This window comes from Equus asinus, chromosome 11, assembly GCF_041296235.1.
Source record: "Equus asinus isolate D_3611 breed Donkey chromosome 11, EquAss-T2T_v2, whole genome shotgun sequence".
Lineage (NCBI taxonomy): Eukaryota > Metazoa > Chordata > Mammalia > Perissodactyla > Equidae > Equus > Equus asinus.
Genome location: NC_091800.1, coordinates 70,906,836 through 71,051,014, shown reverse-complemented (window position 1 = coordinate 71,051,014; position 144,179 = coordinate 70,906,836). Strand labels below are relative to the sequence as shown.

The 144,179-nt window shown below is 39.6% G+C and overlaps 1 protein-coding gene across 1 annotated transcript; it reads right to left on the bottom strand.

Annotated features, from left to right (window-relative positions):
• Nucleotides 1-74,754: 74,754 nt before the first annotated feature.
• RAP2A (RAP2A, member of RAS oncogene family) lies at nucleotides 74,755-124,597 on the bottom strand. Its single transcript, XM_014864833.3, has 2 exons — nucleotides 123,994-124,597; nucleotides 74,755-78,592 (listed from the first exon to the last, which is right to left on the bottom strand). The coding sequence occupies exons 1-2, from the start codon at nucleotides 124,305-124,307 to the stop codon at nucleotides 78,355-78,357; spliced, it is 552 nt and encodes a 183-aa protein (XP_014720319.2). The 5' UTR covers nucleotides 124,308-124,597; the 3' UTR covers nucleotides 74,755-78,354.
• Nucleotides 124,598-144,179: the final 19,582 nt, after the last annotated feature.

Sequence of the window (144,179 nt, the reverse complement as noted above, 5' to 3'; positions counted from 1 at the left end):
CTTTGGAGTTCAAGAACACTCCTGTCTGGCTGCAATCCAAGGATCAAGAAGTTAGAGCAGGACGTTGCCTTCTACCTCTGCTCTCAACACCCACAGAGCTGGCGGCTGGCCTCTGTAGGGCAGAGCGCATCCACTGTCTTCACCAACGCTTCCTCTTAATACCCAAGGACCTGGAGGACAGACGTTGGACAGCTGCTGCCCCTGAGCCTCACTTTCCTCAACACTGCTCGCTAGCAGAAAAGCAGCTAAAGTGGAGGGAGGGGGCTTCTGCCTCATTTTGGTCTTCTAGGTCCACAGGAGGACATCTAAATGATGGAGCTGAGCATTCAGAACCCTACCTGCAACAGCATCTGAGGAATGTAGTTTTAGGCTTTCCAGCCTCTGCATTATAGGAAGGCACATCAGGAAGGCATCAGAGTAGTGGCTGAGGGAGCCAAACGATTCCAGGTTATTTGGGAGGAAATTAAATCTTGGAGAGGTTAAGTAAAATTTTTGCTCAAAGTGAATATGGCATTATGGTTAAATGCATGGGCACTGGAATCTGATAGATCAGGGCTGAGATCTCAGCTCCAGAACCTACTGGTTGTTTGGTCTTAGACAAGACAATTAACTTCTCTAGAAGTTTCTGAGTCCTAGTCTATGAAGTGGGAATCACACTACCTCCCTCATGGAGTTGGAGTGAGAATAAAATATCATATTTGTGAAGTGTTTAGCACAAGTCCTACAAGGGTCTAATAACTTGTAGACATGATTAATAAGGTTCTGCAGTAAGCAGTAGACCAAGGATGCTTACCCAGGTGCATGGTCTTTGCTGTTTCTCTCAGGATAATGGAGATGAGACAGAGCAGTAAATGTTTTGAGGGCCAAAATAAATAATTGTAAGATGAAACTTTAAAAAATATTTTTAATGTAATTACACTTCAAGCTTATCTTATTATTATAATTGATTGTAGCTATGAAGTATCAAGATGGATTCCACTGGGACTATATCAAAATTGATCCTGTTATTAGCACAAGTTTTATTTTATACATTGTAGTGGGTTGCATTGTGTCCTCCTAAAAGATACATTCAAGTCCTAACCCCTAGAACCTGTGAATGTGACCTTATTTGGAAATAGGGTCTTTACAGAAGTAAAGTCATGATGAGGTTATATTAGAAAAGGGTGGGCCTGAAATCCAATGACTGAGCCTTTGTAAGAGAAAGGAGAGGGAGATTCAGATAAACAGACACACTCAGAAGAAAGATGGCTTTATAAAGATGGAAGCAGAAATTGGAATGATAGAGCTACAAACCAAGGAATGCCAAAGATTGCTGGCAACCACCGGAAGCTAGGGGGAGGCAAGGAAGAATTCCCCACTAGAGTGTCTGAAGGGAGTATGGCTCTTGATTTCAGACTTCTGGCCTCCAGAACTGTGAGACAACAAAATTTCTGTTGTTTTAAGCCAGTCAACTGTGGTAATTTGTTATGGCAGTCCTTAGAAATTAACACATGCATGTACCTCAGTACCTAATAATGTAATTTCCTCTTTCTTCATGATACTTTCAGGGCTATTTTACTTTACTTCCAGATTAATATTTATTTGGTGGTAGCTCAAAAAACTTGACATCCTCCTTTCCTAATTTTCCCTCACATCTCTGTCAAGTACTCAGGAGACCACAAATAGACCATTAAATGTAATCAGGGAACATAACTCTTTCAATGATCCTGTGCTAAACTCTTATAAATTGAACACTCATTTAGTTTGTGATTTGTAAATTACATAGTAGAGTGGAAGGAGCAGTGGACAGAGAGCCAGGAGGAATGGGTAACCACTGTCACAGATGGCTTTAGTGGAGTAGCTCCTGCATTTAAGTGCAATCCTAGGCATTTATGTAACATACCTCATTTTATCCTTTGAAGGAGGAATCACAGACCCATTTTGTAAATTAAGATACTAAAATTCAAAGAGGCTCAGAGACTTTTCCAATCGTGATCACACGGCTGGTCGGCGGCAGAGGCACACCTCTCCCCGGTTATCGAATTCCGTAGCCTGTACTCCTCAGCACTAGGACTGGTGTGGGTTTATCTCGCCGGTTCCTCTCTTATGCATCCTTAAGGTGAATAAGTTGGTCTAGAGAAGCTTTTCTCAAACTGCTCTGTGTGGGTCAGAGTTCTGTCTGAAGCCTGGAGACTCATTTCTCTCCTGGGACCGTAATGACTATCACATCCATAGAGGGGTCTGAAGGATAAAGACCAGGTGAAGAACTGTAAACAGTTGATCAACCGATGAATATTTCAAAGGATGATCATGAAAGGCCATTAAACTTCTAACCCCCATGCCAAGAATGAAAAGTTTAATTTGCTCAGCACTTCTTGCAAGGCCTTCCTTCTCCTTTCCTTTCTACTGTTTTCACATCATTCTCCTCTCCCCACACACATTACCCTCACAAAGCTTGTTTCATGGTTTTCTTTTCTTTCTCCCACTTTCTTCTTCTTGGTGTCTCTTTTCTCTCTTACCGTTTCACTCCATCCTTACTTAATCACTCCAAGTCTAGCTTGAATTATGGAGGCATGTTTAGACAGTTTGGACAGTTCACATATGAGATTACCTGTGGCTTGTGGCTTGATAGTCTACTGGCATGGAATGGCTAATAAAAGGGAAAGTAATGAAGAACATCAATGAAAAAATTAGAAAAAATAATTTTTATCCTTATCCTGTAATTTGCAACATACACACACTAAGAAACTCTCAAAGAGTCAAAGAGTAATCTTGAAAACGATGTCAAAATGTGTCACCAGATGTGCTAATTTATAAATAATGTGATTAGGTACAACTCAGTGACATTGTAGTTGCTGAGAAAATTTTTTTTTGATATGACATCTTTCCTAGAAGGAATCTAAAGTTATATATGCTCATACTGCAATTCATCCTTCTTCAAACTAACAGTGACTTGATGCGCTTTCACAATTACTAGGTAGGCAACATAGGATCTTCTGTGTTGAAAGTTCCTAATTGTAATCAATATTCCCTTACATAAGGAAACCAAGAAAGAAGACTAAACAATGTCTTTATAGTATATTCCTCGTGTTGATACAACACACTCAAGCTATTGTTTTGACTCTAGAACTATAAGAAAGAGGAAAAATATGCTTTACAGACAAAATGGAGTGTTAATCTAGTGCAGGGGCTATTTTTGTTAACACCCATCGACAGGAGCAGAGCAACTAGGCTATTGATTTCCAGTGCTGTCAACATTCGCTAATATACAATTATAAAAGTGTTAGACTCTGCCCTCTCTATAAAAGAATGTGAACATTCTTAGAGCTCTAGAGCATTGAATGCTGAAGAATTAGAATTAGAATTTTATTTTTTTCCAGGAGTGAAAATACCATCCTCAGAAAGCACCTTGGTTCAACTAGCACTGTGATTGCCTGGCTATTGATCATTACCAATCTATAAGGTCATTAGTTATTCCCCTTAAATACTTTGTCTGTTCCAATTAAACTCCTTGCAAAGGTTGAACAGACAGTAGGTAATTGAAAATACCCTACTTGAAATCTCCCTTTGGAGAGAGGTCCGGATCATTTCCATACGCTCAGCTTCTATTGGCTACACAACTGTGCTCTCATTCACGTCCTTGAAACCACCTTGCAGCCGCTCTCTCTACCTGCACAGAGGGGTGCAGTGCTGTTTGTTACGGCAGAGCACTGAATTGCCTGTGCTTTGTTAGATAGTTCTGCCTTATGGTGAGGAGCGTACCTTTATCTCACAGATGACTTAACTGAAATAATCACTCCCTTTGCCAACATCATTATGATTTAGGACTTGTATTTTTTTAAGTTGTTTAAGGTCAAAAGACATATATGTTGCTCACTTAAAAAGATATTTTTCTTTCTGTCTTTCTAAGTGTCTCAATAAGTGATTATTCACCAATTTACAATGCACAGTGCAAATTATGATACAACAAACCCCAACACCAATTGCCTCATTTTGAAGATACAGGGGATTATTGTCGGCCGAGATTATGATGTGTATAAATTGTTGCAACACTATCTCGAACACTTTATATAAACTCTAAAAGCCAAAAGTTTTCCACTTAATATAAATGAATTTAAGGGTAAACAAAGAATTCCAATTCCAGCTTCTTAGAAAAGCCCACATGTCAATAGCCAATACTTACTAATGAGATGTCATCAGACAGTCTCAGATGTACCACAGCAAGGATCAAAACTCGCTCTCTTGTTCTTGTTTTCTACAGCCCTGGCACAAGGTGGCATATCGCTGAATCTCTCATTGGTGGTAACGTGAGAGGATGTATCAACGGAAAGGAACGCTCTAACGGGTTAGATGTCTCAGGCAGGTAAGATTATGGGCAAAATGGTAGTTCTTTGGATTGGGCATCTTTTGCTGAGTAGCACTGATGCTTTACAGAAATGTGAAGAGCAGCTAAGGAGGAGTTAGAGGGACCTGAAAACCAGGTGGGAAAGCCAGGGGATCTCCTTTGGGTGGATACAAAGAAGCTCTCATCTCCTCTAGCAGGAGGGTGGAGAAAAATGAGGACCAAGGCCAGACTTTAAGAATATGGTGGCTGAACTTCAGAGATTGTCAAATGCCCAACCAGGGCAGGTCTGTTATACTAAGTGCAGAAAACCTGGGACCTGGGCATATGGCATGGGGACTTCTAGGTGGATACCCTTGAAGATTTTGACTGCTTAAGATACTTCCAACCTTCCGAGCCTACAGATGTTGCTAGTCTTCCCCATAAGAATGAGCATCCACACTCTCCATAGCCCCCTCCCCAGTGCCCTGGAATTGGTGCTGAGGACTCTTTCTCCCAGTTTGACGTGCCCTGCCTTTCTTCTAAGGCCTTGCCTCTACATTTCCTCTTGGACACAAGGCCAATCATTAAGGTTAAGAAGCAGCATAATCCAGCTAGTGATGTGCTGGGCCTGATAAGAGAGTAAAGGGACTATACCCCAAAGGCATTGCAGGACCTATCAGGCATATACTGGCAGGAACCAGTATGCGTGGGATTGCCTTCAGAGGGTACTGGATCAAGAGGGCCAAAACATAACATTGAATAGATAAGTTTATTTCTTGAGAGTGCTCTCCTGAGATATAGGATAGATAAGTTTAACCCTGGCAAGGATCCCAAGAAATGGCTTAAAATTGCTTCCAGGATGGCTCCTAGAAGCATGGAAAAAGTTATGGCCCTTGCTAAGTGTAGGTGAAATGCCAGAATTGCCAAGGCAGACATTGCCAAGGAAGAAAAGATTAAAAGGCTCAAGGCAGCGGGCAACCAGGAATAGGTATTCTAGATACGGCTAGATGGCTGGCCAGATGGTTATGTTCTACAGAAAGACCTAGATGAGACACCATTTACCAACGTTACACAGGATGTGTTAAGGGAAGGAGTATGAGCATCACTAAACTCACCACGGTGGCTCTCTGTAGACCAAGAGTGACGGTGAGAGAGGCTATAATACAGCTTGGTTTGATGATGGTGGTGAGGATGATGGTACCCGCCATAACAAAGGTCAGGCGTTGGCATCCTAATAAACGCCGTGCTTTCTCTACTCCACCTCATTACCTATTTTCCGAGAATGCAATCTAACTCTAAGAATCTAGGTTCTGTGCAAGCTAAATAGCAATACATAGATAATAAATAAACACCTAGACAGGTCATAGTGAGATTTCAGAGTATCAAAGAGAAAAAGAAAACCTTAAAAGCCACCTGAGAGAAAAGGAGCTTACACAAGAACAATTAGACTGGCAAAGATCTTTTCATCAGTAACAATCAATGACAGTGACAATAGAATAACAAAGCACTGGCGGAAAGAGAATATCAAGTGGGAGCTCAGTGTCCCGTTAATCTGTCACTCAAAACTGAGGGCAAAATAAAGACATTTTGAGACAAGCAAAGATGGAGAGATTTTGCCACTCTAAGATCTGATGAATGAACTACCAAAACAGACGTGATGCAGCAAGAAGGAAACCGAACCTGTGAAAGACAGGGTTGTAAGTTACAATTATCATTCATAAATTATTAAACAATAATAATAAATCTAAGTAGTATAAACTATTCTTTCCTTCCAATGATTTTAGTGCACCTTACCTGTGTCTATTTTGCAGTGTGCTACTTAGCCTAGAGCTTCTATCCACAAAACTATTTATTTGTTAAACAGTAGGCCTTTATACAACCCAAAATATATGCAAGGACTCAATTTTTAAAATGCTATTATAGTATTTGACAAGAGTTAACAAAGATGTCCAGAGGAGTAGAAAACACCAAAAAATGTTTAGTGTTTGAAAGCTGGGTTTTGGGTTTCCACATGTTCACTTCCTAATACCTGCATCCAAATTTGTGTCTTGGCTAAAAGACAGGCTCCCACAGCAGGTTTGGGGCATTCTGAGATGCTGACAAAAAGTCGAAAGTATGACAGTTAAACCCAGGAGCTCCAAGGTGATATTGTACATGCCGTATTTTGACAGGGTGAGGGGGTCAATATTCATTGAACACTTACTATGAGTTATATACATTAATATACGGTATTAGCTTTTTTTATTTTCCTATGAAGATTAGCCCTGAACTAACATCTGTTGCCAATCTTCCTCTTTTTTTTCTTCTCCCCAAAGCCCCGGTACATAGTTATATATCCCAGTCGTAGGTCATTCTAGTTCCTTTATGTGGCATGCTGCCTCAGCATAGCTTGATGAGCAGCGTGCAGCTCTGTGCCTAGGATCCCAACCGGTGAACCCTGGGCCGCTGAAGCGAAGCGTGCGAACTTAACCACTCGGCCACGGGGCCAGCCCCCTGGTATTAGCTTTAACCTTCAAAAAACCCTATAAAGTAGGCATTATTGTTACCCATATCTCATTGATGAGGCAATTGATATTCAGAGATTAAATTCTTTTTCGAAGCCTTAACTAGGAAGGGGCAGTGATAAGATATGAACCTGGTTCTCTGGGACTCAAAGCGCACACTTTGACACTAGACACATCCTCCAAGACAGATAAAAGCAGAGAATAGGGATCAACATCTCTATTTCCAGTGCCTTCTTTTATGCCCTTTTCACCTGCCAGCTCAATTACTGTTGTCGCCTCCTCAATGCTGTCACAACCTGCATTCCATTTTATCTACTGGTACAAGTTTGAGCATATCATTCCTTGGCTTAGACCCCTTGAATTGCAGTTCTTTTTGTATAGGGTAAGATCCACACTCTTTCACATGTCACACAAGGCCCTACGTGAGGAGGTCCTCACCTACCTTTGCAAGCTGGTCTCCTACCTCTCAGCCCCTTAAACCTACCATTGTACCCCCACTTCAGCCATAGCCATTGTACCCCCACTTCAGCCATAGCATTGTACCCCCACTTCAGCCATAGCATTGTACCCCACTTCAACCATAGCATTGTACCCCCACTTCAGCCATAGCATTGTACCCCCACTTCAGCCATAGCATTGTACCCCACTTCAGCCATAGCCATTTCATCCTCCGTGACTTTCCTCACAGTCTCCTTTTGGGCTGGAATGATCTTCCCATCCTAGACCGCGTATGAAATCTGCCAGTCCTTAAATCTCAGCAGAATTGTCATTCCTTTGTTAAGGCTTCCTTGACTTTTCCAGGGAGAATCAACCCTTCTCTTTTTTGGACTCCTAAGATTATCTTACATATTTATAAGCCCCTTTAAAAAATGCATGTTGACGTGTCCAAATTTCTTCCGTAAAACTCTGAACTCCTGCTGGACAGGAGCCAGGCATTATTCATCCTCACCTCTCCAGGCCCTAGCACAGTGCTCAGCATGTGTCCTATCTGCCCGACTTAATCCACGCTTGTTGACTAGGTTGAGAGATGGAAACGTGGTTCAGAAAGTGTTGCCCAGCCTGTCCTCGCAATGATGGAACACGCGGCGCCATAGAAAGTCACTCGTCGCTTTGCCCTTCCTGCTCACAGAAAAACAGAAAAATACTCAAATAGTTCTTGAAGTCGCTCAGCTTCAGAACTCATTTCTGTGTTGTTGGTCTACTTTGGAAACACAAATAGCCCTCAATCCACTGCAGGCCTTGAGTAAGTTCCCTTCTAATTCTGTTCTCACAGATGCTGGCAGCTCCTTTCAACGCTGCTCTTCTGGAAGCCTCAATTTCCTTGTTAGAGCTGGATAGAGTTTCACTCATCTAATGTTAGAATTTATAATTGAAAATTCTGTTTTCTCTTAAAGCTGGCAGCACAACACTACTCATCTGCTTTGAAATCCTGAAATGAGAAATAAATAACAGTAGTGGGAAAAAATAAGCTAGCTTACTGTAAAACATGTGGACATTTTAAAAGATATTACTGCGATGACTTAGCATGGAGAGGACATGGAGAGGACATAAGCTTTGGGCTACGTATGTATTTGTTTTCTCTTAGAATGTTGAAGTTTTACTCCTTTGTTCCACAAATACATCTTTCTATTGTCCAAACTCTAGGGCTTTTTACTTTCTTTTTTACCAGATGGTAATGTTAAAACCATTTTCAAAGTGGATATCATAGCTTTCAAAAAATAAAACATGAAATGGCATGTATGGAAAATTAGACCCATTTCATTTCGTTCACTATTTTGTTAAATTTATTTTTAGAATATTTCATCAATCTGGACATTTTCACAGATATTTTTGTCAGTTCTGCCTGTTCTGTATCACTTACCAGTCTGGTTGCTATGGTATGACAATGATTTTTTCATTCTTTTCCAAACAAAAAATAACCTTTCAATGACAATGCACTTAGATTTTTAAAAAATGCATCCATCCTCTCCTAGGCTATTTTCAATTGTACAAACCAACTGTACTTTAGCTTCCATTCTCTTTCATCTTCTGGGTTATTAGAACAGGACTTGTGTCCATGCGGATGGAGAGTTCTTAATTGAAACCCAAACCCCACAGCACGAACAAAACATTTGTGTGATATGGCAATTTGTAGATTATTTAAAGGAAGATCAGAATGAGACCTTGGTTCATTCAAAGCAAGTTAATAAATCTTGATCCCAATTTAGAGATAGGAAACTAGAGGGAGACATAATAACAAAAATAACGATTTTAAAAAATAATAAAATAATACATTTATACACACCCAGTGCCGGGCACTGTTCTAAGGGATTTTCTTGTATTTACTCTTTTAATCCTCACGATCTTAGGGGTAGGTGTTGTTATAATGTCCACTTTGCACTCAAGAAAGAAGGTAGCATAGGGAAGTTAAATAATGCCTACAGCTACATCAATCATAAATAGTGGAGCCAGATTTTGAAGCCTGGTGGTCTGGCACCAGAGCTGGTGCTGAAACGAAGCCATTTACTCCCAGGTATGTGAGAACTTGCGGAAGAGTTGGTGTTAGATTTCTGACTCCTATTCTTTTCCTATTCTTTATTTTTTTTTTTTAAAGATTGGCACCTGAGCTAACAACTGTTGCCAATCTTTTGTTTTTTCTGCTTTTTCTCCCCAAATACCCCCAGCACATAGTTGTATATTTTTTCAGTTGTAGATCTTTCTAGCTGTGGCATGTGGGACGCCGCCTCAGCACGGCCTGACGAGCAGTGCTATGACTGTGCCCAGGATCTGAACCAGTGGAACCCTGGGCTGCCTAAGGGCAGCATGCTATCTTAACCACTTGGCCACTGGACTGGCCCCTCTGACTCCTATTCTTATCTCCTATGTTTTGGCTACTGCTTTAGCAAATCACAAGGACCCACTCTGATCAGTCTTTTCCCAAAGCATCCGTCCAGTTACCCAACTAGTTCAGTGCTTAATTGATTTTGCAGTCCAAACAGGTATGCCATTCCTGCCAGCTGGATTGTAAATGCTCTGAGGACCGGGACCTCAAGGAGTCTTATAAATCTCCTGGGTGCCCGCAGAGTTGAGGGCTGGGCTGAGTATCAGCAGTGCTCACTGAGGGCCCTATCTCTGAGAGGTTGATCACGTCTGTAACAAGTGCACAGAGGGTTTCCCTTAGTCCTCTTCCTCCCATCCCCCTACATCCCTATGGAGTCTGTGCAAAGGGTAAGGAATAGCCCAGAAGCAAAGCCAGGAACAAAGCTGATCCAAGACCCTCCCTCTGTCCTCCTGCATCCCTTTGTCATGGCTGCTAGATGGCAGGAGGGTGCCTGGACTTAGGGAACAAGATGGCAGAGATCCAGGGTCTCTGGGCCAAATCAGAGCCTTCATCTTTCTAGTGTTCCTGAATCTTCCTTTTCAGGCCAACCTAGATCAAAACTCGTTCAAGTTGACGACTGTCACACCTGCCCTATCTTTCTGTTTAAATCACATTCAGAGAGAGAGAGCCCATGCTGTCTCTTGGCTTTCTGTCCCCCTTTTATCTGACACAGATGCATGGAATCATTTAGCCTTTAAGAACTTCATCATTGGTGGAGTACCTGCAGGCCCCACTGCTGCTCAGAGCAATGAGGTGGGTCAGCAGATCAGCCGCAATGTGTGCCAGCTTGAAAATGGCTGCTGCTTCCCTTCTGCCTCCAAATCTCTCATGTGAATGTCTCACGTGGCCCACCCAAGCCAGAAATATACAGGAAAGGGATTTCTGGGAAATGGAGCTCAGCCTGGCCAAGCTGACCTGGTACCATGCCACCACAGCACATTTACTGGCTCACAGAAGCAAGTGACACTCACCACATAAGTGTTAGACGTCACATGACTCAGCCTGAGCATCTTAGATGGTTTTAGAAAGAGGAGTAAGTATCCCAGATGAAAACGTGTGAATTTCCCGCTCCAAACGTGCTCTACAGGTCTTGGGGCTTCGAGTCAGAAGCCCTGGCTTTCAGTTTCAGTTCTTTCCCTTGTGTTTTCTAGGAACGTCATCAAAGTATTTACCGAGACACTTAACCTCCCTGAGACTCAGATTCAGCATAGGTAAAATGAGAATAATAGTATCTGTTGGGGAAAGGGTTGGCAGACTTAAACGATACAATACATGTAAAAGTTTTGTTGTTGTTTTCTGTTGTCTTTAAAATTGAAGAATAAAATTGATCTTGATTTCCTTTGCTTTTTGATGGTGAGATGTGCTGGTGCAGCAGCAGGCATCTCTTTTTTCGGACATCATCGACACAGGCCTACCTTCGTAAATGCATCTTTTCTTGTCAGCTGACTCATTGGAAGAAATAGGAAGCTCACTTTTGAGCAGAAAGCAGAGCAGGTAGAGGAAAGGGTCGGCTCACTCATGTGGCTTTTGGCAGATTTCAAGCTGTGGGGGACTGGAATTGGTCACCCCAAGATACGTCTCTTTGGCATAAGGATTATTTTGAGGATTATCATTTGGCATGAGGATACTTTTTTTTTTTAAGATTTTATTTTTTTCTCCCCAAAGCCCCCCAGTACATAGTTGTATATTCTTTGTTGTGGGTCCTTCTAGTTGTGGCACGTGGGACGCTGCCTCAGCATGGTTTGATGAGCAGTGCTGTGTCCGCGCCCAGGATTCAAACCAACAAAACACTGGGCCGCCTGCAGCAGAGCGTGTGAACTTAACCACTTGGCCATGGGGCCAGCCTGTGGCATGAGGATACTTTCAAAAACTGCAGACATGAGAGAAACTCTGAAAAGTAGAATGAACTTACCCTTTGTTAAGAGACGTTTGTAAAGGAAATCTCTATCTGTAAAGATGTCTCCCTCTCTGTACCAGGAAGAAAGGGGATGACCTTATCTCTAGAAACTCTTAATGCGGAAGGCAAGGGCTTAAATCCGCATAATAACCTTCCTCTTGTTTACTGTGCTTTTTGCTAACCTCTCATGATCTACAACCTCCCCCCACCCCCCACATCCTCCTTTGTCTTTAGCTGAGGATGGTATTTAAGGTGAGAACTTCTGCCATTTTGGTGAGTTCCTTGGTTTGCCTGAGCCTCTCCCAAGTATACATGTTATAAAGCTTTGTTTAATTTTCTCCTGTTATTCTGTCTCATGTGAATTTAATTCATTTTCCAGCCAGAAGGACCCAGAGTGGATAGAGGAAATGTCTTCCTCCCCTACAAAGCCCTCTCTGGCTGGTGGCTAGAGACATCAATTCTTTGCCAGGCGGGTTTCTCCACAGGGCAGGTCACAACTTGGCAGTTGGCCTCCTTCAGTGTGAGCAGGTGTGAAAGAGGGTGGCCAAGATGGAAGCCTCTGTCTTTTGTAACCTTCTCAGAAGTGTTGCCCACAGCTTTTCCTGTATTTGATCCACTAGAAGTGAGTCACTAGGTTCAGCCTGTACTCAAGGTGAGGGCGTTACAGGAGCTGTGAACACCAGGAGGTGAGATCGTGAGGGTCAGCTTACAAGGCTGGCTCCACAGGGTCAACATATAAGAGGTGATGAGGGCTTTCGAGTTGAGCCCTGGTCTTGTTCTACAAGTTCCATTAGCGTATTTCTGAAGTTTTTCTTCTGCTGTTATTTATTTGAGGAGAAGCAGCTTTGGGAAAAAGTCACAACATTTTCTCCTATTGCCTTCCTTGTTTTTGCTTTTTTTTTTTTTGAGGAAGATTAGCCCTGAGCTAACATCTGCTGCCAATCCTCCTCTTTTTGCTGAGGAAGACTGGCCCTGAGCTAACATCCATGCCCCTCTTCCTCTACTTTATATGTAGGATGCCTACCACAGCATGGCTTGCCAAGTGGTGCCATCTCTGCACCTGGGATCCGAACCAGCAAACCCCGGGCCACCGAAGCAGAATGTGTGGACTTAACTGCTATGCCACTGGGCTGGCCCATCATCTTCCTCTTGTCTTGAACTTTGACAGCTTAATTATTTAGACAAATGAATAAATACAAGGGAGGCAGTGAATCATAATGATAAAGGGGGCAGACTCTGATGTTCAAATAGTAGCTCCACTATTTGCCAGATCAGTTTCTGCAAGTTTCTGCCCCTCAGTTTCCTCATCTGTAAAATGGGAATAATAATAGGATTTACCTCATTGTAGAGACAACATAAAGGTAAATCTGTCACATGGTAAACACGATAAATATCAGAGAGAGTATTATTTTCATTATTATTTGTTATTGTTGTTGTTATGAAAGCACCAAGTTTATTAAGTACCTGCCCCCAACTAACCTATAATTTAGAGCAGGAACCTAAAAAATCAGCTTTATTTTCTGAGCTATTTTTCTTTTTTGATTGCTGGATAAAAATCCTTTTTATTTCTTCATAGAAAGAAAACCAAAGGGCCTCCTGGTTAAACTGAAGGCTGCTGCGGTGTTCCACTAAGAGCGTCCGGACAGAACACTGAGATGCTCCTTGAACGTGTTTGTCACTGTCCTTCTTGCTTTCCTGCTGCCCTTGATGATCTGCTGTTTGGGCTATTGTAAGTTTAGAAGGATATTTATAACTAAGAACACGAAAGTCCTTTGCACATGGCCTTGAGCTCTCCAGAGGAAGAGTGCCTCTGAAATCTAACAAATAAATAATAAACAGGCAGTGTTTGGAGCAAGAGGCATACGACTCCTGGCTTTGCTCAGAGGGACACACAGGCTTTGCAGGGGTGGCTTACAGGTTTCTAAATGTTGAAAGAAGCATCACCTTTTATCAGGAAAATATCCCGATAGCTCCTCCTATGTGCAATGGAATCCATCGAACTAAAAGTTTTATTGGGGCTGCAAAGTTATGTTTTATCATGAAGGGAAAATTGAAGTCATGATAAAATATTTTAACACACACAAACTCTCTCTACTTCCCACTCAGTTTTGCTGTGAACCTAAAATTGCTCTAAAAAAATAAAAGTTTCTGTAAAATAAAACCCCCAGAATTTCTTAAAGTAAATGTTTATGATCATCAACCTTGATCATCACAAATGACATACTAGGCACAAGGAGTTTAAGCTTCTCTCCAGACTGGTCACACCTTGGTTCCCTGCACTTAGGGGAAAGGACACATTAGCACACATTGTATACGTACCAATAACATACCTTTTACTAGTTCAAGGAAGCACTATCTATAAGTGCCTTAAGCAAGAGTTGCTTTATGAGAAAACTTGAGCCCTGACGTGAACGGTGGGGGTTTCAGAGGGAAGCAGGCTAGGACGGGAAGGTGCTTTTGACCTGGGGAATTTTCTGTGCCTCTCGGTTAATTAAACCATCGAAAGAACTGCCGGAGGGGCCCTTCTGTTGCTTCACATCCAGGGACACAGGCTCGTTAGCTTTGTGAACCTTCCTCGGATTGATTGCTTATGTATAACCTTAAGTTATTCCCCAATATTAATTCTTTGGACCAGACACTGAGCCTTTACTTCAAACCTAGAACTGCAGATGCTGCTGCTAATCCTCACAGCAGCCCTGAGAGAGACGTATTTGCATCGAGGGCTCCATGTGGCAAGCAACAGCAACCAACACTGGTTAACTTAATCAAAAAAGAGATTTGCTAGGCTCACCGCTAAGCAGACAGGCTTCAGGAAGAACAGGAACCAAGGCAATCTGGGGGATTCAGAAGTAGGAACTAATGAGTAGTTTGTCCAGGCAGCCTCCGATTGTTTTTGGACCCTGGCTCAAGTCCTACAAATGATGGGGTGGCGGGGTGTCCGATTCTCCTGGCTTGAGTGTCTGTTTTCCCTTAAGGTACTTTGATTGACATGAAATGGGGTAGGCTTTACTCCACAGAGAAACATGAGGAATTCTTGTTCCCGAAAGAAGCAAGGAAGGGATGCTGTGAAGGCAAAGATCAAAAGTGTCTTCTAGAATATTCTCCTAATTTTAAAAGTGAGGAAAGGGTCAAATATGCTGAGTTGCATGCCAAGGCACGTATCTAGGTGACAGCTCTGATATCTGATCCCATGTCTGTCTAACACCCCTGTGTCTGTTCCTCCCCTCCTCCCTTCCTTGGCCAACTCCCCTCAAGGCTACTGAGCAGAAGAGCACAAGGAAGACATCCCCACCCCAGAAGATCCACAGGCCTGTGTTCATAGAACCTTCTGAACTCTTCTGGGGAAAGGTGCGGTTTCAACAGAAATGAGTCGGCACTTCTGTGTCTGCCTTTCATGCCTTTCTGCTTTCCCCTCGGTTTTTATTTCCTTGGCTCCACCCCTACAGACCTCTTTCCCAATGTAAACAAGTGGGGAGGGACTGAGAAGTGGCCAGGCTGAGGGCAAAGCGTGTTAAGCTTGGAGGAGGCAAACTGAAAAGAAGGGGTCTATTTCAGCGGTCACTGCCGGAGCAGCGACTAGTCAGCTCCTCCCTGCTCCTCCTCTCTGCTCCCTCCTCAGCTCTTTTTTCTCCTCCTGCTCTAGCTGTCTTCCCCTCTCTGAAAATAATCGTTCCAAATAACCTAGCTTTAGGTTGTGTCACTAACCAAAAACACCCAAGGCTAGCTAGAGAAAGAACAAAGTGTAATTTTGAATTTAAAATTAGAGATCTGGACCTATTTCAGGAGTTGGTAGCTGTGGGGTGGTGACCAAGTGCTCAAGCTTCAGCTAATTTCTTCTCCAATAACAAGCATCAAAGAGGTGAGCAGTGGCTTAGTTGACTTTTAAAATGTGCCTGGACTCATGACTCAAAAAAAAGGTGCTATTGTATTATTAAAATATATAGCATTCACTTTTCACACAATGCTAAAAATTTCTGATTGAGAGTTCGTTTAAATATGGTTATTTCTATTTAAAAATTACTCAGAACAGTTGTTTGATTACACTAGTCATTTAGTCAAAGGAGGTGTAGTTTGAGTTAGGGCTTCGTTTTTGTTATTAGAGGAGATAAAGTTTGTCAGATAACCAATGCAGTGCCTACTATATAAAAGGTACTCATAAATGCTGTCCCATTACCTTTGTAAAATAAACTTTAATTAATCATTGTTCATATACTCATATACTTTAATATTCTTATTCATTTAACATTCACTGAATACCTACCAGGGGTCAATCACACGACATTCTCCTTCTTTAAATCCATCAGTGCTTTCTAGCACTTCCTAATGCCTTGCTACTGAAAGTGTGGTCCACGGACCGGCAGCAGCATCTTCACCCGGGAGTTTGTTAAAACCAGGGGATCTCAGGCCCCAGCCTAAGCCTACAGAATCAGAATCAGTCTCCAAGGAATTTGCACACATATGAAAGTTTGAGAGGCACCGACCTGCTGGGTCAGGTTCCCGCTCCTTATCCTGGAACAAGATCTTGCCCCTGACTCTTTCACTTCAGTTCCTGCTGCTCTCCTCCTTGGGATTTGAACTGAAATTCCCCAGACATACAGAGCTGTTTCCTGCCTCTAGGCTTCTCCCGTGCTATTTGCCCAGGAGCTATTTCCCCTTTTTTGTCTTTTTAATGCCTACTCTTTCTTTAAGATGTGCATCATGCATTTGTTCATTCATTTATTCTCTACATATTTGTTGAGTACCTAGTGTATGCCAGGCACTTTGCTCAGGCACTTTCTCTAAGAAAGCCCCTGCCGGGATGAGTGGACCTCCTCTCTGCTTTCTAATGTACCAGGCATAACTCTATCATCGACATATAATGCTGTGTCGACATTTGCTGTTGATGTTGACCCTAGAGGGCAGGGAGCCTGCCAAAATTCTCTTTGTCTCTCCTGCACCTAGTATAGTTCCTGGTCCTCAGTAGATGCTCAGGCAATGTTTTGGTAGATTGAACTGATCCAATTCAAGAAACTAGTGATTGGGCCAGGACCACAGTGGGTGGTCTCTGAAGTTATTTGTGACCCAAGGTAAACATGCTCTTTGCCCACAGACCACACCCAGACACTCTCATGCACCATCTGTCCGAGAGTGTCAGAAGTAGGAAGGACTCAGTACAGAGATCTGAGAAGATGATCACTGTGGGGTTGGGGCTGTAGCCCCTCCCAGCTGCAGCTACATTGCCCATGGTGTGAGCTGTGTGTCATCTTATGAATCACTGATGAGCTGAGTTTCCTACCCTACACAGAGGCATGTCAGTGGGCAGCTCCAATGGTGGCGACAAATTAGGGGATGCCATCTTTGTTGGAGCAGAGAGGTGGTTGCCAGAGGGTAGTGAAAGTAAGGACTTTACTGTAATGAGCAGAAACGATGGAGGGCCATTACATAAGTGATAAAGAATAAATGAAATAAATAGAATAATTAGTAAATGAGATGTGGAAGAACCTAGTTAAACAGGGACCATGGAGCCAGTCTGCTAGAGCCAAACCCCCAGCTCTGCCTGGTAAAGATGCATGATCTTGGGCAAATTGTTAAATTCTCTATGCTGCAGTGTCCCCATCTGTAAAGTGGGAATAATAATAGTATCTCCCTTAGGAGGATTAAACAATTTATTATTCATAAAGACTTGGAATAGTGCCTGATGCACCATAAGCATTGTATTACTTAACAAATAGAAAATATTGAATTGCGTGAAAATAAAATTCAGCACCTCATTCTTTTGATCCCCACGAGCCTTCCCACTAGTAAATGCATGTGCCGCTTCATGGTATTTCCCCGGGTTTACAGTAGGAGTGTGTACGTCTTTAAGCCGTTAAGCAAGGCTTTAAAAAAATGAACAAAAGGGAAACAGCTGCTTTGTTTTTGAAAAGATTTGCCAAGCTCACACAGTTAATTTAATGGCTGGGTGTTTTAAACCCCGGAGAACAATGTAATTTGTGTCATCACTGCTACAAAGGATGACTCTTTGGTGAGCATTTCATTTTGGTGCCTAAAAACCTAATTTGAACAAAAGAAGCAAAAACAAACACAAAAACAGTAATGGAAAAACTCTAATTAGCCTTTTGGGAAGGATTGTCCGGTCCTGTCATGTCTTCACAGAGCAGAATAAAAATAACGCTGGAACCTGCAAAGAGCTTTTTCTCACCAAATATCTTAATTTTTTAAGTAATATTTTGTGGAGGACTACTTATGGTTTTGGGAGATGGGCGAGCGCTCGGAAAAGGGGAGAGCTGGAGACCAGTGTCTCAACGCCTATTATGTTCTTCCCTTGTAGTGTCTTTTTTAATCCTCCCAAAATTCTGTGAAGGAGATATTTTCCCCGTTTTACAAGAGAACTTTGAGGCTCAGAGGTTCAGTAACTTAACCAAGTTCATGCAACCAGTAAGTTACAGAACCAGAACCTGACTCTGTGTCTACCGGACTCTAAAAGCTATGGCTGTGTAGAGGAAGAAAAACTATTTCTCTACCCTCTAGGTCCTTCTGGCTAGTCTAAGAGTTAATTTGACATGAGACAGAATAACAGGAGAAAATAAAAGTTTAATAACACGTATGCATGGGAGAGACTCAGGAAAACTGGGTAACTTGCCAAAATGGCTGACACCACCCCCTTAAATACCATCTTTAGTTAAAGACAAAGAAGGATGTGGCGGTAGTGGTTTGAGACTTCAAAGGGGAAGAAGGCAATTTAATGGAGAAGGAAGAACAAATGTTTGGTAAACAAATGTCTGCTGGGCCATCAATAGACAATGTGACCTGAGAGAGAGAACTTTGATAAAAATGGGCCTAGCAAGGTTCCCCCCAGTCTCCCACCCCCAGAGTTATCTATGATGACAGCTCCTTCCTGGGACAGGCCTTCTATCTTAAATTCTTTTAGGCAGTGAGGGGAAAGGTCAAAGTTGCTCTCTGAGTCTTTTGTTCTTAAAAACAATCAAGCCAAAGAGACACATTTTGGGGTGGCAAAATCTGATCCCTCACATCTGCTTCAAAGTTGGTTGGTTCATTTTATAATGGGAACAAAGTATTTGTGTTTGAATCTCCTCCTTTTAGTTGCCAGGAACAAAATATTAAATGTTTGTGAAGTTCAGATATTTCTAATGTTTTATTTTTTTTCATGCAAGATACAGATTTTGCTTCACCACAGTCTCTGCATTTTGGTAGTAATTGTGGGAAAGAACTTGATGATGACAATGATGACAATGACAAAGAATACTATGGAAGACAAGATAACAACAACCAACTGATGACCTCATCCTGGTTTGGAAGTCCCGGTTTCCATGTGTTAGTATAAGAAACCCTAATGACTTGACAAAAATCAATATTGTGTGATAAATTCAAGAGACAGTGATGATTAAGACTGTTACTCACTCATAAGGAGAATTTGAGGGCTTGTAGTACTTCTAATTGATGTAGAGAAAAACTGGGAGAGAGAAGGCCCTTGAATATACGAAGGATAGGGAATCCTGCCACTTTCCTCCTTTATTATTATCAGACTACATGGCTTGTCACCAAATAGCCCAAAGGCATGTGAGAGAAGAGATGTATAAAGAGAGAGAGAATGGATATAAGTGACTCACATTAGCTGAGAAGGGCTTGTTTAATTGGGCATATCATCTTTGTAACGTAGGAGTTTCCTGTTACTATTACTCTCTAGGCCAAGAAATCGCTTAGTCTAGAGAAGGAAGGAAATGATTTCATTTCTCTTCTTGACTTTGAGTCAAGCAGTCAGTTGAGTCTGCTTTGCAGAGTACTCACCTTTAGCTGTTGCTGTGGAATGTAACAACATGGCGTGTATGTGTTTAGAATGGGTCCCAGGGCATCTGTGTGAGAAGATCCTGGACCTTCACTATAGAGTAGACCTTGGGTCAGACGCTGCACATCCTTCTCGTAAATGCTACCTCAGTGCCGCTCTGCTGAGGTGAGAAAGGCTCCTGGAATATTGAGAAGTGCTCTGAGTGCAGGAAACCTGGGGCTGAGCTCAAAAAGGTCCCACTTTCTCTATGACTTTGAACAAATTATCAGGGAGAAGAGGTGAATTAATATATTTGAAAATGCCTTTTTAACTGTGACAAGAGATTTTCACATATTGAGGTATATGGAGTAACTATTCGAGTTCAAAACTGATTAGGCTTCAACTAGAAAGCCTGACTTGTGGCCTATCAAACATACATTGTACATCTGCTTATCCATTAAAGTAAGGAATCTCTCTTGAGATAAAGAATGCAGACTTCCCTTCCTATGCCCTATTGGTAGCAACACCCTATTGGCAACACCCTATTGGTAACGCCCGCCCGGATTAGTCCTTTTCCTGGCATCATGGTCACGTTGACCTGCTAATTTGCAAGTGAACCCCTCTTTGAAAATGTATCCTGGGTGTGTTTAACGTATCTTCTTTGTTCCAAAAAGATGTAAGACTGTACCAAAACTCATGCTTCTCTGGAACACCTTCTAAGGCCTTCCCAGGTTATAACCCTCACTTTGGCTCATAATAAACTCACCCCAATTTTGATTGATTAGTTGGTTATGGATTGTTTGTGTTGACAACTGAAAAAGCACTACAGAGTGTTTAAGGTTTATCAGCAGTTTGGGATGTATAATAGTAAATTTTCCTGGACTTTTTTTCTTTTCTGCCATCTCCTCCTTCTTCCACTGTAGCTTTTACCATGCTTCTCCAAACATCTGGGAAAACAAAGACCAGTTTCCTGGCTAACTTGGATCTCTCTACATAAATCCTACAAGGGTTGCATCTGGGTAGTTAGAATGAAGTTAGTTGAATTTGTTTCAATACACAAGCCTTCGGAGATAATAAATAAGAAAGAAATTTGTTGACTCTGCTGAAGAAAAATCACAAATTTATGCTGATCAGTGTCATCATCCAGACAACCCTGACTTCTCCTCTGTCCATAATCAATTCTCCCAATTTCCACAACAGCCACCACAATCTTTTCCCTTTTTCTCACCTCCTTCTCCACTTCCTCTTACCCACTCTTGGTAGATCACTGCCCCCTTTCTCTTTATTGAAAATAGAAGCTATCAGACGAATCTCTCCCCTAATTTCCAAATTCCAAACTGACAAGCTGTCCTGTGTGGGGGACTGGAATTGGCCACCCCAGGATATGTCTCTTTGGCAAGAGGATTGCCAAAGAGCTGGTTACTTTTAAAAACTGCAGGCATGAGAGAAACTCTGAAAAGCAGAAGTTACCCTTTGTAAAAGACATTTATATTTGTAAAGGAAATCTCCATCTGTAAAGGTGTCTCCCTCTCTGTACCAGGAAGAAGGGAGAATGACCTTATCTCTAGAAACTCTCCTCAATGCTGAAGGCCAGGACTTGAATCTGCATAATAACCCTACTCTTGTTTACTGTGCTTTTCTGGAAACTTCCCGTAACTGACTCTCCCCACCTCCAACATCTTCCTTTGTCTTTAGCTGAGGGTGGTATTTAAGGTGAGGGCTTCTGCCATTTTGGTGAGTTGCTCAGTTTTCCTGGGTCTCTCCCATGTATACATGTTACAAAGCTTTGTTTAATTTTCTCCTGTTATTTGTCTCACATGGGAATTTAATTCATTTTCCAGCCAGAAGGATCCAGATTAGGTAAAGGAAATATCTTCCTCCCCAACATGTACATCCACCCCATCCCTTTCTTCTTGGAATAACAGTCCAATAAAAAGATGTCCTTTCTCCAGCCTAAGTGTCTGTATTCCATTCCTACCAAACTCCCCCAAAGAACCTCATTATATCAGTGATGCCTTCTCTCAGTTTTATCCTTAACCCTCCACTCTCCCTAATAGATCATTCTCATCAGCATCCAATCATTTAATACTAGCATCTTCCATCTTAAAGGAAAAAAATAAAATCACCCATTGACAGCACAAGCCCTTGCAGCTGCTGCCTTAATGCTTGTCCCTTTTTCCAGCCAAACTTCTTGAAAGGGTTGTTTCTCTTCTTGTCTCTGATTCTGTGCCACCCACACACCACACAGTGCTCTGCTATGTGGCTTCTGTTTTCAACACTCCACTAAAACTGTTCTTGTTTGGGCCACTGATGCTCTTGATGCTAATTTCCTTAGAATATGTCAAGTTCTTATCTTACTTGATTCTCAGCAACTTTGGACACATGCATCCACTTCTTGAAACACACTTTTTCCTTGTATTTGGTGACACTACATTCTTCTTGTTTGTCTCCCACTGCTCCAGCCATCCCATCTCAGTATCCTTAGAGGACTCTCATCCCTCTCCTTGTCCCTCTTAAGCCCTCTCACCCACTGTCCCCTCTCCCCAATCTCATCCATCCCCTTGGCCTAAGTTATCATCTGAATGCTTCTAACTCCCAAATCCTTGTGTCTAGTCCAGCTCTCTCTTCTGACTCCAGCCCTCTGCATCTAACTGCCTGGTAGACTCTACTCAACATACCTAAAACCATACTCATCATCTTTTTACCTAAATCTGCTCACAAACACTTTCAGTGCTTTCCTGTCACCTTTAAAATGAAATCCAGGTTCTGTATGCTTTTCAAGAACCTTCAGATCCTACGGACCTACCTCTTCAAGCTCCTGACCCTGACATGCTATGCTCCAGCCATTTTGACTAAGTATGTGCCCCAGGCCCCTCATTCCCTTTGCACAGGCCAGTCGTTATACCTAGAATGCTTTCCCCTAACCTACCTTTATTCTGTTGCTAATTCCTACTTATGCCTTCAGTTTCATCCTAGTCATTCTTCCAGGAGTTGGTTAGAAGCCTCTCCTATGTGTGCTGAACTTCCCCCAATAAACAATTTACTGTATCAAACAAAACAACACATTAGAGTATTACCAGTGTAAGGGAGGAAGACATTTCCTCTACCCTCTCTGGGTTCTTCTGGCCGGAGAACGAATTAAATTCACATGAGACATAATAACAGGAGAAAATTAAACAAAGCTTTTAGAACATGTATACATGGGAGAGGCTCAGGCAAGCTGAGAAACTCACCAAAATGGCTGAAGCCCTCACCTTAAATATTATCTTCAGCTAACGACAAAGGAGGATGTTGGGGGTGGAGGGGGAGCCGATCATGGGAGATTATCACACAAGTACAGTAAACAAAATGCAGATTTAAGTCCTTGCCTTTGGCATTGATTAAGAGTTTCTAGAGATAAAGTCATCCCCCCTTCTTCCTGGTACAGAGAGGGAGACTACTTTACAGATGGAGATTTCCTTTACAATGTTAATGTTTCCCAACAAAGGGCAAGCAAACTCTGCTCCTCAGAGTTGCTTTTATTAAAAGTAACCAGCCCCAAACAATCCTCATGCCAAAGAGACATATCTTGGGGTGGCCGATTCCAGGCCCCCACACCAGCAGTTACAAACCAGTGTCCCCTTGTTCTCCTTCTTGCTCCCTTATCGCCCAGTTTCTCCTCCTAGGGTAGTTCAGCCTCCTCCAGGCTTTTGTGGTACTTCCCACACTCTATTTCAAATATTCTTTTATATTTGTCTGTCTATTAGTTCATGAGCTGCTAGAATGGTGCTAGAAATTTGAAGCAGTCAATAAATGTTGAAGTGGACTGACCTGAAACATAGTTAATTATGGTTCCATAACATTACATTATTTACATGGCTATTTTTTACTTTCATTTACTTAGCCATTCTCCTATTTTTAGACATTTAGGGTTTTATTGTTGTTTCCCATAATAAATAATGCTGTGATGAATATCTTTGTGATTAAAACTTGTTTCTATTGTTTCTGATTATTTACATAGCTTTGAGTCCTAAAAATACAGTTATTCAGGCAAAAGGTATGATAATTTTAAAGACTTTGATGATATGTGCTGTCAAGTTGCTTTCAAAAATTATTGCACAATTCAAATTCCCATTTATGTGACTATTTTACAAATTGTATTTTTAAACCCTTATAGAACATGAATGCACATCTGAAAGCATCACCTTATTGGAGGCACTGCAGTAGCTGTCTGAGTTTATCATTTACTGTCACTAAGAATATTGCCTGATTGTGGAGGTCTTAAGGAGCTGAAATCTTGCAGGCCTTGAAAAGTAAATAAAAGAGGGGCCAGCCTGGTAGCATAGTGATTAAGTTCACGTGCTCCACTTTGGTGGCCTGGAGTCCATGGGTTTGGATCCCAGGTGCAGACCTACACACTGTTTATCAAGCCATGCTGTGGTGGCATCCCACATACAAAATGGAGGAAGATTGGCACAGATGTTAGCCCAGGGACAATCTTCCTCAAGCAAAAGAGAGGAAGATTGACAGCAAATATCAGCTCAGAGCCAATCTCCTTCACACACACACACACACACAAAAGAGGGGCCAGCCCCACGCCCTACTGGTTAAATTTGGCATGCTTCACTTTGGCAGCCCAGGTTTGTGGGTTCAGATCCTAGGCATGGACCTACACCAATCATCAGCCATGCTGTGGTGGTGACTCATGTATAAAATAGAAGAAGATTGGCACAGGTGTTAGCTCAGGGCAAATCTTCCTCAAGCAAAAATAGATGAGGATTGACAGGTGTTAGCCCAGGGCTAATCTTCCTTAGCAAAAAAGAAAAGAAAGCAAATTTAGGAGGCATGGCATAGATAGTGCAACCTACCAGGTAGAAAGTCCAAAAGGGCCAAATACACCTGGAGATTTTTTAAATATTAATCTTTGTTCATTTCCTCTTCAGCTACCTCAACATGTAACATTGATTGTTAATAATGGATGTGAAAGTTTATGATGTAATGTACGGATAAAGCAAAAAGACTTCTTTTGATTAATTTCATGGTCACTAGAATGACAGTGTGTCTTGAACCAGTTACAAAAAGCCAATATCTCTTTGTTGGGTCATTTGTTACGAGTCATGACAGCCCTTCTCACTCGCAGTCATGTTAGAGTCTTGAGAGACATGAGGCATAATATTGATGTGGAGAGAAACCCGTGGGACCCCCAAGTTTGTGACTATTGACTTGGTTCTCCTTGTTCAATTAGGATGTCACTATGCTTAATGCCTCAGCTGATCCCACATTTGTCCTGGGTGCCCTGGTCCCGGCTTGGCCACACCGGCCTTTCTGCAGGGGGCTGCAGACCAAGTCTCCTGTTGGCTTAATAGGTGCGTCCCAGACTCATCACCTGCAGGAAGAGAGGAGGACGGAGACTATCAAATGGACGGGATGGAGGCTGGGGGCTGGGTGGGTAGAAGAGGCTATTTAAACAGAAAGAAGACTAGAGAATAGGAAAGGCAGACAGTGAAGATGAGTGTTCTCCCAGCGAAGGCTGAGCGGGCTCTGAGCTATGTCCATGATAACAAGCATAGAAAGAAAAGGGTCAATATGGACACCATCTGAATCCAGCTTACGTCTCCATCAGGCCAATTATTCTGAAATAAAATCAATTCAGTTCAATGAATATTTTTCCTGAATGTTAAAACTGTGCTAAGAATATAATGAGAATCCAACCTTTACCCTCAGAGTTTACCCTCACAGTTTACTAAGGGAGATACATGTATAAGCCAATAAAAACAGAATGCATTAATGAAGTAGGCATGGAAGTAGCTCAAAGATGGGAACGTTTGCCTGTCCCAGAGGGCCAGGGAAGTGACATATAAGCTAGGTTTTCTCAATACTTATTTTCTAGGTGGTCAAATGCAAGAATGGGAAAAAAGAGTTTTCGCACAGGCATGAAGGAGTAAAACACCATGAAGTGTCTGGGACCATCGCAGTATGGTATCGCTGCAGAGGAAAATGCAAGTGTGGATTATTAAGACGAATAAGAAAGGAAGCGGCCCTGGACGAGTCGATGAAGCACCTGGGAAGCCTTGTGGAAACACACTTTCACCCGCAGGGAATCTGGAGCTGGCAAAGGGCTGTAGCAATGGACCTGCAGCTGGCGGAGGCTGGGAGCACGGGCCTTATCAGACACCTGGCGCTGGTGGTCTCGAGCTGACAGGTCTCAGCTCTGCACTTCGGGCAAGTCCCTCAGGCTCCCAAAGCCTGTGTTCTCAGCTTTATACAGTGATGTGATAAGGGTATCCGCTTTGTCAACTTGCTGTAAGGATTAAATGAGAAAATGCCTGAAAGCATCTGTTAGCATCGTCATCATCATCATCACTTCCATCGTCACCATTGTTACTACCAGTTTGGTTTTAGTGTGGAGGGTGATTTTAAACAGGAGAGGGAAAAGAGGAAAAACAATCAGTTAAGAATCTATTGCAATATTCCAGCTGGAAGAGGATAAAAGCCTAAGCAGAGAGCCTAAGAGGCAGGAGGAAAGGCGCAGGGGAGGCTGAGAGGAGAAACACATAGGAAGCAAAAGCAACTATGTTTAATGAATACACAGAGAGAGGAGTGGAGGACGACTTTCACATTGCTGCTTTAGAAGACCGGGGATGACAGTGTTCCCTTGGTAAGTAAAACAGAGTGAAGAGAAAATAAATTTGTTTTTAAATGCCTTGTCTGAAGTAATCATAACAATAACAATAGCTAACATTTTGCATAGACCTTACCATGTGCCACGTACTAGTCTAAGTGCCTCAAATATAATAATTCATTTATTGTTGCTAACAACCAATCATTTATTGTACCTAACAACCAATTATTCTTCTTCCAATTTCCCAGATGAAGAAACTGAAGCCCAGAGAGGGTAAGTAATTTGCCTAATGTTACACAGTTAGGAAATGGCAGAGTGGCATTTTGAACACAGGCAGTCTGTGTCCAGAATCCCTACTCTTTAGATCACACTGCCTCCTAGGGGGCTCCAGGAGGAGATTTCCAGCTGTTGGATATATGCGCCTCTGGAGCAGCAGAAAAGTATGGCCTCAATATACGTCTATATCCATATGCTGTCAGCCAGCGCACTCACTGGAGAAAAACTAAGGAAGTAGATGGAGGTGCAGACTAAGACCAAGAAACTAAGAAGGACCAGCACCTAGGGATGGGCACAAGGAGCAGATTCAAAGAACAAGATGCAAAAGGAGCTACTATAGCAGAGGCAGAAGTGAGACAGGAAAAGTGGGACAGAATGAAAGTGTGAAGGATACTAACCTAGGGGAGAATTTCAAGATGAAGCATATTCTCAACACGACCCTACACGATAGAGCTATCACCTTGGGTTATATGTATCACAGAGAGAAAGGAAGACAGATCTGAGCAAAGTCCCTCGCATTTGGCAATTGAAAGGATGGTGGTGTGGTGGTGATTTCTCCCAGAAAAGTTTGTGATCTAGTGTTGGTGTGATCCAGGCTTTAGTGGGCTTGAGGTACCCAATGGTGAATGAATACGTGCTGATGTCGAAAATAGACATTTGTGGGCTGTCCCCATGGCCAAGTGGTTAAGTTTGCATGCTCCGCATGGGAGGCCCAGGGTTTCACTGGTTCGGATCCTGGGCATGGACGTGGCTCTGCTCATCAGGCCATGCTGAGGCAGCATCCCACATATCCCACATAGCACAACCAGAGGCACTCACAACTAGAATATACAACTATGTACACAGGGGATTTGGGAAGGAAAAAAAAAAAGAAGATTGGGAACAGTTGTTAGTTCAGGTGCCAATCTTTAAAAAAAATAAATAAATAAACATTTGTGTGGGGCCCGCCCTGTGGCCTAGTGGTTAAGTTCTGTGTGCTCTGCTTCAGTGGTCTGGGTTCTGTTCCCAGGCTCAGACCTACACCACTCTTCAGCAGCCATGCTGTGGAAGTGACCCACATACAAAATGGAGGAAGATTGGCACAGACGTTAGCCCAGGGCAAATCTTCCTCAAGCCAAAAAAAAAAAAAAAAGACATTTAGGAAATTACTGATGAACTGAATAAAGTGTGGGGATTTAGTTCATCCTTATTGTCTCTGATAAGTAGCTTGCAGGAATTCTACCTGCATTAAATGATTTTATTACTTATTTAATTTCATTAAATTCATTTCTTTAGTTTTCTATCAGAGATATGTTCAAGCTACAAGCTGTTAATATGTCACAGGCTCCTCCCTGTTTTATTTCTGCTTCACTCTGGGGCAGTGAAAGGCAATAAGGAAATAGTGTGAGTTTTTATGGATCTTGATATTTCATAGTTTGTAATCAGAAACAGTATCCACTGTGCCTAACGACCCGTAAATAAGATAATCCTAGAGGTACAACCGATATGAAGTAGATCTAGTGTCTAGTGCCTTCCATATTTATTTGTTGAATGAATGCATGAACCTAGTCTGATCATCTGTTTCAAACAAGATGCCACAAAGAACACTGGAATAAGCTTCTAAATTCAGGCCTCTGGATTATTTGAAAGCCGACTGTTTAATTACCCAAGGATCAGGAAATTCCTCCTAAATTTTACTTAATCATTATGCTTTCAAAGTATTTTCTCTCAATTGGACTTCAGCAGAGGGCCGGAAATCAGTCTCCTGCCTCCCGGGGAGAGAGTGCCAGGCTGTTCCCAGGGCCTGTTCCTGGGCTTCCAGCTGGAGACTTTCAAACCAGCCCCTGGTGCTGGTCGCCCTCCCTCCGTTCCGTATGCCTCTCACCTCCAGGCCTCCATTGCTGCAGGGTGACAGGCTCTCCTCTCAACAGTGTCCCCCCTCAAGATCAGTAGCCCCCTCTCCTTTGCTAAATCCATTCCCATGTCTCCACTTTTCATTTGCTTTAAAAAAAAAAAAAAAGCTGTGTTATCTGCTGATATCACCTGTACTATTCTTTGCTTTTGTTGGTTAAGCCTTTGCAATTTTTTCTTTATAATTGTAGGATAGCCTTGGGAGAGACAGATGATAAATACTCTCAACCTGCCTTTATTTCTTCTTGATTCCTTATAAGTAAAATTTGTATCTAGTCTTTAGAGGTCATGGCAAGGTTATAAGTGATCATAAGTTCTATAGTCTTCTTATCTTCTTTATCTACATTGCCACATGGATCTACCTGTGCCAGCTGGCTGGTCAGGGTGTGTCTTTCCAGAGGAGTCCTGCACCTGTCTGCCAGCAGGTCTGTAGGAAAGGAGAAAGACTGGGCTGACGACTGCCCCTCCCTGTTGTGACAATAGGGGGTTTCACATCCCAGCCCAAAGGTCCTCACTTATGAACTTACTCACTACTGTCCCATTTAAGGAGAAAAAAGCAGGCATGTCTTACACTGCTTGTCCAGTCTCCATCACCAGATAGACCCAGTAGCTGGACTTGCATCATTTCTTGGTGAAGAAATCCACACTGCCTGGCCTGAATAGGACAAAAAAATAGCAAATCAATGAAATGAACACAAAAGCTTGAACAAGTAGATGACATAGGTTTTATTGAGGCAGAATCAATGGAAAAACAGACTAAGGATTTAATAAAAATGTAATGAGAAGATAGAATATAAACAGATTTCTGGAAATTTTTTATAAAGCCCACACAATCTCCAAATTTAAAGGTAAGAAGTGAACTCAAAGAGAGAGCAGCTCCTGAGGAGAATCAAGTTGGTCATCTGAAAGATCAAGTGGAGGGAATAGTCCACAATACGGAACAAAAATACAAAGTAATGGAAGCCATAGATGAAAAGACAGCAGGCATGGAAGACACAGATAATAGAAATTACAAAGAAAGAAAAGAAGAAGATACAGAAGATAAATACTGGTCAAATAATCATAGATACCTCTTTTCTGTGCTGAAACAAACCTTTCTTTTTCAGATTGAAAGGGTTTGACGACACCAGGAAGTATTTCTGACAAGAGCATATAAATCAGACTCATCTAAATGAATCTTCTGAAGTCCAAAAAGAAAAAGAAAGTTTAGTGAAGTTCCCCATGCAGAGAAAAAGTCTGCTCCATGAATAGGAGAACTGGACTAGCGTCAGACTTCTTATCTACAAATAACGGGAGCTGGAAAACAGCAGAGATCACTGGCAAAATTTTGATAGAAATGGATAGAATTTAAAGTAATTTAAATGTGAGGACAGGAGAAAGTCATTATTGAACTTGCTAGGACCCACTCTTCTTGAAGACACACTTTTTATATTACTGGACGAATTATTTCAACCAAAAGAAATTTAATAATCACCTAGGTCTCAGGATAGGAGAAGATAAAGAGTATAAGAAAGAGCAGTGCGCAATGTACTAGTCAAATGTATAATTAAGCCTAAAGGATGATGACAATGTGCCTGTGAACTGTAATACAAGTTAAGTAATAACTCCCTCAACGGAAGAGGCAATCTGCATGCATCTGGATGAAATATTAGCTGTCTCTCTAGGCAGTAAGCACTTACGAATATTCACTGAGTGATACAGAGGTTAAGACCTCAATTGTACGTGAGTCTCAACTGTTGGTATGAGGGCAATGGGAAGCTCTTACCTTGGTTGGGGTTGCTGGTGCAGATAGCAGATTAACAAAAATTTTGATATGAGCAGCATTAATATTACTTAATTTAAATTTATTACTACATAGCTATGACTTTGTGACTTTAAAATTTAGGAAGCTAACTACTGGCTGAGAGAGAGAGAGAGAAACTTCCTAATTAATTTCCAGGGTTAAAGTAGAAATAAAAAAATAATAAAACTTTCAATGCAATAAATTAAGGAACTGTATCAAGAGGAAGCAACAAGAAAATCAATTTCAAACATAAAGTAAAATGTAAAAATAAAATATCACAATAGAAGTGAAGGGATGCTTTCCTTTACTAAAAGACAAGCAACTTCAGAGTGCTTACAAATTCTAGCTGATTAAAATAAATCCAAATAAGTAAAAATAGTAAAGAAAGGTGAAAAATAATGGAACATGCAAAGATATGTTAGCAAAATAGAAAAGAATAGAAAAGGTAGCTATATTAACATAATACCAGGAAAATAAGAATCTGAGGCATGAAGCATATATAAGAAAATTATAAAAAATTTAATCTATAAAGGAGAGATAATATTAATAAATTTGATGTTTCCAAATAACATAGCAGTGAATCATATAAGGCAAAACAAATAAAAACTAGAAATGCAAAGAGACCTTATAAAATCCAAAATCATAGCAGAGATTGTAGTATACTTTTTTCAAAAAATAGGTGAACAATAAGTAAGGATATAAATATTTCAAATAATGCAATGAACAAATCTGATCTAAAAATAGGTAAGTAGATAATTCTGTGCCCTAAGAAAAAATACACATCCTTCACTACATCCATCAGACAGTTGTGGAAATAAATCACTTACCTACAAAGAAAACCTTAAGAAATATCAAAAGAAGATTTTTTTATTGGCAATATTCTCTGATTATAAAGCAACAAATTAGAAATTGTTCATAAACAAAATAACAATGTTAATTACTTGTAAATTAATGATCAGACTTCTCAATGGATCAAACTGGGAGTGTCACTCCCAGGCACCTCGTATAAGCAAATGAGCCGTTCTAGAGAAATGAGCCATTCATTAAAGCCTCATGAAATTTGCACACAGAGAGGCTCAACAAATGTGAACTCACAACAAAAATTCTCAAAACGCGTAAGAAGAGCTTCTGCTCCTGACCACGCCTCCTCGCTGTGTTAGACCAACCCCCCCAGTGAGAACCTAGCCTGAGAGCGGTATGGAAATATACGCATCTTGGCCCATTGCTTGCTTCAGATCTTCTCAACTGCCTGAAATACTTGAGAATTGAAATATTGAGGAAATATTGCAGATGCTTGAAATATCCATCAGAGCGTATAAATGTCAGGCAGCTAGAAATGTCAAAACAAAAATTTAAATGAAAAAAATGAAAAATATTTCATCCCAAAAAAGCCGAAGTTAATCAGGCTATTTATGCCTTTTTAGAAAATGTTTTATGTCACTCCTGGAGATAATTGGAGAGGCTCTTCTGATCTTCTTGTGCTGAGAACGAGGATCCTTCCTATTCTCTGTGATCAAGTTGAGAGTATGACAATGGGACTCTGGCTTCAGTTTCTTTTTTCTCAGTTTGGCCTGGTGGGGGCTCCGATCCTGCTGCATGCTGTGTACACTCCATCTTCCAGGTGTCTTCCATGAGAGGCAGTCAGAGACGCAGTGGGCTGTCCCCTGTTGGACCTGATATTTATATACTCTTTGATCGATCAGCCTGACTTCTGCTCAAATATTTCAAGGCAGTTGAGAACATCTGAACCAAACGATGTGCAAAGATTCACTTGTCTTAGTAGGGGCTATCTGGCTAGAGTCGCAGAAAACAGCTTGACCAAGTCTGTTGTAGACTCTAGTGACGCAGGGCTCATTTGAAAGGGTCCTAGAGTCAGCGGATTAGTCATCACTATTAACTCATATTTCCAGGTGTCAAATATTGAAATTAGATTCTGCTTATTGTATGTGTTACCAAAATTTCCTAGACCTACTCTTATACTGAAAACGGATTCTTCCCAATAGCAGGAGCAGGGTTTTCAGCATAACAAGGTTGATTTTAGTCCAATAATCACAAAGAAAGAATACATATATCTCTCTCACATGACAAATGTGGCAGTCATGAAGGAAGTCATATCTCCTGTGATGGACTGAATGTATTTCCCCCCTGAATTCATATGTTGGAGCTCTAACCCCCAACACGATGGTGTTTGGAGATGGTGCCTTTGGGGGCAATTAGGGTTAGATTAGGTCATGAGGGTGGGGCCCTTATGATGGGATTAGTGGTCCTGTGAGAAGCTGTCTCCTGCTCCCCATGCACACAAACTGAGGAAAGGCCATATGAGGACATAGTGAGAAGTGGCCATCTGCAGCCCAAGGAGAGAGCTCTCACCAGGAACTGAATTGTTCGGCACCTTGACCTTGGGCTTTCTAGCCTGCGGAACTGTGAGAAATAAATTTCTGTTGTTTAAGCCGCCCCATTTATGATATTTCATGATCACCCAAGCCAACTAAGACAAACCCTGATGCACGACGATGGCAAGAAGGGGTGAACGCCCTGTGGATGTTGGGCTTATTATGACCCTCATAACACCCTCCCAAGTGAATGGGGAAACTGGAGATTAGAGCAATAAATACTGGGATCCATGGAGGTTAAATGATTTCCTCAAAATCAATAGGAAAAAGCAACTTAGACTACCTTTATTTCCAGTGCATTTCTCACAGAGTACCTTATTTATTTGATTTATGAAGGAAGAATATATTCATTTTTTATTTAAAAGCATCTAGTAAAATATCTCAAACAACTAGAGAGAAGGTTGACTAGTTTGCCGCAGTTCTCCACTAGATCCAGGAACCGGGGGCTGCTGGATTATTATTATAATATGTCAAATCAAATCTAATTATTAATCATCGAATTAAAATGGTCAGAAAGATTGGTCCCCTAGAAGCTCTATATGATGGGTCTTAATTTGGGGAAAATCTCAGTTTTAAGGAGCTTGGGGATTACTTAATTATTCAGATTGTGTTTAATTAATCAGATTACCATTTGCAAAGAGCTTTCCAGGCACTGTTATATTTAGTGTGTGCGGTAGTGGATATGACAGTGATAATCCCCGTGTTACTGAAGAGAAAATTGAGACTCGAAGAAGTTAAAGGATTTCCCAAGCTCGCTTGGCTGGTCTATGGCAGAATCCAAACATCAATCCAAAGCCTTTGATGGTAAAACTCACGCTCTTTCTACAGAGCTTAGGAACCCCAGGAGGAAGAGATGGGCTCCCCCATAGGTACAATTGTTTGCCAAGTCTCATCTCATTCATTATTTCCGGATCCTTGACTCAGTGCTTAAAAGAACCAGGATTTCAGGTGGGTGGTGTGTACTAAAAAAAATTCAAGCTTTAAATGAAGCCATGGTTGTTAGTTAAAATACCATGAAACCCTTTGGAGCTAATCAAAAGTTAATTGATTTTACCTGAAAATGCACTGAGTAAGAGAGTTGGACTACAAGTGAACACCATGAACCGAAACAATGGGCATTCCATTTAGGGAGAAACCATGGAACCTAAGTGAAAGCCGTAGAAACTCAGAGAAAGTCATGAATGGCACAGTGAAAATAAATCACCCATGGAAACGGAATAAAGAGATGCTACTGGGATGCCCCAAGGCCCGGTGACTATAGGGCCACATACAGAGGAGGGTAGGACAACTTGTTTTCATCATAAAAGACTTTTCTCCAGTGTGGATGCTAAAAATAATTTTCAAAGAAAAGAAAAGAACAGGAATTTAAAGCAATTTCTGAGAGAGAAATGTTAGAATTTTCTGAAGGAAATTGCTTCCCGAAGTTGTCAAATAATGAAGAAAAAGATATTTAGCACGTGCCTTGGACGTGAAGCTTTCTATGGACCTGTCACTGTGAGAAAAAGGAAACTCACATTGTCTATCAAGATGCTTATTGTTGTCTGTTTTGGCTGATATTAGCACAACTACACTAGGTTTCCGTCAGTTAATGTTTATCTGGCATATTTTTTTCCCTTGCCTTATGTTCAATTGTAATGATTTAAGCATTTCAGAGCACCTCTGTAAAGAACATATAACTACATTTTATAAACCCAGTATGATTATCTTTTCCCTCACAATTAAAGAATTAAGTCCATTTACATTTGTTGTAACTACTGGAATTATAAATTAGATTTATTTTTACCAGGTTATTTTGTACTTATGTTTGTCCTCCTTATTCCATGCTTCATTTCTTTTCTCATCTTTTTTTAGGCTGATTATTATTTTCTCATTCTGTCTTTTTCCTCTTCTATTTTGAAAGTTATATATGCTACATTCTAAAGTAAATCAGTATTTTAATCTTCTTCACAAAACATGAGAAACATTGACATTATTCACTTCCAACTTATATGTTATTGCCATGTATTTTAGTTCTGTCACGTTTATCTAACTCTAAGAGATACTTTAATTATGTTTTAGTCAGTCAATATTAGCTTTGGTTTACCCACATTTGCCATATCCTTTCTTCTTTAATCCTTCTTATTCCCTAGACTTTCCATCTGGGATCATTTTGTTCTGCCTGAAAAATACCCTCTAGAATTTTCCTCACTGAGTATCTAAATGTTGCAGACTCTCTCAGTTTTGGGTTGTTTGAACAGATCTATTTTGCCCTCATTCTTGAGAGCTGCCGTTATCGGGTTTGGACTTTGTATTGGCATTTATTTTCTGTCAGTACAGTGCACACACCTGTTGTTTCCAGGTTTCCACTGTTGCCGTTAAGAAGTGAGCAGTCAAATTAAGCTTCACTCCTTGGAAGGCTGTGTCTTCTCTCTGTGGAGGCTTTTAGCCTCTTCTCATGGTTATTCAATTTTCATTTTGCTGTCTAGAAGTGGATTTCTTTCCATTTATTCTGTTTTTATTTATAGTTGAGCTTTTTGAATCTCTATAGGATGTTCTCAAATCTTCTCAGCTATTCTCTCTTCAAACTTTGTTTCTGTGTGATTCTCTTTCTCCTTCTGGCACCCACATTAGACTATGTGAGTCTTTCTCATCCTATCTTCCTTGACTCTTAAACTCTCTTTCCTATTCCCCATGTCTTTATCTCTCTATGCTTCATTCTGCGTAGTATGTTCAGCTCTGTCTTCTCATTCACTATTCCCTCTTAGGCCACATTTTACCTTCTGTTTCTGGGATGAAGCTAGTTCCTCCAGAAAAGAAGTACATTTGGTTCTGCCAGGCAACTGGTATGACTACCATCCTGAGATCAGTTTAAAATACACTTTCGATTTGATGTTTTTGGACAGCACAAGTTATGTGAATTTGGGTTACAAAGCATGTGAAGAACAGCATGTGGTTGCAAATTTTCAGGGGAGACTTTTCCCTTCTACTCCGTGACAAGGGTCCAGACAGTAGTTGTCCCCTCTGTCCCCTGGGGAGAGGGGCAGAGAGGAAGTGTATTTCTAGGGTATGCCTTTAGAGGATAGCTTTTGAGGTCCAGGGTTTACTGAGGGGTTTTCCATTAAATCACACCTGGGATGGGCCCTGACCCTTGCCTCCTCTCTTTCACACACTGTAAGACTTTGAACACTAAGGCTCAACTTCATGACCAATATGCTCAATGCAAAGATGCTTTGGTTTCTGACTGCCTGTTTTAGTTAATTTTCGTGTGTATGTGAGGAAGATTGACCCTGAGCTAACATCTGTTGCCAATCTTTCTCTGTTTACTTCAGGAAGATTGGCTCTGAGCTAACATCTGTGCCTAACTTCCTCTGTTTTATGTGGGATGCCACCACAGCATGGCTTGACGAGCAGTGCTAGGTCCACACCTAGGATCCGAACCTGCGAACCCCAGAGTGCATGAACTTAACCACCATGCTACCAGGCCAGCTGCCATACTTAATTTTTAATTGGAGGATTCCTTACTTTTGTGCCAGCTGTGGATGTATTTAAGACAATCTTTTGTTTGTTTTCATTTTATCCATCGTTTTTAGTTGTTTTAAACAGAAACTAGTCAAACTGGATATATAACATGTCTTTATTTCTTCAAATCCACAGGAACAATAAGAAGATAATACAATATGGACGGGGGCTGTTGCTATGTGAAATTCCAGACACCCACTAGGGTGGGCAATGGATGGGTTAAGGCAGAGTCAATCTGCCTCTCTCAGGATGACAGCTGTTGCTAGGGAAGCCAGCAATTACCAAAGAAGGCCATAGAGACATTGCTTATGAATCAGTCAACAGGTTATGGAAAAATATGCATCTTGCTTTATAACTGACAAGCAAGACCTGCCTCTAAATAAGAGTGGTTTGTTACTTTATTCAGCAATCATTTAATAAGTGCCCACACCACTCCAACTCCGGACACCTAGTGAACATTGAATGAATTTTCTGAATTAGCAGATTGATTGATTGATTACCCATGTCATGGATTTCAAGTTTTTAAAAAATACAATAAAATTTGACATGATTTTAAATAAATTCTCAATATGCAAGAAGGACTAAATTTGTTATAAGCTTTCATGCAATCTTTTAATTTTGGTTATCCAAAATATGGGGGATTTTCACCACCTCCACAACTGAGAGATCTCATGGACCCCATTTTCTCCCTGCTTTAGACACAAACGATATTCAAACTCCCTCAACAAAGAGATGTCACTATATTGTTTTTAGCAATGTTTATTGAGTATATTTGCCTGGATTCAATGTGTCCTTGTGTCCAAATTGTCATAGAAGCGGAACTCCTGGTTTTGATGGTGAGCTCAGGAAACATTGCAAATTACCTGCATGCTGTTGTGAGTTTCACAACTGGATCCTAAGTCCAGTGGCAGAGTGCATCATGCTATGGGGATTTCCATGTTCAATTTTGCTGATCTGTAGAAACTGGCATCTTTCTGTTCAGATATCTCTATACGTGACATTTCCTCATGCCATCTACCTTGGGGTTTCTCTTCAAAAGTAGTAATGGTGCCTCAACTTTTAGGGACCTCCTAAATACTTCCTCCAAATGCCAACAGCTTTTGAATTTATGGATCAGAGTTTGTACGTTTTGCTTCTTTGCTTCTCTCCCTCCCTTTCTCCCTTCCTCCTCTCCTTTCCAACCTCTCGCTTCTTCCTCCTTCCTCTCTCTTTCTTCTTTCTTGTCCGTTTTTGCCTGCTGCTATTAAAAAGCTAATGACTCTTTTTTCATTCTCAGAGTTTTTCATCGTCTACTGAATTTTTATCTTACACCTTTACTTCATTAATTTGTTTATTTTTTGTACATAAGAAAAATTCTTCTAATTTTATTTTTTAATCCAATAAAATGGTGGCCATTGAGTTTACAAGGTCAACTATTTTCGCTAATTTGATTAATGATTATATACAGTCCATCTTTTAAAAATTATTATTCATTTAGCCCAATTGGCCAGTTGCTTTATATTGGGAAAACCTAATCATAGAAAGAGTAGGGAAATAATTCTCTGTTAGCTTCATTGTTTATTCTACCTGAACCGCTGTTTTCTGTTAATTTTTACTGGGTTTTATTTGAATAGATTTTGTGCTTTGTTTCATTTTGAATCCTCTATTTGGCTTTCCCTGCTTGTAGTCTCTCCTAACTATGTTGTTTAGACTCTAGAACTGTGCTGTCTAGTTTAAATTAAATTCAAATTAATTAAATTTGAGATTCAGTTTATGGGTCACACTAGCCACATTTCGAGTGCTCAATAGTTTCATTTGGCTCGTGGCTCCTGTACTGCAAGGTGTAGACTATTAATGCAGAAGGTTTTATTGGAAAGCCCAGTTCTGTATTCCTCCTAGTTCTTCCTTACACTGCAAAGCTTTGGTACCAACGAAGAGCAAACCTTTCCTATATACCCACTCTATATTTTCTTCTCAGATCCAAGGCATAATGGTCCGTCTTGTTTCAGTCTTTGTCCAAGACAGCTTCATGGAAACCCCTTGAAGGGTGTGACACAGACATTACCCAACACACTATATTTCAGTGTAAATAAGCAAGAAATCAAACTATGGTGTAGAGAGTCTAGAAAAGAACTTCTATTTCCAAATCAGGTCACTGGTGGAAGAGCAGAGGACTGATCAGTCGTAATACTAAGCCTTTACAGTGAGGAACGTTCTGAATGATTCTGGCTGCAGGGCCGGTTCCTTGCTGCCCAGAGGTACATTTGGCAACTTCTGGTCTATGTGATTTATGCTTTCACCTAACAGATCACGGAGGAATTTCAAACTTAAGTATGGAAGCTGTGTTAATTTCTGAGGCCTGCCACAACAAATGACCACAAACTAGGTGGTTTACAACAAAAGGAATTTATTCTCTGATAGTTTTGGAGGACGGAAGTCCACAATCAAGCTGATGGCAGGGCTGCGCTCCCTCTGAAGGCAGGGATCTTTCTTCCTTGCCTCTTCCAGCTCCTGGTGGTTGCCAGAAACGCTTGGCACTCCTTGACTTTCAGCTGCATTGCTCCAATTTATGCCGCCATCATCACATGGCCGTCCCCTCTGTGTCTCCTTCGTGTCTCTGTGTTCAAATTTCTCTCTTCTTATGAGGACTCCAGCCATTGCATTTAGGGCCCACCCTAATGCAGTATGATTTCATCTTATCTTGATTATATCTATAAAGACCTTATTTCCAAATAAGCTCACTTCATAGGTACTGGGAATTACGATTTGGGGGGACATATCTTTTTAGAGGACACAATTCAATCTACAACAGGAGTGGAGAAGTTACGAGTTTTAGAAGGATTTTTAAAAGAAGAGCAAATAGCTGCGAAATCTTAATTGACAGAGATTTGAAGTAAAAAAATATACAGTACATGGAATACGCCATCAATACAAATAAATGAAAACTACATTAATATAGGGCTCTGTAAGGGAGGCTGTTCATCTGCTTAACCCACTCTGGATACTAAAATCCTGAGTACAATAAGCAAGAAGGCTCCATCCTGCTCAATGTCTATATATATAACATTTAGAGGAAGTTTTTTAACTTATTACTTCATGACCATATCAGAGTACTTTTGTGAGAATTTTGGAGTGAGAATTACTTTGTATAACTAGGCATACACACACACACATATATATAAACACACGTACAAAATATACACACACACGTATAAACATGTACATCTTTGAGTGTTATATGCAGTTGCATTCTTGCATAAACGTTCAGCTCTTACAAAGAATCTAAGAAGAAGCCTTACCAGTGTGTTTTGGGAAAGGTCTTTATTCTGCTTTAGCTTGGGACTCTTTTCCTCTTGCATGGTCCAAGTTCCACCAATTCTCTTCCGCATGTCCCATGCTGTCTTATTTCATGCCATTCGAGGTATGAGACTAGGATGGGACTTTCAAAACATTGTCACTATCTCTAGATGATCTTCGGTCACAGCCTGTGCAAAACAAAATCCACATTGAATACAGTCATCACGGAGTCTTTACTGTCCTCCTGTCTGCTCTGCAAAGCGCTAATGCTTCTGTACATACGAATTAAAGGGATAACATTTGGCTCTTTCGTTGACCCTGCAAGTTTCTCTCTAATGTGAGCATGAAGTCCTTCCAGCATTCTCTCCACCAGTAGCAGGATATCTGGGATCAGTATCCTGCACTGAGTTCATGGGAAGGGGGTGTTAAATTTCTTTTAGTGACAAGAGCCACTTCCTGCTTAGAATCTGGGCATATCTGATGAGAGGTCGGTGAGCCAAGGAGTCGAAAGAAAGATTTCTTAGACTCTTAAGATCTGGCAGTAGTGCTCTTTTATTTAGAGAATAGAGTAGCATGGGGACAGGACCCATGGGCAGGCAGAACCGCTGCTGCTGCCCCGAGTTGAGGGTTAGGGCTAATTTTATAAGGCATGGGTATATGAGTCATCTCTTTACAAGACAAAGGAAAGAACATGAAAAAAAGTTAAAATGGTATCAGTGCAGGTGGGCTCTGGTCATTGGGTGATCCCATGACTTTTAGACAAGAATCAAATCGGATTAAGTAAAGGTTAGAAAGGTTAGAAAGGTGGCTTCTAAGCCACCACCCTAAATCAGTTACATGAGATTGCCAGACAGCAACCAACTTAAGTTCTTGCCTTCCCCATTAAGAGTTTCTAGGGACAAGGTTATCTCTCTTCTTCTTCCTGGTACAGAGAGGGAGGCACCTTTTACAGATAGAGATTTACCTTACAAATGTAAATGTGTCCCAACAAGGGCAAGTTCCATTCCCCAGAGCCTCCCTCCCTGTCCCAGTTTATCAAAAGCAATCAGCCCCAAACAATCCCGATGCCAAAGAGACATATCCCGGGGTGGCCAATTTCAGGTTCCTACAAGGTCACCCCCCTTCCTTCACAGTGCAAATATCTCTCGAAGAGCAAGCAAATTCCAGTCCTCGGAGCCTGCTTCTCATCTGCAGTTTTAAAAGTAACCAGCCTAAAATCTTCATCATATCTATAGTCCACTGTGACCAGTTCAGATTACCAGTGTGATGTTTTTGGACACTATAAAGTTGAGAAGAACTGTCTTCCACCACAGAGGTTGCCTAGCACCTGTAACTTCCACAGAGGTGTTTGTCCAGAAGCCTTTCACATCATAGGATTCATCATTCTGCAATCCCTCCGTATAAGAGTTATGGGTTTATCTTCCCATGAAAGAAACCCATTGGAATTCTGTTCCTACAGATAAAGAATCTCTTGGTTAGCCAAAACAGCCTTCAATAAGTCCTTTAATATCAGTAGATTAGAAAGATATTATAAGGAACAAATGTGAAGAGAAAAAAATCAATCACCTTTGTAATTGTGACTCTTCTTCACTGTAAGGGGTAATGGCTACCTCTCTTTCTAAAAACAAAAAAATGACTCTTAACTGTTGGCTTGTTTTCTCTAAAGGGAGCTGACGCTTATAGACCAGAATAGATTTGTTTACAATAGGTCGTCCACAGTTCCTTCCCACATTCCACTCTGGGTTAATGGCATTCTGGGGACCGTGATAAGCAGCCTGATTCAACCTCTCCCTGAACAGAAAAAGAAGAACCACAGCTCTTGTCTTATTTGAAGTCACAGTCCACCTCGAAAGCTAAGCTGATCAGAACCTGCCCCACATGCAGAAGCATTCATAACTTTAACATCCCCTTCGGTAAGAGTTTGCTTTGACCTGATCTTTGGCTTGATAGGAGCGCTTTCTACTTAAGTGCCAGTGTCTGATGGTAAATTCACAGTCAACAACAGTTTTCAAAATGGCATTTTAACAAGAGTGGGTATCCTTCCTTGTGTATAACAATAATTGAAATGAGAATATTATATGCAATTGAGAATTATAGTTGCCACCTAAGAATTTCTGAGTATTGCCAATTATTTAATATCCTAACTCACACACAGACTTGGAAAGCTGCTAAGTGGGTTGCCTGAGGTAATAAGCAGAGCCAGAAATAAAACACAGGATCCCATTACCTGATGCGCTGTCCCATTTGCTAAATAACCTCCTCCATTTAATATAAATAAATTGTCTCGTAGAAAGATGGTATAATCAGGGTAGAGGAAGTAAATCAGTATATTCCAGACTCCTTCCTTTCAGGGCAAAAGAAAGGAAACTGGCTTTGAATCTATTGTATAATAGTTGAAGCTCTTTCTACTTGAATATTTCAACAACCCCAAATAGCAACAACCCAACGGGAGCGTTTTGTTTTATCTAACCAATCCCCTCCATGTGCACTGCAGTATGCTACACAATGCATCTACTCAACAAGCATCTACCTAACACTTTATTTAAGCCAGGACTGAAGATACAATGATAAACAAGGTAGACCTGATTCTTCAACTCATGGGGCTTACGTGAGTCTGGTAACAAAGGGGAACAAATAAAGAGGGATGAGAGCTGATGAGGATCAAGGCTGTCCCAAGGAGAGAAGCCCAAAGTGACCTGCCCTACACACCGATCTATATCATCCTCCGGAAGCATAGGATGTCCTGACCTGATCCGATCTGATTCTTATCTAAAGTTATAGGACCACCCAATAACCAGACCCCGCCTACACTAATACCATTTTAATGAATTATTTTTATATAATCTTTCCTTTGTCTTGTAAAGAAATAACTCACATACCTATGCCTTAAATTTAGCCCTACCCTCAACCAGTGTTTGCAGCTCTTACTGCCCATTGGTCCTGTCCGCATGCCTGCAGCTCTTTACTGCCCATGGGTCCTGTCCCTATGCTGCAGCTCTTCACTACCCATGGGTCCTGTCCCCATGCTGCAGTTCTTACTGCCTGTGGGTCCTGTCCCCATGCTATTCTCTGAATAAAGGGCCACTGCTACCAGACCTTGAGAGTCCAAGAAATCTTTCTTTCGACTCATTGGTTCGCCGAGCCGGCAGCAAGAGCTATGGCAGTTGAAGTGCAAGGTATTATGGGGTTATCTGGGGACGATCCTTGGAGGCAGGAGCATTTCAGCTGAGACCTAAAGGATGAAAAGGAGTCACCCAGATAAAGTGGAGAGAAGGTGAGAGTTTCAGAAAGAAGACTAGCAAGATCAAAGGCAGGGAGGAGAGAGAGCGCATAGTGGCTTTGCTGAATAAATGAATGAATATTCAGTGATCAGTTTTGAACAGGAGAGAAACATGTTTTAGGAGGCCCTTTGGTATTTCTCTGGAGTATAGCCTGAAGTGTTCCTATGGACATTGATTCGATGTTCCTGTCCCATATACGTTAGACAGAAAATGGGACTCTGAAGGCAATTCTCAGGCAGGCAAACAAGGCCTTGTGGCCTCATGCTCTTGGGTCTGTAATTTGAGGAGTCTGGACGTACCCAAGGACTCGCTTGGGTGGTAGGTTAAGATGACTTCTGTCAGTGAGCCTGCAGGTGACCCTAATCTGACAAAGGACTCTAACTGTCGCTCCTGTAACTTACATGGCATATTATCTACCTGCATCTCTGTATGTTCCCTTCCTTCTCCCCTAGCCTTGAGTGAAGCAGAGTTTAAATGCTCAGACAGCTCTCAGCTGTGATGAGAGCATGGGACTCTTGGGCTCCATTGAACCCAAGACATTAAAGGGGGAACTGTACCCCTCTGAGGCCAGGGTAGGGGTGGCAGGAGCAGTTAAGGAGGTAAAGAGAACCTAGAGGTGAAGGATCATCTACAGAAGACACAGAGTAAGGCTACAAGTCATCCTCTCTTCCCATTGGGAGATTTTATCACCAGAGTAAGAACTGGGAGATCAGCATTTGGCTTTATCAAGGGCGTTCTTGACATCCTGGCTGATAAGGCTCTGAGAGAAAAGTCGCAGTAGACAAGCAGGATTGACAGTCACAGACTTTGTGGTGTGGGAACTGAAGGAAGTGAGATGCCAATTTGCCTGGTGAAGAGGTAAAATACAGGAATTAAAAGACTGGGTTTCGGGGTCAGACAGATTGACCTTCACGCTCTGGTTCTATGACTGCTTATTATGTGCTACATGGGGAAAGACTAGTATCTACCTAGTTAAAAAAATTTTCAAGCAATTGGGTTATGAGCATGTGTCAATTTTACAAAAATCTTGCAACAAGGGGAAAAAAATCCTCTTCCAGGCCAAGGAGGAGTCACTTTCGGAAGAGATATTTTACAGCAAAAGACAATAAGTAGATTATCCTTGTTGGATTGACTATTCAAAGGAAAAAGGTCATTAGGGAAACAGTCACTAGACTCTTGACAGATTAGTCAGCTGGGGGTGGGTGATAATTTCCCCAAGCAAGTTTTAATCCCATTAAAGCTAATCAGAAAACTGCTTAAATGTTTGATCAGTAAAATCCTAATTTCTTTTCAGAAGGAGGTTATAAATTACATCTCACAGACCAGGTTTGGGACAATTTTTTTCTATACTAACTTCCTGGAGTTGTTCCAAAGACTAACTGAGATATTAGAGGAAAGAGGCCTGGTCCCTGGAGGGTGCTCGATCCGTGTTCACTGTGGTGGAGGTGTTGTTTCAGGAAGAACTTCCCTCCACTTTGCTCCACGCCCCACGCTGAACCTGACTTGGTCTGGTTGGAGCTCCGCCTGAGAATCTCATGCTAACTCACTTGATTATTTGTTGGTAGTGACAGAAAGAGACCCTGGATACAAAGTCCTTTGTTAAGTAGAGTCTCCTTAATATAATTTTTGACGTTTTTAGATATTTAAATGTGTAAATGTAACTCTAAAGCCTCTTTTGAAGGGATAGAGAATTTAAAGTAACAAAGGAATAGGAATTGGCTGGTTGAAGACTGGTAGCTAGCAAACGGAAGAGGAGGTATTGGAATAAGCAGGACGGGCAGGGAGAAGGCAGTAAGCTCAGACCTAAGGGTTTATGTGGCCGAGCAACATCCCATCCTGGGAAATGGTTACTTAATTTTTTGTACAATGATGTCAAATATTGCATTTAAAAGTTTTGCCAGTTCTATGTTTTTCTTGGGCAACAATCCCTTTCTATTGCTACAAAACCTAACTAAAAAGCTGCCTCATTTAGCCCAGATTATCCCTACACGAGGCTGTAGAGTGTAGCCTCCTGAGCCGGTTAACTTGGCTGTGCGTGGCCCTGGAGAGGTTGCCCTGTAGTTTCACAAACACTCTCTAGGGGCCGCACTGAGGGACGTGCTGGAAGACGTGGCTCATTTGGGGAGTGCGTGTTGCGGGCTCCTGGGACATCCTCCTTTGGTGCTGATCTTGAATGAACCACGGTTCTCCGAGACCCAGAATGGAAGAACTACGTTTGGTTTTTTGAAATGAAAGAATTCTTCTTAAAATAACATCAAGCAGTGAAGAAATGATTAAAGAATATTGTGAAAGTCTCTGGTCTTCCCATCATGCCCAATTCCATTTCTTATGTAAAATGATGCATATCCCTTCAAATGTGTTCTATGCCTCTACAAACATTTCTATCACAATAACTCCTGTGTACTTTTATAGACAAACGAAATTATTTGCATACTCTTTCAGAATGAGTGTTTTTACATTATCTCATTGACACAAATGTAGCATATTATCAACATACAACCTTGAAATTTATTTTCCATGGTTTTATTGATCAACACAAGAGCATGTGTTTTCAATTTTACCTTTTCTTATTTTTTTTTTTTGTTTTGGTAAGGAAGATTGGCCCTGTGCTAACATCTGTGCCAATCTTCCTCTATTTTTTGTATGCAGGATGCCGCCACAGCATGGCTTGATGAGTGGTGTGTAGGTCCATGCCTGGGACCTGAACCTGTGAACCCCAGGCCTCCGAAACAGAGTGTGCAAACTTAACCACTGTGTCACCAGGCCGGCCCCAATCTTACCTTTCTTGATTGAATCTAAGAGTGAAAAACAACCTTAGATTGGTAGACAACCAAACTCAATACAATGGAAATAAAAGCATGAACTGAGTGTTCATAAGTTCCAAGGGAGTGGGCCCAGGGTCAGGACTTGGAGGACGAGTTAGCATTCTGGAAGCAGCAAAGACCTGGGGAGGAGAGAGAGCTTTCTCGGAAAAGGAACCAGTGGGAACAAAGGCTTGGAAGTACAGTGATGCGGCTCAGAATTGGGAAGTGAAAGTTGTGGAGGTTCTACAACCTGCATCGTTCTGAATGGACTGCACCGCCTTCACTCTTGGGGAATGATTAACACTTACTAGGGGACCTAATGACATCCTTGTGTAGTGGAAGGCTTGCTGAAGGTTTTGCTTACCAGAGTTTTCTCTATTTGTTCTTAAACTCTGTCTTTAGTAGGTATTATGGCGAAGGGAGCACGGGTAGAAAATGGACTTGGGGAAAATTTTATTGGGGATATTTTTAATCTTTGCCAATAACTCTGGGACAAATCTTCTGTTAAGAAAACTCCCAGAGGAAGATGTATAGAAGGTTGTAAAGTAAGTTACAATGCCCTTCTTTAATTTCAAAACAGTGTGGGCCTTTCACTGACCTAACCACTTTTCTCTGGAATTTCGCCTTAGGCTGAAAGCCACGGGAACTTCTCTCCCAGACAATCTTCTTTAAGAACTGTGTCTGCTCTTTACAACACGCCCTCACCTGCCCTGCTGTTAGAGAACACCTTCCTGCCCTCTTGTTCATTGTTAATTTTTATTTCTTATTATGTTATTTTGTTTAGGGCTATGTTTTTTTCTACTTTTTCTAGTGGAATATTTAAGGGCACCAATTATAAAGTAAGTTTGAATTTCATGAAATTACTGATAGTCAACCATTTTTTCACCTACAAAAATGGCAGTTTCATATTGTTCAAGCTAAGTCTTTGACTATATTGTCTCTTGTTTTTAAAACTGAGCTCCGTCAATACTTTGTTTCTTACTAGTTTTCTTTTTGTTTTCTGTCTTTCTCAACTTTATTCCCAGTACTCTTTTTTATATTTTTATTTTTTGTGAGGAAGATTGGTCCTGAGCTAACAACTGTTGTCAATTTTCCTCCTTTTGCTTGAGGAAGATTGTCACTGAGCTAACACCCGTGCTAATCTTCCTCTGTTTTATGTGGGACGCTGCCACAGCGAGGCTTGATGAGTGGTGCTAGGTCTGCGCCCAGGATCCAAACCTGTGAACCCTGGGCTGCTGAAGCGGAGTGCATCAACTTAACCACCATGCCACTGGGCCAGCCCCTCTTACTAGTTTTCTCACTTTTCAATTTATGATTAGTCAAAATGAATTTTTATACACTTTCAAACATCTCCCAAATCCATTGCCTTTCTTCCATTTGACTGTTATCACATGAGTTCTGGCCTTCTTGTCTTTGAACTTTGAACTTGACTATTTGAAGTGTCTTTCTACCTGGCTTCCAGTCTCCTGAAAAATTTGCCATTTTTCGTTTTGTCGGTGTTATCTTCCTAAAGCATGATTCTTGATGACCTATCAGTTTAAGACCAGTCATGGGTGGCTCCCACAGAACATTCCAGCCACCTCTCCTCCCCTCTGTTCCTCTTCCTTTGCCCCCTCCTTACATCCTGAGTTAACGCTTAGTTCGTTTTCGGTTATTTATTTCCATTTTGCTACTGAGCTTGCTCTGCTTGGTATTATAGTTTCTTCTGTAGCAATCTTTTCCTCCTCCAGACTACACGCCCTCTGAGGGCAGAAAGAGTCCTCTTCAGACTTTGAAGCACCTGCAGCATCTAGCATGATGGCCGCCATATGTGGCCATGCAGACTTTGGACAGCACAGTCCTGGAGTAGCCGTTCTTAGAGACTACGTTGTGAATGGCTGCCGCAGGAGTCAAGTAGAAAGACGGCCATGTTTAGCACAGTGGCAAACACAGAGCAGATTCTTGATAAGTAGTCACAGAATTCATTTGAATTTCAAATTAGATCCAGCCATGAAAAGTGCTTCTGAAGCACTAAAATCTCCACCATCTAACCTGGAGTTCCACTCTGATCTTAAGTGGAACAGATGATCCTGGGGAACAGATGCTGACTACGACATCTCCACCTAGTTCAGCAAGCTCCTGGATCTGCAACAAAGTCTACTGACAAGCTCTCCAAGATTCCAGAGTGGCCCCCACCTTAGGCTCCTCGTAACCACCTTGCTGCTACTCTCCGCACGGGTTATCCGCTATGCAGACGTTACCTACCATTTTCTGGCTCACAGGGCTGCCTGTGATTTTCCAAGCTAAGAATTTCAGCTCAGGGGGCTGGCCCTGTGGCTGAGTGGTTAAGTTTGGGCGCTCCGCTTCACCGGCCCGGGGTTTCACAGGTTCGGATCCTCTGCGTGGACATGGCACCGCTCATCAGGCCATGCTGAGGCAGCAGCCCACATGCCACAACCAGAAGGACTTACAACAACAATATACAACTATGCACTGGGGGATTTTGGGGAGAAGAAGAAAAAAAGATTGGCAACAGATATTAGCTCAGATGCCAGTAAAAAAAAAAAAAAAGAATTTCAGGTCAGCAGACATATGTTTCACTGGCTTATTCTGATGTCTGACAGGGCAGATGTAAATTAGTTGATTACATTTTCTGACCGGTCTTCTCATTCCCTCAAAATAAAGAGTAAACACTGTAAAATGATCCCCTGGAATGTTCTAACTGGAACATTTTTCTTGGACCCCAGCTCTTCTAATTTATCTTCGTTGAGTCCCCACTTCCTTTTGCTGTGGAGCTTCATACATAACTAGGAAACAAAATCTGGCAAACAGTTATTGGCTTTGAGAGTTTGGGGCGGGGGGGAGGGGGGCGTTGTGTTACACGGCCAGCCCCTCAGGGAGCCCTTTGAGCTGTTGTCAAGAGAAAATGACGAGTTTGAACTTAGCAGAGATAAAAAAAAAAAATGGGGTCCAACTGGATTTTGGAGGTGCTTCTTATGTGTGAAGAGGAGTCTTGAAGAAGGCAACAGCTGAGATTTACTGACCAAACAAGAAAACTGGCTGCCCTTGATGAAACCACGCAGTGCAAAGGAAAATGTCTTGCGCTGCTATGAGGTGTCCATTTAGCAGAAACATCCATAATGAGCTGCCCAAGGATTTGCTAAAAAGGGAAACACAGGGAAAAAATGATCAATTTAGGAATGCACACTAACTGTAAAGTTTCCTGTGGGAAAAATAAGCAAATATTTAAAACATCAGAAAAAAAAATGCCATGGGGAATTTCAGCCCTTCTTAAACACAGTATGTCTTGGCACAAGTCCAAGAAGAGGGCTCGCGTTATTACTGGTCCCAAACAGGGCAAATGAAGCCCCAATGATCAACTCTGGCGGAGGGTTACACTCAAACTGTTTAATGGGGGAGACTTGTATTCAAATTTGGAGTGAGGATGAAGAGAAATGAGGAAGGCAAGAAGCTGGGATAAAAAGATCCTTTTCCGTCTACAATGTGGGAAAGGGCAGCAATCCATAGCAGGACAGCAGGGACCACCAGGCGTATTTGGAGGGCTCCAGATGATACTTGGTGGTGATGTGGGCTCAGTGAACCGAGGAGTCGAAAGAAAGATTTCTTGGAGTCTCAAGGTCTGGCAGTAGTGCTCTTTTATTTAGAGAATAGCATGGGAACAGGACGCATGGGCAGTAAAGAGCTGCAGGCATGGGGACAGGACCCACAGGCAGGAAGAGCTGCAAACATGGGTTGAGGGTAGGGCTAAATTTAAGGCATAGGTATGTGAGTTATCTCTTTACAAGACAAAGCAAAGAATATGTAAAAAAAGTCATTAAAATGGTATCAGTGCAGGTGGGGTCTGGTTATTGGGTGGTCCTATAACTTTAGATAAGAATCAGATCAGATTAAGTCAGGATGTCCTATGCTTCCTGGAGGATGTTGTTGGAGGGGGGAGTCAGTTACAGGTTACCAGACAAGCACAATAAACAAGAGCAAGATCACTATGCAGACTTAAGTCCTTGCCGTCCCCATTAAGGGTTTCTAGAGATAAGGTCATCCCCCCTTCCTCCTGGTGCAGAGAGGGAGACACCCCTATAGATGGAGATCTCCCTTACAAATGTAAATGTCTCCCAAGAAAGGGTGAGCGAATTCCACTCCTCAGAGCCTCCTTCCTGTCTGCAGTTTTTAAAAGTAACCAGCCCAAAATAATCCTCATCAGTGGCACCAGCTGAACTGGAGGAACCCTGAGCGCAGAAGCTGCAGGAAATCCTAAATTTACTCTTGTTAACTTCTGGACCGTGTTCCAGGCCTGGGAAACCCTAACTCCCACCCCCTCATTGTGGAGACTTGTTGGCTCCCAGGCTAATGGGGGAGGTGGAGAAGAGGCTCATCCACTTGCAGAGAAGGGGCTGTAGGAACCAAATCTTCAACTGGCCCCCTGTAGACTGTGGGAGCCAGTTGTCATCAATCCTGCTGGGAAGTGCCCCCAGCAACATCATGGAGGTTTCTATAGCCCTTCTCCAATCTCACCTCCAGCCCTGTTCAGCACATCACCTGGAGTTCTTGGATTGGAGAGGAGTTCACAGAGCTCCTTCCCAGCCGCTGTGAGATGGAAGTTTAGGTTTCGTTTCATCCGGCCCTGAAGGCTCCTCTCATTGTTCAAGGCTGGAGAGATGGTGGTTGGATCTTTATGCCACGTCCTCAGTCTCTGTACAATGCTCCTAGAAGTGGTTTTGTGAAGGATTCAATCTAACTGACCAAACCAGTTAAGTTTTCAAGATTGTTTTTCGTGGTTTTCAAGGTGTTCGGAAGGTGCTTCAAACTCACGTCCTGTCGCCAGGCCCTGCTTTCTTGCAGAGCTTAGCTCCCCTGGGTGGGCCTGGGTGAGCGAGAAGGAGTAATTTCATGTGAGTACTCTGATCAGAATTTCTGAAGCCCTGAGTCCTTCCGTTGTTTGGAAAATGCCTAGCGGAGTGAAGGGAGCGTGAGCGGCTAGTTCCCTGGCGCTCACAGGTTTCTGGTCCTGATAAGAAAATGTCTGCATCAGTTTGGCCAGCCTACCTCCAAACAGCCAACATTGGTCAACTTCTGTGTTCTGTTTCCTGATTTCCACGGTGGACCAAGGTATTACTTCCACTTGGAAGTGCACACAAGAAGTGTAAGACTGGGGATAAATTGCCACTGTAAAGGCACTAACAATTTCAAACCCCAGCTGAATTTTCAGTAAATGACTTTTTCCCCTTTCCCCCCGAAGTGAGAGTCAAATAACCAACTGCTTTTCTAGCGCAGTGATGATATTTTTCTTACGTTGTTGAATGTTAAGAAAGGAAAGAGCTCCTTTACCCATCACCAGAAGAGTCAACAGGTGTGTCATATTTCAGATTATCAATTGATATTTCAAACACATCAAGAGATTCTACTTGAAATCTCCCAGATCTGCAGCCCAGCCCTCTCACCTTTCCTTGCTTTATTTTCTCCATAGAGCTTATCACCATCTGACATATTGTATGTTTTACTTCTTGTAAACACAAATTTTTGCCTATCCCCTTCTCTTACACACACATACCTCCCAGAATGTTCGTGAGGGCAAGAATTTTATTTTATTTTTGTCTGTTTTGTTCACTGATGTATCTCCTGAAACTAGAAGAATGCTCGGCACAGAAGAGGTAGTTATTAGGTATTTGTTGAAGGAATGAATGAATGAATGCCTCAGAAGATGGTCTTCTCCCTGAAGTGAATATTTTGACCTTTCCCAATCCGCACACCTGGAAGCGAGGTCACTTGACTTTCAGTGAGGTCTCACTGTTTTTACAGCAAAGTCCCAGAAAGACCTGGCAGATAGCTTAGAGGCACAGTCCAGCGTGAGGGTTACTACCAAGAGACCTTTGGGCAACTGCGAGGTCAGTCTAGAATATATACCAAGTCAATATTCCAGAGATGATGTGGGAAACACACCCAGAGCACAGAGACTGGAGGAGAAATTCCATTTTCTCCACGCACCAACTGCCAATTGCCCCTTTCCTTCTCTTCCTCAAACAGTTCAAATCAGAATTTTCACATGAAGTAAAGGAGAATGATAAAGAACAAAATCCCAGAAAAAGCCAGTTATGGACAAATGCTATAAAACTCCACAATAGGTAAATGCTTCATGTCCCTTTAAGGGGAAGTTGCTGTGGAGAATGATGGTGTTGGTCTAACTTCTTCCCTAGATGCATACATGCTCTGCACACGAGGATGTTCACGCCTTCACTCAGCAAATGTTCATTGGGCATCCATCCTGTCCTAAGCCCTGTGCTGTGAAGAGGATGCAGCTATGGACAAAGACGTATTTGCTGCCATTTCCAAGTCTGAGTCCAGTGGTAGATATTAACCGACAGTCACCTTAAACCCACTCATGATGTTACCACACATCACATTGCACTGTAAAAACGGAATTAATTTTAAGAGCCAGCAAACTTTACTGTAAAGTGCCAGATAATAAACAGACATTTTAGGCTTTGTGGGCCACCCACTGCTTCGTTGCCTTATAGTCAGATTCTGGAGAGGTGACTCAGATAACACTATTGTTTTGGTCTCAAATTTCCATGTTGTGATTTACGAAAATACAGGTTGGTCAAAGAGTACAGGGTTCCAGTTGTAAGATGAATTCTGGGGATCTAATGTACAGCATGGTGGTAACAGTTAATAAGACTGTAGTATGTACTTGAAAGTTGCTAAGAGAGTAGATGTTAAATGTTCTCACCACAAAAAAGAAATGGTAATTATGGGACATGATGGACGTGTTAGCTAAGGCTATGGTGGTGATCATTTTGCAAAATATAAGCGTATCAAATCAACACATTGTACACCTCAGACTTACACAGTGTTATATGTCAGTTATATCTCAATAAAGCTGGGAAAAAATCAAATTAAAAAAATGTTATTTCCAGAGTTTGTAATTATTATCTGTGCAAAGTTAGTCTAATAAAAGCTACTAAAACATTTTTAAAAAAGAAAAGAAAATACAGGTTTGTAAAAGTCCTCGCTGTTCGTTTGTGGCTCTTCAGCAAGGGTTTCTGTCGAGATGAAGGATACAGCTTACACCACAGCTTTGCCTCTGTGATCACAACTGTCAAATCTGTGCGGTTACCCATGGGTCCCAGTGGAGATGGCTTAGCTCTGTCTCCAGATGTTTCCTACACATCATTTAGTGTAATAACCAGAGAACAAAATGACCCACTGACCCCTAGCCACAAGTCCTATTCATGCCTTGAGACTGCATGGCTATTTCCCTACCCTCAGCTTGCAGGGATTATGGCGTAGAGAGAACAAGGCCATCTTGCCATGGTTTCTTGTTCATGGGTCACTGTTCTGATGTCCCCATCTCCTCCCATATGGGATCTCTTTCCCACTTTCTATAGGTGGTGCGGGCTTCTACCTCAGCTTCGGTCTATTAATAGTCTATTTGACGCCTGTGTGGGATATTTGTCATTTCTTCAGATCCGCTCTCTGTCTTCTCCCACTGTTCTCTGCCCAGAAAGCTGACTTGTATGGACTATATCAAAAGAATCTCAAGCCTCCTTGCTTCCTTTTGGGTCTAGCCAAGGAGGATTCCTGGCAAGAGATCTGAAGGATGGAAGAGAGTGAGGATGGAGTATTTATCCCCCTGATTCTGTTCCTGTAAGGTCACATCAGGCTGGCTCCATCCCTTGATTGAAGGCTGGTGTTCCTATCAAAGCTACCAACTGCCTTGAATCTTCTTTTAGATGCTGTAGCCTCTCCCTCTCCTTGTTCCCTCAGGTCCAGGAGGCAGCACAGAACTACTGCTGCGAGTTCGGGTTCCTGTACTATCCTTGTGCTTCCCCTACACTCCACCCACACCTTTGTACCTTAGTCACTTTATAAATAAACTCTTTCTGGATCATCCTAATATCACGGTGCCATCTGTTCCTGTGGGGACCCTGATTGATGCAACAGATTTTGGCTCTGGGCTGCACCATTACTGTGCCCTCTAGCAGAGAGCAGAAAGACTGTGGAGAGACTTCTAAGAGCTTCTTACAAAAGCTCCCTCTGATACAGCATCTTTAATTGTTAGGTTATCCAAACATTGAATCCCCCTGAATTCAGTGTCCTCCTGGCAAGAGAAGTCAAGCATAAACCTCCAATGAGATGTCATGTAGATCTGTAGGGTTGACTCACGGTTAGCCAGTCTATAGGGCCGTGAGTATGACCATGGACCAAACGGTCCCAGGAACTCCTCCTTACAAGGCAGAACTCGTGAGCCTTAGCAACTCATGCCCCTGAAGCTTAGAGCCAAGTGCAGTTCTCAAGCATCTTTGTAGACCACAGTCAAAGGAGAAGGTAGACCCCAGAACAATTTCTGGAAACAACTTGCAGAGTTTAGTTTAGCTGGAAAATTTTAGCATCAAGTACCCTTTAAAGAATTGGTTTTTGTGGTGATTAAGAACAGATTCTAGAGCTAGCTGTGTGTTCCAGCCCAGCTCCGTGTGATGTGACCTTCAGTAAACACCAGCCACGAGGCCTTGAGCAAAAAGGCTTAACTGTTGTGGGTTTCCATTTCCTCATCGCTAAAAGGGGCTGCCATGTGAATCAAATTGGCTAATATTTGTAAAATACTTAGAACAGTGTCTGCTACATAGTAAGCACAATAGGCATTAGCTATTACTGCTGTTGCAGGAGACGCTCTCCCTACCATCTTTCGTGTTGGAATCTGCTTGGTTATGCTTGGAAGACCCCTCACCCCAGAAGTACCTTTTTTTTTTTTCCAATAAAATACCCATTATAGGGCACAATGACCTGGTATGCAGAGATTTTTATATTAGGCCATAATTTCTCAGCTAATTCAACTCTCAGTCAGCTTGTGCAGAATGTGGCCGTCCTCACTGTGTATCTTCCCTTAGGCTAGGTACGAGAGAATGCAGCTGCGAACAAGAAAAGCCCAGTCCCCAGCTTGGTGAAAGTGCTACAGGAAGATACAGCCGAGGCTGGGGGTCAGATGTCTTCACAACTACATTTAATTTAAAATCAAGCCTCTTGAGAAAATTCAGCTGTAAGCTTGCCCTTCTCTCATCAACCTGAGCACAGGGCAGCTAGCTGCAAGCAGGCTGTGACTTACTCAGGCTTTTCCCATCAAGGCCCTTCTGTTCTTTCGGTAGATTCCCTTGACATGAGAGTAAATAGAATATCACAGGCCCTGAGCACCTCTACTCTGGAAGAGTATTCTGGCAGCGTGAATGGATTTTCAATTTAAAGTGCTTGAATAAGGAGGAAAAGACTTCTGACTACTTGTCCTACAACGAACATAGATTCTTTTTGTAGTGAGCACTAAAGATTTTTTAATTTTAAAAAAGTTTACAGTTGCAATAGAGAGTATTACTATTAAAGTCCTATGAAGCACATCATAAGACACACCTCACATTAACACTAATCCCATTCAAATGAGGTGTCTAAAGACAAGTGGGAAAATTCTGAAGTGTTGGTTTCTTTTTCAGCTTTATTTATTTATTTACTTTTAAAGATTGGTACCTGAGCTAACAACTATTGCCAATCTTCCTTTTTTTTTTTTTCCTGCTTTTTCTTCCCCAAATTCCCCCAGTACATAGTTATATACTCTAGCTGTGGGTCCTTCTAGTTGTGGCATGCGGGATGCCACCTCAGCGTGGCCTGATGAGCGGCGCCATGTCCGCACCCAGGATCCGAACCAGCGAAACCCGGGGCTGCCAAAGTGGAGTACGAGAACTTGACCACTTGGCCACGGGGCCAGACCCTCTTTTTCAACTTTAAATTGAGAATTGGGAGCCCTTCTACCCCAGGATGAAAGGGTAGACTGTCGAAGCCCATATAGGCAGGTACACATAAGAAGTAAGAATATCTCCAAGAAAGTTAAAGATGCCAGCAAAAATACTTTTGTTCATAAATCAAACCATAAGCCCTGAAGAAAATGTAGTTAAAATTGCACAACAACATTTATTGTTACTTCTTTGGCTTGGGAACACCTTGTAGAAATTTGAAATCCACATTTATAATCTAACTAACCTTAATCCATTCCCTTTCCACTCTTATTTTCTAGCAGAAGAGGGAGTTCCTGCTTCTACCAAAGAGACCAATGGTGGGTCATCCTTGATATACCTGAATCTCCTAGACCATGCATTTCCCTCTTGTCCAAGGTCTAGAGAGCAGAGACTGTATTCTAATTAATCTTTACGTCCAAAGAGCCTAGCATAGTGTCTTTATGTAGTCAATGCCAAATAAACATTTGATGGATAAGTGGGTGGATGGATGGATGGATGGATGAATGAATGTATGTATGTATGAATGAATGAAAATGACATAATTTAGGGTGAAGGGAAAGAATTAAAGTAGCTAAGAGAATGTTTCCACTATTATTTGAAATAGAGGGTGTAGGAAAAGAAACAAATTTGCAGTACCTCAATGAGCTCGTTTTGGGACATGAAAGATTTTTAGCTCTGTGGAACATCTGTGAGTCTTGGACAGTTGTACTTCTGGGCTTCCTATCCTCAAAGATAAAACTGAGGGTTTGGACAAAGTGATCTCCAGGTTACCTTCAGGTTCTATGACGCTTAAGTGTAATGATTAAGGATGAAGAAGAGCAGACTTTAACAAGGTTTAATGATGGCTTTAAAATGTGGGAATGCTCTGTCATCAGCAAGAAGAACCCTTGGTGTTGGGTTTTAAAAAAGTTTGGTTTTCCGATACCTTCTTCCACCCTTCAAAGCGATATGTACTATTTACGTTTAAATTAAAGTGAATTCAAATTGATTTGTCTTTAGCAGATAGTTCTTGAGATACTTGGCCAGCACGTGCAAAACCTAGGCTGGGAGTTATTCTTTTAATCTTTGTAGCTGGTTTCTAAGAAACGTTGGGAATGGCTTCTGAGGAATCCTCTGACTAGGGCAGGCCACAACAATGGGTAAATTAACTAGATGTACCTCTAATGGATAAACAAGATTCCTCAAATCTCTTTCAACCCTTGGATTCTTTCATTTTAGTCTCCACCTTCTACCATTGAGCCAATGTTTTCATTGTCCAGACCCACTATTTTGCAAACTCTACAGCTCTTTCTGCCAAAACCAAATGCTATCTCTTTTCTCCCCCTAGACGATTAACTCACACAACCTTGGACCAAAATATGCATCCACATGCCAACAGTCAATGTTTTAGCTCCTCTTCTAACAGCATTATCCCTCTGCCCAGGGCCAAAAAAGTCAGAAAGATCAGTGCCAAATAGTGCTCTGTTTTTCATATTGATTCTCCTTGTTAAAATTAATTTCTTCATAGATTTCAGGATATTTTATTTGTATTGTTTTTTTTTCTCTTGAGTTCTTACTCCAGCTGCTTTTTATTTTTTCAAATACTTTAAAGATAATGGGTGGATTTAAAATATGTTCTGCTACGTTCTATTTATTTGCCCAGGCCCTGGAGATTTCTGACTTTCAAAAGGTCAATGTGTACATTTACAACACAAATAACCAAAATTAAAACAGTATTTTATTTTTATTCACTTTTCAAGGCAACTGTCCAAAACAGAGTCGTTTTAAATATGCAAGTCCTTTATGTATATCCACTCCATCACTGGGCTCAGCAAAATCTGTCCCCGTTTGCTTCTGATCCAATACAGGAAATTGCAACACATTGTAATTTATCTTTTTTCAATAACTACAATGATAATATTTGTGGGTACAACTCCTTTTCAAAAAGTACACAGAAAGCCATAAACTAAAAATAACTAGGCTGTTATTTACTGTTTAATGCAAATAATATTTAAATGGACAACCTGAGGCACTGTAAGATCTTGAGCTAATGTTTGAATCTACACAGATTTAGATACAATGTATGATTCATAATCTATGATGATGTTCAGAGCAGTTTCAGATAAAGTACATTTTATTAAAAGATTTTAGTTATCTGGGAATGTGTAAGCTGTCTTTGGTATTTATGGTAATGTCAGTAAATCAGAATATTCAATTTACCACAAAACGCAACTTCTAACTCTCCTGGGTATAAAAGAGGAAAGGGGTGGAGCAGGGCAGGGGTGGGGCAGCCCCAAAGAAGTCAAACCAGCAAATCTGCCTTCAAACACACTCCCTGGTCTGCCATTTTGATGTTAGCCATCGGTTTGGTTAACTTGGTTCTAAACTTAGTTTTTTCCGTGTTGGTATGAGTATGCTCTTAACTTCTAAATACAACACGTTTTAAAATTGCACTTTGTTTTCTATTTTTCTGTTTAAAGTTTTGTCCCAGAAATTTAGTTCTCTGAGGCAAAGCCTGGATTTTCCAATCCTAGCCACAGGTGGGTCAGGAATTACCTCAAAACAACTCTTAAAATTTTTTCCACTTTTCAGTTGAGATAACTGACATTGGTAGAGGTAAAATAATTGAGATAAAGCAAGACATACAGTAAGCAAGTGAATACATTGCAATTTTCACCAAGATTTGATATGTCCCAAGGGCCACGCTCATTTCTTCAATAGCACAGAAAACTACTACATATAGGTACCCTGTAATTTTCATTAAATAGAAGAATCTCCACTAATAAGAATCCAAATAACTGTGACCTTCAATCATTTTTTAATTGATTTTTTTAAGAAAAAAAGAAAAATTACAAGAATGATAACTCTGTTAACTGCAATTAAAACATAAACATGTATATTCCAAGGAATATTCTGTCTTTCCCCTAAAACAGATTAGGTCTAATATTCTACTATTGAATATTATAAATACTGTAGAATGATTAATATTTTCAGAGATAACCCCAAGGCTTTTAAATAACTCAAATCAATGACAAAATATTAATTAAACTAGTTAACACTAAGGCAGGGGACTAGACTATATTTTATTTCATCTAAAGAATGTTTAGATCTTACACTTTAATTTCTTGATTTACAGTGGCCTAACTGTTCTTAGAGATATTTTATTTTAAATAATATATATTTTCTATTGTAGAACAAGTAATTGCTTATTGTAGAACATTTAGAAAATATAAAAAAACATAAAGAAATTCAATAATCCAGAGATAACGTATGTTATATATTTTTTCTGTTATATAAAGATATAGATATCTACATGATTTTTACTTACAAAATTGAGATTAGCCAGTATAGGCATTCTTTATTCAGCTGTGAGCATCTTACCATATCATTTATAATTCTTTATTTGCATAAATATACATAGCCTAAAATAGTCTCATGTGTATATAGCATATCTTACTTAGTAGTTTCTCTGCTGAATGTTTGAATTGATATATATAACACAGCAATTAATATATTTTGCCCCATCTACTCTTTTCCTAGGTTAGATTGCTAGAAATAGAATTATTACATCAAAGGGGAGAAACATGTTTGAAGCTCTTGATAGGTATTGTTAAACTACCCTCCGGTAATTTTGCACCATTTTTCATTTTTCTAGGGTCCACTTTCCCACATCATTACTAGCAGTGGGTATTATTGTAGCCCGTAACGTCAAATTACAAAACGACTTTGTTGTAAATTATTTGCTTTCTCAGCTTTGAAAAACGACATCCTTTTGACTCACGGAACACGTTTTCCTAAACGTTCTGTTGTCTAATATAACAGTTAAATTTGGCAGGTGTTGTGCTAAGAGGTAAAATTATCTCTTTTAATTCTAACCACACTTTATTTTATATACATATACGCATCTATGTATATATGAAATAACTTTCTGGGTGAAGAACTTGTCTTAGAAAAGTTTAGCCACTGGTCCAAGATAACCCAGCTAGGGTTGGTACAATTTCAACTAGTTCTGACTCCAAAATATATATACAACTTTATTTATTTATTCATTTTTCATCAGATACTTTAAGATCAGACACCCAAGATCCACTGCACCCAACGTTTCTCTGTATTATTAATATGTTCCGATTGCTTCCTCTCCGTTTTCAGATGAACCATGTAATTATTTTACCAAGGTTGTGTTAAGGATGAGGTTGTGTTAAGGATGTGCATTAATTTCAAGAAGAATAGCATCTTGATGGTATTTGATCTTCTAGCATCAGCATGTCAAGATGTCTTTTAGGATCTCATTTGGTTTTGAGGTTTTTGTCAACACGGCTTCTTCATCTCTCTTGTTAAAGTGTTTTTATTTGTTTGTTTGCTTTTCTATTTTTTGCAGTAATGAGTAAGATCTTTATTTTATTTATTTATTTATTTGTATTTTTCCTTCTCCCCAAAGGCCCCCAGTACATAGTTGTCTATTCTAGCTGTAGGTCCTTCTAGTTGTGCTATGCGGGACGCCGCCTCAGCATGGCCTGATGAGTGGCGCCATGTCTGTGCCTAGGATTCGAACTGGCGAAACCCTGGGCCACCAAAGCGGAGTGCATGAACTTAACCACTTGACCCCTCCTTATTATATTTAATTGACAATAGCACTGATTTGTATATATTTATTTGTGGTCCTTTTTCATTACAATAGTTTTCTAATTGATTTTCTATAGTTTTGCAAACAGACAATTATGTATCTATTTTTTTCTTTTAATTTCTATTTCTTATCTTTATCTTGTTTCACTGAATTGGGTAAAACTTCTAGAACAGTGTTAAATATTGATGATATGGTAATTATAAGGAACACCTCTTTTTGTCCTTTACCATACTGGGATTATTTTTAGTATTTTGCCTTTAAGTTAAGGCGTGTGTTTGTTTTTTAAACTGTGGTAAAATATAGGGATAATGCAGTCAGTAGAAATGCCACCTTGACTTTGTGGCACTTTGACAAGTTTGAGTTTTCAGTATTTTTATGGGCAATTTAATGAGGAATTGGAAACAGGTATATGGACCCCAAAACTTGCTGCTATTTTAACTCTGAAATTGAACAGATAAATTTTAGAAAGATTTTCCACAAATGGTGCAATATATTATTGCCTAATTAACTTTAAAATTCAATTCATTTCCCTAAGCATCTCAGTCTTCTGAGATAAGATTATAATTGGCTTTTCCTAATTAGATTTATCCCACACTCCATTGTTTTCCGTAATACATGCTATTTCCACTTCCCACCAGAATGCATAGTTTTTCAGACCAGGACTAGAGAAAGTCAAACCTGGAGTTAATAAAGAAAAATCTCTTGAAGTGAAAGTCCACCATCCTCCCCATTCCAGTGCCCTAGAACACATTGATTTCTGCTGTGGAACAGGACTTATTTCTGGCTGCTCTCATATCTTGAGCTCTTGATAACCTCAAGTCAAGTCTAGCCACAGGACTACAGGCAACTGGGATTTCCTGAACATAAAAATATATGGGCTTGTCCATCAATGGATGAATGGGGAAAGAAAATGTATATACACACAGTGGAATATTATTCAGCCATAAAAAGAAGGAAGTCTTACCATTTGTGAAAAAATGGATGGACCCTTGAGGGCATTATGCTAACTGAAATAAGTCAGACAGAAAGACAAATATGGTATGATCTCACTTACATGTGGAATCTCAAAAAAAAGCAACCAAGCTCACAGATACAGAGAACAGATTGGTGATTGCCAGAGGCAGGGGTTGAGGTGGGTGAAATAGGTGAAGATGGTTAAAAGATGTAAGTATATAATAAGTAAGTCCTGTGGATATAATGTACAGCATGGTGACTCTAGTGAATAATACTGTATTGCATATTGGAAAGTTGCTAAGAGAGTAGATCTTAAAAGTTCTCACCATAAGAAAAAAAAGTTTTGTAACTATGTATGATGATGGATGTTAAGTAGACTTATTATGGTGATTGTTTTGTAATATATACAAATACAAATCATTATATTGTACACCTGAAAATAATGTCATGTTATATGTCAATTATACCTCAATTTTAAAAAAATCTGCTTATAAAGGTGGATATGTATCATTAAAAATTTGTCAAAACCCATAGAATGTACAATACTAAGTCTAATGTAAACTATAGACTTTAGGTGATAAAGACAGGTCAACATAGGTTTGTTGATTCTAATAAATGTACTACTGTGGTGTGGGATGCTGATAGTGGGGGAGATTGTGCTTGTGTGGCGGGGAGGGGCTACGTGTGAAATCTCTGTACCTCTGCTCATTTTTTCTGTGAACCTAAAACTGCTCTAAAAAGCTGTCTATTAAAAAAACACATGAAACTAATATAATGTTATATGTCAATTATATTTAGATGATTAAAAAAAGAAAGTAAAACACACACGCACAAATACACATGGGCTTAATAGCCCCAAATATTATTCAATGTCGCGTCCAGAGAGCCCATAGACTCCATCTCTGCTTCTGTTGAATGTCTAGCATCTTCCCACGGGACATCCTCGGCGTCACTATGTCACCACAGCTAATTTCTCGGACTGCCCTCTGCTCCCTAATCTGTCTTCCTGCCCCTCTCTCCTTTAGTTTCTTCTTTTATTCCCGCACTTTTAGCCCATACCATTCTCCCTCTAATAAGAGATTTGAGGAGGGTCCTTCTGTAAAATAACCTTGACCCCTAAACTCTGAGAGAACTCACAAGATTCCTTTCCTCATTCGCCTCATTTTAAAAAGTTCGCTTACCATCAATTGGTATTATCCCTGTTCCTGAAATCTGAAACTAACAAAAACCCTCATCTTTCTGTCATACTCTAAATAGAATATTTCAAAACCAGCCCTTTTTCTGAAAATCCAGAAAATTATTCTATAAACATTAAGCATTGACAAGAATAAGTGAGTGACAGGGATCACAGACTAACAACAGAATAGTCCCCACTATGTTGTTGACGGGATCATTTACTACATCATACAGTGTGCCCTTTATGGGGCTCCACGGGAACATCTGGAACAAATCTCCAGAGTTGCTTATCTTTATCTCAACGACATTTCAAATGGTACGGTTTTGTTTTCCTCTTGACTTTGGCTGTCAGGGAACTTGCCATCAAGGATGAAGAGCTCAGCTTTCAGAAATACAGGGTGCACTGTGTCTGGAATGCATTGTGAATACAAACCTTACCCTTGTTTTTTTTTTTCTACTTTATATTCCGTTTTCCCTTATTTCGTAATCAATTTGTGTGGTATGATTTTCTGAAAGTCCCCAAGATATTGAAAAGAGAGAACAATACTTTTTAAAATGACAGTTCGATTTTCAGCATGAATGTCTCTGGCTTTGCAAATTTTTTTGCCCAATTTAATTACATACTGTCTTCCCTCTGCCATTTGGTACATACCTGGATCATATAAGGAATGCGACACCAATGCAAATGTTAGTTTAACTCAAACATAATCAGGAATCAAATTTTTCAGAAAAGTACATCATGCAATGAATACTCAAAGCAAGGGAAAATGATTTGGGTATTTCTTGTACTATTATTATTAACACTATGATCAGTCAGGATTGTTGCTGCATTCATTGTTTTTATTGTTTTTGTCTTACTGTGACCATGGAAACATGGAGAGCGGCTAATAAATCCTTGATGATCCTCAGTCTGCGTTTAGTTTTACTGTCCTCCTGGATCTGTTGCTAATGTTTGGTTAATTGCAGCACATAATTTACCAGATGGCAACAGTAGGTGTGTGTCATATAATTTTTTATTCAGACCTGTAACCGTGTCTCATAGATAATAGATGCTTAATGTTTGTTGAATGAATGAGTGTCAGAATAAAGGATTGAATGGCTGATGAATAAAACTAATCTGACTAAAGCTTAAACTTGAGCTCTGGCAAGGCTCTTGAAGGGAAAGGAATTCCACTGTGGGCAGCTCAGAATCTGGGTTAGGAAATCCCTGTTCAAAAGATGCCCCAACTTTCCCTTAATATTGGAGGTGCTGGGACACGGCTCTAGGCTTCTAGCCTTCCTGGGAACAGATGTTATTTAAAGCCGAATCCCTGATGAGGGTCTCTGATGAGACGGCTTAGAGGATTCCTGGCACCTGAATTTTATCCCACGTGTCAATTGTTCTTCCCTATTCTCTAAAAATTATAGGAAAGGAGGCTGAAAGAGAACCAATTACAAGGGAAAGGAAACAAAGAACTCAGCATCCAAGCTCCATCTCATATGTGCAGGATCGGCTACATAATTTGAGGAGCCCAGTGCATAAATGCAGAGTCCCTTGTTTAAAATTATAAGAATTTTAAGATTGTGACAACAGAGCATTAAATCAAGCACGATTTCTTCTTAACTTCAAGGCCATTTATGACTGCAGGGGTTGCACACCCATAAAACTAGCCTTGCAGATGTGTTCTTAGTCTCTTATTTTTTCTGAGCAAAGAAAACTGAATAGGTCTCATACAAGAAATTTTTATCCTAATGTAGTGCCATTCTATAGAACTTTCTGCCATGGTGGAAATGGTCTATATCTACACTGTCTAATACATAGCCAGTATTTACGGCTATTGATAGCACTTAAAAGGTGGCTAGTGTGACTTGAAATTCGAGTATTGCTACTGAAGAATTATATTTTAATTTTATTTAATTTTAGTTAACATAAATATAAACAGCTACATGTGGATGCAGTTAGTGGCTGCCATATTGGACACAGAAGTTTAATAAATCAACCAAGCTACAAAGAAAATATCTCCATATAGACAGAATTTGTAACAATTTGTGACAATGAAGAGTAAACAATGCCTTTTATATTAACTGTTTTGAGCAACTGACAAAGCTAAGTTTGCATGTTATACCAATGGTAAATTGTAGCATAGCTTCTAAACTCATAAATAGAACAAGAAATTTCTTTAAGATACAGAACTGTGAAACTTGGAGGAGATCCCTGCCTCCAAAATTTCCCAAGGATAGAGAGTTTCCATGGCAATGGAGAATCCATCCAAATGTAATTAAAAGTGAGTGACTAGAGTATCTATATTATTCAGTTCTAGTACATTTTACCTTTAATTATATTTTTCCAAGCCACTGATGTGCTAATATGTCATTTGATATTTGTTCAGGACTAAGACTGGTAAGTCATTGTAGGAAGAAAGAAAAGAGGGCACAGTCATCTTGAAGAAACATTAGGAACTATGCAGATAGAATAAAACAAGAATAAAAGATACATTCTTCTGCTACTTTGTGGAATTCCTTTGAGTATTGATGAGAAGGTCAACCATTATTTTAGGGTTTTCCACCTCTTGGTATCATATTTCAACATCGAGGAATCTTGCCAGGACTTACCCTTGAAAGACTCTTGAGTCCCAAGAAGCATTGGCCCTGGTTCCCCAGTTAGCGTCCAGTATTCCAGCCAATCCTGCCTGAGGGCCCTGGGCAGCTTTGAGAGGTTCTAACAAAGGAGTCCCAAGACACTATGACAAACATTAACCATCGCTGTAGTCCCTGTTTAAAGCTAATGCTCAGAGATCAGTTTTATTGTGTGTGATATTTGTGAAGAAAAGTTTGTCACTTAAAAAAATTATTCAGGGGCTGGCCGGGTGGTGCAGCAGTTAAGTTCGCGCGCTCTGCTTTGGTGGCCTGGGGTTTGCCAGTTTGGATCCCAGGCATAGACCTATGCACTGCTTATCAAGCCACGCTGTGGCAGGTGTTCCACATATAAAGTGCAGGAAGACTGGCACAGATGTTAGCTCAGGGCCAATCTTCCTTAGCAAAAAGAGGAGGATTGGCAGCAGATATTAGCTCAGGGCTACTCTTCCTCAAAATAAATAAATAAATAAATAAAAAGTAATAATAAAAAAATTATACAATGAATACTAGTGGTATGAGTGAACGAGAGGAGTTTTTCACGTTTTTATTTTGTTTTGTTTTGTTTTTGTCACAAATCGCATGTCCTTGAGTGGTGAATGAAAACGCGGGAGTTGCTGAAGTGAGCTAACTTATTGCTAGAAAAAACAACCAGAGCAACTACCAGACCAAAATAATTCTCAAAAGGAAATAATGTTAACGACTTAGATAGCAATTGTCTGTATTTAGGATATGGAGAAAATCCAGACACCTGGGGCCATGGAGGATACTGGCGGCAAAAGGAAGGAATGAAAGGAGAGAGGAAGGAAGACCGTAATGAAACTTTGAATTGGTTTAAGGGGAAAATTGACGTTCCTAAATCTTCCTTTCAGGTTTCATGGGGTTAACTCCAAAATTGCTTATTTGCTCTCGCTTCTACCACAGGGCAGCAGTACCCTGGGCGAACTTTAGTGTGTATTGGCCAGCCATAAAGGTGGCAAAAAAATTGGAAGTCCAGCTCTTTGAGGACAAAAGCATTCTGTGGTCAAATAATTTGGAGACAGATTAATATCTTTTTTTTAAAGATTGGCACCTGAGGTAACATCTGTTGCCAATCTTTTTTTTTTCTTCTTCTTCTCTCCAGAGCCCCCCAGTACATAGTTGTATATTCCAGTTTTAGGTCCTTCGGGTTGTGCCATGTGGGATGCCGCCTCAGCGTGGCCTGATGAGTGGTGCCATGTCTGTGCTCAGGATCCGAACTGGTGAAACCCTGGGCCGCCAAAGCAGAACATGCGAACTTAACAACTCAGCCACGGGGGCAGCCCCTACCATCTCTCTTGAAGTTACACAATGCACATTTGGATATTGAAGACTCTAAGGAGTTCCATAGCAAAAACTTGCTTAACTTTGTTTAACCAGGTGTTTCTCTAACTTCGTTGATCATGGAATCCTTTTCCCTGTTCAACACAGACTTAGTACTCGGTCAAACGCATTTGGGGAAACAGTGGCCGAGAGCCAAACTTGTCAACTAAATGTTTCAATATTTTAGCAATAATATGAAGCAAAGACTAATGATGGTGGTTGTACCTCTATTTGTTAACAAACTCTGTATGATTGATTATTCTATGCATAAGTTCAATTCGGCATGCCATTGAGGCACTGGAGGTCAAGAACAATCATGAAGTAAGGAAAGATTTCTTTAAAAGAATACAAAAATAACTAATCATAAAGAAAAGATTGGTATATTGACTTCATTAAAATTAAGGCCTTCTGTTTATCAAAGACTCTAAAAGAGTGTGAAAAGGTAAGCTTCACACTAGGATAGTATATTTACAAATACACATCCAGAAGATATAATGAACTTCTACAAATATAAAAGGAAAAGACAAACAAGCCACTTAAACAATGGGCAAAAGACATGAACAGGTATTTCACAAGAGGATAACCAATGACCGATAAGCATATGAATATTATTGGCCTTAGAGAAATGCAAAGTAAAATCCACAATGACATACCATCACACACCCATCAGAATGACTGAAATGAAAAGCACTGACAGCACTAGGTATGCGTGTGGGCGTGTGGAGTTGGTGGGTACTGTGAGGTACTGCCTGGACCTCCTTTCAATGAAGTGATTGTTGCCCCAGCTGCTGAGAGTGCTGACGGCCTCCATCTGCAATCCTTCAGAGATTGCCTAGGCTGCATCTCGTCCAAGGTCACAGTGACTGATGGATGGAGGGCGCAAAGGATTAGCCAACTTGACCCAACTTGGGACAATTCTGAGGAGCCGTTGGAACTCCCCACCCCCACTCCCAGGTTGTTGTTGGCCCTGCATTGAAACTCAACTTCTCCCACTGCCCAATCTTACTTCTTCCACAGGAGTTGATCCCAAGGGCACTCTGTAATAAAAGATCCTGCACACTAAGCTCTGTGGCAGAGCCTGCTTCCCAGGGGGCCCAACCTGTGACATGTGCAACTGAAGCTCTCGCACATTGTTACTATGTAAACAGGTACCACCACTCTAGAAAACTGCTTACTAAAGCCTAATAACAAGCATACCTGTGACCCAGCAATTACACTCCTAGATGTCTACCTGGGGAAATGAACATCTTTTCTGTCCACCAAAAGTTACATACCAGAATGTTCATATGGGGCTGGCCCTGTGGCCAAGTGGTTAAGTTCACACACTCTGCTTTGGTGGCCCAGGGTTTTGCTGGTTCAAGTCCTGGACGCGAACATGGCACCGCTAGTTGAGTCATGCTTAGGCGGCATCCCACATGCCACAACTAGAAGGACCCACAACTAAAAAAATACACAACTATGTACCAGGGGGCTTTGGGAGAAAAAGGAAAAATAAAATCTTTAAAAAAAAAAAAAGAATGTTCATAGCAGCTTTATTCATAACAGACCCAAACCGGAAACAACCTAAATGTCTATCAACTGCAGATTGAATAATAAATTTATATGTGTTTATACACAGGAATACTATACAATGACAAGAAAGAAAAAACTACTGCCATACGTAACAGCATGGGTGAATCTCACAGACATAATGCTGAGCAAAAGAATCTGGGCACAAAAGAGTATGTACTGCATGATTTCATTTATATGAAGTTCAAAAAATGGCAAAACTAACACATGGTGAAAGAAGTCAGAATAGTGGTTACCTCTGGGGTGTAGTATCGACTGAGAAGGAGCATGAAGGAGCCCTCTGGAGTGACAGAAATGTTCCATATCTAAATGTGGTGGTTACATATGTAAAAGTTCATTGAGGTATACACAAGTTTTGGGCATTTTACTATGGGTAAGTCATGCAGCCATTAAAAGGAAAGATCAATCTTAAACTATAGTAAGTTTTTAATTAACCCATTGCAGATTAACTGGTTTGCAGATGAAATTTGGTTAAGGTGCTACAGTGCTACGATCTTGTCACCTCCTGGGGATGGTGGGGTGGAAGTGGGGCTGGTAAGTAGGCAGTCCTGATTAGCGCATTGACTAGCTGCTCTGCCGCAGAAAGAACCAAGCTTTGGGGCTTGGTCTGGTGGGGGAGGAGAGGACTGTGCAGGTTTCAGGCTCCTAATTTAATCAAAATGGCTCCTCCCACTCAGATATCTACGACCAGATCTTATCAGCTGCCTCTTAATTATCAAGGCTTTCTGGGAGAAATCTCTCCGGAGGAAAATAATCTCATTTCTTGGGCCTGTTAGGATAATCCACAGACCAAACCAGTTAATCTGCAACCAAGCAAATCCAGTAAATCAACTGTCACCAGAGATTTAGGTTGCTTTGTTACTGGCAATTATCAACCAACTTATAAAAAAGGAATCAGATATTTATCATTTTTTAAAGGTAATTTCATTAATTTGTCATAGTCAGTCTTGACCTAGAGAGGTTAAAGAGGTAACAAGTTAAGACTGGACCCTCCTATCCCTCACTGCAAATAGCAGAATAACTTCCAGGATCCACCAGTGGAAGAACAGTCTGTTGAAATGTTGGTTTATCATGTAATGAAGGCCAATCAATTTCCTGTGAATACTGTACTGGTATGGTAGATGGACATTTGGGAAATAGTTTTGCTTTAATCAGGAAAACTAAATTTAACTTATGCCTATTTAATATTCTTTCTTAAAAATAATTAATTCCTGCCTTTCCAGTTAACACTGTAGTTGATAAGGAGTCCTGCATGTTGTGGTGCACTGTACATTTTTTCTAGATATAATGGTACACATGATGGTAGAGGAGGGACTGAAATAAAGATAAATGGAAAAAAAGAACACGCAGTGAAATCCTTAGACTGTAGATCATAATTCTCTAGGTAGAGAGATACTATGGAATAAAACTCACAATAGTGTATGGTAGGCAGGCTTCTAAGATGGTACCCAATGATCCCTGCCTCCTGGTATTCACGCCTGTATCAGTTAGGGTTCTCCAGAGAAACAGACCAATAGGATGTATCTCTCTGTCTGTCTGTCTGTCTGTCTATCTATCTATCTATCTATCTATATCTATTGAGAGATTTATCATATGGAATTGGCTCATGAGATTATGGAGCCTGGCAAGTCCCAAGACCTGCAGGGTGATTCAGCAAGCTGGAGACCCAGAAGAGCCAATAATGTAGTGCCAGTCAGAGTCTGAAGGCCTGAGGACCAGGGGAGCCACTGGTACAGTTACAATCAGAAGAGGGGAAGACTGGAGGCTCAGGAAGAGCCAGTGTTTCAGTTTGGGCACCCCATGGCCTAGTCAAGTTGACACATAAAATTAACCACCTCAAGACTCTTGTGTAATCTACTCCTTTTGAGTGTGGGCTGAACTTAGCGGCTTGCTTTTAAATAAGAGAATATGGCAAAAGTGCTGAGGTATCACTTCCGAGACTGAGATACAAGACTGTTACTTCCATCTTGCTCACACTCCTCTCTTGCTCTCACTTGCCCACTCGGATGAAGCCAGCTGCTACGTTGTGAGCTGCCCTATGGTGAGGACCATGTGGGGAGCCTGTGGCCAACAGCCCACAAGGAAGCAAGGCCCTCAGTCTAACAGCTCTGGAGAAAAGGAGTCCTGCCAACAACCACTGAAGGAGCTTGGAAGTGGATCCACCTCGAGTTGGGCCTTAAGATGACTGAAAGCCCAGCCCACAGCTTGAGTGCAGCCCCGTGAGTCACAGCCATGCCTGGACTCTGACCCACGGAAACTGAGAGATAATAAATGCGTGTTGCTTTAAGCTGCTAAGTTTTATGTTATTACACAGCAATAGATAACTAACACAGAGTGTGTAAATTAACTGAAAGGTAGTGAGTAATGATGCAAACACATAAGATAAATAGAGGGAGCATGTTCAAATTCTACTTCTAAGAAAGGTGTGTTGGGCTCTGGTGGAGGAAGCGCTGTCCTCCCACCTGGATTGGTCCTCCCTTCCGCCTCTCTTCATTCCACTCCCAAGAGGAGGATGGCTGCTGCAGGATGGGGGGATGAAGCCCCCTTTAACCACAGTAGCAGGCTGCCCAGAGAGCCTCTCCAGAACAAAGGCCAGGGTCTCTCTGCTCCTCTTTCTTCGTCCTTGGAGAGTGAGATGAGCCTGGAGACAGCTCTCCCAGGAGTGTTCTCTGCCTGTGAGCCCCCCTCCCACTCTCCTGTAAGGACCCCGGGCAGATGGTCTAAAGGCACACTTTGCTAGACACTGGATCAAACTCAGTTTTCCCCTCTTTTGGTTCTTCTCACTAGCAGAGGTGTTGTCGCCTTTCTTTGCATCACAGAGGCAAGATTCAGAATGTGGATTCGGGCTTCATGATAGAACTAGAAGCCTTTGGGTTTGCTTCTCATTCTAGGCTCCTCTGGCAGACCTGAGTCTGTGGAGGTCCACCCGGGGCGCCAGAGTTCTGCACTGCAGCTCTAAAATGAAAGCCCCAGCCAGTAACAGCCCTTCCCCAACCCTGGTGTTTTAGGGTGTGTGCGTGTGTGTGTGCACGTGTGTTATTCTGTGAAGGTGGGTTCAGTTGAACTTATACCTCCCTCAAGGATGACATGAGGAGAATCAAGGATCGGATTCAGGGACTCATGGATGTTCTCTTAATGGTACCCTGATTTGTCATTTCCCGACACGGGCCAAGTTCAAGGACACTGGTGAGTCACAATGCAATGGGGTGGGTACTATGGTGTGGGGAGTAAGGTCCGGGCTGCTGTCTGCTAAGAAAAGACTGTTGTGAGTTGACCTAGAAGTAGACATATAGACTGGTCAGTATAGGCTTCAAGGAGAAAACTGTCATTATTTTGGAGTTGACTTTTTTCTTGGTTTTACCTTTCCATCTTCCTTATCCTACCTTTTCCAAAAAGGTAAGGTCTGGGGCCCAAGTTTAAGTATGGGTCTGGGGAAAGTGGAGAGAGAGACCAGTGCCTCCCCTCTCTCAAGACTCGAATTCTCAGGCTCACAACTGATCCAGGCCCTCTCACCTGGACGGAGTTCCCACAGCAGGGTTTGGAGGGCAAATACCTCACAGCAACATTTCCTAAACTTCGCTCCACAACGTACTCTATGCATTAAATGAAGAAAGTGTCTCAGGGTCAAGTTAGTTTTGGAAACATCAGTGGAATTTTTCTGAGCTTTTCCAAGATGTGAGATGTATTATGCAGGGTTTTCCAAACTCACTTGACTCCAGAATCATCTTTTTGCAAAACATCTCGTGGAGTAAGACCTCTTCAGAACACACTTGGGGTAAAACTTCTCCAAAGACATCACTAATGTCCATGAGCTGGAACATCCTGTTGGCAGATCTCCCTCTGGAACCTGGGTTTACAGATACTAGGCCATGGATTTCTCACATTCTTACCACACAGACGTGACCAAGGATTAAATAAATGAAGCCCCTGGTCATTTTGGTTCACGCTTTATTTTCTGTCTTTGAGATTCAGATTTTATCACTCTCTTCACAGAAATTCTATTGTGCTTCCGGTAACAGCATCTAATTTCTTGATGTTGGTAGTTCTCCACTAAGCATCAATTTACTTCAATTGTTCTAAGTATATGTGAACCACTCACCTCTTATTATGTAGGAGGGTCTTAGAAAATACTTTTCAATCCTGATGTTTCGGACTAAAAAAATCTCACGGAGATTTTTCAGCGTGGTATCCGATATATAGATCCCTCTGCCCTCCTCAGCTTTGCTGGTCTCTCAAAAACGAGCTCAGTGCCCTCACTGCCCACCCTTCAGCTAGCCCCTGGCAGGTCCTAGCGATCGCCTGAACATTTCCTCAGGAAGCAGGCACACCCTGTGACAGCAGAGCCCTGGAGCCCTGCTGTACTGCCTTCCATCCCCACCCATCACACAGACTCCTCAAAGTTCCCAGGATGGAATAGCACAGGCTGGTCACAGTGGCCCTGGAAAGAAGGGAGCTAGTAGCAGCCCCTGTGGGCTGTGCCCAGGACTTTGGCTCAGCCTGGGTTTCTGGAGTACTGGCTTGTAAAAGGAGGAAAAGAATAAATTAATTATTTCTTGCCAAGAGACTAATTTGTTTCTGCCTTGAGGTAAAGTCAAGGAGACAAAACTAGTGGTACACACTGAACGTTTGTGTCCCCTCCAAATTCTTATGTTGAAACCTAATCCCCAATGTGAAAGTATGAGGAGGCAGGGCCTTTGGGAGGTGATTAGGTTGTGAGGGAGGAGCCTCATGAATGAATTAGTGCCTTCTCTCTTCCCTCATGTGAAGTCACAGTGAAAAGTCAGCAGTCTGCAACCTGGTAGTGGGCCCTTACCAGACACCAAATCAGCCAGAGCCTTGATCTTGGATTTCCCAGCCCAGAACTGTGAGGAAGATATGCTTGCTGTATGAACTACCCAGTCTATGGTATTTTGTTACGGCAGCCTGAAAGGACTAAGACAATGAAATTAAGATATCTTATCAGGGATTAGTCATGTGTCACTTAACAAGATATGTTCTGAGAGATGCATCCTTAAGCAATTTCATCGTTGTGCGAATATCAGAGTGCACTTACACAAACCTAGATGTGCAGCCTACTACGCACCTAGGCTATACGGTACTAATGTTATGGGACCAGTGTTGTATTTGCCATCCGTCATTGACCCAAACGTTGTTGTGTGGTGAATGACCCTATGTGTATGTGCCTATCTATGAGTTGCTTGTACCATGCCAGGTATAATAGTAACTTTCAATGAATAAGAGCTGAATGAGCGGACACCATTTATGTAAAAGAATTAACAGTGGGGAACACATGACCTAAGTTAGAAACTTGGGTTTGTACCTTAACTCGGCCACTTTATCTGTTGTGTGACCTTGGGTGACTCATTTTTAGTACTTAGAGCCAGTTTCTCATCAGTAACATGGGGTTATTTATCCTTCTACTTGTGTGTGTGTGTATCCGCATAGAAAGATGTTAGGAATGATTTCCATCAAATGTTACTATGGTCATTTTGGGGATTTGGAAATTCGGTGGCTCTCCCTTTCTTCTTTGTATTTTTCATCAATATCTGATTTTTTTTTTGAGGAATATTAGCCCTGAGCTAACATCTGCTGCCAATCCTCCTCTTTCTGCTGAGGAAGACTGGCCCTGAGCTAATATCTATGCCCATCTTCCTCTACTTTATATGTGGGACGCCTACCACAGCATGGCTTGCGAAGTGGTGCCACATCCGCACCCGGGATCTGAACCGGCGAACCCTGGGCCACTGAAGTGGAACGTGAGCACTTAACTGCTGCACCACTGGGCTGGCCCCTGACTTTTTAAAAGTAAAAATGTAAATCATACCTAAAATACTGTCAACATAAAATTGTAATCATATAACAAAACAATGAAATCTTTGATACTTCTGAGTCTGAAATGGGAAGAACACAAAAATTCCCAGAACCAAACCAAGGATCTTCTTTCAGTTTCTTCCTTCCTAATTCGTGCCTATTAACTAGGTCTTTGTATTCAACCTTTCAAGTAGAGAGCAGACTACCTTTTCCTCCACTAAGAAGTCTTGGAGGAATCCTTATGAGGTAACATGATGACTACTGTTCTAAGAAAGTAGTGAAAGAAATAATACCTCGGCTTACCTGGAAAAGCAGCAAATCTTTTAAAATCTAGTATTTCAAGGGAAAAAAACAGAAACAGAAAAACCACAAAGCCAGAAAGAAAACATTAATATTGAAAAATGTAAAACCAGTTTCAACTATCCATTTAACAAATGAAGTGCCACATGTTTTATTAGTATTTACATGGCAACATAGATATTTTAAACTAAGAAACAAAAGAGGGGCCGCCCTGCGGCCGAATGGTTAAGTTCGTGTGCTCCGCTTCGGCAGCCCAGGGTTTTGCTGTTAGGATCCTGGGCATGGACAGGGCATCACTCATCAGGCCATGCTGATGCGGGGTCCCACATCACACAACCAGAGGCACTCACAACTAGAATATACAACTATGTACTGGGTGGCTTTGGGGAGGAGGAGAAGAAGAAAAAAAAAGGCTGGCAATAGATGTTAGCTCAGGCGCCAATCTTTATAAAAAAAAGGAAATGAGAAGTCAGCAGCTTTTTTAGGGAATTTGTGACAATTTTCTCTGATTCATAGGTCCCAGAGGTCAGATGGGTTCCAAATTGCGTGGCACTTTATTCCTTCAATCATTTATATTTCCATTCATAGCCCTGAGGCAATCAATAAACAGCACAACTTGGGAGAATTTCAAAATACTATTTTTCAGCCACAATGAAATTCTCCCAACTGAAAACAGAATTTGATAGGTTTAAATATTTTACAAATGCTTCAAATGAGATTAGGAAGCTAACCAGCAGATATTTATTATACTTATGTGCACATTTTCCTTTAAATATTTGAGATTCTATCTACAGTCCCTCTGTTATACTCATTCAGATTATTCTTATATCTAAAACAATAAAGCGTCTAAACTGGGGGAATGTTGCCAGGGAATTTCAACAGAGTTTGAAGGCAACATAACCAAAAGGCATAGTTTAAATTGGCTTAGGGAATGAATGGGCTCCTTATCAGAGCAGCTGAAGGCTGTATATAATTAACAGCATCTGTCAACATTTACAAGGCCCCACATAGAACAGGCAGGCCCTACAGAACAGCAACCTCCAGCTTCTGGCACCTGAAAATCCATAAGACCTAAACAAAAAGATAGCCCCAAGCTATCAACAGACGGTCACTGACACATTTTAGTGATACTAGCAGGACCATAGAGCCACTGCTAATTAATGTTAATTATCTAGAACAATTCTGTTACTATTAGCATCAAGACTTCAAATTAGCCAGCTATCATCAAAAATATAAAATGCTGTTTATGGAGATCAGTTTACATTTGTAATTACTGATTTTAAAAGTCTTTCTCCTGTTATTTTTAAAGGGTATGAAAATGAGCCAGTAACTTCCCTTTTTATATGATGAATTCTCAGTTTAATTCACTTTGAATATTTCTGTATCATGAGTATTAAATTCACCATATGGCAAGTTTTAGTTTTTGTATATACTAATACATTTCACTCAGGAACACGTACAAAACAAAACAACCCAGAGGAAGTTTCATTAAATAAATTTATTTGTTAAAATAATTTAACTCCAAATACAACTGCTGAATTTGCCTTGAGTTATAACTACAATTCATGTTTTAATTGAAATGTCAAAGTTTAACAACTGACATTGTTACAAAACAATAAACTGTTGTTCAATTTTAAATGGTCAGTTGTATTAGAGCTCAACAATTAACTGTGAACTATATCTCTGGGAAACCCCAAATCAATAATGATAAGTCTGTTTCCAAAACCCACTGCAGTCATTCTTGAAACCCTGATCAAGATTTAATAGATGCACAATGACACGTTAATTAAAAAAAAAAAGACCCCCATAGTCTTGAACATTTGATTGGCTAAGGAGACAATTAAAGCTCACCCAGTGCTAACACAAGACCACTGAGAAGAACAAAAACTCAAAAAGACAAAAAACCAACAGCAACAAACAAAATAAGCACTTTGGGATTCATACATACACAGACAGCATGCTCACTGGAAAAGGCCTGAAAACAAACAGCAGACATCCTTAGGCAACATTTCCTTATACAGAAGAGCAAATATCAGTAGTTTTACCACAGAAAAGTGATGGTAACTGTAGCAGTTAGAGTCAGAAGTTCAGTCCTAATTCTACAAACCAAAGGAGAAAATCATCAAAGCACCTTTCGATAGTTTAAGAAAGATTTCATGTAATACTTTTGATCAGATGCTGGCTTGTTTTGTGTAAGGTGAATAAAATGAGAGGCATCAGTTACCATCACTATCACAGCTTAAAAGAACCAAAAAAAAAGTTGCAACATAAAAGAAAAAAATTTTTTTAAATGCTGTGCCTTTGTATAAAATAAAACAAGACAAAACAAAAATAAAAGAAAATCTTATCACAAATAGCTAAAGAAAAAGTGGGTCTTTGGATCAAACCATAACATTTTTAAGGCATGTTAGAAAAACTCTCACTTATCTAGTTGCTAGTCTGATCAGGGCATAAAATAAATAGCGACACAAGGTCACCAACTTTTCTCTGTAGCCACTATTATTTCATGTGCCAACAAATCTAATCTTTCTGTTCTTAAGCTTTTTATTAACATCTCAACAAACACATTCATTCAAGCTGCATTATATTCATACCAGATGAAATACCAACAGTAACACCACACGAGGGTTTCCACATTTCTGGGTATCTTTGATGCTTTGTCACTAAATACATAGGGCTGTGTGGAAACACAGATCAAGCAGCCAAATCAGTTATTATTAACATCTTTACAGTAAAAGCCCACCTTATTGTGTGACACAAACATTTTTAACTAAACTCCAAATTTTTAGATAATCTTTTCCAACTTACATTTTGCCATACCTTTCATGTTATGTAACTTATTTTTCTTGTCTGCATAGCAATCCATAACGTAAAACTGTAGAATCTTTACAGATGTTTTAATATGTAATCTTAGTTGTCAAAAATTGCTATTAAATATGGAATTCTTAAAAAAATTCTGAGAAGTTAGAAGCTTCAAAACTCAACCAATTCACTAACAACTATTTCTGTTTCAGTAGATAAATTGTACTTCTTGAATCTTTGATATTTCTACATGTTTGAGTCAAATCAACTTTTATATGATGAAATTTGTTTCAATAAAATTGATTAGAACTTTTTGTCTTAAAACAAGGTGCTTCATAATTAGGGGCTATAAAAATAACTATATTGAAGAATGCAAATATTGACAATTCAAAGACTTTTGACAACCACGGCCTGGTTTTACCCACATATATCTGTTTTTCTCATTGACAAAAAGCACTATCCACCTTTTTTCTATCCTGTAAGCTTAATAACAGTTTACCGAACACTTGGCGGGGGCGTGAGGGGAGGGGAAGGCGGGGGGGGGGGGGAGGGCGGGCTACCAATTATTTCAATAATGTATAAAAAACCACAAATAATTTAAAAGAAAAAATGTTTTTGATACACTATATTCTGCAGTATAGATTGCCAGTATAGGCAGTTATCTCCAACTTGTGCCCAATTCTTAGGAACAATAAACACACATGCATACACAAACATACACTCTTCTCTCAGTTACACACATAAGACCAGAGGTTACTTGCACAAGAATGTGAAACCAACGAAATGTGGGGTGGTATTTGGATCACAGGCTCAGTGATATTGCAGTTCTGAAGGCCAAATTTATCTCCAGAGGATCAGATCAAGATACTCTCTTCAGCATTTATAACTGAAGTTAGCTGAAAACCCTTCTACTCTTGATTGTAAAACTTATGAATAGGTTTTTTTCTGTGCCATTAGTCATGCAAATGATAAATACTTCACGGCTATGAAAACCAAAAATGTCAGAGCTTGAGCACCTTTTCAAAACAAAATATTCACTCTATCTTTATGTGCCACTTCAGTAATCAGGGCAAAATTGTTATAAGAAAATCTTTATATAATTCTCCAGGAAAATTAAAGATAAAGGTTTTTTTTTGTCCCTTACCTTCCACTCTATAATTTATCTTCTACTTTTAAGTCCAAATTACTTCACATGGTTACTCAATTTTTTAAATGCCTGCAATAAAGCTCTGCTCCAGCAAACTTGATTTCGAAAGCGGGTTAGCCAAGAAACACACCACAACCATAGCCCTTAAAGGCAGGAAGGAATCTGCTGCTTTCACGAACTAAAAATGCCAGCTATTTGTACTGTCCTGTGAGGTGCTGCAAATGGGAACATGTGGATGCAACATGGCTTCATTTTCCTGACATGATGGCACTAACTAATCTACTAGAACGCTTCTTGTTAGTAAGGCTAGGCAATCGCTTTCCATCACAGCTGCTTCCTCTTGTTCAATAAAGGAATAAAGACCATCCTGCTTGGTTAACAGAGAGTGGGTTTGGGGTTTTAATTGGTATTAAACCCTTGTGAGAGCCTCCATTTTCTGTGGCAAAGCAGGTGATTTAACACATTCTAAAGCCAGATTGTATTTTTACACAATCTGTTCTGATTTTTGCTCTATCAAGGATTGATGCATGAGTTAGTTCCATGTCACAAATTAGGATAACATCTACAATTAAGCATCAATTTTGAAAAACAGAAATATGTCAGCTGAGCAAAGAATCTCTCCCTGTAATGCTGTTGGCAGGTTAGCTGTTATTACTTACTTGACGGAATACATTGGTTAGAAGCATTATCTCAATTCCTGAAATTCAGTACTCTCGTAGGAAAATATTTCTCCTTATTCTTTAAGAAGACAAAATATTTTAATTGTAAGCGGTCATAGGAATTCTTCTGTTTTCTCTCTCATGATTATTCTTAATTTATACAATAGTTGCTTCTGTCAACTCAGCAACAGTGCCATCATAACTTTCAAAGGAGATCACCCTGTAGATCGACTGGCTATGCCTTAAAGTTGCAGGTGCCTATAGAAGACTGAGGACAATGGTGAAAACTGTAGTTATGGAACCCAAATGCTACTCAGAGAGATCAAATGACAATCACCGCTCAATTCTGAATAAGGGCTGCTATTTCACTGTAGAGTCACACCACACAGCCTGCAAACTCCACAGTCGAGTAGACGAGGCTTGTTATCGCCTACAAGCTTGGGCAAATCCTGTCCAGGAGAGCCATATTTGAACGCTATTGTATGTTACATGCAGAGCAGCATGGGTCATCTTTGTCAGGCTGCGCAGCATAGTTCATTTGCCTCACAATTTCTGCAAAGAGTTCGTCCACCATCGTTTTACTCTTAGCAGAAGTCTCCATAAAGGGGCAGCCCCACTCTTCAGCAAGGGCTCTGCCTTCATTGGATGATACTTCTCTCTCACTTTCCAGGTCCACTTTGTTCCCAACCAGGATGACTGGCACTTTCTCATACCTATGAGAGAATAAGCAAAACACATACATATTGTAGAAGTTAGCAGAAAGTTAAACAGGTAAAATGTATTTTCTCTTTTTTCACTATATTCTACTACAAATATTCTCTTCAGTTGCATAAAAAATTATTTGCTCCACTCTGTCTGACACCTACCTGAGGGCATTTAGAAGCTGTTCTCATAGTGGATCATAAACAGGTTTTTCAAAATGATGTTTTTAATTAATCAATTATACATCCTTTAAAACCAACTTACCTTTCCAGACATATTTGGAAAATTATTCTCAGAATCTCAGAATAAATCCTCGTAGATGGATTAACTTAAACTTTTTTCATTATAAGAGATGCTGACTCAGAATTTCCTAGTTGATGAGGTAACAGCTCTACTGAGTAAACCACTTATAATTGTCAGCATTTTACTATGCTCTTTAAGTGTACAAAACTGAGAATGTTCTAATAAGTTCCTAAATAACAAAAAAGCTAGCAGAAATCATTAGATTTAGAAAACCTTTATAAAACTGTTAGATTAGCCAGTTGAAAGACAATTATGGCTCTTTTCAGCCTGTCAGGGATTAAATATTTCAATCATTAACTTCATTTGGTGTTGTCTCTTCTTTTCCTTCCTACCTAGAATAGGTGTGCTATAGATTCAATGTTTGTGTCCCCCTAAAATCTGTATGTTGAAACCTAATCCCCAGTGTGACGGTATTTAGGAGGCCAAGCTTTGGGAGGTGATTAGGTCATGAATGGGAGTAGTGGCTTACAAAAGAGACCCCAGAGAGCTCCCCTGCCCCACTGCCACGTGAGGACACAACACCAAGATGACCAACTATGAGGCAGGGGAGCAGGCCCTCACCAGACACAGAATATGCCAGAACCTTCATCTTGGACTTCCCAGCCTCCAATACTGTGAGAAATAAGTTTCTGTTGTTTAAGCCATGCAGTCTACGGTATTTTTTTTACAGCTGCCAGAACAGACTAAGAGAAGGTGTCTCTGAGTAAACATGCTTGGTAAGAGCTACACTTATAAAGATAACAAATGATATGAAAAGAACAAAAAAAGGATCCTAAATCATTTTGGTACTTAAAGATGATTCTCTCTACAATGGTTACTCGTGGTGTAAAAATACATGGTGCTCCTCTGCATATTTACTATTCTTGTTTATGTTTGTCCTAAGAAATGGTGCTAATATATTTTCATAAGGCTATTTTTATTTAAAACATCATTTTAAAAGCTTTTCGTAATTTTAGTATAAATTAATGTGTGTGTGTGTGTTTGTACTTTCCCCTAAGAAGAATACACATCTAATTTATAAAGGAAGTAAACTACAAAACTGCACATATGTGATAACATGTGACTGGACATTTGTTAGAAGAGAAAACTAACAGAGTCAAGACTTTACTGAGGCAGGATTTGGATAGAGTTTTTATCATTCAGGAAACAGAAGGATAGGCAGGCAGGTGGCGAGAGAGACGATACTTCCACAATTTCATCATCCTGTCACGAAGGTTCTCTCCACTCACTCTAACTTGTAAAGCAAACTAGATTCCCTACAGGGTCTCACTTTTTTCTTTGGCACTAGATCCAAAGGTCTCACAAGAGGGTATACTCCAGGCTGTGTGCCACTGAGCAATCTGAAACATAAAAACAATTTAAAAATGTGTAGGGATAACAACATCAAAGGTAAATCTAGAATTCAGATTTTATCATTTTGCAGGAAATGGATCTGGACAACTCCAACTTACAACAAAGGACTTCATATGAATTTACTGTCTAGCAACGGTGTCTTATGCTTTCTGGCCTCAGATCATACTGAGAGCTCTGAATATATGACACAAGGAGTTTTCACATCCTCTAGGACTCTTACATACAAACAATGATGTGTACCCCCTGGCCTACAGGAGGACAAATGGCAGTGAGAATGAAGCTGCATTACAAACACCACCTATCAGCTGCTTCGCATACAAGCCCTCTTGACCTGCTGTAGGCAGAAGCGTGGCAGGGAGCTAATGTGCAGTCCTGTCAGGATGTCAGTTCCTAACCTGTTTTACTTATAAAGATGTACTTGCATTTCATTTTTCTTAAGAGAGTATATACATCACAGTGTGTTTTAAAAATGCTTTGTTTGGCAGTGAAGTAACATAAACATTAATATGATTCAGTAAAATTTATTGGTTGAATTTAATTAAGTTAAAAATTACTTTCAATCTCTGTTTATAATACTCAATAATAAAGAGTAAAGTGGTAAGACATCACCTTCTATTATTAGGCAAGTGATAAATATTTTAAGGAATATCTTTTAGTTTAAATATAGTATTTTATCATGTTTTCTACATAAAGAAATATCTCCCACACTTTTAATTAAAAACTACAAATATATGGATTTTTATTTTTTTAAAGGTTGGCACCTGAGCTAAAATTTGTTGCCAATATTCTTTTTTTTTCTTCTTCTTCTCCGGAAAGCCCCCCAGTACATAGTTGCATATTCTAGTTGTAGGTCCTTCTGGTTCTGCTATGTGGGACGCCACCTCAGCATGGCCTGATGAGTGGTGCTAGGTCTGCGCCCAGGATCCAAACTGGGGAAGCCCTGGGCCGCCAAAGCAGAGTGCAAGAACTTAATTACTGGGCCACAGGGCCGGCCCCTGGATTTTTAAAACTTGCAAAAATACCAAATCATTAACAGTTGTATGATAGAACCAAGAATCTGAATAAGTCTTGCCAACAGAATCTCAAAAGGGCAACGAGAACATTGCAAACACAGGTCCACATGTAAAACTGTTAAATGAAGATCACAATTTAGTCACTATCAGAGAATCTATTCATTATTATCACTAACTGCATTGTCAGTGGTCTCGTATTTTTTTTTTTTTGAGGAAGATTAGCCCTGAGCTAACATCCATCGCCAATCCTCCTCTTTTTGCTGAGGAAGAGTGGCCCTGAGCTAACATCCGTGCCCATCTTTCTCTACTTTATATGTGGGGGTGCCTGCCACAGCATGGCTTGACAAGTGGTGTGAAGGTCTGCACCTGGGATTTGAACTGGGAAACCCCAGGCTGCTGCGAAGCAGAGCTAGTGCACTTAACTGCTGCGCCACCAGGCTGGCCCCAGTGGTCCTTCCTAAAACCAAGATGCTAAAGACGCTAGAGAAATCTAGATTAATATCCTCATAAGACTTTAAAAGACTGAATAAGATCTTCAGGAAAGAAAAGGTATTCTGTACATTTCAGAATACCAGATGGCAATAAATTTTCTCTTTCTGTTAACCTTCAACTATGAGACAGTAAGAAAAGATTCTAAACTAGGATTTGGAGGCTCAGCTTCCACTCCTGCCAACGAGAGGCTACAAGACTGAGCAAATCATTTACTCTACTCATTTGTATTTCATTTACTTGTCAGTAAAAAAGGAACAAGAGTATCTGTTCCCACTTAACACACAAGGCTGCTGTAAAGGTCAAACGAGAGGATGAAGAAAAGACCAAGTAGAGATAAAATGCAGGGTGGTGTTTCTTTCCTCTCCTGCTGGCTGATATGAGACCACAGCTTCAGTAGGTGTTAAGAAGCAGGAGAAATGGATCGAGGGAGGTGAGGAGCTCCTGAAGAGGGATGACCCAAGCCAGGGTGCTGTGGGGTGGGGTAGAGACAGCAAAAGAGACAGACAGAGCCAAAAGGAATAATGCAGCCACCCGACATCAGCCTATCCCTTCTTTTTCTTTTTATGTTCCCTGAGAGTGATTTTCTTTCTTTCTTTTTTTTTTTTTCTGCTTTATCTCCCCAAACCCCCCCGTACACAGTTGTATATCTTAGTTGCAGGTCCTTCTAGTTGTGGGATGTGGGACGCCGCCTCAACGTGGCCCGACGAGTGGTGCCATGTCGCACCCAGGATCCGAACCCTGGGCCAGCGCAGTGGAGCACGCGAACTTTACCACTCGGCCATGGAGCTGGCACAGCCTATCCCTTCTCTAGTCCCCCGTGCTGAGCATCACGGTATGAGGAACAAGAAAGGCGGAAAAGCCTTCTCCAAATATGGAGACCCACGGGGAAGGGAATCTGAGGAGGCTGTGGGCTGAGATGACAGGAATACGTCCTATACGTGAAGGTAAGATTTGGAGAAACTTGGATCCTCCCTAAGGAATATGGGTGAGAAGGAAAAGAAAACGCAGCAAAGCGTCGTGCTGACAGCATAGAGGAGGGTGTGAGGAAACTGGTCTTGCTCTTTGTTGTAGCAATATGGTGGATTAAAAAACAAACAGGCAAAAAACCCAGACCAGGACTCCAGTCCCAAAACTGCTGCTAGCGAGTTCTGTGAATTCAGAAAATTAATCTCTTGGCTCCTCAGTTTCTTGAACTAGAAAATGAGTGGGGCTGGATAACTTCTATGGTGCTCTTAAGCTCTGAACTTAAACATCAGAAGAGACATAGGGGGTCACTCCCAGAAGCAACACGTACCATTTACCAAGTAATTGCTGAGAGCTTAGCACTGTTCTAAGAACAATACCCAACAGGCCATACTTACAAGAGACAGGAAAGCATACACCAGGAGTAAGGCCAAAACGCAGGGGGAAACCTCATCAGATCTCGCGGGGCCACAACACCAAGCAGCAGAGATTTTCAGCTCTACAAGAAGGGCATATACTGCCAGCGTGCTGACTCACAGGCAGAAGGCAAAGACGTTCTCAGGACCCAGGCAGTTCCACTCCACTGACAATACTGCTCCAACACAAACGTGGATGGTTTTTTTTTTGAAGATTGGCACCTGAGCCAACAACAGTTGCCAATCTTCCTTTTTTTTGTTTTCTGCTTTATCTCCTCCCCCACCCCCAATACATAGTTGTATATCTTAGTTGCAGGTCCTTCTAGTTGTGGCATGTGGGACGCCGCCCCAACGTGGCCTGATGAGCCATGTCCACGCCCAGGATCCCAACCAGCGAAACCCTGGGCCTCCGCAGTGGAGCCCATGAACTTAACCACTCGGCCACGGGGCCGGCCCCTGGGATGGTTTTAATACACGAGTACTGAAGGCTCTATTGAAAACTGCCTGCCACTGCATAAATAATTAGTAATAAACAACCAATGTATTATGTATTTATTTAACTATTTAACTCATGTCTTGGATAACTTCCTACTATGTGCTAGAATGAAACACAGATGTCTGCTCTCACAGTGAGGAGTCTAGCAGAGGAGACAGACATTGACAACAAAAAAATAGGTAAATTATAGGTTTACTAAAAGGTGTTAAGTGCAATGGAAAAAAAGAAAATGTAGATCAGGGAGAGGGTTGGAGGCACAGGTGCAATTTTAAGTAAGAGGTTCTGGGTAGGCCTCGTTGGGAAGGTGGCATGTGAGTGAAGACGTGAATGGAGTTAGGGAGTTTCCAAGCATGTATCTGGGGGAAGATCATTCCAGAGGGGATATGGACTAGACGGCTCGAAAGCCAGTGGGAGAATACATGGTGGTCCACGGGGTAACAAGTGGCCTGGGGGGGTCAATCTGCATAACCTCCTGCAACTAGAAGGCCTGCAGTGTAGGAAACTTGCTCGTTAGAGGCTACACAGAACTTAGGAATATGGGTGGCAGAAGTGGCCTCAGAAGACAAATGTGACATTTATGACAAGGACAACTATATTATTTAGTAAGATTAGGCACCTGGTTAGTGATGACGGCAGTTACTTTCATTTCATGTTCTATATTGTTTTATGAGTTGTCTTTTTTCCTTTTTCTAAACACATCATTTGGGAATGAAGTTGAAGATGCAAAATTCTACAAATATTGGATTTATGTATTATTGTTAACCTGATCGTGAGCAGGACAGCTGGTTTCTCATCAACTTCAGCACATCTTCCTTGACATTTCCTTTAAGAGCATGACTAGGGTCACACAGTGGCTGCTGCAGCTCAAATGATTTTAATTTTGTTCACAGTGTGTGGACAGACACTTGTTTTATTAACATACATTTTCATATTATTTATCGTATTCATGAGCATGATTACATAATGTAGTAATAAATAACGCTAGGTCTTTTAAGCAGCTCTGCTTAATGCGTTGAACGAAACATCAGAAATACTGGCTTGAGTACCACTTAGCTCTAGAACGCTGATGGGCTTCAGCAAGGCAGCTTTGTAAATATGAAGAGTTCAAAAAGCGTTTGATGGGTTTATCAATGGACTTTATGTTCTTTTCTCCTTTTTTTGGTAACTGTCCTGACACGTGTATATGTGTGTGTATGTATATTTTACTCTAGTTGTGTCTTAACTTGGCTGACCATCAAAATAACTTGAGAATTAAAAAAATACTGATTCCTGGGGGGCCGGCCCGGTGGCGCAGAAGTTAAGAGCGCATGTTCTGCTTTGGCAGCCCGAGGTTCAGCAGTTCGGATCCTGGGTGCGGACATGGCACCACTTGCCAAGCCATGCTGTGGTAGGCATCCCATGTATAAAGTAGAGGAAGATGGGCACGGAGGTTAGCTCAGGGCCAGTCTTCCTCAGCAAAGAGGAGGACTGGCAGCAGATGTTAGCTCAGGGCTAATCTTCCTCAAAAAGAAAAAAACCACCAAAGACTGATTCCTGGGTCCTACTGCAGAGCTACTGAATTTGAATTTGTGGGATCAGGACCCAAGAGCCTATTAAAATCTCTATCTATAAGCTCTGAAGACTAATTGTGAGGTTCAGCAAGGTTTAGGAATCACTGGCCTAATCTGCTACTTTATGACCCCCAAACAATATTCTATGTGTATAGTTCATGGTTTTGTATTGTGGCAAATCCAGAATCAATTCCTTTTTCCCTTCATTTATTCACCAATCATAAGTTGTAGACAGATACTACTACCGTCTACAGTTCCTTTAAGTTCCTTCTGAGGGTGCTGTATTGTAGCATATTAAAAGAAGGCCATACTTGACATGAATTTTATCATGCTGTTCTCTTCTTAGTCATTTTTTCACAAGGAGGTTGAAATACAATTCTCTTTGAACTCAGAAATGAGAATCAGAAAGATTTCTATAGGTCCCCTTGTTCAACCTTCTACCCATTGTTAAAAATCTCATCTACCAAGAGAGTCTCAAGGCAAAATGTCAAAACACCTGATGCTTCAATCACTTGCACGACAACTTTACCAAACAGTTATGTAGCCTACATTTGAACATGTTTTCTGATGTGGAACTCTTATCTCAGGTAACCCAATTTGTCCTTTCTGTCAGTTCTGTTAAATGTTAGTGTTACATAGAGACAGAGATTGGACTGGTGGTTACCAGAGGGGAAAAGGGGAGAGAGGAGGACAAAAGGAGTGACTAGGCACATGTGTGTGGTGATGGACTGTAATTAGTCTTTGGAGGGGGGCGGTGAATGTGATGTAGTCTACACAGAAATCGAAATATAATGATGTACACCTGAAATTTATATGATGTTATAAACCAATGTTACTGCAATAAAAAAAAAAAGTGTTAAAAAGTCAGTGTTGGGGCCGGCCTGATGGTGTAGTGGTTAAGTCTGCGCACTCTGCTTCGGTGGCCCGGTATTTGCAGGTTCAGATCCCGTGCCTGGACCCACACACTGTTCATCAAGCCATGCTGTGGCAGCGTCTCATATACCAAGTAGAAGAAGACTGGCGTGGATGTTAGCTCAGGGACCATCTTCCTCAAGCACAAAGAGGAAGATTGGCAACAGATGTTAGTGCAGGGCCAATATTTCTCATACAAACAAAAAAAGTCAGTGTTGAAAAGTTTACCCCTATCTAATGAGTTGTGTCTGTAACATGCTGTCCCTTCTCACAGGTTCTAGTTCTTACACCATTTAGAATATAGAAATATTTTCTTTTCTCCAAAGTGAAAATAGTTTTTCTTCCCCTTCTTCCTGCTCAAATTAAATAATACATAATGCTATTAAAAAGCAAATCCTGGCAATATTTAAACAGGCAAAGAAGAAAATGAAAAACATTCTTAATCTCACCCCCATGAGAATAATCACTGTAACTATTTTGGTGGATATCCTTCCAGACTATTTTCCTATACAGTCACGTGCCATGCAACGTTGGGGATTTATTCTGAGAAGTGCATCATTAGGTGACTTTGTCACTGTGCAAACATTATAGAGTGCACTTACACAAACCTGGATGGTACAGCCTACTACACACCTAGGTTATCAGATACTAATTTTTGGGATCACCCTCATACACATGGTCCATCATTGACCAAAATGTTGTTATGCAGTGCATGACTGTACATATCTACATAGACACAGGTATAAATTTTTATAAAAGGAGATTATACCAATTATATTTAGTACCTTCAATTTTCACTTAATATCACGGAGCTTTCCATTTCAATAAATGATATATATTACATTAATGGCTAATTACCATTCCATTTGATAGAACCTACACTATAAGTGTACCATAATTTAATTACTCCTTCCCCCTTACTGTATATGAAGGCTTCCCATCCCCATTTTTTTCACTACATAAACAGCAATCTGATCAACTACACCTAGAAATGTGATTTCTGTCTCAAACATAGGTGTGTGTGTGTACTGCATACCCTTTGAAGCAGAAAAATCACATTTCCAGGTTAGTTTATCAGGCTATTGTGCGAGCATGCACACACATGCACACATGCAATTTCAATGGACATCTGGAAATTTATACTACAACCAATAGTGCTTAAATTGAGTGTGCTTGTTTCCCCACTCTTAGGACTGATGTTTTTAATCTTTCAGTAAAGTATTATGGCAGTTCTGAAGAAAGAGGATCACATTTGGCTAGGAGCTGAAGGGTTCTACCACAGCTTGCTAGTATGAAACATCATATTTCTCTTAAGGATGGAAAACATGAGAGAAATAAAGCTGCCTTCTTCCTCTAAACTGACTTGTTTTGAAGTGACTATTTTATCTTAAAAGCGCATTTCTGGTGATTTAGCTTGAATAACGAGAGGAAGTGACAAACCTTTGCTCTCACTTTCTCTTGGTTTCCAAACGTATAGTGAAGAAGAACAGAGGGAAATTTGTAAATGTAACATAAAAAGTAAGAATAACAATATTAAAAAGATATTGAAAGCTATCAGGGATACTCCTTACCAATGTAAATAAAAATAATCTTCCTTTCATAGAAATTAAGAGCTGACACTATATCAGAAGAACGGATTCCTAACAGTTTATGAGGGACCAACTGGTGCAACTCAAGCACTTTAAATGAATTGTATTAAAAAGCCACTTGAGGGAGAAATATTTGTAAAGCTTATATCAGATAAAGATTTTTATCCAGGGACCAGCCTGGCAACATAGTGGTTAAGTTTGTGTGCTCTGCTTCAGTGACCTGGGGTTCCTCGGTTCAGATCCTGGGCGGGGACCTACACAGTGCTCATCAAGCCATGCTGAGGTGGTATCCCATATACAAAACAGAGGAAGACTGGCACAGATGTTAGCTTAGCAACAATCTTCCTCAAGCAAAAAGAGAAAGACAGGCAACAGATGTTAGTTCAGGGCCAATTTTCCTCACTTAAAAAAAAAAAAGAAAAAGAAAAAAAGACTGTTATCCAAAATATACAAAGTCTTAAAATTCAACAAGAACAAAGCAACCCATTAAAAAATGGGCAAAACACCTTAACAGACACCTCATCAAAGAAAGTATACAGATGGCAAATAAGCTTATGAAAAGATACTCCACATTATATGTCATCAGAGAAATGCAAATTAAAAGACACCACTACACGCCTATTAGAATGGCCAAAGTCCAGAACACTGACAACAGCAAATACCGGAGAGGCTGTGGACCAACAGGAACTCTTGTTCATCGCTGGTGGGAATGCAAAATGGTATAGGCACTCTGGAAGGCAGTTTGGTGGCTTCTTACAAAACTACAAAACTGTACATACTCTTACCATAGAATCCAGCAATCCTTGGTATTTACCCAAAGGAGCTGAAAACTTACATCTATACACAAAATTACGTATGGATGTTTATAGCAGGTTTATCATAATTGCGAAAACTTGGAAGCAACCAAGATGTCCTTCAGTGGGTGAGTGAATAAACAAATTGTGGCACATGCAGACAATGGAATATCATTTAGTGTTAAAAAGAAATAAGCTATCAAGCCATGAAAAGACAGGGAGGAATCTTAAGTGTACATTATTAAGTGAAAGAAACCAATCTGAAAAGGCTATATACTGGTTTATATGTGATTTATATATGATTTCAACTACATGACATTGTGGAAGAGGCAAAACTATGGACACAGTTAAAAAGATCACTGGTTGCCAGGGAGTGAATGGGGGAGAAGGATGAATACGTAGAATACTGAAGATTTTCAGGGCAGTGAAAATACTCTTTATGACAACATAATGGTGGCTATACATTGTTATATATTTGTCCAAACCCATAGAATGTACAAGACCAAGAATGAACTCTAAGGTAAACTATGGACTTTGGGTATTATGATGTGTCAGTGTAGGCTCATCAGTTCTAACAAATGTCCCATCTGGTGGGAGATATTGATAGTGTGGGAGACTATGCATGTGTGGGGGTAGGGGGTACATGAGAAATCTCTGTATCTTCTCAATTTTGCTGTGAACCTAAAACTACTCTAAAGAAATAAGGAAAAAAGCCACTTGAGGACTTCTAGTGTGGACAAGGTAGTCTTAAGTCCACTAAAGCTTTTATCTTCCATTGATTACAAATAAAAACAAAAGCAAGCAGATTAGGGAGGAGAGTCAACACCTGAAGAAAGATCCATATAGAGGTGAGTTTCCTGGTTTTTCCCTTTTCTCTTGTGGCCTTGAGCTAAGTGAGGGCACTCAGTGGTGTGCACACACAGTTAAAACTCTGGGAGAAATTTTGTTTTTCTTAACCAGATCATCAGGGGAAAGGGGTCCCTGTGAACTGGAGTATGTATGTGAGTGGGAATCTCTCCCTTTTTTCTCTCACAGCTCACCTAGAGTGGGTGCCTAGCAGAGATGAGGTGGTGGGCTGTGCCAGCAACTAAGACTTGATTCTTTCCGGCTAAAGGCACTGGGAAAAGGGCTCGTTAAGATCCAAAGAGGATGAAAGAAATCCCATTTTTTTCCTTTTATTTTTTCTCTGCCCACTTTGCCAGGAACATGACCCTAATTGTGAGAGCTGTGCAGCAGTGCAGAAGGCTATCAACCAACTTTATCTAATTAACATTTACAGAACACTCCACTCCATAAAAGCAGAATGCACATTCTTCTCAAATGTACCTGTAGCATTCACTAAGACAGACTATATTTTTGGTTATAAATAAAAACTGTAACAAATGTAAAAGAACTGAACTGATCCAAAATATGTTCTCACACCATAATGGAATTAAACTAGAAATTAGTAACAGAAAGATAAATCTCCAAATATTTGGAAACTGAACCACACATTTTTAAATAATCCAGGGGTCAAAGAAGACATCACAAGGAAAACTAGAAAACATTTAATTGAATGAAAATGAAAATATAACATATCAAAACTTGTGGGAAGCAGCTAAAGCAGTACACAGAGGTAAATTATAGCATTAACTGTTTATATTTGAAAAGAAGAAAGGCCTCAAATCAATGATCTATGCTCTACCTTAAGAAATTAGAAAAAGTGCAAAATAAGTTCAAATTAAGCAGAAGGAAGAAATAACACAGAAGAAAAATCACAGAAAATGAGACCAGAAAAATACAGAAAATCAATGAAACTAAAAAATTAGTTCTCTGAAAAGATCAATAAAAGTGATAAACCTCTAGCTAGACTGACCTAGCTAGATTGACCAAGAAAAAAAGATGACATAAATTAACAATATCAGAATGAAAGAAGGTAATCACTATAGACCCTACAGACATTTAAAGTATATGTACCTGAAATAGAAAATTAGATGAAGTGCACCAATTCCTTGAAGCAAACAATTACTTATGTGATATCATCCATGCTCCCTTCTTTAGGGACTGTTAACCATGCCATATTTAAACCCCTCTATTTAGCTTCTTCAGCTATCCAAACTCTTGCCTCTTATAACTAATTCAACTTTATCTCCTACAACTTTCCAAAGAGAATCCTCTGTTCTAAATTTTGTCTCCTTGTTCATGGTGGTCTTCTAACTATAGCGGTCGCTACCAATCAAATTCTAACTACTATTCAAAGCTTAGGTTAAATTTCATCCCTTTAAAAACTCTTCTTTTACTTCTGTAGATAGCTCATTTGTTGGAACTCTTATTTACATTTTATATCACTAAGAATTTGAGGTTCATAAGTTTTCCTTAATTTACTTCTTGAGTATCTGCTAGGCAGTATGTGAGAAACTGGGGATATAAGACAAATAAGGTCCTTGGAGCTTATATTCAAGTCAGGGGACACACAACAAACCAACAAAAAACATAACTAAAGATTGTTATAGCAGTTACGAAGAAAATAGGTATTGATTAACATACAGTAACTTGGGTAGGCTAATATTATATGAGGTGATCAAAGAAGACATCTCTAGGGAACTGAAATCTAAGCAGAAGCTTGAAGGGTGACAGTTGAGTTAGCCCTGGGAAAAAACCAGGAATGCAACATTTTAGACAGAAGGAAAAGCAAATGTAAAAGATAGGCAGTAGGAAAGTGCTAGGCTTATTCAAGGGGCAAAAAGGAGACCAGCATGGCTAGAGCATAAAGTGCCACAAGAGTAGAAGCAGGAAGGGGCACAACAGTAGAAGTAGGAAGATAGGAGATGACTGCAGTGTTCTAAGCAGGAGACAATGATTACTTGAACAGGATGATGACTACAATAGCAGAAATAACTATGCTTTAAAATATACTTTGGAGGCAGCAACAATAAAGACATGATAATGGACTGGTTGAAGGAGAAAGAGCAGGTAGTGGTTTTGACAAAAAAAGAGAAATCAGTAATGATTCATAGGTAAACTACTGTTTTTTCTCCTGACTAGGAACATAAGGCCCCAAGGGGAACTACCATGTGCCTCCTATTACCCTGTTTCTAATACACTTACACTGGGATCATGTTTAAAATTATCTTCGTTATCCAAATCACTACTTCTTACAAAGAAACTTTTAGTATATCATGGAGTTCTTAATAAACATTAAACATGATCTCCTCTTAGCTTAAAATTTACAAAATGATGATTTTCCTGTAGATGTGGTTACTTCCTTTTCTTATAAATAACTTTAACTTTTCAAATATCCTACTGAGGTTAATTCACTTCACATTTACCTTAGTATCATTTCTGGATTTCCACCTATCCTTTATTGATTACCTGGGAGTCTTTTTGAAGATGTATGTTGTTTCCAGATCTTTTACTATGTAAGATAATCAATTCGCACTTAAATTTTACCTTATTTGAAGGTAATATACTCATATACTCTCAAATTACCACTAATAGAAAAGAGTGAGATTTTAGCCTTCAACTTTTACCAAAGACTTGGACATTTCTAAAAGTTTGTGAATGACAATTACTCAACACTGTAAACATACTTCTTTAAAGCTCTTTTTGATTACTTTAATCAGGCCTTTAAAAGTCTTAGAAAAATATTACATCAATCAACAAGAAGCCTCAAACACGTTTTGACAGGAGGGACAGTATAAATAAAAACTCTACCACTGTCTCCTTCTTCTTAGGCTCTCCCAAGAAGGAAAAAGTCACTATTGTGTTATATTTCTCTATATGACCTTTTCAGCATTATGTTCTCCTCAGCCAAGTGTTCCAATATAAAAAATAAAGTTTGGAAAATTCCAGTGTTTTAGAAGGTGGGGCAGAAGGGAAGAGACGGGTAAACTAGCAAAAGCAGTCATTGTTCTGTCTTCAGCTAGGGAAAAGGTGAATGGTACCCAATATGTCCAAAGGCAATTTAAGATGACTCAACCAATTCCTTGAAAAGTACAAACCATCACAATTCATTCAAATCAAATAGATCATTGAAACAGCCCTAAAACTACCGAAAAATCTCCAGGCCAGGAGGGAAAAATCTTTCCCAAAAAGAAATCTCCAGGTTCAGAGGGTTTCACTAGAGAATTCTACTAAACGTTTAAATAAGAATTAACTCTAATTCTACCCAGTCTTTCGCAGAAAATAGTAGACAGAACATGTCCCAATTCACTTAAAAAAGAGTATTACCTGGATACCAAAACCAAAGACAGTATGAAAAAGGAAACTATACACCAATATCCCTCATGAATATAGATGCAAAAATCTTTATTAAAATTCTAGCAAATACAATTGAGCAACATATAAAAAGAATTACACACCATGATCAAGGAGTTTATTTCAGGAACGCAAGGCTGGTTCAATATTTGAAAATTAAACAACATAATCTACCATATTAATAAGTTAAACAAGAAAACTCAAACGATCTTATCAATCAATACAGAAAAAGTATTTGATAAAACTTAACACCTAATTATAATACAAACTGTCACAGGAATAGGAAGAGAGGAGAACATCCTCAACTTGATAAAGAACATCTCCAAAACTCTAGTTACCATCATATTTAATGGTGAAAGCCTGAATATTTTCTCCTTAAGACCAGGAACACGCCAAGGATGTCCACTCTCATCACTCTTCTTCGATAGAGTACTAGAAGTTCTAGTCAATGCAATAAGCAGTAAAACGCAAGAATAAAAAGGCATAGATATTACAAAGAAAGATATAAAACATTCTCTCTGTTCATGATGTGATTATCTACCTAACAAACCTCAAGGAATCTACAAAAAAATGAAACAAAATAGAAAAAATGCTGCTAGAACTATTAAGTGAGTTCAGCAAGATCACAGGATACAAGATAAACATACAAAAATAGAGACATGGTGTCAAGACGGCAGCATAGGCTCACTCTGAACTTTCCTCCCACAGACACAATAAATTTACAAACACTCTTGGCACAATTACCCAAGAGAGAATTGAAAATCTGGATAAAAAGAACCCCCACAACAAGGAACAGTGCAGACTGAGGTGGCAGAGGCAGAAATTCCCTTCTGGAGAGGAAAAAACCACCTTTGCAAGCCACAGCACCTCAGGGCCAGCCAGGAACAATCCTAAGGCATGAAGCCTTCCCTGGAGGAGTGGGGAATCTGAGCCAGGTAGTGTTACTGCTATAGTCAGCTTTTGGACTCAGCACAACTGAGATGAGTATTATAACATCTAGCTTTGCTGGCTACTAACAACAACAGGGAAGACCACCAGAAAAGCTATCGGATTTAAGGGGAAAAAAACCTACTCTTAAAGGGCCCACACACAAATTCACCCCTTTCAGAAAGCAACCTAAAATCACCAGAAAGAAGGGTGCACAGTTCTTTGGTGAAAATAGACTCACCTAATAGGCTCTGGGTGAATCTCAGGGAGAGGTGAGACCTCTCCAGGAACTGAGACATTGGCAGCAGCCATTATCGTGACCTAGTGCAGGCATGTTGACACAGATGCCGGCAGATACCACTGCAGCTCTTCCCCTGGCCTGCTATCCCTGGGGTCTGCCTCACCCACTAGAGCACCAATTTAATCCAGCTCAGCCAGGGCAGGGAACCTGCCCTAGGGACTCGCCCCACCCAACAGCAAGCCCTCAGGCAACTTGTGGGCCTGCATAAGCAGGGTGCCTTGAACCTCTGCAGTCGGGTGAGTGGGTCCCCCTCTGTGGGGCAGGGTGTGTGCGAGGAGCAGGTGGAGTGTGTGGGGTGTTGGTGGAGTGTGTGGGGCGTCGGCAGGGGGGCGACTGGGTCCACTTCAGTGGCTTGGGGCTTGTGCATGGGGCAGGACTGTGTTGATGGGGTGTGTGGCCCTGTGGGCATGGGGCTTGTCAGGTGCAGCTGTTTGCTTCTCAAACAACCACAGTGGGGATCAGCCTCACCTTCCCAAGCCTGAAACAACTGGGTGCTCCCATCCCTGGGGCCAGCTACACTCAGCTACAATCCTAAGAAAGCTGACGACAGCCTTGCAGGCCAGAGGTCTACAGCAGCTGTAAGCTCCTGAGCCTAGCAACCAGCCACACTGGGGTCCTACTCACTTAAAAGATAAACTGCAAGAGGAATGTGCTATTAGACTGTGCAGCCAACTGTGCTCATGCTCCCCATGCCCGAGAAAGTGACTGAAGTGTCCATAGCAGCCAACACGCAGCTAAGCATTACAACCAGCTGGCCAGGGGGACAGCCTAACCTCCCTGGGCACCTGTAGCAAGCGCAACCCTGCCACAACAGAAGGACACATGTAGCCCACACAGGGGAAGCTCCTGGAATTATTTGGAACTGGTGGCAAGAGGGAAGCACACTGCTGGGCCTCACAAGGCATCTCCTACATAAGGCCACCCCTCCAAGATCAAGAGACATAGCTGACCCACTTAATAACAGATACAAGCACAGAGAAAGAGGCAAAATGAGGAGACAAAGGAATACGTTCCCAATAAGAGAACAGGACAAAACCCCAGGAAAAAAACCTAAATGGATCAGACATAAACAATCTACCTGACAAAGAGTTCAAACACAAAGTCATAACAATGCTCTCTGATCTTGGAGAAGAATGGATGAACTCAGTGAGGACTTCAACAAATAATTGGAAAATATAAAAAAGAAGCAATCAGAAATGAAGAATACAATACTGGAAATGGAAAATTCACTAGAGAGACTCAATAGCAGAGTAGATGATACAGAAGAATGAGTCAGTGAACTGGATGAAAGACTAGAGGAAATCACCCAAGCTGAACAGATAAAAAAACAATTAAAAAGAACGAGGACCTCCGGGACAACATAAAGCACAATAACATTCGTATTAGAGGTGTCCCAGAAGGTGAAGAGAGAGAAAAAGTGGCAGAGAATGTATTTGAAGAAATAATAGCTGAAAACTTTCCTAACCTAAGGAAGGAAACAGACATCCAGGTACAGGAAGGACAGAGAGCACCAAACAAGATGAACCCAAAGAAGCTCAAACCAAGACACATTATAATTAAAATGTCAAGAATTAAAGATAAAGAGAGAATCCTAAAGGCCACAAGAGAAAGGCAACAAGTCACATATAAAAGAAACCCCATAAGCTATCAGCTAACTTCTCAGCAGAAACCTTACAGGCTAGAAGAGAGTGGCAGGATATATTTAAAGTGCTGAAAGGAAAAAACCTACAGCCAAGAATACTCTACCCGGAAAGGTTATCATTCAGAATGGAAGGAGAGATAAAGAGTTTCCCGACAAGCAAAAACTGAAGGAGTTTATCACCAAGAAACAGCCCTACAAGAAATGGTAACAGAATTTATTTAAGTGGGAAAGCGAAGACCACATATAAGAACAAGAAAATTATCAAAAAGAAAGAAAGCAATGGAATCACTGGGAAAAGCAAATATACAGTAAAGGTAACAGATTAACCACCTTAGAAAATAATGTGAAGGTCAAAAGACAAAAGTACTAAAATTATCTATTTCCATGATAAGACAGTAGTGGATACACACACACACACACACACACAAGGTTAGATATGATACCCAAAAAATACAATGTGGGAAGAGAGGAGTAAATGAGTAGAGCTTTTAGAAAGAGGTCAAACTAAAGAAACCATCAGCTTAATATAGATTGCTATATATGTAGATTATTATATTTGAACTTCATGGTAACCACAAACCAGAAACCTATAATAAATACACAAAAAAAATAAGAGAAAGGAAGCCAAACATAACATTAACAAAGCCATCAAACCACAAAGGAAGAGAGGAAGAGAAGAAGAAAGGACCAGAGAAGAAACACTAAAACACCCAGAAAAAAACTAACAAAATGGCAATAAGTACATACTTATCAATAGCTACTTTAAATGTCAATGGACTAAATGCTCCAATCAAAAGGCATAGGATGGCCAACTAGATAAAAAAACAAGACCCATATATATGCTGCATACAAGAGACACACTTCAGATCTAAAGACACTCACAAACTGAAAGTGAAGGGATGGAAAAGGATACTCCATGTAAATGGCAATGAAAAGAAAGCAGGCATAGCAATACTTATATCAGACAAAACAGACTATAAAACAAAAACTGTAATAAGAGACAAAGAAGGGGACTACATAATAACAAAGGGAACAATCCAACAAGATGATATAACACTTGTAAATATCTATGCACCTGATATAAGAGCACCTAAATATATAAAGCAATTATTAACTGATATAAAAGGAGGAATAGACAGTAACACAATAACAGTAGGGTCTTTAACACTCCATTTACACCAACAGATAGATCATCCAGACAGAAGATCAATAAGGAAACACTGGCCTTAAATGACACATTAGACCAGATTGACATAGTAGATATATACAGAACATTGCATCCAAGATCTGTAGAATACACATTCTTTCAAATGCACATGGAACATTCTCCAGGACAGATCACATAGTAGGCCGCAAAACAAGTCTCAAAAAATGTAAGAAAACTGAAATAATACCAAGCATCTTTTCTGACCACAACAGTATGAAACTAGAAATAAACTACCACAAGAAAACCAGAAAAGCCACAAATACATGGAGATTAAACATAATGCTACTGGACAATTGGTTCAATGAAGAAATCAAAATATACTTGGAGACAAATGAAAATGAAAATATGACATGCCATAATTTATGGGATACAGCAAACATGGTTCTAAGAGGGAAGTTTATAGCAATACAGGCCTACCTCAACAAACAAGAAAAATCTCAAATAAACAATCTAACAGTGCACCTAAAGGAAAGGGAAAACGAAGAACAAACAAAGCCCCAAATCAATAGAAGGAAGGAAATAATAAAAATCAGAGCAGAAATAAATGAAATAAGAGACTAAAAAAACAAAAGAAAAAATCAATGAAACAACTGGTTTTTTGAAAAGATAAACAGAATTGACAAATCTTTAGCTAGACTCACCAGGAAAAAAGAGCGAAGGCTCAAAGAAATAAAATCAGAAATGCAAGAGCAGAAATTACAATGGACCCCTCAGAAATATAAAAGATTATAAGAGAATACTACAAAAAGCTATACACCAATAAATTGGATAATCTAAAAGAAATGGATAAATCCTTAGAATTTTCCAAAACTGAATCAAGAAGAAATAGAGAATCTGAATAGACCAATCACCAGTAAGGAGAACAAAACAGCAATCAAAAACTTCCCAAAAAATAAAAGTCCAGGACCAGACAGCTTCTCTGCTGAATTCCACCAAAAATTCAAAGACAACTTAATACACATTCTTCTCAAACTCCTCCCCAAAATTGAAGAGGATAGGAAGCTTCCAAACTCATTCTACAAAGCCAACATTACACTGATAACAAAACCAGACAAGGACAACACAAGAAAAGAAAATTACAGGCCAATATCACTGATGAACATTGATGCAAAAATCCTCAACAAAATACTAGCAAATTGAATACAATAACAGATTAAAAAGATCATATACCATGATCAAGTGGGATTTATTCCAGGGATGTAGAGATAGTTCAACATCTGCAAATCAATCAATGTGATACACCACATTAACAAAACGAAGAATAAAAATCACATGATCATCTCAATAGATGCAGAGAAAGCATCTGACAAGATACAGCACCCAATGATAAAAACTCTGAATAAAATGGTATAGAAGGAAAGTACCGGAACATAATAAAGCCCATATATGACAATCCAACAGCTAATATCATCTCAATGGAGAAAAACTATCCCTTTAAGAACAGGAACCAGACAAGGATGCCCACTTTCACCACTGCTATTTAGCAAAGTATTGGAAGTCCCAGCCAGGGCGATCAAGCAAAAAAAGAAATAAAAGGGATCCAAACTGGAAAGGAAGAAGTGAAACTATCACTATTTGCAGATGACATGGAAAGCCCTAAAGAATCCACCAAAAAGCTTCTGAAATAATAAATGAATATGGTAACCTTCAGGATACAAAATCAACATACAAAAATCAGTTGCATTTCTATACACTAACAACGAAGTTGCAGAAAGAGAAATTAAAAATACAATCCCATTTACAATTGCAACAGAAAGAATAAAATAAGTAGGAATAAACTTAACCAAAGAGGTGAAAAATCTGTACACTGAAAACTATAAAACATTGTTAAAGAAAGTGCGGAAGACAAAGAAATGAAAAGCCATTCCATCCTCTTGGATTCAAAGAATTAACATAGTTGAAATGTCCATACTTCCTAAAGCAATTGACAGATTCAATGTAACCTCTATCAAAGTTCCAACAACATTTTTCACAGACACAGGACAAAGCTATCTACAATTTATATGGAACAACAAAAGACCCCGAACAGCCAAAGGATTCCTGAGAAAAAAGAACAAAGCTGGAGGTATCACACTTCCTGATTTCAAAATATACCACAAATCTATAGTAACCAAAACAGCATGGTACTGGCACAAAAACAGATACACAGATCAATGGAACAGAATCTAGAGCCCAGAAATAAACACACACATCTATGGACAGCTAATTTTCAACAAGGGAGCCAAGAACATACAATGGAGAAAGGAAAGTCTGTTTCTTCTTCAACAAATAGTGTTCGGAAAACTGGACATCAACATGCAAAAGAATGCATGAAACCATGAAACTTCTAGCAAAAAATATACCCAGTGAGGTCTTCAACATTGGTCTTAGCAGCATATTTTCAAGTACCCTGCCTGACTGGGCAAGGGAAACAAAAGAAAAAAAAACAAATGGGACTACATCAAACTAAAAAGCTTCTGCACAGCAAAAGTTACCATCAACAAGACAAAAAGACAACCTAAAAATTCGGAGAAGATATCTGCAAACCATGTATCTGATAGGGATTAATATCCCAAATATATAAAGAACTCGTACATCTCAACAACAAAAAACCTAACAACCCAATTAAAAAATAGGCAAAAGATCTGAACATTTTTCCAAAGAAGATATACAGATGGCCAACGGGCACATGAAAAGATGCTTAACATCACTATCAGGGAAATGCAAACGAAAACTACAATGAGATATCACCTCACACCCACCAGAACGTCAGAATTAACAAGACAGGAAATAACAAGTGTTGTAGAGGATGTGGAGAAAAGGCAACTCTCATACACTGCTGGTGGGAGTGCAAACTGGTGCAGCCATTACAGAAAACAGTATGGAGATTCCTCTGAAAATTAAGAATAGAACTACCATACAATCCAGCTATTCCACTGCTGTATATTTATCCAAAGAACCTGAAAACACGAATGTATAAAGATATATGCACTCCTATGTTCATGGCAGCATTATTTGCAACAGCCCAGACTTGGAAACAACATAGGTGTCCATCAAGGGATGAATGGATAAAGAAGATGTGATATATATACACAATGGAATACTACTCAGCCACAAAAAAATGATGAAATCTGGCCGTTTGTGACAACAGGGATGGACCTTGAGGGTATTAAGCATAGTGAAGTAAGTCAGGGGGAGGTAGTCAAATACTATATGATCTCACTCATAAATACAAGGTAAAAACAACAAGAAATTATCACACAGAGACAGAGATTGGACTGGTGGTTACCAGAGGGGATGGGGGGAGGGAGGAGGTGAAAGGGGTGATTAGGCACCTGTGTGTGGTGATGGATGGTAATCAGTCTTTGGGTGGTGAACATGATGTAACCCACACAGAAATCGAAATATAGTGATGTACACCTGAAATTTATATAATGTTACAAACCACTGTTACTGCAAAAAGAAAAAAACCCATACAAAAATAATTCAGATTTTTATATACCAGTGATGAACACGTATACCATGAAATAAAAAATATACCATTTACAATTGCTCCAAAAAATGAAAAAACACAGGTATACCTAACAAATCCTGTACAGAAATTTTCTGTTGAAAACTACACAATGCTGATAAAAGAAATCAAAGAAAGATTTAAATAAATGAAGAGACAAACTGTGTTCATGGATTGGAAGACTCAGCATAGTAAAGTAGTCCATTCTCTCCAAATTAGATATAGAGGTTCAACACAATTCCCATCAAAATACCAACAAGAGTTTTTTGTAGATATGGACAAGATTTTCCTAAATTTATATGGAAAGGCAATTTTGAAAAAGAATAATAAACTGAGAGAAATCAGTCTATCCAATTTCAATACTTATTATATAGATAAATAATCAAGACTGTGTCATAGTGGCTGAAGGATAGACACAGATCAATGAAACAGAATACAGAACCCAGAGATAGATCCGTGCAAATATGTTCAGTCAATTTTTGACAAAGGTGCAAAAGCAATTCAATGGAGGAAGGACAGCCTTTTCAATAAAATGCTGGAGTGATTAGGCATGCTTAAACTAAACCTCACACCTTATACAAAAACTCACTTAAAATGGATCATGACTTAAACACAAAATGCAAAACTAGAAAACTTCTAGAGAAAGACTTACAGGAGAAAATTCTCATGACCTACGGCTAGGTAAACACTTCTCATACTTGACACTAAAAGCATGCATAAAATAAAAACTAATAAAATGGGCTTCATCAAAGTTAAAAACTTCTGCTCTGTGAAAGACCTTGTTAAGAGGATAAAAGGTTAAGCCACAGACTGGGAAAAACCATTTTCAAACTACATATCTGACAAAGGACTAGTATTTAAAATAATATGAAAAACAGTAAAAACAACAGTAAAAAACAAACAGTCCAACTAGAAAATGGGCACAAGCCATGAATAGATATTCCACTTAAGAGGCTATCGATGGCAACTAAGCACATGAAAAGACGTTCAACATCGTTCACTATTAGAGAAACGTAAAATAAAACCAGGAGATGTCACTACACACCCATAAGAATGTCTAAAATAAAAAATAGTGACAACACCAAAATGCTTGTGAGGATGCAGAGAAACTTGACCACTTATACACGACGGCAGAATGTAAAATGGAACAGGCACTTTAGGAAACAGTTTGGCAGTTTCCTAAAAAAATTAAACATGTAATTATAATATGAGTGAGATATTGCACCCCTGGGCATTTATCCCAGAAAAATGAAGACTTACAGTCACTTAAAAACCTGTAAAGAAATATTTAGGGCAGCTTTATTCATGACAACCAAAAATTGGAAACAATCAAGATGTCCTCCAACAAGTAAACGGTTAAACAAACTGTGGTAATTCATACCAGAAATACTAGTCAGTAACAAAAAGGAATGAACTATTGATATACACAACACCTTGGATAGATCTCCAGGGAATTAAGGTGAGTGAAAAGAGCCAATCTCAAAAGGTTACGTCTTGCAAGATTTCCCTTATACAACCTTCTTGAAATTGTAAAATTACAGAAAACGAGAACAGATTAATGGTTGATCATGGTTAAGGAGAGGGGAGGGAATGTGGAGGCGAGGACCAAGTAGCTGTGGCTATAAAAGGGCAACAAGAGGGATCCTGTGGTAATAGAAATGTTTGTATTTTGACTATCAATGTCAGTATTTTGTTTGCAATATTGCAAAAAAAGATAGTTTTGTAAGACGTTACCACTGAGAAAAACTGGGTAAAGATACAGGGACTTGACTACTACTTACAGTTGCATATGACTCTACAATGATCTAAAAATAAAAAAGTTTAGGGGCCGGCCCAGTGGCTCAGCAGTTAAGTGCGCATGTTCCGCTTCGGCGGCCCAGGGTTCACTAGTTCGGATCCCGGGTGCGGACATGACACAGCTTGGCAAGCCATGCTGTGGTAGGTGTCCCACATATAAAGTAGAGGAAGATGGGCATGGATGTTAGCTCAGGGCCAGTCTTCTTCAGCAAAAAGAGGAGGAGTGGCAGCAGTTAGCTCAGGGTTAATCTTCCTCAAATAAATAAATAAATAAATGAATAAAGTTTAGTTAAAAAAAGGTAAGATAATTATTTATATATTTTATGTTTTACAATAGAAACACTAAAAAGAATCTGAGTTAAAAAAAAAAGAACCTTTAAGTACAATTAAGTTCCCAGCCAGAGCAAAGAGGCAAAAAGGCAAAAAAAAAGGCAACACAATAAAAAAAATAAACATAATTTACAAACTTTTCCAAAGCAAGGTGGCTGTGGATATAAGGTTAATTTATATACAGAAATCAATTGTGTCAGAATTAGGAAACAGAAAATCCATTTAAAACCATTTATAGTATCACTAAACAATACCAAATACCAGAAACAAATAAAAGACCTTTACAACGAAAATTACAAAACATGCTTAGAGGAATTAAAGAAGACCTAAATAAATGGAAGGCAGTAGCACATTCACTGACTGGAAGATTCAATATCATTAACACGTCAATTCTCCATAAATTGACTTATGGATCCCATGCAATCCCAATCAAAGTAACAGTAGCTTTTTTCGTGACTTTCTTTTTTGGTAACTGACAGATGACTTTTGGAAATGCAAAGGATTCTATGGAAAAGCAAAACACCTAGAATAACCAAAGCAAATGTGAAGAACAGTAACAGGCTGGAGGATTCAGATACCCAATATCAAGACTTTTAAAGCTATAATAATTATGACAGCATGGTTCCAGACACAAGAAATCGAATAATGGAACAGAATAGAGAGCCTAGAAACAGACCCACACATACAGATTTGCCTGATTTATGACAAAGGTACATCTACAATTCACTGGGAAAATTGTCTTTTAAATAAATGGTGCTGGGTCAATTGGAAATATATATATAAAAAGAACCCTTGCCTCCCATCTCATACCACTCATATAAATTAATCAGAGATGGATCACAGAATGAAAGTCAGGTAATAAAACTTTTAGAAATAAATATGGAGGACAGTTCTTCATAACCTTAGGGTTGAGAAAGATAGATTAAATAGGACACAATAAAGAACTAACATAAAAGAAAGGATTAATAAATTGGATTCATAAGAATTAAGAATTTATGCTCATTAAAAGAAACTATTGAGTGAGTGAAAAGGTAAGCCAAAGACTGGGAAAAGGTATGTGCAAGACATTTATCTGAAAAGCACTTCCATCCAGAATGTACAAAGAAGTCCTACAAAACATAAGAGAAAGACAATACAATTTTTTAAATGGAGAAAACACTTGAGCAGATATTTCTGAAAGGAAGATACTCAAATAGCTATTAAGCATATGAAAAGGTGCTCAACATTATTACACATCAGGGAAACAAAAACTAAAATCATAATGAGATACCACTAGAATTTTAACAGATTAGCTAAAATTAAAGACCCATGGTATCAAACATTGGCCAGGATGTGGAACATCTGGAACTCTTAGTGTGGTAGAGGAAACTGGTGCAACTACTTTGGAAAACCACTTGACAGTACTTACTAACGCTGAACATAGGCAATTATGACCGAATACTTTTATTCCTAGGTAAACATCAAGAGAAAGCGTACACATATGCAGCAAAAGACGTATTAGAATGTTCACAGTAGTTTTATTCATAACAGCTTCATCTAGAAACTATCTAAATGCCCAATAACAGAACAGATAACGAAATCATGGTATATTCACACAAAGGGACTACTGCACCTCCATGAAGAATTAACTACTGCTACAAGCAACATGGATGAATCTCACAAAGAGGATGTTGAAGCCAGAAGCTCAATAATAGGCAAAACTAATCGGTGATGGTCTTTGAGCATGGAAGTGTCAGGGATGGAACATGAAGGAACTTTCTATGTTGCCTGAAATGTCTGTCCTACATCTTCCTCTGGGATGTAGTTACCCGTGGTATGCATCTAGCTATATACCTAAGATTTGTGCGCTTTACTGCATAAAAAGTACACTTCATCAAAAAGTAAATTGAAACAGAAAAAATCAATAAATAAGAGAATTATCCAAACGATTTCTTCATTAAAACAGGAACAGTAAAATAACCTTCTAGACAAACTGAGTGAACGTGCAAGTTGGTTATGGTGTTTAAGTCACATAAAGTACATGAGTAAATTGATCAGTTTCTTATTCAGTTGAATAATGCTAATCAGTTTAAAATTTCTGTCCAAGTTCTATGCTGTTTAAATTATATTCAAAATTGGCTGAAGACTGGAAGCATAAGGAATACTAATACTAGTACCCATTATTGGAAGGAAAAATGATAATTCTGAACTTTTTGTTCACTATCAGATATATAAATTGCATCCATCTGACCACAATTATTTTCAGGCCTATCAAGATGCCACAGTACTTCAAAAATCCACGTTAAGGGGCTGGCCCAGTGGCCAAGTGGTTAAGTTCACGTGCTCCACTTCAGAGGGCCAGGGTTTTGCCTGGTTCAAATCCTGGGCACGGACATGGCACCGCTCATCAGGCCACGCTGAGGCGGCATCCCACATGCCACAATTGGAAGGACCCACAGCTAAAAATACACAACTATGTACTGGCGGGCTTTAGGGAGAAAAAGGAAAAATAAAATCTTAAAAAAAAAAAATCCACATTAAAAAGAGAAAATATAATGATAACATTTAGTCTGGCTTTTTATTTATTAGAAATGGAGATTGTCCACCCCAGTAATGTCTTATCTGTGAGGTGTTCCGAACTAGAAGCCTAAAACCTTGTCATTTAGAAACCAAATGCAAAAATTATCTGAATAAACTAGATGATTCTCCTGTTTTTTTTAAAGCACAATATCCAGGATATCTAAAGGAAAGTGGAGGAAAGCAGTTGTTGATCTATATTTGATACTTTAATGTGTGGCTAAATTTCAATCTGCATTTTAACATAAATTCAGTCAGCAAATAAAAAATATTATCATTTAAAAATCTGTCAGCAAAGTATGCTTCTTCTTACATAATTTAAATAGCAGGGGAAATTCAAGCTTGGACACATATATGAAGAATACACAGCTTTCATCTGTCAAAGGAACAAAGGTGCTGAGACATAAAACATGCATTTTATCTTTAGTGAGAGCTGAAGTCTAAAACATGTGCATCAAAAAACAGGTCCAACTCCTGTACTTGAAAAGACTGAATGGAGTCAACTGCTCAGGAATCTGTAAATTATTTGAACTGTTATCTAAATTTACATCTGGATTAAATTAAAGGATATATCTTTTCAGCACCCTTCATTCAGAATTCTTGGCAAAATGTTTACGAATGAAAATTCATACGTGTGAGGTACACAAAGTTCAATTACAAATAGCTACCTCTGAATGAAGAAGATTTAAAAATGAATCAAAGCTATGAAGAGCTAAGTATTTTAGGAACTTTCAAATTATGAACAGAAAAGCATTTGTCCTGGGAGATTTCTCTACTGTTGTAGTAAGATCTTAAAATATTTCTTATTTCCAAATCACTAAATACAAACAGCACTTAAAAGACAAAGACACTGAATCGCTATAATCCAGCTTTCTAGAAAGCCCAGATTATCAGACCAACAGAATTAGCATTTTTTCTCTCCAGCAATAAACAGCTCAGGGGAAGAGCACATCAATTATACATAACATGTTGTAACTGGTTGGTTCAACTGGCATAAGACTGATTGGTGATGTCTATTAAAAAGGTTTTTTCATTTGAACCAGAAGTAACAGGTGACAGATGGAAAAGGCAAAACAAAACAAACGCACAATGAAGAAAGGAGCTGGAAACTATCATTATTGGCAGAGATTCTGGTGCCCAATAGCAGCCAATGGAGAATAATGAGCTACAGATATTCTGACAGGATTCAAGCCAAGACTGAAGTAAAAGAAGTTAGAAACAGTTATAAGAACTCACTGTGGGAGCAAAGGAGAATGGGTGGCAAGTAAAAAGTCTTCAACAGTCTCTCGGAGTAATCACGTTGGAGATGAGAGGCTGTAACAACAGGTCTGGTAGAGTACTGATTACAGAGGATGGGCAGGGCAAGAATTATTGGATGGGAGAAAATCTGTCCCTTCATTTTCATTCCCGCTACAAAAACCCTTCCAATTCCAAGATAACTCACACCTGAGCTATGCAACAGTCTCCCAACTGGTCCCACCTCCAATTTCTCATCCCCCTATTATATCCTATATGCCACTTTCACAACAATTATGTTAAAACACTGCTTTTACAGTACTCTCCTCATCTCCCAAACCCGCTACCTCAGAAAAAGAGGTGACGGCTCTACAATGACTAGATAAAGCCCATCCCCAGGTTAACAGTCAACGTCAATCACAATGTGGTTACTGGCTGAAACCATTATGGAGTCACTACGGGAGAGAGAACTGGATCTGGATTTAGAGGACCTAGAAAGAAGCCCCAACTCTGCTCCCTTGGCTATGTCACGTGATGTTTCTGGGCCTCAGGTTCCTCAGGTGCCAAACAGAAACATTAATGATGCTTAGGTATTGTTAAGGACGATGGCGGAGGTGACTTTACTAACAATAACTAGCATCTGTAGAGGGCTTAGTAGGAGCCAGACACTGCGCTAAGTAGTTTACATGAATTATCCATTAAAGTATTATGGATACTGCAAAACACTACAGAAATGCTAATTACTCTTTTCTAAGTTCTCTCAAACCATCTGTTAGTAAGTCAATTCTAGAATCTTAATTGTGGTGATGTATCTGTAAAAATGTACAAAAATTGTTACATAGTATCTTATCTCCTATCTCTGGCTTCCTTTCCCCTGGCAAGAATAGCGAAATCTAACCACCTAGTCTGGCGATCATTATTCCTTGTGGAAAAGATTTGAGAAAAACAAGATAGATACTATTCCCTCTAATACCAGAGGCTAACAATTTATCATCTTCTCCAAACAGAATTATCTTTCTTCCTTATTCTTCTCTTCACCTTCTCACTCCAAACCCTGCTAAGTTAAGTCACTAGATATGAACCACAGCTCTGAAGCCCTAGTAAGACAATGTGGGGTAATAAAAAAGAAAATAGAAAAACACAAAACTCTGAATAGAATTTGGAGTTCTGAGATAAAGTACCGTTTCTGCCTTAAGCCAGATGTGCTACCTCTGAAGTTACGTCTGGGACCTCAGGAAGGCAAGGGCCATGAATGTTTTATATGTAGCCGTATCTCCATTGTTGGAATCAATCCTTTTTTTTTAAAGATTTTACTTTTTTAAAATTAATTAATTAATTCATTTATTTTTAAAGACTGGTACCTGAGCTAACAACTGTTGCCAATCTTCTTTTTTTCTTCTGCTTTTTTCTCCCAAATCCCACTGGTACACAGTTGAATATTTTAGTTGTGGGTCCTACCAGTCGTGGCATGTGGGACACCATCTCAGCATGGCCTGATGAGTAGTGCCACGTCCATTCCCAGGATCCTAAACCTGTGAAACTCTGGGCCAACGAAGGGGAGCACACGAACTTAACCACTCGGCCACGGGGCCAGCCCCTGGAATCAATTCGTGACACTTACAGGCATACAAAATAGAATGAGTTAAAGAAGTGATGATCTTCAAATATGACAGCTTTCACATGGACCCGAGAGTGAAAATGTCATAGAGACAATGCAAACATATCCATGGTCACCGGGCTGAGAAAGCATGTTTGGATGTACGCTATCTAGAGTGCTTTATTTTCTTATTCCTTATCATGCTTGCACTAGACGCGGAAATGCTTAAACCGATTCATGGTATGAGGGGTCTCCAGAGACTTGGGAGGAAAACGGCCAAAACACAGAATTTAATGACCTGAAGAGACCTACATTTATAAATTCAACAAACATTTACTGGGTGTTTTGTATGCGCCAGGTGCTAGATATCAAAACTGAACCAGATTACCATCAAATACACAGAAGAATTTTTTTTTGTTAACAAAAATTAGATGGTATAGGCCAACTACTTTTATGAACAATTCACACTGTGGGTAGAATGAAGGGGGAGGAGGCAGTACAGACTATTATTACAATTAGTTGCAAATATACTCAGATTTTCTGCCGAAACTAAAATTTAATGTGTTATATTCTTAATAAAATCAAATGCGCTCTTCAAAGTGCAGATAGTCACGTGTGGACAGGAACAGTAAAATGACACAGGACAGGCAAATTGTGAGGGCAGATGGTAGGTGCTTACATCAATGTGCCACCTTTTAAGAGTTAAGATAAATTCATTAACTCACTTATCACTTTCCTTCAATGGATATTTTTTAAGGATCTTCACAAAGAAATCCAAAGGATCAATAGTACTTTTATCAAAATAATTTCTAAAATACCAACATGTTTACCTGAAAATCTTTCATTGTTCCAGGTAACTATTGCTGCATAAAAAACTACTTCAAAACTTAATGGCTTAACATAATCATTTTACTACATTTCATGATGGTGTGGGTCAGGAATTTGGGCAGACTCAGTTGGGTGATACTTCTGCTCCATGTGGCACTGACTGGACTCACTCAGTGTTGTTCAGTGAGGGTTGGACTGGGTGGAAGGTCAAAGATGGCATCACCACAGGCCTGTGGGCCCTGCTGGGAGGGTAGCTCCCCCCTCACCCCCCATGTGGTCTCAGGGCCTCTTCACGTCTTCTCTAGCAGGGGAGGTGCACTTCTTGCATGGCTGCTCAGGGCTCGAAGAGATATCGCAGAACATGCCTAGCCCTCTTAGAGATAGGCCCCAAACTGGCTCAGCATCACTTCCACCATACTCTATTGGCCAAACTAGTTACGGATCAGCCCAAATTCAAGGGGAGGGGAAATAGATCCTATTTGCCAATGGGAGTTGTGTCAAAGAATCTGCAGTCATGTTTAATCCAGCATGCTTAGTAAAATGATGCCATCTTTTAAAACTGAACAAAATTTCCAGTTCATGAGGATTAGCTGATCTAAATTAACAAATGTAGTATAAAAGGATGTTGGCCAGATCAAAGGAAGAGACTTTATATAGACTAGATATCACAAAAATATATATAAAAATAGGTTTTAAACTATTGTCATTCTAAAAACAGGAATCTGAGGTAAGAGTCTAGAGTGATCATCTAATTTATTGCCCAAACAGAGACACTTTTGAGATGGATGGCAGCACCACATATAAATGTGCCAGGGCAACAGGTATAAAGGTGAACTGTCCCAGGTAAACAGAGACATATGGTCACCTCTGGAGAAAAAGAAACAGATCAAAGCAGTGGTACTTATTCAAAGGAAAACACATAAGGGATTGTTAGAAGCCAATCCGCATGGCCGACAAAGAAAGGCTTCAGGACTTGTTATTTTAACAGGTTGTACTGATGAGAGCAACTAACCAATCTCCTTCCCCCAATAATCCCCTCCTCCATAAACGTACAAGTGTTTCTTTCGATAAAACCAGATGATACGCTCAGGGTGGCCTTAGGAGTAAACATGTTCAGTCATTAAGAGTAGCCTTTTAAAATGTATATGCCTCTGGGAGGCATCCGACCATAATTAAGGTACTGACTTGTTAGGCAGCGATGGTAAACACAGCACGCTGGCTACTTCTCTCAGGGTAAAAGCCGCCGGTGGGTCAGAGCGTTCACTCTGCTGATCCCACACACAGCTGGAGGGGCCTTCTCCAGCAGTGCTCTGTGCAGCTGATGCATCTACTGAGGGGAATGCTGTTTGCATCCTTCCTCATTAAAGGCAGCAGCACACCAAAGCCAAAACTGCTTAATGGCTATTTGAGAGCAAGAACAGATAGAGAGTTTATGCAAACATGACTGCTCCTTAACGCCAGACCACTGAAAAAAAGTTTTGCATCATTAGTATTACGCACGAACTGAATTAACCATTGAGAAACTCTTTTCTCATCTCCCGCTCTTCTAAAATAAACTTAAAAAACTGTCTTAATTTCCAGTTAGCTTTCATGTATGTACTCATGCGTGTATTTAAGCACTTGTCTTACAATGAGCATCCAGTCCTTCACTATACCAACATTATTGATGGTCAAAAGTTGTCTGGAGTGTTGGTTCCTAAAGCAGAAAAAGAAAACAGTCTGAGGTATGTGGGTCATTTGGGTGAGGGGCGATTATATTTTGAGTAGTATAGTTTTATATATAATTGAATATTTCAGTTTTGCCAAATACAAAAACAAACAAAAAATGATATGAAGATAAAGTCTATTCCTTGTTTATTAAGGAATATTGACTATGCCTGATAACAAACTTTTACCCTTAGCTAGTCTCCCAGCTATCTTCCCTGGGCACTATCTAGTTTATTCTATTTTCTCTCAATTTTCCATAAATCAGTTTATTTTCCTAAGGCTTTCTAAAATAATAATTCTGCTCGAACTATTTTATAACCAAATACAAATAGAAAGTAAGACATCATCTCCAAGGAGGATCAAAATGTACTAAATGTAACAAAATAAATACATAATTATTGGCATTGGTCTTATAGACAACTTTTTGACCTTCTACAGTAAGTTAGAATGCATAAAAAATTCCTTAGTAAAGTTGGCTTGGTAAAAGCAATGTTTTTGGTGGAAAAATATTTTGAAACTTAAGAAATAAAATTGTTTTAAAAATATATTTCTGTCTGTCTCTCTATATAATTCACTCTACTCTGTCAAATATATATTCATTTATAGTACATTCTGGCATACCAGAAGGACAAAGATAGTATGTTGTACTTATTTTGCATAATGCCCAAGGCAATGTTATGAAAATGAAGCGGCTTAAACCAAGGTATTTGATGTTGACAGTGATGACTTTTATAGAAAGACAGATAAAACTTCTTTTGGAATCAATTTATTAAAGTTTTGTCAACACATTACTATATATTATATATGTTACTATTAACATATATTACATACTACTATATAGTAATATATTGTATACACACACACATACACACACACACCCCCCCCTCCATTAGCACTGTTAAAATTAATCTTTACCTCATGCATAGTTTTTGGTATTTATAAAAAGTGCTCTTATCATTATCAACATTTTTAAAAATAAAAATGTTATTTAACAAATACTTAATATCACATGCCTGATTACTTTTTATAAAGTATTTTTTATATTTAAAATATACGTATTAAAAATCATCACAATTCTTTGTGAGTCACAAAAACGTACTGTCACCGTCTATAGCTGACAGGGTCTCCAGGGGAAGGCAAAGACCCCAACACTCAAGGGGATGCTCTAAGTTCGAGAACATGATGTACCAGCACTGCAGACACAGAGGAGAAAAGAGTGGAAAAAATGGAATTTCAATACTAGATTAGCTATATAATTTATCTAGATATGGCAAGCCAACTGAGTCTACTTTCTAAGAAATCATGCAGTATACTGTTTCATAAAGTCAGAAAATGCTTGAGTTTCATTCCTAGTTCTGTAATTTTTGATGAAACTCTGTTATTGATATTTTAGGGTTACTGCGTAAAGAAACATTTTACATTCATTACCTCATTAGTTATTATATTATACCCATATTACAGATGAGGAAATTGAGATGCAGATAATGTTAACTTGCCCCTAATTACATAACTAGTAAGTATTGGAGCTCAGCTTTAACCAGATTAACACCTACTGTCTCCACAGATGAGAAGATTAGATCAGATGCACAATAAAGCACAAAATTAGAACATTTATAATATAGTCGCTATTGGTTATGCTCACTGGAAACTTAAGGATGGATGCATTTACAACAAAATTCTCCATCCAAAAACAGAGATTTCACTTAGCTGTAAAGACATCTAGTAAAGAAGAAAATACTAATATGCACTGAATTATTAATATGATGTAGGATTTCCACATTTGAATTATTAATTTTTAAGGGGGTGCTTCCAGGAAAGCATGAGAAATAACACTCCTAAGTGATTTAAGTAAAGATTTACAATGTTTCTCTTGGGTGATTTTACTAAGTGATTTTAAGATATCTATAATTATGGTCATTCATTTATTTTCACTGTTTTAAAGGGAGAGCTGAATCAATATCATCCTGGACAGACGCAGCAAACCTCTTAAAAAGATCAGTTTCCAAACCCTCCTCTGCAACCAGCTGTAGTAACGGAGAATCCTTGCAATCAACATTCTAGTCTGAATCCTACCACAACATCCCTTTCTCTGTTCTAAGTTTTCACAAGGCAGGAGCTACCCTGTCTTATCAGAATAAACAAAATGAGATGAGAACTATGTCCTCATATTTCTAATATGCACAACAAACAGTAACAAATGCTTCCTCAAAAGATAGACTTTATGTATCTTTTTGTTCAGTGACTAAATGCTATCTTTCTCTGTAACAGAGGTAGCATTTACTGACTCTCCTTGGGAAGTATTTCATTTTTGCAGCATTTACAAAGCATTGTTGGAAACTGGAAAAGTAGGAAGAGAAGATGAAAGCTGTTCAAAATATTAAAGAGACAGTTCCATTTATTTTTCTTACAGTAAAATGTTTTAGGATAGTAGTTTGCAAATTGTATGTGATGAGATCAATTTAGTGGATCAAGAGGAGCATTTCAAAACAATGAAACAGAACAGAAAACAATAAAATAGAAAATATAATACAAGCAACATAACAAGTGTAACTACTGTCTCACGAAACTTTGGTTTCAACTATATGCATTGATGCCTGTGTGTGTATTGTGTCACAATGTAAAAGGTATTTCTTACTGAGGGCCATGATTAAGAAAATGTGAAAGTACCACTGAGCAAATACATAAAAGAAGACAGAGAGATGTGTTATTTTTTTCAATATTTTGGTTTTTGACAGATAACAACAACTAAAACCCAAAAATTATAAGACATTGATGAAGGAAGTTGAAGAGGACACAAATAAATGGAAAGCTACTCCATGCTCATGGATTGGAAGAATTAACACTGCCAAAATGTCCACTCTACCCAAAGCAATGTACAGATTCAATGCAGTCCCTATCAAGACTCCAATGGCATTTTTCACAGGAATAGAACAAATAATCCTAAAATCTGTATGGAACTACAAAAGACCCCGAATAGCCAAAGCGATCTTGAGAAAGAACGAAGCTGGAGGCATCACATGTCCTGATTTAAAACTATATTACAAAGAGACAGTAATCAAAATAGTATGGTATTGACATAAGAACAGACACACATCAATGGAACAGAAGAGAGAACCCAGAAATAAACTCATGCATATATGGTCAACAGATTTATGACAAAGGAGGCAAGAATACACAACGGGGAAAGGACGGTCTCTTCAATAAATGATTTTGGGAAAACTAGATAGTTACTGCAAAAGAATGAAACAATCACTATCTTACACCACACACATAAAAATTAACTCAAAACCGATTAAAGACTTAAATGTAAGACCTGAAACCATAAAACTCCTAGAAGAAAATCTGGGGGTATGCTCCTTGACATTGGTCTCAGCAATGATTTTTTAGATTTGACCCCAGAAGCAAGAGCAACAAAAGCAAAAACAAACAAATGGGACTATATCAAACCAAAAACCTTTATAGCAAAGGAAATGATCAACAAAATGAACAGGAAACTTATGGAATGAGGGCAAATATGTGCAAATCATATATCTGATAGTTAATATCTAAAATATATAAAGAACTCATACAACTCAACAGGAAAACAAACAATTAGATTAAAAAATGGGCAGAGGATTTGATAGACATTTATCCAAAGAAGACATACAAATGGCCAACAGGTACATAAAAAGATGCTCAACATCATTAATCATCAGGGAAATGCAAACCAAAATGACAATGAGACATCACCTCACACCTGTTAGAATGGTTATTACTAATTTTTCGGGTTTTTTTAAGGAAGATTAGCCCTGAGCTAACCACTGCCAGTCCTCCTCTTTTTACTGAGGAAGACTGGCCCTGACCATGCCCCATCTTCCTCTACTTTATGTGTGGGACGTCTACCACAGCATGGCTTTTGCCAAGCGGTGCCACATCCGCACCCAGGATCTGAACCGGCAAACCCCGGGCCGCCAAGAAGTGGAACGTGTGAACTTAAACTGCTGTGCCACCAGGCCGGCCCCTGGCTATTACTATTTTTATTTTTTCATTTAATTTTTGGTGAGTAAGACTGGCCTTGAGCTAACATCTGTTGACAATCTTCCTCTTTTTGCTTGAGGAAAATTGTCCCTGAGCTAACATCTATGCCAGTCTTCTTCTATTCGTATATGGGATGCCACCACAGCATAGCTTGATGAATGGTGTGCAGGTCTGTGCCCGGGATCTAAACTGGTAAACCCCAGGCTGCCGAAGTGGAGCACACAAACTTAACCACTATGCCACAAGGCCGGTCCCTGTTATTATCTTTAAAGACAAGAAATAACAAGCGTTGGCAAGGATGTGGAGAAAAGGGAATGGTTGGGCACTGTTGGTGGGAATGTATATTGGTGCAGTCATCAGAGAAAACAGTACAGAAGTTCCTCAAAAAATTAAAAACAGAACTACCATCTGATCCAGCAATTCCCCTTATGGGTATTTATCCGAAGAAAACAAAATCACTATCTCGAAAAGATATCTGCACCCCCATGTTCAATGTAGCATCATTTACAACAGCCAAGATATGGAAACAACCTAACCATCCACTGACGGATGAATGGATAAAGAAAATGTGGTACACAGATGGTCCCTGACTTACAAGGTTTGACTCATGATTTTTCAACTTTACCATGGTGTGAAAGCTAAACGCATTCAGTAGAAACTATACTTCGAATTTTGAATTGTGATCTTTTCTCAGGCTAGTGGTATGTGGTATGACCCTTTTTCGTGATATTGGGCAGTGGCAGCTCACTGTCGCTCCGGTCTGGCCCCACGATCACAAGGGTAAACAACTGATATACTTACTACCATTCTGTATCCATCCAACCATTCTGTTTTTCATTTTAAATAAAGTATTCAATAAATTTCAGGAGATACTCAATACTTCATTATAAAATAGGCCTGTGTCAGATGATTTTGCCCAACTGTAGGCTCATGTAAGTGTTCTGAGTATGTTTAAGGTAGGCTAGGCTAAGATAGGGTGTTCAGTAGATTAGGTGTCTTAAATGCTTTTTTGACTTACAATACTTTCAACTGATGATGAGTTTATCAGTAGGTAACTCCACTGTAAGTTGAGGAAGATCTGTGTGTGTGTCCATGTATACATATATGCATACATACATACGTGTGTGTGTGTAAATATATACACACACACAGACAGACACAACAGAATACTATTCAGCCGTAAAAATGAAGAAAATCCTACGATATGTGACAACACAGATGGACCCTGAGGGCATTATGCGAAGTAAAATAAGTCAGAGAAAGACAAATACCATGTGATCTCACTTACATGTGGAATCCGAAATACAACAAAACAAAACACACCTGAACTCAGATACCACAGAGCACAAACTGGTGGTTGCCAAAGGCGAGGGGGAATTGTGTGAAGGTGGTTAAAAGCACAAACTTCCAGTTAGAGGACAGTTAAGTACTACGGATGTAATGTCCACTTGATGACTACAGTTAATACTATACTGTATACTTGAAAGTTGCTAAGAATGCAGATCATAAAAGTTCTCATCAGAAGAAAAAAAAATTGTAACTGTGTGTGATGACGGGTGTTAACTAAACTTATTGTGGTAATCATTTTGCAATATATACACATATAAAATCATTATGTTTTATGAGAAATAATACTCCTAAATGTTTTAAGTAAAGGTTTACAATGTTTCTCTCGGGCAATTTCACTAAGCAAAAAACCTAAAACTAATATAATTAACATTTATGTTAATTATATCTCAATAAAAGTAAATCTTTAAAACCCATAAAAATTATAAACCATTGTACTTCTCCCTAAAATATCAATTTTGTTATGTTTTTGAATCTTAAATACATTAAGAAAACAAGAACATATTAAAAAAACATTAAACAAAAAACAAAACAAAAAAACCCAGCAATCTATCCAATTCTGTCAGTGACTACTTTTAGCATTTTGAGTAAACAAGAATGTATCATTTACAAGTGTACTTAATTTACGTGCTGTAATCTATTTTCAATAGCTTATTCAGATAGACTTTTCAGGGATGCGTGATAAGGACATTTCCAACATTAAGTAAGTAAATGCATCAAACTTCCCAAGACTTCCAATGTCGCTTTGTTACTGGACTTCCCAAATCATGACTCAATGTAACCGCTGATACTGGATTCAGGTACTCAATCACCTGATTCTGACTTACAGGCTTAAAAAAACTTACTTCACAGCAGTGACCCTTAATTTAAACTGAAACTTATTAAAAATCAGGCTAATATAGGTGTTTGTTTTTTATCAGTTTTCCTATAAGAAAAGGCAAAACAGTTGGACTATGAGGTCCAATATTTCCAAAGGGATTTCAATCTTTTAGAAGTACAAAGTTAAATATATTTAAATAGTATGTTCAGTATATGCCACAGTAAAATCATAGCAACTAGAAACATGCTATTTTTAGACATTTTATAATCTTAAACTTCAGCAATGTATTTTACTTATACACTTTACTGAAATGCAGATGTCTAAAATCATAGCATTACCATTATTGACATCATTTTGCTAAAAGGCTCAGTTTGATCTGGTAAAGCATAAAGGTATGTTTAAGAAACTTAACTTTTCTCTGCCAGGCTGAGAATAATTTTTAATATAGTGAACCAAAGTGTCAAAGTAACAAATAAATACACAAATATATATGGCATATTTCTGCACCCTATTAAAATTTCATGATACATTTCCTACAGAAATACTATCTCAACATCTTTACTTTTCTAACTATTCTGTCTCCATTAGTTTTATCTTGTTTGAAAGTCTAATATTCAAACTCAAATATTTTCAGAAATAAATTTAGAGTACTTGCAACTCTTTTTATACCACAGACCAGAAAAATATAAGCATGTAAGAAAACAGTAGGTAAAAACAGATGGAGAGAAACAGCTAACAGGGAAAAGTTGAAACAGAAGCAAAGGAAATCCTAGAATGGAATCACACATCCTTCCCCAGGGGCTTAGGTTCTGAAGATAATGGCTACAAAAAAAACTGTATGATAAAAATTATCCTTGAAAAAAAAATCCCTTAAATTAAGTACAGTATACACGGTTTAATGTAAAGATCATTGCTGAGAAATATGTATAAACGAGAACCCATGCTCTTTAGTGTGCCATATATAATTTCCTAGAAGACCGCATACAGAAATTAAATCACTCAAGTATATCACTACTGGAAAACTTTAACAAATAAAAAGATCCCAACTTTGTTGGGTCTTCCTGTTGGCTGTGTCATCTAGAGACATTTTATCGGTTCCTCCACCTCCTCCTTAACGTTTACCTATTAATCATCTGACTTTTTCCTCAAGGACAGCTAGAAAGTCAACATCACCCACTTGCCTGGTCGCCTGAATATTTCTCACTCAGTGGTCAGTTACGTCACCTTTCAAATCATCCATTCATTCTTGTCAGAGGATTTATCAATATGCAGGGACAGCTGACATCTTTTGTCTGTGTGCAGCAGGATGGCTGGCTGACTATTTAAATTACTTTTGCCCCCTCACTCTTTTAAAAAAAAAAATCATTATAATGATTCCTCGGTTTATACATTTTACTGATACAATTATCACCAAATCTTAACTAGACAAGATTTGCAGGTCACAGATTGCTGATTCCTTAAGATTCATATTAAACTTTGCCTCTTCCCTTATCGTCCCAACTAGACAGAAGTACTCACAGAATATTAGAGCTGCGAAATGAACTTAAAAAACTTCAATCCTGGGATGGCAAGAAGAAAACTACGATCCTGTAATGTTCTAATTTTACAAAGCAGCAAAACAAGTTTCCCTTTCAGGAAAACACTTTGGGCTATCAAAAGTGTCTCATGGCTATTAGGCTCTGTGCCTTGGAGTCCAGCTTTTGATTACAATTTTTGTTAATGGAGGTATCAAACTGGGAAAGGAGGTGTTTGTGGAGGAAGGAATGGCAGTGGACTTCAGAAGTTTCACTTATTTCGGACAAACATCACCTGATGTGTTCTCTGGTTTCGGCTCACAGCACCAATCTGTTTATGGGTCAAGATACACGTGTAGCAATTGACAATTTGTCTCCATTTTAGAGGTTCTTATAGCTTACTTATTGTGAGGAGAAAAAGTGCAAACAATCATTTGGGCCATTTGAAAGTGACCACTTAAATGATAAAGAAATAATAATAAAAAAAATAGTAACATTCATTTTGGGTAGTGTATATCAACTACTCTTTTCCTGTTCTTTATTCTAATCTTAAAACGCCCCATGCCTTATAGTCTACTGCAATGTATGAAGTCTCCTCTACAAAGCACAACTCTCAAGTTCTATCCTTGGTGATACTCACTTCTAATTTCTGTTCCTGGCCATAGCCTTTCATTTCTCTCTCTCCATACTCTATCCAGCAGGTTTCATCTCCTCTCCAAAGCTGAACTATGCAGATGACCCTGAGTCTTCATATTCATACATAAATGACCTTTCAGGCTTTATTCAAATATTCTAATTACTTATTAGGTGCATCTATCTGGATGATTACCATCTCCAAAGCCGAAATAATCCCCCCAGCTATTCCTCCATAATCCTATTCTCTCATGTTCCAAACGTCAAGGTTACTTTTGACCTTCCCCTTTCCTCTCCCACTAAGTGTGATTAATTCATTCTTTACAACATTATTTGCATCCATTCTTTCTTTTTTGTTCCTACAGACACCAGGGTAATTTAGAATCTTTATACTTCATATAGAAACTAGATTACCACAATGTTTCACAACTATTCCTCCTGGCTCGCGTCTACTGCCACTAAGCCATCACATCACCATCCTATTACTACTGCTTTAACAATTTTGATCACGGTCCTCGACTACAAGATCAAGTCCAAAGTCTGTGACCTTCTGTAATTTAGCTTTACATTTTCTACCTTTACCTCCTCTCACGCTCCTATATAAATTTCTAGTTTAGCCAGTCTGGTCTATTTAACAGCTAACAAACATATTCTATGCATCTCCCATGTCATTTCCTGTACCTGGAAAACATCATGTTCCTGATTTTTTTTTTTTTTTAAAGATTTTATTTTTTCCTTTTCTCCCCAAAGCCCCCCCGGCACATAGTTGTATATTCTTTGTTGTGGGTCCTTCTAGTTGTGGTATGTGGGACGCCGCCTCAGCGTGGTCTGATGAGCAGTGCCATGTCCGCGCCCAGGATTCGAACCAACGAAACACTGGGCCGCCTGCAGCGGAGCGCGCAAACTTAACCACTCGGCCACGGGGCCAGCCCCTCATGTTCCTGATTTTTTAACGTTCATGTTAAACTTGGCCTCTTGCCCCTCGCCTCAATTAGATAGATGTACTCTCACAGAATGTTACAGATGAAGCAAGACCACCTCCATCTACAAAATGAGCTTTCAAGAATCATCTCTTCCATCTATAAAATTAAAATGTTTGGGGAAACTAAGGCCAAAGGAAAATAAAAATACCTCTCTTTCTGAACACTACTTTTTTTCAATGTATTTTTCTTGACAGTTTGCTATGTGCCAGGAGCTGTGCTTGCCACATGGGATTAGAATTTAATGACAAAGATGGACTGTATGCAAATTATCACACAAATAATTAAACTGATGAGTGCTACATGAAGAGGGAAGTAGAGGGTGCCAGTGCTGTCTGCCGTCTGAAGCACTCACTGAGGGAAGGGCTGAGTGTGGGAAGACAGGAAGGAGTTAATTCAGTTTGGGAAGACTTTCCTGAGGGAGAAAACTTTTAAGCTGGAGCGAAAAAGTGAGTAGGAATAAACTCTGCAAAAGGTAGATGATTCCTACAGGTAGAGAACCCATAGCTGGACACTTTCAAGGAACTAAAAGAAGGTCTGGGTACTGGAATCTAATGGACGAGGAGGGTTACAAGAGGTGAGGCTGCAAAGGCAGTCAGGGACAAGAGCATGCTGGGCCTGGGAGGTTCATGTTGAAGATTTCTGGGCTTTATCTTAAGAACAACAAGCCTTGGGAAACATGTTCCAAGATACTCAAGCCAGGCCCATGGCTTATCCTGGGAGGAATGAGAAAAGCAACTATGAAATCAGAAAGAATTTCATTTCAATTGAAACATTTTCTGCATCCCTATCACTCTTCCTTGGGTTTGTGATCTTATCCAAAGTCAAGTTACAAAAAGAAAGCATACGAATTTATAAATATAGCCATTTTTCAGTTGGTCCCCTTGGCTTTGAAAGGAGGTTCTGTATGTATATGGATGTCTGTGCACCTGTTAACACTTAAGGAAGTGTGGGCCTCTATTATATTTTTTTAAAGCAAGACATTCCATACAGTAACAATCCAATGAAAAGCTCCATTTCACTGTGTGGCCATACCTTAGTGCTATACTTGAAGTTAAATATTCATTCTCTTGTTCTTTCTCACATGATTCTTAAAAGGAAAAATATTTTAAGAGAACACCAACAAAATTTTTCCAAGGATTGTTTTAACCTGCATTGCTTTTCAGTCTCATCTTGTCTACACTAGGTAGGGAATTTCAACATGCAATCACAAATTCATTTCCTCCAAAATTACATTTATATCAAGGACAAAATTTAAAGAAGGTAGGGTAACAAAGTTATTAATAAAAGAACAGCTGGAATTTTGGTGCAATAACTGTGTTTGAGGTATTGTGTTGGACACCTTAAAATATATTATCTCATTTAATCTTAACAAAGACTGAGAGGCATGCTCTGCTCTATTTCACAGACAAGGAAACCGAGGCTTAGAGAAACAAGCATTCCCCCAAAATATATACACCTTATACCTGTGTGGTCCAGTGGTAGCCTGTAGCCCCATGTGGCTACTGAGCACTTGAAATATGGCCAGTCTGAATTGAGATGTGCTGTTAAGTGTAAATTATACACCAGATTTTGAAGACTCGGTATGAAAAAGAAAATAAAACATATCAATAATTTTTGAATACTAATTACATGTTGAAATGACAATATTTTGGATATGATGGGTTAAATAAAAAGTATTATTAAAATTAATCTCACCTGCTTTATATATTTTTAAATCAACTACTAGAAATCTTATAATTACATATGTGGCTCGCATCATATTTCCATTGATCAGTGCTACCCTAGACCAAAGGCCAGACACTGAAACTGCCAGTAAACACCAAGTTGAAAGGCAGCCTGGTGTGGATGAAAAGAAGGGAGTACACGGATTCATGCAGATCATGGTTTAACTCTCCTCTCCATCAGTGACTGGCCTTGGGCAAAATACCAAACCTCTCTGCACTTCATTTATGTCATGTGCTTTATGGTGATATTAAATATCCCCAAACAACTGCTGTATATAACATGGAAGGCAGCTAGCGGGCAGAGGGGAGGGAACGATTACTGAATACCTCATATAGCAACTGGTTAATTTAAAAATTAATCCCCAAAAAGAGTAGAAAATTCACTTATTAGAAAATCATGTTTTATTCTAAGTGGGAAGAGCTAAAGAACTATACTCAATACCTGCTTTAGCATAATAAACGTATATTATATTGTAGTATACATAAAGTACAGATCCTTTCTTTTTTTCAACGTAAGTTGCTTATCATATGCTATATAGGCTGGGAGCTCAGATGATGAGGTTAGGATGACACACAACTATCAGGACACACAAGGGCCCAAGTGACTCTTACTGATACAATGGATGAATTCCAGTGAAAAGAGTTTATAAACTCACTTTCAGCTGATCAATGATGTTTTTACATCAAGAACTGAGACTGGTGAGGGAGATGACATCCGGATAAGTAGAGTTTTACTCTGTTTTTCTTCCTGGGTCACAATGCAAACAAATAAATTGTTCCAGTTTACAAATAAACTGTACCAAGTTCAGACTGACCCATTATTAGTAATCTGCACTAAACCATAAGAAACTACAAATCATGTGGACTACCCTATCCAATGATATTTTGCCATATTCTGTTCCCTAGGCTTGTCTCAAGAAGTTTGCCCTGGGTATGTGACTTTATCAATGCATGTATTATATGTGTATATTTAAACGTGAAGGGTGAGGCATTTACTTTGACTATTTGATATACGTATATGGCCTAAGATTGCCATGTTAAATATATTAGACTACTCTGTTCTGTAGTTGTGTTTTGGTTATTTTTGAATAGTCTGGGTGGGGATAATAATTAAGGATATGAGTCACTAAAATGTAGCCCCTAAATGTCATATACACATTAAGGTTAACACCAAAATTGTTCGTTTGTTAACTATAAGCAATTACGAAAATGAGATTGGAGAAGAAAAAACTTATCAGATTCACAGATCTTAGGGCAGCAGCAGAGGCCATGAAAAAATTCACTTTATTCTAGCTTGAAATTTAATGAAAGAAATAACACACAAAACTTTAGTTTAGCTATTAAACTGCATATTCAATGAGTTAAGGGGGGGCATGGAGAGAGGGCCTCCCCTTTGATCTCATATGTTGCATTAAAAATCCCCCACTGGTAATGAATTTTTGAGCACTCCCTGACAGTACACGTGACTTGGTCCTGGCTCTTTGAAAATGAGCAGACTGAAACTGACTTAAAATATGATTGTGTCTATAGCACACTTACAACTGTCTTTCAGTAAATGTCTTTCAAGTTGGGCTATAGGTAGAATTAGGTGGGAAAAAGGAAATGACGCTAAATCAAAATTATTAGCAATTATTAACCAATAACAAGAACCAGACAAAACATTCATGTGTAATTAAACAGAAATTAGAATAATTTGCTAAAACTTTGAACTAAAATAGTATCACATTTTTAATGCTTGAAATCATCGAAACAATATACTCAGTCAATTTAAGAGAAAAACAAACATTTTAAGCCACTTAAGCTACCAGCCATATTTCTAAAAAGCATCCTTTAGAAAAGAGTTTATATCAGGAAAGACCTTATCTGCATTACTTTAAATTATCTAATACTTGAGTCACACCTTGAAGAAACTTGTTTTGTTTTCAGCTTCCTCTTTTTTTTGAACGGTAAGGCAGCTAGACTAAAAAAAAATTAAGCCGCATTCTTTAATGTGAATGGCATATTTGTACTCCCATATGCTAATACTCTCTCAATCCCAGGGAGCTGCTATGTCTTCAAATAATTTGATAATCTGTCTTCAAAGTTTCGTCTCAATTGAAGAGTTCAGTTTTGTAAAACACCTTGGCACCATTCAATCTTTTATGAGACGAGAAAGATCTCTTTCCTCTCGACTTGACATTTTTACAGCATATATGTGAACAATTTTTGATGTGAAATATTGCAAAGGTAGATTTTTTTGTTATTCAATCTGAAAATGTCTCCACTATACTTCCACAGCTCCCCTCTTCCCAACAAAAATCTACCTACCCCACTCCCCCCTGCAAGTTTTAAACTTTGCCTCCTTTGGGGTTCTGCACAAGCGCCACTAATAATATCCAAGAGACAAAGAACTGTGCTGTGGGTTCACGGGATGCCAAATTTGAGTTGTGAAACAAAGCACTCAAATTTGAGATTCAAGATGATGAGGATGGTGATGCTGGCAAAAATTTATTATAAAGCACAAGACCCCGGAGCCATCTCCCTAGCCAGATCGCCCTGCCCACGGCCACCCCGGAGCACCGCGGAGGGAGCTCTGGCCCCGGGACAGTGGCCGCCGGCCGCACCGCGAAGTCCCCTGCCCGCAGCCCCGGCCCTCTCACCGCTTTACTCGGATGATCTGGTCCCGCATGGGCTTGATGTCCTGGAAGCTCTGCTGGTTGACGAGGCTGTAGACCAGGATGAAGCCCTGGCCGTTCTTGATGTACAGGTCCCGCATGGACGCAAACTGCTCGGTGCCCGCCGTATCCAGGATCTCCAGCACCGACGGCGACGAGTCCACCTCGATCTCCTTGCGGTAGAAGTCCTCGATGGTGGGGTCATATTTCTCGATGAAGGTGCCGGTCACGAACTGCACGGTCAGGGCGGATTTGCCGACCCCGCCCGAGCCCAGCACCACCACTTTGTACTCGCGCATCGTCCCTCCGCGGCCGCCGCCGCCGCCGCCGCCCGCGACATAGACCTACGCCCGCCGCGCTGCGCCCCCGGACCCTGCGCCGGCAGCCGGCCCCGCCGCCTCCCGCGGCCGCCCCCACCTCACGGCCGCCGCGGCCCCCCGGGCGCCGGCGGAGGAAGCAGCGGCCCTGGGCATGGACCAAGCCGGGCGGCAACGCGGCCCCGCGGGCGCCGGCAGGCACTGAGGACGAGCAGGAAGCGGGAGCCGCCGGAGCCGCCCGTGCCGCGGGCCCGCAGTGCCGCCCGCCAGCCCCGCCCCTCGCGCCTCCACGCCCAGCTCCCGCCCGCCGCCAGCCGCCGCCGCTTCCCCCGGCGCCAGAGCGCGCGCCCGAGCCCAAGTCGCAGCACTGCCGGGGGCGGGGCCCGGCGGCCCGGGGCGGGGCCCGGAGACGCAGCCCCGCCCCTCCGACTCCGTCGCCTAGCGACCGGCCGCGCGCGCTCCCGGGAGGCTCTGCGCCGCGCGGAAGCCTCTGCCCGCGCTCACATAAACAACCACCTCGGCCGGCCAAGAGTACCCCGCCCCACACGCCCCACCGAACCCGGGGCCTGCGTACTGAGCATGCGCAGTTCGTCCGCCTGAGCCGGGAACCTCGTCAACTTGAGACTCCCACGCTCAGAATTTGGCGGAGCCAAGATGTTAGAGGGGCCAGAGCAACCTGCAGGCTTTAAGCTGAAGCGAGCAGTGAGAAGCAGAGATGGTTAAGGTACAAAAGGAGGCCTTGGCGTGAGGGCCTTGCCCAACCCCATCCAGTCAGCATGCCCGAGAGCTTCGGTTTTATCTTGTATAAACATAACGAGAAGCAGCTTTGTTTAAGGGGATGCGCATAAACACAACGAGATGAAACTCTGCTTTTAGCGTCAGGACACTGAGGGAGAGGTGACAGACCCCGCCCGCCCCACTGCCGGAGGCGGCGAAGGGCAGAGACCGCGGAAACCGGGCCCACGCCCGGTGACGTCGCCGGAGCTCCGCCCACCCTCCCCCAGCCCCGCCCTTCTTCAGTGCCCGACTGAAGTCGAGCTCTTCCCACGCCCTGTCAGCGGCGGGCGCTTGAAAAACCGGGAGAGCGGAGCCCCAAGCCGCAGCCAGAAGGCCCAGGGACACCTCATAGCAACAGCCAGTTGGGGCACCTAGTAGGAAGCTGGGATTCATCCCAGCCAACCAGACCACGTCTCTGGACCCCATGATAGCATTCTCGGCCAATAGACGGCCGCTTCATACCACGTGACGCCCGTGCATCAGCCAATGGGGATAATGTCTAGTCTCAGGAATCAGCCAACCCACCTCCCCCGTTGCTTGGTCCGGCTGGGCGTTTGCTCCTGCGCACCGTCTGGCAACCAATCGTAGGTGAGCTGACGAGTGATGGAGGCTTGGGCTGAGCCAACCAGAATTCGTGATTCCTTTGCCCCCCAGGGCCGGTGGTGTGCAGACAGGGCCGGGGCTGGTGGGGTTTGGGAGGGGTCAGAGATTGAGGCGCTGGTCGCTGTGCCCCGTTCTGGCCTGGAGCAAGATGTATTGCAGGCGGGAGTGATGAATTCCGCTTTTAAGGTCGTCTCCGTGGCATTCTCCCTAAATGATGGGCGTGGAATTGGTGCTGAGGGATGTGGGCTGAAGCGTGGGATGAATCGAGAAAACAGGGACTTTTGTTTTTAGGGTGAGAAATTTTCCGGTCCTTAAGGAGACGTACTGCGGCAGTTGCATGGTTCCTCCGTGCGTGCTTCCTAAAACATTTTTTTTTAACTACTCAGTTTTAAAACTTACCGTTGTCTCTCTCAGCATTAGAATTTACACACTCTCTCCCACCCATGACGTCACATTTAGAAATTATATCCCCAGATATTCCTGGATTATATTTTGCAGTAACTCGTATTAGATTTACCTTCCTTAAACTGTGTCTCTTGAGCTAGTCGGCACCCAGCCTTTACTAGCTCACATTTCTTGGGAATAACGAATGTCCGTGCTTTAAATGTTTGATCGTGGCATAACTCTTCACCCTTTCTTTTCCCCACAAGGACATCATGTCGAGAGGATTTTGGTCTGAGTTCCTCAAAAAGACAGGTGTTCTTTCACCATCTTTTCTGTCAGTTACCACACTACTACAAAGATATACTGAGATTTAGCAGTGTTCTACTGCTCTGTCACTACGTTATATTAGAATGGATAACTACGTTTGCATTATCTTGCTATAATATAACACATACCAAGTTTTTGCTTAAAATAATTGAGGACAAGTTTCCTGTCAAAATGTGTAGTAAAATACAACTCAATTATTTCTTGGTTATATATCATTGAAATATAAGAAGTCATATCCGAGCCGTCAGAATCAGCAGTGAAGGCAGCTTGCAAAAGAACTAAGAATCAGAGGAATGTTTTAAGAGAATTGAAACCGAAGAGGATCTGATATCTCATCCTAAGCTAGTAACGTGAATAAGTGAATTAAAATTAAGAGAGCTCACATGGATATGAAGTGAAGCGTCATATCTAAGCTTTTTTGGCAGGGATGTTTCAAGAGAATGTGTGTGAACACTGTTCACCTAGCTTTTTAGAAGTCTGATATTTTGTGTAAAACTCGTATGCTTATTTATGGTTACTTTAGCTTAGTAACAGCTAGACTTCTTGCAGAGGAAAAACAGACTCTCTCTTTTAAGATCTAAATTGTGTATCATGATGATAACAAGTTCCTAGGATTGTTGGGGGTTAAATAGAGCCAAGAAGCATCAAAGTTTCTCTCTGTATAGATCATCACAATGTGCGTAGTACCTTACATTACAGTGGAGCTGAAAAACCATTCACTTTACAAGGAGTAAAGGTCCAGTGACTTTTTTTTAAGAAATTTACCTTGGCATTTTGGTTCCAGAATGCAACCTTAAGCAACTGTTTTCATATCCTAGGTCCCCAGAAGTTGAGAAGCTCTGGATTGGAGTGCATCTGATAGAAGTTGTCACAAAAAAAATAGTGAGTGGGCTCCCTAGTCACTCCACCAAGCATAACGGAGAGTGGGCAAGCTTTTTGGCATATCACAGGTTCTTTTCCCTGAACTTTCATCACTGCTGACTTTCTTGATAAGGAGAAATGTAGAGACTTCAGCCCTTGTGGTAGTTGCACCTCATTTATATTTCTTATATTGACAGGCCACAGTTTTCATTCTCAATGGCATAAAGGTATATTTTTAACTACTAAGAGGCAAAAGAAATATGAGTAGGAGCATATTTTATCACCTATTCTGTCTTGGATGATGGTACTTACCTGATTTGAGGCTGTATGTTAAATGCTGATTGAAGGATTAGCTACTATAAGAAAGGATGTCAGGACATGTAGAGAATTTTGCAGATATGCATGGGAGACGGGTGTCTGTCGTCTGATCCCTTAATCATGTTCATTCCTATGCCAGCATGAGCTATCTGTTTTGAGAGTGACTTTACAAATAAAAACATATGTCTTCATTCATTTGTTTGTGGAAAAGACAAAATAAAAATGAGATAAAATGAAATTGGATTTTCCCCAAGAGCTGTAAATCTGTACAATAGTGAAAACTTAACATTGTACACTGACACTTCAGAGTCTCTTTAGCTTCAGAAGTGCCTTGCTGGGAGAAAAAGAAAGAAAGAAAAACTTCATATCTCCTCTCCCCACTGAATTTGAGAGTTATCTCACCTATGCCCAGATACCCTCAACTGTCACACTTGTGTTGCCATGGAAACCCAGCTCCTTTCCTTGCTTCTGTGAAAGATGTTCGAAAAGGTGGAATGAAGTGAGAAATACATGGTGTTCTGGGACTCTGATGCTAGCAAGAAGGTAGTATGCAAAGAATTTAATATAAACAAGTTAGAGGGCATTTGTAATATGACTAGTGCTTCCTGGCTATAAAACTCTGATTCCTATTGCTTCCTATTAAAGCTTACATGTCTCTGTTTAACCATAAAGGGGAAGGACAAGTCAAGTACATTTCCCACCCACAAAATGCTGCTGGCATTTATAAAGAGAGCAGAAGATATCTCCTTAGCCTCTGAGGCTCCTAATACAGTTGAGAAACAGAATGTTTCTTTGTATGTAGAATGGAAAGGAAGGGGCAAAATAAACTTATTTCTCTTTAGAAAATGTGATATGTCTCAGCACTTTTGAAAAGAAGAGGAATTGAATACAGGCATTAAGTGAGTATGTAAACAAGTCAGTGAAAGAAAACTTTTGGTTGAGAAAGTAAGTGCTTCAAAAGGCAATTTTAAGCAGAAAAAATTTCTGAAGGAAAAGGCTTAATGATTAAAATATAAGGAGAAAAAAGAAAAAGCCTGAAGAATCTTAAGAACGTGAAGGTTCTGAGGAAAAAAAGAGCCTTAGTGTGGTTCATTTAACGTAGCAGAAGAGCAGACACAACGTTGCTCGAATGCCCAGCAGTTTCCTTCGCTTTTTGCTGAAAAGAATGAGATGAATCAGGATTGATCATTAATGGCGGTGCTTTCCCTTCTGCCCACGTTTAGTCCAGAAGCAGGCACATGACTCAATTCTCACCACTGGAATGGGGAGAAGGCTTCTGGGGCTGGGGAATTTCTGGAATTCTCTCAAGAGTGAGTAGATAGTCCCATTTTGATGTCACTCCCTTTGTTTCCTGCTTGGCACAGTGAAATATGAGAATGTGGCCAGCATCTTTGGGCTGTGTCACCTTGTGGCTGAGGTTGAAAACTAACCAGTTTTGGATGGCCTAGGAGAAGGGTGAAAAAACCTAGGTCCTGGATGACAACGTTGAGCTGTCAAACCAGTACTGGAAATGCCCACCTTTGGACTTAAGGGCTAAGTAAACAGCAAGTGTCCTTTGGTTTAAGTGTTAAAAGTCTCTTAGGTTTTCTGCATCTTGCAGTCAAATGCATCCCAACTATTACAGAAAGTATGAGGAATTCCAGACAAAATGGTGTTTTAAAAAAATCAGCAAGCATTTGTGAGCACTTTTATTCTACTAATATCCTGAATGGTATTTCAAAGACATCATACTATTTATTGAGCACTTACTATGTATACTATTCTAGGCTCTGATGATGTCAATGATGTCACTAGACAGTTAGCCAAAAGAGCTTGCAATCTAGCAGGAGATACAAACATTATAAACAGAAGAGACAGATGAGACAGACATTAAGCAACTGGTTATACATTTACGTTATGTAATAGTTATAATTAATGCTAATAAGAAGGAAAAATCAGAGGTTACAAGGATGTATAATAAAATATGACATAAATAATGAAATATTACAAAATATATAACTAAATAACTGAATAAAATTACAAAAACAAAAACTTTTCTAGTATATGATAATATTATGTATAGTTTATACATGAAGCCCTAAAGCTCAAGAGAAACAAGGAGTAAACTAGAATGGGTTTAGTCAAGGAAAGCTGCTGAAGGAAATTAACATGGAACCTGGTTTTGAAAGAAGTGACTGAAGAATAGATTCGATGAGGCAGAAGGAAGCGCTCTAGATGTAAGGAACCACAAATACACAGGAAGAAAGCAGAAATGAAGTAAAAGTGAAGCAAGAGAAATACGGAATCACTTGGTTCTTTAATTCCCTGTAGCAATGCCATTCTGGGGATAACTATCAGGGAAAAAGTCAGAAGCCAGAAATCTCAAAGCAAGGTTATAAAAGGTATAAAAATAATATAGGGAAAATAATACAGTAGAAAAAGTAGAAAGAATACAAGGGTACATTTGAAATTAAAGCATCATTCAAATAATGAATAATTTATAATGTGGGCATCATGAAAGAATTGTCCTAAGAAGTAATTATGGACTTGAGGGCATCAAGAAGGAGGAATTTAAACTTTCACAAGTACAAGTAGAAAGAAGAAGGAGGAACAAAAAATGAAGACAGACAGGAAAACAATTTTTGCTTATGGTTTTTTTTTCATGGTAGTTGTTATGGACATGCATTATGTAAAAATGAATGCAATTTGATTGAAAAGAAACATTTCAATAGACCAGTAATATATAAAGGTAGTCTTTTTGGTAAATAATGTAATTTAAAGTATTTTACCTAGAATGCCTTTTTATACGTTGCCATAGAAAAATCTTTTCAATAAAAAAGCTGTAAAGAATAATAAGTATAGATTAGTGATGCATTTTGGAAATTAAAAACCTCATAGATGTAGGAAATGTAATAATATAGCAAAAATAATAAATACTTGTAATAAAAATCAGAAGTTTGTTAGACATTATGTGGTTTCTGATCAAATATGGTTGTAGTAATCTTTTTAATGCTATTTCCTGTACAAATATAGGAATATTTTTTGAAAAATTAAGCTACAGAGGCATAAGAACACATCTTGATATTATCCATAATAATGTAACTAATATTTATGGTGCTTTGCCATTTCCAAAGCCATTTTCCACGTATCCAAGAAGCTTTTTGTTTTTTTAATAAAAAATTTAAAAATAATTAGCAGCCACTATACAAATATGTGATATGAAGATGCTGAACCAGCATTATTACTGCTCCTTCCTCCAAGATCACTGGAGTAATATAGAGGATGAAACATCCTCAACTGGCGAAAACTATGAGAAAACCCCAGTAATAAGAGGTTTTTTTGTTTTTTGCTTTTTTTGAACTGTTTGGCTTATAAGGAGACTGGGAGAAGAGGGTAGTTGTGGTTTAGGCCTGGGGCAATAAGCAGTCAGCCACACTGTGGGAGAATAAAACAGGAAAAGAGCTGTTGTAAATCTGCTCGTGCTCACTATTGCCTTGGGAAAATCGCTGCCTGCCCATCTCCCCCCAACGTGTGGTGACTTACAACTCTGAACTAAGTGGACTCAAGAGGAAAATCAGGGCTCCACAGAAGCCCTGTGCTTGTGAGGAGCCAAGAAACTCGTTAGGTCCTAACCGACTTGGAGCATTTGCCCACCCATACCTCCTGCTCTAACTTCCCTGGGCTGGTCAATTGCAATGGAAGGACTGCTCCTACTGATGTTGCTTCTCTCTCTGATTTTTTCAGATTTAGGGTTCTCCACTCTAAAGCTCATTTACTCTCACCCCCTGAGCAACTTGGCATGACTCAAAATGGGGTCTAGTAAGGCGATCAACCATTCTAGTTTACCTGGGACTGTCCTGATTTTAGTCCTGCATCCTAGAAAACTCCTCAGTCCTAGTGGGTCACCCTAGGCCTATCCTCATACACATTTCCAGAGAAAAATGAATGCACATGGCAAATAACAAGATATTTTGAGAAGCATAACTATTTCAAAAGAAAAAAATATTATGGATTCCATCAGAAACAATAACATTAGCATGGACCAAAAATTTAAAATTTGCCTAATAAATATACTAAAAAAGATAAAGGATAATCTTAGACATATGAAAATAAATAAACAAACAGAAAGGAACCAAAACATATTAAAAACGAAATATGTAGTAAAGTAAAGAAGAAGAGAGAGAGGATAAGATAGCAGAAGGGACACAGTAAAGGAACGCATGAGTGAATTGGAAGAGCAGATTGAGGTCATCTCACGGAAGAAAGAAGGGAAGTTCAAAGAAACAGAAAAAGGAAAAGCCAAGGGATATGCAGAACAGAAGTAGAAGTGGCGGCATACAGACTTCAAAAGAAAAAGAAGGAAAACTAGATGATGACTTCTTAGAGAAACGATAGTGTTAAATTTCCCATAAATGAATGGATGGATGAACGAATAAAAGACCTCAGATTGATGGGTCCATGGAGTATCAAAGGAGAGTGATATGGAAAACCCACACCTACACAGATTATAGTGAAGTTTGGGATATCCAAGACAGAGGAAATTCTAAAAGTTTACAGTATGAAAGATTAATATCAGATTAAGCATCAGACTTTTCAGTAGCAGCATTTTTTAGAAGCAAGAAGAACAATAGAGTAAGATTTTCAAAATATTGAAGGGAAAAGAACTTAGAAACTGAAGTTTTACGGTCAGCCAAGTGGAATTCAAGTATGAGAATGAGATACAAATATTCTCCGGCCTCAAGAGCCTCACAATAGTGCCACACAGAGACCCACAGTGAAAATAATGGATGAGTACTTAAAGAAAAGGTAGAAAAAATCTAAGTGATGTTGCACAAGATGTATGAAGAAAAAGTGATCAAATATTTTAGTAAAATCAGTTATTGTCTTTAAAAATATCTAAGACCAAAAAATAAAGAAAATGCATCCATAATTCCTAAAATTTAAAAGTGATATCAGTAGGATGGGGGTTCACTAAGAGGTTTGAGAATGTGCCAAAGGTGTTCTTGTCTTGTTAAGAGGGAGATTCTATACATAAGTATTCACAAAAAGAAAAAAGGAAGAATAATATTATAATTAATAGAATTTAAAAATATTGAAAAAATGAGATAATCAAAATAGAATTTAATGTATCAATAATTATAAAAAACTAAATTCTGGGGCAGACCCTGTGGCCTAGTGGTTAAGTTCAGCGTGCTCCACTTCAGCAGCCTGGGTTCAGTTCCTGGGTGCTGACCTATACCACTCTTCAGTGGCCTTGCTGTGCTGTGGCAGCAACCAACATATAAAATAGAGGAAGATTGGCATGGTGAATCTTCCTCAGAAAAAGCCAGACAAACAAACAAACTCAACTCACCAGTTAAAAGAAAAAAAAATAATCCATTTATATACAGTTTACAAAAAGTGCACCTAAAGGGTAAGGACATAGAAAATTGAATAAAAAAGTATGTTAGAAGTTCTATCAGTCAAATTTTAACTCAAGGAAAGCTGATTTAGTGGCATTAGTATCAGATTAAATTCGTTTTAAGTCAAAAGTCTTCTTAGGCATGGAAAGAATGACTATACAATGATCATAGATTCAAAACCCAAGAATTTTTACTGTATGCACTAGTAAAATAGCCTCAAATTGTATAAAGCAAAAATTAATAAAACTATAAGGAAAAATGGATAAAACCACCCTCATAGTGCGTATTCCTCTCTCAATTGTTGATAACTGAGCCAGACAAAAACTACAGGGATATTGAAGATTTGAATAGCCAATTAACAAAATTGGAGTAATGGACATATATGGAATTCCCAGCACAAACAGAACATTTGCAAAAATTGATCGTATACTAGATAATAATGAAAAATCTCAACACATTTCAAAGAATAGGTATCAATCAGACCCTGAGTTCATATTACATTAGAACTTTAAAAATAATGAAAAGACAGATGAAGAACCCATATATTTGGAAGTTTAAAAACTTATAATGCTTAAAAATTCATGGGTTAAAAAATAAATTTAAAAACACTTGGAACCAAAGAGTAATGAAAATATATATCAAACCTGTGAGATACAGCAAAGTAGCTCTTTGATGAAAATTTATAAGTTAAATGTTTATTTTGGAAAAGAAGACAAAAGTAATTAAAGTGCACTTCTTTAGAAATGAGAAATAACTTAAGAAGTAGAAGGAAAGAAATAAAAAAATAAGAGAGAGTTAATGAAAAATAAAGATACAACAGAAAAACTCAACAATGCCAAAAAATGATCCTTTTAAAAGTAATAAACCATTGGCAATAGTAATCAAGAGAAGAGCAACAAAAACACAAATCCTATTGTGGGGAGAAGGGGATATAGCAACAGATTGATTAGAAAGATAATAAGAATACTATCAATAACTATGCCAAAGATTTTGAAAACTTAGACAAAATGGACAAATTTCTGGAAATATATGACTTGAAAACTGACTAAAAGAAATAAAAAGCTCGAATATGTCCTATTAAAGAAATTGAAGTAGTGGTTAAAAATATTTCCACAGAAAGTCTATTGGATGTATAATCTGATTTCGGTAAATAATTTATAAGAAAAAAGAAAAAGAGATGGAGGCAGAACCAACAGATTAAAAGAAACTTAAGACACATATCAATCAATTGCAATATATGGGGCTTATTTGAATCTTGATTCAAACAAACTGTAAAAAAATTATTATGAGACAATTGAATATTGACTGGATATTTGATGATATATTGTTAATTATTTTAGATGCTGTACTGGTATTGTGTTTATGGCTTTTAGAAATAACTCCTATCTTTTAGATATATATACTGAAACTCTTATCTTTTAGATACATATATTCAAACCCATGCATGTCTGGAACTCAGCATTTAACAGCAGAAGCATCTCTTATCAGTGGGAAAACAGGACTGTTCAATAAATGGAGCTAGAAAAAAATGATTCTGGGAAAAAATAAAATTGAATTCCTACCTTAAACCATATACAAAAGTCAACTCCAGATGGATGTCAAAACAAAACTTAAAAACTGTTAGTTGGAAATATAGGTAAATATAGTTTAGACTTTGTGGTGGGAAAGAATTTCTTTAAAAAGACTCTAAAATCTTTGATTAAAAAAATGATATGTGTGGTTATATCAAAGTTAAGAGTCATTGTTCATTAACAGATAAAGAAAGTAAACATACAAGTACAAACTAGAGGAAGATATTCACAACACACACACAAAACCCAATGAAGGACTAGTATCCAGAGCATGGAATGAACTTATCCAAATCAACAAGAAAAATACGAACAATCCAATAGAAAAGTGAGCAAAAAACATGAATAGACATTTAACAGAAGAGGAAACACAAATTAACATATGAATAAATGTTCAATATTGTTAGTGATCAAAGAAGGTCAACTAGATACCATTTTATATCAGCTTGGCAAAATTAAAAAGTCTGACAATATCAAACATTGGAGAGGATATGTGTCCACAGAGTCTCTTCAGGGTTGCAGATGGAATTTAAATTGGTGCACTTTGGAAAATCAGATTTGCATTCTCTCTTATATTTAAATATGCATATTTCCTGTGACCCAGTAATTCTAACCCGAGGTATATACCCAAAATAAACTCTTGTGTGTGTTCAACAAGAGACATATACAGGAATTTTCAGCAGCTTTATTCACAATAACAAAAACGAAAAAACAGAATAAATTCCTAGAAGCAACCCAGATGCTAATCAATTGGAGAGTGAATTGATAAATCACAGTGTGTTCAGAGTAGAAAATTTTATATAATGGTCAAAAGAAATGAGCCATAGTAATATGCAACAATATGAATGACATTGTAATATTTACTAAAAATGAAGTAAGCCCCAAAGATTGTACATAACATGATACCCTTTTAATAAAGTTAAAGAACTAGAGTTTTTAAAAATATGCTTTATAGAAATGCACTAAGACTCTGTAAAAACAAGGAAAGGGGAAATGATGAACACATACAAAATGATGGATGTATTGAGTGGAGAGAGGCAGGAGGTTGAGATGTTGGGGACCACGTGGTAGATTTTAGAACACCTGGAGCTTTTATTTTGGGTGATAAGTTCTCAGGTGCTTCTTTCATTATTAAAAATGACTACATAAATAAAAAAAGTGGGCCATGCATAAATAAATGATAAGAGTGTGTCATGGATCAAAGATTATTAATCAATCTGTATGCCACAGTTACAAACGGTATATATATAATGTCTCAGATTCTAGGGATTCTGTTACTTTAATGTGTTTGCATTGGGAGCAGAACAATAAAAGAATTTGAAGAATATCCTTGCCTTTAAAGAACTTACATGCAAATTGTGGAAATCCAACATGTCCTTCTAAAGAAGATTTATAGCATGAAATATAAAGGAGGGTCTTGCCTTGCAAACACCCACACAATGGTTAAAAAGAAAGGGAGGTTTGAGAGAGACACTTTTTCACTCTCGCTGTGATTATTAAACTTGCCACTCCCAAAACTTGACGTTCTCAAAGTGTATGTTCCTGTGTGAATGAAGGTGGAGGGAGGAGGTAAGGAGAGGCGGGAAGGAGGAGATAATATATAATTTATACAAATATCTCTATTAATTTTTCTAAAAACAAAGTACTGTGTATCCCATTCCTTCCAGTAAATCTTTCTTCTCAAAGCTTCTGATTCTGACTCTTGACCCATCTGTCATGGCATCTTGCCTTCTAGCACATCCACATTCATTTCCTTTCACAGTCTTGTACTTTGGAATGCTACTCAGAGTAAAGCATTTGTTAATGTTTTTTCTTTTTTTTCCTTTTTTTGTGAGGTAGATTGGCCCTGAGCTAACATCTGTTGCCAATCTTCCTCTATTTTATATGCAGGATGCCACAACAGCATGGCTTGATCAGCAATGTATAGGGCCACACCCCGGATCCGAACCCACGAACCCCAGGCTGCAGAAACGAAATGCGCAAGCTTAATCACTATGCCACCAGGCAGGGTGCTACTCAGAGTAATCCAAAAAAAAAAAAACAAACCTGGAGTTTCACATCATACAGACCTAGTGTCACATACTAGCTCCTCCACTTACAGGATAAGTTACTCAAGCTCTGTGACATTCAGTTAGCTTGTCTGTAAATTGTGAGAATTGTGTTTAATTGGTTTGTGTGGCATGTGATAGAGGTATTCCTAGGCATAAAAAAGTGATGTTTTTGTCAAATCTATACATACCTAAATGAGGAAACATAATTTCCATTCCAAAGTGTCATAATTAGTGATTTCTAAGCAACTGTGTCAGGAGACTTTCCATAACATCACTTGTAAAGAGGAACCATAAACACGGCTCTAGAAATGAACTTTAAAATTAATGTCTTCAGTACCTACACTTCAAATGCCAGGACGAAGCAGTTTTACAAGGCAGTGATGGGGGCAAGTTGTTCACTTATTCATGCAACAGATGTTTATCAAGTACAACTATGAAACAGGCACTTTGTTAAATGCTGGAGATACACCAGTGAATAAAATTGTTTCAGGTTCTTTCTCCTGTGGAGCACAACAGTCTGATGCCGGAAGAAAATGAAGAAGTAGATAAGTCAAAGTAAACAGGTAAAATGAATATTTACAAGTATTTTACTTAACCCCATCTATTGAAAATATTATCATTTAAGTATATAATCAGAATAAAAATTATTAATGAGATGTTTTACTTTTTTTCATATGAAGCCTTTGAAATCTGGTGTGTATTTTATACTTGGAGCATTCAGACATTTCAAATGATCAATAACCATGGGGCTAGTGGCTACCATAATGACCAGAGCAGTTCTAGGTGATAGATGATGGTGGATTGTTCATGGGAGCAATGGAGAGATTTGAGGTATTGTTTTGTAGGTAATGCTGACAGGTCTAAATGAGGGTTTGAATGAAAGGGTGATGGAACAGAAGAGGAATCAAGGAAAACTTTGAGACTTTTGACTTGAGCACACTGGTCTGTTTGTGGTCCATGTACTTGGGTCAAATTTTCAAAATGACTTTGCTTTAGATTCTCCAGACTTTTACTTGCCTGATTTCTTCCCATTTCTCAGGTTTCTCTTCAAATGTCACCTCTTTGGGTAGACCTTCCGTAACTACACAATGTAGAGTAGCCCCCACCCCAAGAATGCTCTGTTGCATTACTGTTTTATTTTTTATGCACTCATCACTACCTGAAATTATTGTTTGATTATTTGTTTATTGTCTGTTTACCCCACTAGAATGTAAGCTCTTGGTCTTTCGTGTTCATTGTCATACTTGGTACCTTGATCAATGCCTAGTACAGAACAAATGCTGAATACGTATCTCTTGAATGACTGAAAGGAATTTAGATAAACAAATTATAACCTTTACCACAAACTATTTATAAAGATCAAAATAGAGTATCAGAAATTCCAAAGGTCGAAAGAGAATAAAGAAGATACCTGTGTTGCAGAAAAAGCAAATTCTTACAACTCGCATCATGCTGTTTCATCCTAAAATTAGCATTAAAGGAATAATTCTAGACCACCTACTATGTGCAAGGCACCTTGCAAAGAATAAAAGGTGACTTCTTCCTCATTATTTGTATATGTCAACCAGCCAAAATGTTAAAGATTAGCTTTTGCTTTGAAAAACTGGCTTACAAAAGTGCAGGTACAGAATTATTTAGGATCCATTTCCACGTCTGGTCTATTCTCTAACGTCTTTTTTTCTGGTTTATGTTTAGGTAATGAGTTTCACAGTTCTTACCACACTTCTGTGGTTAACGTGATGACTTTGAGTTAGAGCATAATTTTCCAAAATAACTTTTTCCCGTTTGAAGTAAGGGCAGCTGCTAGTTTCCTACCAGGGGTTACAATATTGTATCTTTTTACACAGTGGGGGAAATATTCTTTGTCAGAGATTAATCAGTTCCTATATAGGTGTGGGTGCTGGAGATAGAATTTACCACTCACTGTCTGTGACCCCAATGTAATCCTGAACAGACTTCTGTCTTAACATCAATAGCACACTATTGCACTGTGTTCTCTACTGACTGAGGACAGGGACAGTGTTTTGTTCATTTGGATCTTAGCAGCATTCAGCACATTGCATAAAACATTTTGGCAACTCATAAATCGTATGCAAATGAACGATTGAATGGACTATAACTTTGCTTCTAAAAATCCTGTTCCTAACACACAGAAAACATGAAAACAAAGGAAAAGAATGGGGATTTTCTCAACGTCAGTGAGAGAGAGATATAAATATTTCTCTATGGGTGGCCTTATCCCGAAAGAAACTTCCAGCTTAAAAAGAGTAGGTCTATAATAGGCAAGGTCAGTGTCAATCTGTGGGCTTGGACTTTGGAAGAGCCAGGAAGGATTTGAAAAATCACCCCTTCTATCAACTGACTGCTGCCTGAAATTTTACACTTAGGGTTTTAGTCTTTTGATGTAAAAGCTTTTTTTCCAATTACAGTGTGAGTGGGAGATATGCAGTTAAGTTGCATCATGGTCCTATCAACTTTGAGGCATTCAGCTAGGCTTACCTGGGAGGAAAAGAAAACAAGGAAAATAAAATAGAAGAAAATACGTTAAGCCGGGGCATAAATCATGGCATGAGTGTGTGCCCATAGTGAGCATGAGGAGGCTATGGGGATCCATTGTATTTTGTATATTTTTTTAATGATAAGGTTAATCTCTTCCTATGGTATAACATAAACAATACCAGCCTTCACAATTACTAGATTCTTAAATTGATTCAACTACTCTCTTATTTTCAAGTGCTTATAAGACTTTTTCAAACTTTGGAGCTGCATCCCTCATCTGATTCCATCAATTTCTCTTCTGCTTCTTGTCTTATTGTGTTCAACAGTGGTTTGGGGCACATTGGGGAAAACAGAGCAGTCACAGTGGAAGGCTCATCCATTGTTCCTCTCAGCAGCCAGCCAGTTATTTTGTCAAGGAAAGTTATTCATCCTACTCTCCAGGGTTATCTCCTCAAAACTCAGCTTCCTGCTTTTACAGAACAGTATATCCTCTTTTATTATTATCCTAATTAATGCTTCTCACACAGCTTCACAAAATATTAGCACTTAATAAATAGTTAACCACATTCAAATGGCTGCACTAGTTGAAAAAGAGAAATCTTGTTTACCTAGTCAAAGTGCTACCTCTGTGTGATAGTCCTGATGACAAAATTGATTCCAGTCTATATTTGAATGAGAGAAGCCAAGGGAGACATTTCAGGGATACGAAGCCTTCTTATTTTCCTTGTTGTGCCAGGTAGTTGAACATTGTTAAACTATCCCATAATGCAAGTTGCCTTGACTCCACTGTTGGGGACTAGTCTCTGGTATTTGTAGGATTTTAATAAAGATTTTGGCTGTTTCCCATGCAAACTAATGTTTCCAATGAAAAGATTCTACAACATATGTAAATTATCTAGGAAATATTAATTTGTTAACATAATTAGCTTCTATGAACAGCAGTCAGCTCTAAGACTGAAATTGAGTGTCAGTTCTGCACTACACACTGGTGAAGTAAAAGGAGGTAAAATGGTCAATTTCTGGTGTTATAAGGATATGATTATGGTGTTCAAAAGAAAGCAACCCAGGTAAAATAATTGAGAAAGGAGACTAATCAATAGCATATATTACTAAGATTGTTATACTGAAATTGCAGTTTCAAAGGGCTCAGTGCTGTCTGTACATTAGGACTGTAGACTGTCTTAAGCCTGGGGATTTTTCTATGTGGATCTGTGACTGATGGAGTAGGGGAGGGCCTGAGGCTCAGCAGGACATTTAACCATGGCTTGGTGAATCACCTGTGCGTGGGAACTCGTCTTTATATGGTAGTCCTCAAACCCCAGCTCTCCAACAGTAGAAATGCAGAGCATTAAATCATTCAGGTCAGTTGCTATCCATCTAGATATCGATTATTTACCTATTTTGTTTTTTTTACTCCACTTGATTCCAGAAAGGAGTGAAGTACATTTCATAAATACATGTAAGGTAACCTTAAATAAAAATTAACTATAGTGATAAATTTTCTAATTTCAAGAGTCAAAGGAGATCTTTCCATTACCTTAACATTATCTGTCTAAAAAACGTATTTGTAGAAACTATATTTCACCTTGGAGTATGTCTAGGTAAAAGCTTTCATTATGGCATTTAGTCTTTCTCTTGCTTTCTGTGCATGTGTGTATGTGCATGTGTGTGGAGGAGGGAGGAGGTGTGCCCAAAAGCCCACCAAAATCTCACCAATTAAGAATCTGGGGGACAGACAGGTGGGCATGTCTTTATAACAAATTCCTCTAGATGATTCTGACATGCTCCCATGTTGAAAATCAATGTAACAATATTAATTCTATATTTTCTGAAGTAAACACCATACTTTAAGTGGTGATTCTGAAAATTGCTACTGAAGATATTGAATAACTAGATTACCTACCCTAAATCCAGAACGTAGTTTAAATTCCACCTCCCTGTGTATCCTTCAAACTGGAATTAATCTATCTCTCTCCATATTCCTCAAACACTCTATACTCTTCTTCTGATATGAGCTGCAGTTTCTCTTGCATTATATTTATTTTATCTCCATCAGTCCTTTCAGCTAGTATGTGGACTATGGATGTTTGGGGCATGGGAGAGAAGGGCGAAGAAGCTATAATTTTTTCCCATCTTTCTAATCCCCATAATGCTTTGGCTAGTCAATGGTATGTATTTAATAAATGTTGATTGAATTGGATTAAATATGAAATATTAAATAGTATTCAAATTAAGATCAAGTTCCAGGTATTGAATTATTGTGTTGTCTTCTTATTAGAGGATGTTATTTCCACTTTCATAGTACTTAAACTCAATGGTTTTTTAAACTTTGAACTTAAACTCTAAACCAGCTACAATCATAACAGTAGGAATTTTTAAACAATATAGTTCTTAAAGAGCAGTAACATAGGCTTAATTCACAAGAACCACAACTGGGTCACAACCTTTAGGTAATTATTTGTTAATTTTATAACCAAATCCTAGTACTAAAACACAAACAAATTCTGGATCTGACAAAATAGTGAAGAATACAGAAAAGCTCTCAAGTTTTATCTCACTGCGTGTAAATTCGTTCTTAAAAGGAGTCACGTCAAATTCTGTTTCAATCAAAAATAGTAAGACAATTCCAATTAGGTAAAAAAGTAAACAATTATAAAACAAATCATCAACACAAATGAGTTTTTTTTTTATTTTTTTAAAGATTTTTTTATTTTTTCCTTTTTCTCCCCAAAGCCCCCCAGTACATAGTTGTATATTCTTCGTTGTGGGTCCTTCTAGTTGTGGCATGTGGGACGCTGCCTCAGCGTGGTCTGATGAGCAGTGCCATGTCCGCGCCCAGGATTCGAACCAACGAAACACTGGGCCGCCTGCAGCGGAGCGCGCGAACTTAACCACTCGGCCACAGGGCCAGCCCCAACACAAATGAGTTTTAAAAGATATCAATCATCAAAGTTAAAAAAAAATGTTAGGATAATGTGTAAAAACTTAAGCAAGCCTTTGATCTAGTTTTGTCTGGATCCCCTTAAAATTTCAGGAGCTTTTCTTGTTGCTTAGAAATCAAGGACATCTGAGTGGCAGGACTTGGACAAGCTGCCTAAGGAAATATTTGTTATGTTTTTAATCCCCTTATTAAAGACCCTCTCTTTACAGCCTGAGGTCTGGTGTAGACAGGATAGGAAAGCTTAGAGATGGTGGAGGCACAGAAACCCATGGGAGCTCATGCAAGAACAGCCAGATGACAGCAGACAGGGTAGAGAATAATGAATGCCAGCCTCCTCATTATGAGTCCACAGTGAGTACCTTGGTTGGGGGCCCTTGGCATGACTCTCATGAATTATACTATCTGATCTTCTTCTGTACAGAAATTTTCAGAGGCACAGCTGAATGTGCTAAAATGGCATTACTACCTACTCAGAATATGATGTTTCTATGTGCCCATGTGCCCAACTTATTTCCAAATGCGTTTGTGAAAAATAGAAAATAGGCTTCCTTGGTACTAGAGACAGAGAGTAAAAATGCATGTGACCATTTTATATCCATTTATAGATTTGCGAATGTTTGCTCAAGTCAGGCTCTTGAGGAACCATGTTTGTAGCATATGAGTTCTCTGGTCCTAGCTCATTGGTACATCATGTCTAGCTCATGGGCCAGTCAGATTTGCTTCCTCCTGGGAATTTAGAATTGGAATCCGGACGGCTGGGCACTTGAATTAGGAAGGGATGGAAAACTACACTGGGGAGGACTGTTTTGGGCTCTGTATACAAATAAATCAGCAGAGAATGCCAGTCTACAGAGAAAAGCCAAAGAATGAAGCAGATTCATAAAGAGAGGTAGAGAAAAGCAGTGATGGCCCACTTGATTACAGAGGTGGCAGCTCACTTAGGTCCTGAGAGCTTTCTTGCTTATGAGGAGATCCAGTCGCATTTTCTGCCATTGCATGTGAGATGCCTCTCCCCACTCCAAGCTTATACTAAATTTTCCTTTACTTTAAGTTAATATCAGTAGGTTTCTATTCCTTGCAACCAGAAGATTCCTGAAGACAAGGTTATTCCATTAGGATGTATTCCCTAAGCCTCTGTTATGTTTACATTGGAAATGAAAAGCATTCTGCTGTCAATTTGTCAGCATTAATTATGTGTCATGGCCCAAGCATTGTTCAGAACCTAATTGCATATAGCTTGTGACAATGACTTGTGGAGTTGTTGCATGATGGTTAGTTAGAGGGTCCTGCTATATTTCCTGGAGGATATATCATATCCTTTCTGTAATGATGGAAATATTGTCTCTCATGTGTGTTATTATTTGCATTAATAACAAAATGCAACACAAAAGCTCCAGGCAGTAGCCGGATCATGCAACTTGAGGCCTGGGATGTAGCTTATCTCACAGGCAAAGGCATAGAGCCCAGTGCCAGTTCTCCAAGATGGATAGCACAGGGGGAATTGAAAATTTCCTGCAGCTATTCACACAGAAGGAGGTGTTTTGCTTCAAATTACCATTTGTTGTTACATAGGTAACGTTCTTGTCTTCTGGAGAAACTAAAAATGGTGTGAAATCATCTACTTCCTCTGTAAGATAGCACCTGGCTTACCCAGAAAACAGTTGTAGTTTCTGCTATGCAAACAGGGAATTCCTATTGTCCTACCTGCCGTGAAGGGGCAGGTAGGGCTTCTGGACTGTAGCCTAGGTCACATTTATAAACTGGCCATCATCCCTAAAATAGCTTTATATTTAACTTTTAAATAAATTTGGAAACGAAACTCTTAGACCATACAATCATCATCTAAAATTGTACACTTCTGAGAATAAAAAGGGGTACTATTAATAATAAAGCTAGTACACCAAACATAAATTGGAGCTGCCACAGGCAAACTGGATGATATCGTCACCCTACTCTTGGGCTTGGTATTCACAGTTTCTGAGTGACTTACATATTGAGGAATCCAAACCTTGGTTTTTTTTTTTTTTTTCCAACTTGTAAGACATTCTAAATGTATGCTCAGTTGAAACTAGACAAGAACTTATACAGTAGGTGAATAAACGATGATTGTGGCTAAACAAATCACTTAGAAAGTGAAGAATGTC

What these genes read in the sequence shown, in the direction of transcription:
- RAP2A (XM_014864833.3), bottom strand. Translation starts at nt 124,307, where the DNA reads ATGCGCGAGTACAAAGTGGTGGTGCTGGGCTCGGGCGGGGTCGGCAAA. An exon ending in CAGATCATCCGAGTAAAGCG is followed by an intron (nt 78,593 to 123,993) that starts GTGAGAGGGCCG and finishes ATTCTCTCATAG; the next exon opens with GTATGAGAAAGTGCCAGTCA.